Source organism: Amblyomma maculatum, unplaced genomic scaffold, assembly GCF_055883805.1.
Source record: "Amblyomma maculatum isolate TAMU_Amacu unplaced genomic scaffold, ASM5588380v1 scaffold_13, whole genome shotgun sequence".
Classification (NCBI taxonomy): Eukaryota; Metazoa; Arthropoda; class Arachnida; order Ixodida; family Ixodidae; genus Amblyomma; species Amblyomma maculatum.
In genome coordinates this window covers 928,059-1,072,237 of record NW_028146738.1, presented here as the reverse complement: position 1 = coordinate 1,072,237, position 144,179 = coordinate 928,059, and the positions used below count along the sequence as shown (strand labels likewise).

The 144,179-nt window shown below is 46.8% G+C and overlaps 3 protein-coding genes across 3 annotated transcripts in view; all 3 read right to left on the bottom strand.

Annotated features, from left to right (window-relative positions):
* Positions 1–61,517: 61,517 nt before the first annotated feature.
* Positions 61,518–105,773, bottom strand: LOC146172090 (protein ABHD1-like). Its single transcript, XM_084585867.1, has 5 exons — positions 105,531–105,773; positions 104,642–104,920; positions 96,703–96,972; positions 83,220–83,342; positions 61,518–61,793 (listed from the first exon to the last, which is right to left on the bottom strand). The coding sequence occupies exons 1-5, from the start codon at positions 105,771–105,773 to the stop codon at positions 61,518–61,520; spliced, it is 1,191 nt and encodes a 396-aa protein (XP_084441993.1).
* A 9,553-nt stretch (positions 105,774–115,326) lies between these two features.
* Positions 115,327–137,434, bottom strand: LOC146172089 (protein ABHD1-like). Its single transcript, XM_084585868.1, has 5 exons — positions 137,192–137,434; positions 136,316–136,594; positions 130,845–131,114; positions 117,515–117,637; positions 115,327–115,602 (listed from the first exon to the last, which is right to left on the bottom strand). Exons 1-5 carry the CDS (start codon positions 137,432–137,434, stop codon positions 115,327–115,329), a joined length of 1,191 nt encoding a protein of 396 aa, XP_084441994.1.
* Positions 137,435–143,668: 6,234 nt separating this feature from the next.
* LOC146172088 (uncharacterized) overlaps positions 143,669–144,179 on the bottom strand; it is an 8,382-nt gene continuing 7,871 nt past the window's right edge. Inside the window, exon 4 of the mRNA XM_084585952.1 lies at positions 143,669–143,983. Coding sequence (XP_084442078.1) covers positions 143,904–143,983 — 80 coding nt within the window. The 3' untranslated portion in view covers positions 143,669–143,903. The remainder of the gene's footprint in view (positions 143,984–144,179) is intronic.

Below are 144,179 nucleotides of genomic sequence, written 5' to 3'. Positions count from 1 at the left end.
GTCACACTTTTTAAATGCATCTTTTATAGGTGCCTGTTTCAGACATTATCGATGTAGCTGGCCACCTGCCACTCGTGGTGGGTAGTAGCAGAATGAAGTACCACTACATTAGCTAGCAGGTGGTAAAGTGGAGATTTCGCTATCTCCCCATAATAGAAGAGAGGGTGAGAGACGGCAGGTTGTTTAGTGGATGTAGGTATAGTGATAGCCTAGGAATTTGAAACCGGAAGGTAGCTACCGTGAAAGGGGAAAATTATGAGTGCAGAATAGCGTGGAACCTGAGAGTGGTGCAGTGAAAAGAAGCTGCAGGTTGACTACCGCAGGTATGGAAGTGCTGCTCCATTTGCTCCAAACTGCTTTCCGTGCTCCATCTGCTCCAAAATGCAACTATGCTCCAGAACATCTCCAAACAGGCTACCGGAGTGTTGTGTTTTGAAGCTGATTTCAGTGACTATTAATAAAGTTGCTCACAAAAAATTCAATCTGATGCAGTTTGATTAAGCAGCTTTGAGAAGTGCAGCGGGGTGTTGACATGTGAATTGCATGTACATTGTATAGGGACAGCGTGGTCAAAACTATTGGCAGCACACCAGTTGCAAAGGTGTAATACGTCTTGTGCTGAGCGTAATACATATAAAATATTCATAAACTACAAAAATATTGAGCATAAATTTTTTTTGCAAGTAAATTTAAAACGAGCCACAAGTGTTTGGAGGGACTCCATTGCAAAATAAACGTGTCTACATGACATGGCACTTTCTCCCAGCTTTTTGAATCGCCAGTGGGGAAGGAAGCGAGAACAGTGAGAATGCGCACTGCAAACTACTATGAGCCATTGATTGCTTGTCCGGTTTCAAAGAACTGCACGATTTGTAATGGTTCTGCTTTGTAACCCGGCAGATACCATCGAGGTTGTCATGCGAGATCAAAGCATACTCAGGGTGTCTAGCAGCCGGGAAAACCGGGAATTGTAAGAAAAACTTTATGAACCGGGAAAAATCAGGGAAATGTCAGGGAAACCATCAAAAATTTCAGCAAGACAGGGAAAATGGCACAATATATCCTGCAGTGCACTTTCATTTCAAGCTGGCGCACAGCAAGTAAGTTAATGTTTTTGTTTTGTGTGTGTGTGTGTGTGTGTGTGTGTGTGTGTGTGTGTGTGTGTGTGTGTGTGTGTGTGTGTGTGTGTGTGTGTGTGTGTGTGTGTGTGTGTGTGTGTGTGTGTGTGTGTGTGTGTGTGTGTGTGTGTGTGTGTGTGTGTGTGTGTGTGTGTGTGTGTGTGTGTGTGTGTGTGTGTGTGTGTGTGTGTGTGTGTGTGTGTGTGTGTGTGTGTGTGTGTGTGTGTGTGTGTGTGTGTGTGTGTGTGTGTGTGTGTGTGTGTGTGTGTGTGTGTGTGTGTGTGTGTGTGTGTGTGTGTGTGTGTGTGTGTGTGTGTGTGTGTGTGTGTGTGTGTGTGTGTGTGTGTGTGTGTGTGTGTGTGTGTGTGTGTGTGTGTGTGTGTGTGTGTGTGTGTGTGTGTGTGTGTGTGTGTGTGTGTGTGTGTGTGTGTGTGTGTGTGTGTGTGTGTGTGTGTGTGTGTGTGTGTGTGTGTGTGTGTGTGTGTGTGTGTGTGTGTGTGTGTGTGTGTGTGTGTGTGTGTGTGTGTGTGTGTGTGTGTGTGTGTGTGTGTGTGTGTGTGTGTGTGTGTGTGTGTGTGTGTGTGTGTGTGTGTGTGTGTGTGTGTGTGTGTGTTGAGCACGCGGCCCCCACCGTGGTCGCGCCGTAAGGCGAGGCACGATATATTACTTTGACAACAGCTCATGGCTGAGCTGCCACAATAGAAGAACCAATGCGCACGTAAATTGGGTACTGAAAAATATGCGAAAGCGCTGCGTGAGAGTAGTACACGACAAAAAGCAGGAATAAGCACTGCGGCAGTTGGCAACGCGAAAGCGTCAGCGAGCTGAGCTACAGCTGAGGTTCGTTGTGACACTCCGGCGGTTGACCGCTCATGTCTTCGCGATCTCTCCGCAGGTTCCGAGCTTCGTGTGCGCGATACAATTGCTTAACACTTTCATTTCCATAATCCCGAACTCGGTATCGGCACCGTATTCCGCGCTAATGCCGAGGTGAAACTCGCGTTGAATCGCAGACTTTCCCGACAGAACAGACTTCTGCAGTAGAGTAGTACGCGGCGACGGTAACTAAGTGTACCGTGATCCAGGATGCAATTTGAGCTGTAATTTGAACCCGCAGAGTCGTGATCGGGCAGCGTGGTTGGTGTTCCTGGCACATCTAACAAGTCTGGCACTGGCTGTAACTCAGGTCCTGGCGGTACGCTTGTGGCTGGCGACTTCTGGTTTTTATTCCACGCCCGCTTCTTACTGCTTCGAAACGCTTATTGCGTGCACAGTTACAATCTGTTTTCAGGCATCTTGATCGCAAGGAAAAACTGCATAAAGCTGGGCATCGAGAAACACGAGCACAAACGGAGGCACGCATGAAGAGGCGGCCACAGCGGCTAACGCAAAACAGCAAGAAAAAAATGACGCGCCAGTCCCACCAGCCAATGAGAGACGCGGAAGCCTGCTGTAAACTGGTGCGCGCAGCCAGTCAACACCACCTAGTCGTCTAGGTGGTGTTGAGCCAGTCCGCTTGAGTAAAGCCATTTTGAGATAGCGCAAATTGAGCACAAAGAAAACAGTTTTAAACCAAGCCCAATGTGGCGGCGATCGGCCGGGTGCAACGCACGTGGTGTGCGCAGGAATTTCGAACAAAATTCTTGAGGGGGCATTTCATGGCTGCCGTGACGTTTTAAAAGCCGATTTTATCACATTTCCTGATCACATTTCCTGACTGCATTCAGCGTTAATAATTCGAGTGTAGGTGCTCGAAAGGATAAACATTCCGAAACCGCTTTTTCTCTATCAGTTTTTGGCCATTTTCAACTCTCGTCTTCCCTTAATTAACTCTACGGCTGTTATTTTAAGAATTTTCGCTACTGCAAGTCTTCAACTAATTTTATTTTCTAGCTGATTGCGCATTTATCAACAATGTGAACGTGTGCAGTTTCCTTTAATGGCTGCGGGCGACGCCACTATTGTTCACATAGGTACGGCCGGGGCGGTAATACAGCACTTCCACCCAAAACATTGGAACTCAATGCTTTTACGTCACAGCACCTTCTGAGAGGCTTTGAGGGGAAGTTCTTCCAACCAATCGCAGAGCGTTCTGAACTGAACGCAGTTCTGTAATACTGCCCCAGGTCTCCCTCGAGACCGGCCGAGACTATAGGGTGCTCGCATCGAGGCACCCTATATACACCCGAATTTTGACCAATCAAAACCGTCGTTAACAATAACAGCCTGATCACTATTGTAAACTGCATAATATGGGTAATGAATAGCTTTTTGCTGGGAATTATTCGTCTATGCTCATTATCATCAGCAGCTACATCTTTGAGCCTCTTCACTTGTTAGGAAATTTAACCTGAATTAATCAGGGAAAATCTGGAAAAGTCGGTTATTTTGAAAATAGTGGTTGCTAGACACCCTGATACTTGAACTGTTATGGGGGTGATGTCACTTAGATGTCAATCACTAAAATTGTTCTCAATATTGTTGAAAACTCACACAGGGTATTTTGCTCATAGTAAACCGAAGAATGGGCAAAGCAGTGCTAGGGTACAACCCCAAAAACGACCGAATGATTTCACTTCGGATCCAAGGTCATTCTTTCAACATAACAGTTATCCAAGTCTATGCACCGACCACTACTGCTGAAGAAGCTGACGTTGAGAGATTTTATGCGGACCTACAATGCCTTTTAGACCGCACCCCATCATCAGACGTCGTTTTTCTCATAGGAGACTGGAATGCTAAGGTCGGGACTGAATAAATATCCGGAATTATAGGAAAGTTCGGTCTTGGCGAGCCAAATGAAGCTGGGCAGAGGCTAGTAGAGTTTTGTCAAGAAAACAACCTGACCATAGCGAATACTCATTTTCAACAGCACAAGAGGCGCCTGTACACATGGAATTCACCGGACGGTCTGTACAGGAATCAGATCGATTATATCGATTATATTCTTTGCCGGCAGAGATGGAGAAGTTTGAAGTTTCAAGTTTATTTTTTCATTTCAAGAATAAATGAGGGACCCAAGACAAAAAGTGAACGTTAATTCACTTGACTGCGCTCGGGCCCCAATACATGGCAACAGCGAGGGGTTAGTAATTACAATATCGGTGCATCCAAAATTCAGATTGTGGTTTCAAACCAGAGTTACAAACATCTTCCTTTTCCACATAATTCAGTCTGCGGAAAAGCCTAATGCTGCACAACATGAAATATCAACAGGGCCAGTGAATACCATCAAAATGAATGCAGCATGAAATCCAGAAAATACAAAAGAATGAAAGAAAACAGCAAAGCATATTTACATCTGTGACATAAAAAATAAATGTATTGTTCTCTTATTAACCTTTTGAATATCAACTTTATTTTGGAGAAGATAATTTAAGAGAGAGGGCAGAAGATATGCGAGCATTTGCTGGCCAAATGTTGTTCTCGCAAAAGGCACAATCCAAGTATCTGTAGAACGTGAAGGGTATGTTCGTGTAAGTTCTCTTAAATTGGCGATGGAAAGTACTGTAGATTCAGAGGTAGCAATGTGCTGTTTGTAGCAAACGGCTAAGTTGTATGAATATAGATGGGCCACTGGCATTATTCTAAAATTCTTGAAAAGTGGCATGGTATGAGTGTAGTAGTCTGCTCCAGCTATATGGCGGACCGCCTTTTTCTGAAGTACATATAATCGATTTAAATTTGTTTGTGTAGTTTTACCCCATACAGGGAAACAGTAGTTTAGTTGAGACAAGAACAATGAATCGTATATATGAAGCTTAATTTTGGCCGGTAGAAAGAAATGGAATTTTGCTAATATACCCACTACTTTTGACAGGCGTGAAATTGTTTCATTTACGTGCCTATCCCAGGACATATTTTTGTGAAAATAAACACCGAGTGTTTTTACTTCATCAACGATTTCAATAGGAGCATGGCCAAAAATTATGCTATTATTTAGAGACATTATTGGCAACGATGACTGTCTTACGAAAAATACCATTGCTTTCGTTTTGGTTACATTTATTTCTAATGAATTAAGTTTGCTCCATGTGCTCAAATGATTCAACGATTCATTTATGTCGTTTACAAGCTCGTTGTAGTCATTGCTTCGAAATAATAGTGTTGTGTCATCCGCATATATTATATACTCTGGCCTTGCACTAATGTTTACAATATCATTGACATAAAAATTAAGCAAGAGGGGCCCCAGGATGCTCCCTTGAGGCACGCCCATAGTAACACGCTTTGAGGAAGAAAGATTTTCGCCTATTCTAACACTTTGTGTACGATGCTCCAGATTTGAACGTATTAAATCTAGGGGCACACCTCGGATTCCGTATGCCTCTAACTTTTTGAGCAATGTCCTATGATTTAAACGATCAATTGCTTTGGAGTAATCAATGTAAATACCAGCGACTAACTTTTTGTTTTCAAAGCTTCGTAGAATGAATTCTTTTTGTGTTAATAGAGCTAGTTCGGTAGATCTGCCTTTACGAAAACCATATTGTGCGGGAGTAATAAGACAACATTTATCAGCAAATGCAGTAATTCTAGTTTGTATTAATTTTTCTAAAGGCTTAGAAAAAACTGGTAGAATAGATATTGGACGGTAGTTTGACAAGTTATTTTTATCGCCGCCTTTAAACAGCACTATTACCTTTGATGCCTGCATTTTCCGAGGAAAGGTTCCTGTTGAAAGGACCAAGTTATATATAAACAAAAGCTGCGGTAAGATCAAATCTAAAACGTATATAACCGGCTTGATTTGTATGTCATCAATATCGCAAACCGTACTATTATTCGTAGAAATGAATTCTGCATGAATCTCACTCTCATCTGTCGGCCCTAAGTACAAACTATCGCTGTTTCTGGTAATTCCATTTATTGCCTCAGAATGATGTGAACTCGAAACTATGTTGAAAAAATGATGACTGAAAGCTTCCGCCAACTCAACACCAGATACCAGAGAGGCATTTAATGTTAATTCGGAAACGCTGTGATCTGTAAGAGAACGGTTTAAAATCTTGTTTATGTTTTTCCACAAAGCATCCGGTTTAGAGTTGTACTCTGGCTGAAAAAGATTAAAAAGGTATTCTCGCTTCTTATTCCGTATCACAGCACTGGTTTTTTTTCTATGGCGTTTAAAAATCTTCCAATTATTTGTGTCTCGTGTGGTTATGAACTTTTTGAACAATTTATCCTTCCTTTTTATCGTCTTAAGGCATTCTTTCGTTATCTAAGGTTTCTTTGATTTGCTAGTCTTTTGCTTAGGCACTAAAATGAATGATGATAGGTAAGACTTTCAAAATAGAGACAAAAAAGTATTATATGCTTCATCAGACGTTTGCGAGCAATACACTGCATCCCAGTCTGTTTCTGAGATAATAGTGCGAAATTTTTCCAATGTGTTGTCGTTTATATTCTGCATTTTCTAGCAAACGTCCGGTTTCTTTACCCTCTTTCTAGGGGTCGATCGACTAAATAAAAAAATTGGCATATGATCACTGATATGTGAGGCGAGAACGCCGGCGGTAGTATCTTGTATGGCTTGGTTGGTTATAAACAAGTTTATCAAAGTACTACTGTTTGGTGTTACACGTGTAGCAGATTTAATTAGGTTGTTGAAGCCATGCGAGTCCAGGAGTGTTTCAAAATTGTGTTTTGGTGTAGATGGATTTAATAGGTCAATATTCAGATCACCTCCGAGTATAAGCACGAGCTTATTTTCGTTTACATAATTTAGTATCTTATCGATGAGAAAGAGAAAATTTGACACATTGCCCTCAGGAGGACGATACATCACTATAAACAGATATTTTTGACATATCACAGCAAGGCACTCTGTACTTGGCGTTATAAAAGAAAATTCTTCAAGCAATTCACATTGAAGTGACTGTTTTACATGCATAAGGACACCACCACCACGTTTGGTCGCTCAGTTTAAAAAGAATGTGCTATATTCTGCATCCTTCATGACGTCACAAACAGATGTAAACCATGTTTCGGTTAGCATTATGACGTCAAACTGAAATCTGAAAGTGTTTAGTAGAGCACTTAATTGATCTTCTTTATTTCGTGCCGACTGTATATTCAAGTGAAAACACGTAAGACTGTTCAGATCATAGTGGAGAGAGATAGAGTTTAAGTCTACAGGTTTTATTGCCATTTCAGGACGCAGACACACAGCAGGAGGTCAGGCATACCTTCTTTAGGCAATATTATCTATATCACGCTCACACTGCACATGAAGCACGCTTGATTTCTCTTCTTTACGAGCGAAGATTCTGCCATCCCTCACCCACACATACTTCCAGTTGCAAGCCTTTTTCTTTTCAACAGTTTTACCCAGTAGCAGCTTTAGTGCTGGGCAGAGTTGCTCGTTTATGAAAATGGGGTCCTCACTCGATGAATGTCCAAGGTCAGCCATTGAGAGTCGGGTTTTTTTCGCTTTCTGAAGCAACAGGTTGCGTTGTGAACGGCTTTTTAGTTTTAGAACAATATTTGGACAAGATGAGCTGTTACGAGCCTTTACTCTATGGCAAACATCAATGTCTTCAGGTGTTATTGTGATGTCTAGTAATGCTGCGATGGAGAAGCGCTATACAAGCAGTAAAAACAAGGCCTGGGGCCGATTGTGGCACCGATCATCAGCTTCTTGTTGCCAAAATTAGGCTCCGATTGAGGGAAACGCAGAAAACTAGAAGGCCTTTCAGGTATGATCTGAATCAAATTCCATTAGAATATGCTTTGGAAGTGAGGAATCGATTTCAAGAATTAGATCTAGAAGACAGAGAGCCCGAAGAGATGTGGCGTAATATAATACAAGAAGTTGCTACTAAGGTGGTTCCAAAACAAAAGAAATGCAAGAAAGCAAACTGGTTATCTGAAGAGGCTTTGCAAATAGCTGAGGAAAGGAGGATGGCCAAAGTTATGGGGGAAAGAGAAAGATACGAGGTTCTCAATGCGGATTTTCAGAAAATAGCAAGGAGCGATAAGAATGCCTTCCTGAACATACAGTGCCAAGCAGTTGAGGACAACAGCCAATTAAGGAACACAAGAGTTCTGTATAAGACAATCAAAGATATCAAAGGAAGCTTCTGTGCTAAGCTGGGCGTGATAAAGGACAAACGAGGCAGGGACTTCACTGAAGCCTCAGAGATAAAGAAGAGGTGGCAGGAATACACAGAAGAACTGTACAAGAAGGACCCGAATGTGCAAACCCAACATAAGCTGGTTGTAATTACTGATCTCGAGCCGGGCATCCTGAAGACTGAAGTTGAATGGGCCTTAGCCAGCCTTGCTAAGAACAAAGCTAGCGGAATTGATGGCATTCCAGCTGAGTTGCTTCAAAACCTCAACCATGACGCTGTTAAAATTCTGCATACATTATGTCAGAAGATTTGGACAACCCTGCAGTGGCCACAGGATTGAAGGAGGTCAGTTTACATCCCCATTCCAAAGAAAGGCAGCGCCACAGATTGTTGCAACTACCGCACGACCGCGCTTATTTCGCATGCTAGACAGGTGATGTTGACAATCCTCCAAGGTAGGCTGCAGCAGTATGTAGATCGGGAGCTTCCGCACGTGGAAGCTAGGTTTCGCAAGGGCAGAGGAACTAGAGACCAAATTGCCAACCTTCGCTGGATCATGGAAAAAGCAAGAGTTCCAGAAACCCATCTACTTCTGCTTTATTGATTATGCGAAAGCGTTTGAATGCGTAGATCACAGCAGATTGTGGCAAGCTCTCCAAGAGATGGGAGTTCCAATTCACCTCATCTGTCTCCTCAGGAACCTGTATGAAGGACAAGAGGCCACAGTCAGAACTGGGCATGGTCTTACTGATTGGTTTCCAATTGAGAAAGGAGTGAGGCAAGGTTGCATACTGTCGCCCTGCCTATTTAACCTATATGCAGAGTGCATCATGAGGAAGCAGGTCTGGACGAGCCTTCAGCTGGAGTGAAGATTGCTGGAAAACGTATCAACAACCTTAGATATGCGGATAATACCACTTTAATGGCAGAAAGTGAAGTGGAACTCAAGAGACTTCTGATGCGCGTACAAGAAGAGAGTGAGAAGTTTGGGCTTAAACTGAACATTAAAAAGACAAAGATCATGGCGTCTTGCCCTATCAAGTCCTGGAGCATCAATGGATAAGAAGTGGAAGCTGTGACAGTTTTTCTCTTCTTGGGCTCCAAGATTACCTCGGAAGGAGACTGCAGCCATGAAATTAGGAGACGCCTGCTTCTGGGAAAGAGAGCAATGGTTAGCCTTGACCGCCTAGTAAAGAGCAGAGAAATTAGTCTGCCAACCAAGATCCGTATAACTCGTGCTACGGTCTTTCCAGTTGTGATGTATGGATGCGAGAGTTGGACTGTGAAAAAGGCTGACCGCCGAAGAATTGACGCGTTTGAATTGTGGAGCTGGCGAAGACTCTTGAGAGTTCCTTGGACTGCCAGAAGGTCAAATCAGTCAATATTGTCGACCATAAACCCTGACTGCTCATTGGAGGGTCAAATTCTAAAGTTAAAGCTCAACTACTTTGGTCATTTGATGAGAAGAGAGGAATTGCTGGAGAAAGATTTGATGTTGGGAAAGGTTGAGGGTCGCCGAGTAGGGGTAGGCAGCGAACGCGATGATGGTTAGATGGCATCCTCGAGGCAATGCAGGTGAAGTTAGGTGGTGTTAGGAAGAGAGTGAGAGATCGGAAAGGTTGGTTTGGTTTGTTGGTTGGTTTGTGGGGTTTAACGTCCCAAAGCAACTCAGGCTATGAGAGACGCCGTAGTGGAGGACTCCGGAAATTTAGACCACCTGGGGTTCTTTAACGTGCACTGACATCGCACAGCACAGGGGCGCCTTGCTTTTCGCCTCCATCGAAAAGTGGCCGCCGAGGCCGGCATTCGATCCCGCGTCCTTGGGAACAGTAGTCGAGCGCCGTAACCACTGCGCCACCCCGGCGGGGTCGATCGGAAAGCGTGGCGTGACATGGTCCATAGGGTCACGAAGAGTCGGACACGACTGAACTGAACTGAACTGAAATTAAGGAAGCCCAAGCATAACTCAAGTGAAGATGTGAGCAGTTACTAACAGGAGGCCGTGATGTACAGAATCAGGAGGAGAACAAGGCTACCGTTCAGTGCCGTCTGTCCTCCTTGCAGCCACTACTGACCAGTACCCAGAATATTGTCAGCACAGGCATAGGATCAAAAAGGATATGCACAAAGCAGAGAGCAGAAATGTGCTGCTCATCAGTGTGAGCTAAAAACAAGTTTTGATGCTTTAGCGCATCAGAATGGTAGACTCCACTTTTGAATATTTCAAGTCAAAATAGTGAAAGGCTTTCCAAAGTTGATATTAAGCTATGAAGTGTAGGAGCAGGCATTCCATTTGCTGCTAGTCTCCTCCAAATTTTTGCTCAGATCAGATATTTAACTTTAAGGACCTGTACATTTTGACTGCGTGCATAATCGGCAAAGCATTGAATTTTAAGTCAAAAGCATTCAAATAGGATGTATTTATGTCGAGAAGTGAAAATTGTCGTCAATAGAAGAGTTTCATCCAAAAACATGCTCGAAACATAATTTGAGTCCTTCAAATACTCGTTTTATTTCTCCAAAGCTGCTCTAAAATGGCTTTATTACTGCTCCCTGAGCTACTCTAAAATGCTTGAGCCTGCTTCCACCCTTTACCATAAAAGCAGTTCATGATGAGAACGGGGGAAGGGTAGCAGCTAGACTGAGAAGAGGGAAAGGCAGAAGCATGAGTGGAGAAGGGGGAAGGGTAAGAGAGGCATGCTTCATTTGTACAGTTTGTTGTGTAATGGGCCTTACTGAAATGTGAATGGACAAAATAGAAACATGCTTATGCACTGCCCAAGACAACTGCACGACTCCATTGCTGTGATGACCTCATGTAACCTATGCAAAAGGTCTTATTTTTTCTTTCTAATCTTATCAGAACTGCCATTGATCCAGCATCTGAAAAACACTGCCTCTTCTTGGACCACAAGGCCTCCATTATATGGGTGGCTGTTCCTGGTCCTACGGGGCTGGGACTGGTAGGTCAACGCCACTTGCGGCGGGGGCTGGCCTGCCACTGTATTCCTATCTGTTGTAGGCCGTTATTGCCACCGCTTAGGGGGTGGACGACGGCTGTTGTTGCGGCGCGCGTCTTTCTCCCTCTTTTTCTTCTCTACTTTCTCTCTTCTCTCTGCATGAGGCAGCGGAGGTGGCTCAACTACAAACCAGTAGCAGGCCCATGCATTTTGTTTTCCTTCTTCCTACAGCCACAACATCAAGGCATCCATTATAACAGTGAAGACCTGGGAATGGAGTGAATTGAAGCATGAATGATATGTGGGAAATGAAGACTATATCTGGCATGTCACAAAACCTAATTATCTGAAGAGCTGTGCTAAAATTTCTTATTGAAGAATATTGTAATAATCTGCCATATTGCTGATTATAAAACGTTCATATGTTGTTTCTGTAATTTTATTTATTGCCACATTTCTGGAGCTGTATCGTTTTATGCCATAATTCGAAGTTTAACTTGCCCCTCCAAAGAGTGGTGTCTTCCTGTTATGAATTGGAGGTCGCATGTCTTTTATTAACCGGCCACCTGTGATGCCCGTTTAGCAAGTGCAAGGTGGTTTGACCATAATGAGAGGGCAGCACTCTTATTTAAAGAGGCTTCTTCAGCAATTTGTGTTTAGTTGTGTTGAAATTATAATAATGGAGGTTAAATGCAAAGAATGCAGTGTTGGCTCATCATCAGTATACAGTCGACGACCGATTTTTCGGACGCCCAATTTTTCGGAGATGCTTGATTATTCGGACTTTTTCCCGGCCCCAGGACATACCTTATAAAGTCAATGTATTACGCTGCTCAAAATTTCGGACACTCTAAGGAGGGCTATTCGATTTTTGGGACATTCCAAGCGTCAGCCGGGCCAACTGCCACACATTTTGAGCGGTGTCGCCGCCATCTTGTTTCTGTACTTTTTCCTTCGATAGCCTCGAAACCGGTGCCGGCCTTGAGTGCCGCTCATGGTGCCGTTCCTTAGCTAAACACGCTGGATCGAGGCTATAATATTTGCCTAGCAACTTCCGTTTCCGGGACAACGTCGCTGCCGGAGTGCTTTTTTTTTTTTTAGCGTGATCGCTTCTACTGCCTGTTCCTCTGTGTGTTTGCCGTATAGGCCTAGCCGTGGTCATGCTGATGTGAGAACTACGTTCTGTCGCTACTGTGGCTCGCATTTTATTGAATCGGCTTCAGTTCTGTTTCCGGATTTTATAAAAAAAAAATTTTCTTGCAACGCGACAGCTAGAGGCACTCAACAGAGTGGGTCTTGTGATTTAGTGTTTGGTGGTTGTGGTGTGCCTCGACAGTGGGAAAACCTACTCTGTCGATTTGCTTGGAGCACTTAGTACCCTCGCCGATGCGTGGAAGTATGTAGCACCCACAACGCTGCGCAATTGCTACTGCGACGCGGGATTTGTCCTGAATGACGAGTCGGCTGCCTTGGAAGAGGAGAGCGTCGTCGAGCAGTTGCCAGGCAGTGAGCAGTTCATTCACGACCTTCGCACTGCTGGTGTCGAAATTCCATCGGCTGTCACGTTGTCAAAGTTCACAGACATGGACCACCATGGAACTGTGCTCTGGGCTCATAGATATAGGAATTATTCGCCAAGTGCTTGTAGAGTCTGAGAGCGAGGACGATGATGACTCACCTGCAGCAGCGCAGCCGACGCAAGCTGAGCTGATGCAAGCAAAATTCAGGTGGACCTGTTAGCACGGAAGTGGAGCGTGGTGCAGAAAAGCATTCATGACTTTTTCCGTCCTCAAAGTGAATAATAGGCAATAAATTGTGCTTTTTTGGTGCACATATGTTTTTCGCACATTTTCATGGTCCGTTTCGAGTCCGAAAAATCGGTCGTCGACTGTACATTAAAAGGCTCCAGGTGATCTAAATTAGTATATATACGGCACCCTCATAGCCGATGTCACTTCTGAATGGCCAAACCCGTTTATTTGCCCATTATACTTTTCATTAAATAATGTGCATTATTTTTATGTTTGTGGAGTGTTTTAAAAATTGTTCATTACTCCACCTATTTTCTGCAGATGCAATTTCTGAGAAGCTGGGGGTGGATGCCAGCGAAACGCAGGGCTTTATTCGCAGGTGGCTGCCAGGTTCCTGTGATAGGGGGGGGGGGTGATAGGAAAAGGAGATTTACAGATGCCTTCACCCCTCCTACCACAGTGGCACCACATGCAGATGCCAGTGCAGGGGCATCCCCTGCACTGTGGGCCCGTGCATGCCCTCCACCCCTATCACACAGCCCTCCCCTGTGGCCACTTCCATCCTTGTCCAAGCACCCTCCCCTGTGGTGGCCCCTCCCATCCTTGCCCAAGCACCCTCCCCCGTGGTGGCCCCTCCCATCCTTGCCCAAGCACCCTCCCTCGTGGTGGCCCCTTCTATCCTCGCCCAAGCACCCTCCCCCGTGGTGGCCCCTTCCATCCTCGCCCAAGCACCCTCCCCCGTGCCCCCTTCCACTCACTCTCAAGCACCCTCCCTCCCCTAGACCTCATCTAAATGTTGCGCCAGCAGGCAAGCAAATGCACTTGTATTGAAAGAAAATAAACATTTTTCTGCATTTTGAATAACTGTGTTTGCTCTTTAGCATTAAATAGCAAAATCCAAAGGTACAACCGATAGGATGAGCGGCTGCATGCATTACTACTGCTGGAAATTCCTTGCATACCTGTTGTATATGGGACATAAATGGGAAAACCAGTGATATGCCAATGTAAAATAAGCTAGTGGTTTATGATGGGGCATGAATGGAATATACAATGATGTGCCCATGTAGGATAAGCCATTGGTTTATGATGGGGCATGAATGGAAAACCAATGATGTGCCCATGAAGGTTAAGCCACTAGTTTTCCAACCATAGGATTTCCAATGAATTATAAAAGTTGTCCAACTTGGACAATGAATGGAAATCCAACAATAAGCCCTTGTTGGTTGGGCCAAAGTGGATGTACGTTGGTAGAATATTGGTACGAATGATGGTCCAATGTCGGAAAAAGTAGTAATTTTCCGAAAAGCCTGTGTTGGTCCAATATTGATGCCGGTGTTTTCCGGTATTGGAACATCGTCGGTCCAATGTTGGTGTGCTGCTTGGGATTGTATATATCGTGGTTTCTAGTAGTCAATGTTGTCTAACGAGCTTCGATAGCTGGTCACCATTGCACATTTCAGGCTGTGGCGGCGCTAAAAAAAACAGTAGAAGCAGCTCTGACCGACACAGACATTTTTCAATGTGCATGTATCCCAATATGACAGTGTTTTTGGGCTAATTTCGTCCCAACTAAATTTTTCGCTGGCCTGGACATCAATTTACATTCAACTGTGGAAGATATTTATACGCCATACGTAATTTTGGCTACCATATATATAATATTTTTTTGGGATTAATGTACAGATTGTCTTAAAATTATTTGACTGAGCTGACCACACAAAATGCACAGAAGCACCCATCACGGAAAATGTAGGATATATTTTTCTGAATATATTTTCCGTGATTTACTAATTGTTGCGGATGACCTGCGATTATATTCGACGATTTTGGTAGAGTACTCTTTTATTTACGATTTTAGGCACGGTTAATTGTTATGTAAAATTCTGCATATAATATCTTCGACACATATCCTGCAGACTAGAGGTCCGGATGTCGATCACGCGTGGACAAAGCTAACACAGATAGTGTTACAAACTTTAGCCAAGTGTTGAAAAAATTCTGACAGCACGTGGAATCTACACTGCAGAAATTTGCGAAGGCAAGATTAATGATGCTGCACACGATGCATCCCGTATCATTGTCGTTATCAACTAAACGCAGCGTCATTACCATTGATACTGTCATCATTGTCATTACCACTAATTGCGGCGTCATTCTCGTCGTTACCATCACGGTAGACAAGGAGAATTATTTATGCTGCTTGTTTCTCGATCCAGGGTTTAGCGCAGTTGGTTAAAGCGCTAGCTAGGCTATTGAACCGAATCCCGGTGGAGACGATATGTTTTTCTGATCTCGTCAAATCAGGATGATTAAAAGTGATAAACACATCAGTGCGCAGATCCTGAACACATCTCGGCAACAACTCTCGCGCATGTAATTTCGTTCCATGGGCCTATATATACGCATACGAGTGCACAAGCATACGCACACGCTCGAGCACAAATTTGACAAGCAAACGTTTAATAGATGCGTGTCCGCGAAAAAACTCCTGCGCAGTCAAGGAACGCAAGGTACTCAAATGCAAAGAACACAACAGAACGTGTGGGTCGCTTGAACAAACACCAGTGGCTACGTTTGGATAGTAAACGCAGAAACGATCGAATATATCCGGTGAATCCACATCCTGTAAACGTTTGTCTATGATTGGAAACACGCACGCGTAGCATCATTATTTCCGCCTTTTTTTTACGCGTTACAAACAAACCCTAAATATGTTCAAGGGATAGCAGAGGTGGGAGAGATCGATCGTGCTAGTCAATCAAACACTCACTGCATGATTCGCCATTACGCTAGCTGTTACCGGCATTAAGCATCAGCACCGACTATACCAGGCCTCAGTACTAGCTGTTTTTATAGACATATATGTTGGGCTGCTTTCAAGGCGTTCGAGATCTAATATCTACTAAACACAAATTTGCATCTTATTCCTGTACTCTTTAGCGCTCTGCTGTGGGCTTCAGCAACAGACAGGTAAAGACTGAACGACTTCGGCCATCGTTGAAGCAGCGCATAAAATATTTCAGCTCAAAAAAAAAATACAATCTGTTCCAGCGTCCAACAACGAACAAGCAGCGTGGAAGCAAGAAGAAGAAGAGCGTTTATTCAAAATTCCATGCTGGTATTTATAGCCTACAAGCGGCTGCATGATAACGGCCAGAGTGCATGCGCGACTGATACATTACACCTTCCTCGGTGTAATATTTAAAAGTCTGAGAGCACAATACGCGACACTTGTTGGAAATTCTGGTCGTAGTGAAGACGATTGGGCTGTCTCTTTTGTCGGGTGGATCGCCTTGGCACAAATTGAGTGGGCTGTATTGTAGACTGCAACGCTTCCACGTTTTCCTGGGAAATGTCTTGGCTGCCAGAGTCATCTTCCGTTAAGTCGCTTCGGAAAGGCTCACGTGTGGCTAGAAGATGTTGTCGGTTGCGTCGAAGCACTTTGTTGTCCTCTGTAAGGACGCTATAGGACCTTGGTGCTACCAGGCCCATGACTCGAGCCGTGCAGTCCCATTCATTCCCTCGTACTCTTAAAACTGCATCTTATTTTAGTTCAGGCAGATTTTTCCCTTTTGAGGGCCTTTGCTGGCGTGGTTGGCGCCGGGACTTCTGTTGACTGGAGCATGACACGAAGTCTGGTAGCCGAGTGCGTAATTTTCTGCCTTGAAGAAGCTCTTCAGGGGACCGGCCTTCGGCTAGTGGAGTCGAGCGATAACCGAGAAGGCCCAACCAGAAGTCCTCGTTGAGTTCGCCAGTCTTCTTCATTATTCTTTTGACAATTTGGACTCCCTTCTCGGTGAGGCCATTGGACCGTGGGAATCGCGGACTGGATGTGACATGCTTGAAATTCATGTGATGAAAACTGAGGACCGTTGTCGGTGCAGACTTCCAACGGAATCCCATACCGTGCAAAAACTGAGCTAAGCTTAGCAATGACAGTGCATGTCGTTGTGTGACAGTGCATGTCGTTGTGTCAGTAAGCTTTTCGACATCAGGGAACTTTGAAAACGCATCTAACACGCACAGGTAGGAGTTTCCGCCGTACATAAAGATGTCAACAGCCACCCTGTACCAGACATGGCCTGGGATCGGCCTAAGCAGCACTGGCTCGGTTTCTTGTTTGTAAGCGTATTTTTGGCAAACAGAACAAGTCTTCACCATGGTTTCAATGTCCGTATTCAGTCTCGGCCAGAATACCAAGCGACGAGCTCTCGCTTTGCACTTATTTATGCCTAAGTGACCTTCATGAATACGACCCAGTATTTCAGCTCTCATAGTCTTTATAATGCCGACCTTTCTCCCCTTCATAATAATACCCTTAAATTCTGATAACTCAGGACCAAAAGGTTTCATCGAGCCTTCAATTTCTTCTCCATTCCTTAGTTGCCGCAACACTGTTTGCAAGTCTGGGTCAGAGGCTGTCGCTTCTGCCAGTCGATCAAACATTTTCTTGCTCATCAGCTCTAAAGTCACGCTCACTGCATGAACGTCAACGTCTTCAGTGAAGTAATCACTTCCGCTTGGAACGGCTGGCGACGATCTTGAAAGCATATCGGCCAGGAACAGCTGTTTGCCTGGAACAAAGTGAAGAACGTAATCGTATCTTAGCAAGCGCAGGAAACATCGTTGCAGTCTTGGTGGCATGGCACCAATGGCTTTCGAAGCAAGTGCTATCAATGGTCTGTGGTCTGTTTCGATGGCGAACTTGCGGCCGTAAACAACATGAAAAAATTTTTCACAGCTGAAAGTAATGGCCATTGCTTCTTTCTCGATTTCCGCGTATCTTTGTTCTGCCTCCGTCATCGTGCGTGATGCATAGGCGACCGGCCGCCAACTACCACCGTAGTTCTGAAGAAGGGCAGCACCAATCCCATTTTTCGAAGCATCAGCAACGACCTTGGTCTTTTTAGGAGGATCGAAAATGGCTAGCAAAGGAGGACCACTCAGTGCGTCACAGACAGCTTGCCATTCCTTACAGTGGTTTGCAGACCATTAAAAAAGGGCGTCTTTTTTAATGAGGCTTCGTAGAAGCGTCGTCCTTTCCGCTAGATGCGGTAGATACTTTCCGAAGTAGTTCACTACTCCTATATTGGACCAATGGCGGTCCATTGATGCCATGCTGCTTGGGCCTCCTCCGCGTCTCGAAGATTCGACAGCTGTTATTTGAGCACGCGCTGGGCGGCGACCGCCGGTTCTGGCTCGGCGAAGCCAAGGTCTATGTACAACTGGTCGCGCAAACGACATGAAAAAACTTTTCACAGCCGAAAGTAATGGCCATTGCTTCTTTCTCGATTTCCGCGTATCTTTGTTCTGCCTCCGTCATTATGCGTGATGCATAGGCGACAGGCCGCCAACTACCACCGTAGTTCTGAAGAAGGGCAGCACCAATCCCATTTTTCGAAGCATCAGCAACGACCTTGGTCTTTTTAGCAGGATCGAAAATGGCTAGCAAAGCGGCATCAACTCGATGATGAGGGCTCCTGCGAACTGTGAGGCAAATTACTAGCGCACAAAAAATAAGATCTGCCAGAACTCCAAAGAACTAGAAAGTAAACATAATATTCGCGCTCAGGAATGAATGCAGTTTTTGTTTCTTGCGTAAGAAAAAAAGTGTCACATTTATAATAATATTTTAACTTGTTTCTAACGGCCTCTCTCGGCCATTTATTATCCGCTGCATAGCTGCTCAAAGCTATGGAATGGCTTAGACCAAAGCGTTTTTCATCCGCCCCGATTCAGCGTTCATTGTTGCGTGCTGCGTACAGAGTGGGTTATCTGTAACAAACAGTCAGTATTTCATTCTGCTGGTTGTGGTAGAGCTTTACAGCAAGGCGAAGACTGTCTGTGCTCGATAAGAAACTGATTGCCGCTGCATATGAGCATTTCCGGACGATGGGACAATGCTGCGTCACAGCTCGGCGGCTCTGCTCGGCCTCCCAGGCACGTCCCAAAGTGGTGGCTTGTTTTACGAATACACGTCTGCATGAGCGGCGTATCGCTGCATGTTTTAATTGAACGGTGAAGATGAGATTTTATTGCCCCCAAGACGCGTGTCGCATTGCTCAAAGCCTTCCGTTCCGCTCCCTTTGCTGCGTGTTCTGCTTACTGCGTCGTATTACCGCACCAACGTTCGCTGAACGTGCTTTAGCTGTTATTACAGTGATGTTCCTATTGTCAATGGAATCTTTCTCATGAACAGGTTAAATGCTTAAGTTGTAAATTTGTAACCTCACATTGACTCCTCTCAGTGGCAAATGAAGCGCGAGTAAAATAATGGAATCATGAACAGGGCGAGATTTATTGGAGCGAAGCTATATCGTAGATATTTTCCCTTCACAGACGCATTAACTTCGAAATACTAGCAATCCGAATTTGAATTGATTACCTAAGGTCTTATAGGTTGGCGTTCTAGCGCTAGCGTTAGTTATTCCGTTCGTTTGTTTTTGCTTTGACACTGATGTGTACTTTGTTAGCAAGATCTTTTACCCTTTTATAATCTCACCGCGTCTCGTTAGGAGACCTACGCTCAGGTCATTTTGTTATCACGATGATTTCATGAAGACCGTGACAAATGAGCGGTGGTCGCTTTCCTACACTTAAAGATTTCATTGTCGTGAAGCGTCTATGTAAGTAATCGTGAATTAATAAAGCCTGGCTTTCTATGCAGCACAGCTTCACTTATTTATGCCCTTAGTGAAATGCCTCAAGCCATGCGATTCTATCCATGTGCTTGCCGAATTCACTTGAAGGCCCTTGTTCACAAACGTGCCCGAAGAAATAAGCCCCAGAATGCGTTTACATGACGCGCAACGAAAGACTAGGCTAACGACGACGGAGGCAGAACGATGCTATGATAAGGTGGTTAAAGATGCCGTAACATTTCAGTTAACGTAAAACTTGACAGTAGAAATCGATGTCAAGTGAAGTTGGCTGAACAGTTACGGTGTCCATTTTTCTGCCTTAACCAAGCATCGTTCTGCCTCCGTCGTTGTTGGCCTTGTTTTTCGTTCATAAGTAAAAAGACAATCAAGTTCCCCGCCAAAAGTACGTCACTGTGACGTCACAAGCAACGTCGCGTGTTTGTTGTGCTTCACAGTTCGCAGGGGGCGCCGGGAAACTAAAGCCTCACTCAGAGTCGACACGCAGGCTTCTATGGGAGCTACGCTACCATTTGTTCTTCTACCATGGCGAAGCTACGATAGCGGCAGCAGCAGACCTCGGCAGAAGTCGTATAGAGAGCTATGAGCTCATGTTCTAGTTAGCGTGTCAGCTGGTGGAGCTGCGCTTCGTTTTCGCTCAGTCTTTTTTGTCTATTTGCCTTTGTCTTTTGTAAAATAAGTTTTCTGTACCTCGCATTTTGTTCTACAAAGTTAAGTTTCGTCTTGTTCAAGTTTGTCGTCCTTCGTCTCAATGTGTGTGGGAACTACACGTCGCCTGCCGAATCGACGAGCACATTGAACATGGAAGAAGTAAAAAACTAGGAGGGAGCGGAAAAGTGAAGCCTAGTCATAAAAAGTATAATGGAAAGAATCATGGGAAATTAGCCGTCACGTGATACGGCAAGCGGTAGCCGGTAGCTGGTTTCCGTTGCGGTTTCGCACGCTTCGCTCCGAAGGAATGCCTTCGCGTGGCCTTCGCTACACGATGCCTGCACGAGAAACCTGAGGCGCGCGCTGCGAGCAGGCGATGGATGGAGCTTTGGACTTTTAGACGGGCTGATCCTGTGGGGGCTGCCGTCGCCGCGCAGTGCACCCGTGTATTTCGCGAAGTATGGCTTGGTCCCCTTAGCAGCTGGGCCATATGAAATGCTTGCGTGGCTTGACGCACAAGACGAAGCACGCAATAACAAGACGAGGGGACGGAGCGCTAATAATCGCTTCGTCCTGTCGTCCGTTGTGTTCTTGTGCTCTGTCTTTGTGCGCTAAGTCCGGCAAGCATATATTCAAACCAACTAGCTCAACAAAGAGTACTGCCATATGAGATGCTGCGTGCCGGGATGCAAGAACTACACGGATATACCTCTCGGGGCTGTCGCTCCAACGGTGAGTATCCTGTTATGCGCACTCCTCGAGAAACGAAATGTTTGTTTGTCAGAGCATGTGCATGTATTGTTCGAGATGAAAATCGTTTGATTCATTTAAGAAATGCAGACCTCAAATACACATTGTTACGCTGAAGCCAGTTTGCCAGGCATGTAATGTTATGTCGAATTCGTAGTCTCCCTATGGTCTCCCTGACGAAACTAAAGAAGAAAAGGCCACCTGCAGTTCTCACTAGTGTGCCTATAAACACGAAGTACAATGCAACAATTGTAAACAAAGTAACTTATGTGTTACGACGAGACGCACATCTTTCGGCAGACAACTCCGGTAGGCTTTCCGCGGGGACAATCTAAAGTCACTAAAAAATATCATGTACCCTGCTACTTTTGAGTCTGGCAACTATGTTGGCTCAATTCCCAAGAATCATTGCGTGCAAGAGAGAAAAGGGAGCGGCGTCAGAGGAGGTTGGCTTGCCGAGGCTGCGCGCGCTCCCTCCTAGCTTTTTTTCTTCCTCCATGACATTGAAGAGGTGAAGAATCTGAAGAGGAATCGAACGAAGCTTACCTTTACTGGGCTGAAGCTGAGACTTCATTATCATCGGAGATACGGTGCGGGGTTGCTGATGCCGAAGACGCAGAGTGAGCCTACAATCTACGGAACGGCGCCAAAAACTCGTCTTTTCTTTTCTGCCTAGCGTTCTCTAGAAGTCTGCTCCAAGACGTAGACGCGCCAAACCAAAGTGTTCTCACTGCGCCGCCATCAGCGACGTCGTCTCTCGGAGCGATTATAATATGTTAGCAATTGTTATATAATCTCGATGCAAGATTTCGCCTAGACCGCGGCCGTCTCCTATCGGAGGTCTCGCGGATCGGAGGTCATATCTGACACCCTCCGTTAGCCTTCGGGCAGTTTGGGCATGTGTGCTTCCGGCGTGTCGGCGCCGCACAGGTAACTCAGGTGCTATTTTTTGTTACGTTTCAATTTGGTTTGGTTTGGTTTGTGGGGTCTAAACATCCCAAAGCAACTCAGGCTATGAGAGACGCTGTACTAGAGGACTCCGGAATTTCGCCCACCTGGGATTCTTTAACGTTTTCTTGCTAACTTGAAGTTTTAACGAAGTTTCTTCAACGTGCACTGCCATCTCAAAGAACACGGGCGCCTTGCTTTTTGCCTGCAGCGAAAAGCAGCCGCCTATCGCTGGGATTCGATCCGGCACCCTTCGGCGGAGTACTCGAGCGCCTTAACCACTGCGCCACCTTGGCGGGGCTTATGCTACGTTTTGAGAGTTCGCTTGCAACATCTGTATCTGTTTGCATCAGCGAAGGTATGTACCGCCTGTCGGCGAAGTGAGCAAACGTGTTTTGATCTGTCTGATCCTTTAGAGTGCAGTGCGATAACAAATAAGCTTAGAATGCTAATATAGCAATTGCGCTTTTCATATTTTTATTTGAGCACCAAGTGTCCTGGTGTTTTCTAACAAGTAGAGATCAATATATATTATTTTTCAGGTTCAGTTGTGTTTAAACCGTTCTGCTGTCTTCGTTATTTTTCTGCCTGTTTCAGGCCTTTAGAATCATTATACATTCTTTCGTGAAGGGGAGCGACGGAGAAAAACAAAAACAGAATGAAAAGAAGACAAAGTATTGTCAATGGTGTGCTAAAATTTTGGAACGAGGCTCAAAACAATAGCCACCATATGGCTCTTAGGTCTCACTAAAAGGTCTAGGTATCCCGGGCACGAGCACCCCGTGCGAGCATGTTCTTATCGATCTCGAAGAAGTAATTTGCTTCTATAGAGTTTCTAAATAAAACTCGATCCAATCTACACCCACTCAATGTATGTTGCTGATATATTGTTGTTACAATAAATTTCAGAGTGCGCCTTAACAAATTCGGTAAAATTTGTGACAAATAGCAGCATTCGAACAAAGCCTGCATTTTTTATTCCGAATTTCATTCATTTAACATGATGATCACGAGTGACCAAAACGGGACAATTTTTGTTATACAGTATCATTTTTATTTATTTACAAATTACGGCAGCCCGAGGGTAAGCAGAGTGGACAAAATTACAACAGCCAAAATAAATTCCATCTGAACTAAATTCGAGCGAGAGAAAAATAAAATAAAGCATCTAAAAACACAACCATGACAATGCACGATGAACATGAAGGCAGACCGTGGTAACAGGGATTGCTGTATGAACAACACTGTCCGATAAAAGCACTTTCGAGAGATACAGAGTATGAAACATAAGATTGTCAACCTCAATACATTCCGAAAGACAAGGAAAAAGAACGAAGACAAACAAGACAAACCTCAGATAAAAGGAAACAAGTGCTCTTCAAAATCGCTAAGATCACGCGCGCAAAAGACGTGATCTGGCAAGCTGTTCCACTGGGTAATAGTGCGAACAAAGAAAGAATGTTTGAAGAGGTTTCTGCGGGCAAAGTATGGCGTAAGGCTGTGGGCATGAACATTCCTAGTATGCCGGGTTAAGCGCGGGCACAGGTAGTCCTTGGCGGTGGAATTAAACTGTTGGTGGTAAAGAGAAAAAAGAGATTTTAACCTGGCAAGTGCTCTTCGTTTTTCTAATGATGGAATATTATTTACGGCCATGATGTCGGACGGTGAAGCACGCCTTTCATAGCTGGAGAAAATGAGATGGATTGCTTTTCTTTGTATCATCTCCATTGAATGTATAGCTTTTTTGAGAAATGAATCCCATAATACACTCGCATATTCAAGTTTAGATCTTATGAAGGTGTTGTAGGCTAATAGATTTATGGACTGCGGAGCTGACTATTTTGTGGCTGAGGAAACTAAGTTTTTGTAGAAGCAGCAGCGCAAATATTGTCGACGTCAGGGGTCCAACTAAGATGCTGATTTAAAGTTACGCCAAGGTACTTGTAGTTATCGACTTGCATTAGGTTTTTATGGTTCAGTGTGTAGGCAAACTGGAGCGGATTTTTCTTTTTCGTTACCTATAAAAGAAAAGTTTTATCTGTATTGATTTCCATGAACCATTTCATGCACCAGTCTGCAACTGCATTAGGGTTTTTCTGTAGGCATGTTTGATGGTGGTGACTATTTATAGGCCTAAATAGAATGCAATTATCAGCATATAACCTTATATTTATAGCTGTGGTGTCATTGACCGCGACAATGTCATTGATAAAGACCAGGAGAAGGGCAGAGCCAAGGACGCTACCCTGGGGCACTCCATGGGATACTGGCAGAACGTCAGCGGAGCAGTCCTTCACCTGAACAAATTACTGTCGGTTTGAAAGGTGTGAACATATCCAATTAACGAGGTTATCAGGAAAGCCGATATTCTGAAGCTTCGATAATAGTTCGCTGTGACAAATGCGGTCAAAGGCTTTATTTAAATCCAAGAAAACTGCATCTATCTGTTCGCCTTTATCTCGTGAAGAGGCAATTTCGCGAAAAGTGGTCACGAGCTGCCTAGCGGTTGATAAGCCTATTCTGAAACCGTGCGGAAAGGGTGAAATATTCTTGTTTTCAAGGTACGAGACCACATAGCCAGATAAAGTATGTTCGATGAGTTTGCATGTAGTGGAAGTAAGCGAGATAGGTCTAGTTTTCCACGTTCAAATGGTCGCCTTTTTTTTAAGACCGGAACCACTCGAGCCATACGCCAGTCATTTGGAAGAATGCATTCTCTGAAGGACAAACGAAAAAGGTGGATCAGAATATGAGCGAGTGGTTCGGCATAGCGACGCCAAAACGCATTAGGTATATTATCCTGGCCGACTGAGGATTTAGTTCTGAGATTGAGTATCATACTAAGAACACCTTCATAGGTTATGAAATTGGGTTCATTGTCAGACGAGGGGTAATATTAACTACGTCAGGAACCGAGGGAGAGGATACAGATTGAAAATAGCAGTGGAAGTGCTCGGCCACGTCGGACGCGTCGTTAACAACGGACCCATTTATTAATATCTTCCCTACTTCATCACCTGAGTCACTTCGTTGGTAGCGCCAAACTTTATTGGGGTCACTGGGTTACTTTTTAGAAACTGTGGAAGGGAACAACTAAAATACTTTGCCCTAGCATCAGACAATTTAGATGCAAGCTAACTTCTGAGTTGGGTATCATTGGAGGCTGTTTACCGCTTTTCATTTTAGAGCGTTTAAGTCTTCGATGAATATGTATGAGAATCCTGGTCACCCATGGGTTGTTCTTGTTCACTCTAACGCGCCTTTTAGGAATACGTGCATCGATGCAATCATTAATATTGATATCAGCGTATTCCAAACTGAGTCGATGGTTTTCGAAAGACTCTCGCAAATGAACCAAAGACGATCAAGAATGGAGCTGTCGTCAGCTTTTGAATAATCCTTCACTGTTTTGTTCAGTTGTTCCTTGTGCATTTTGGGGTTTCCAAGCAATAAAGAGAGGTGAACGCTCTTGTGATCGAAAATACCGTCATGAATGGAGACAGAATAACACGAAAAACTGGAACTGAGGAAAAAAAGATCAAGAATTGAGCGTGTAGTGCCCGTAATTCTGGTGTATTCGGTAACAGTCTGAGTAACTCACACATTAACATTATATAGTCAAGAGGATTAGAAATGTCATAGGCAGAAAGCGAGTCACTCCAGTCAACACCAGTAAGATCAAAATTACCGGCCAGAATGATGTCATCCTTAAAAGAACATTAGTAATCGTGTGCTACAAAAAAATCTACAAAAAAGTACAAGTCTACAAAAAAATCTGGAGTAGAAGCTGGAGGTCTGTAGGCCGCACATAAGGTGAACAAATGGCCCTAGCAGTTCACCTTAATAACCAAACTTTCGTGCTCGTCTAGCTGATTCAAAAGGTAACCACTCTGAGGTTTCTTTAAAATGATAGCAACGCCACAACCGCAGGGTGAACGGTCTCGCATAAATATGTGATAATTTGGAGGAATAAGAACTGAGTTGTTAATGCCATCATGAAGCCAGGTTTCTGTGATTATAGTAATATATGAATTATAGGCTAAAAGTAGGTATTCTAGTTTATCGGTATTATTTCAGAGGCTCTGTGTGTTCACGTTAAGCAGTCTGAGCTCCTTTGGTGCTGTACGTGACCGAACAGAATGTCAATCAGCACGTGCCGCCCTGGAAGGAAGTTCCACACGTTCGTTCCTTGCGTCATCTCACACAAACATTACGTCGCTAACCTTTAGTATGTCATGAAGTAAAGACACACGCTTCTTGCTGTCCCTATCGGCCCTTGAACTTTCCCAGAGCAATTTTCGCTTACTTAAAGTCGGGTGACTGCAATCGTTTTGAACAAAAACGTTTGTACCCTTCAATTTTTATGAGTTCTTCAACACAGCCTGTTTTTCATTGCAATCCTAAAAATAAGCAATGACAGGCCGCCGGCTTCCCGCGCGGCCTAGGCGGTGAATGCGTGCAATTGACTTGTATTTGACGCCAATATGTATTTCAAACACATTGCAAATGTCACTTTCTTTCAGGACGTCCTCAGTTTCATCTGACTGCTCATTAATACCGTAAACTATGATGTTTGAGCGGCGACTGCGGTCTTCAAGATCAACCACTTTACTACTATGTGACGCCATCATACCCTGAAGGGACTCTGTTTCCTTTATAATGGATGCTATTTGAGGCGAGGAGGCGATAGGCTGTTTAAAGAAGACTTCAAAGGAACGCAGCCTGGAATCTATCTCAATTAGGATTTTGCGATAATTATCCCAACATGCTTTGAGTTCAGCCATTTCTTTCTTAATATCAGCTTGGCAATGGAGGAGAGTATCGAGTATTTCGTTGATTGGGGGATCAGGATTTAGTTCAACTACACACGAAGTAGCACTATTAAAAAATGCAGGAAACAGTGTGTCGGCGCGGCACAACAATCAGGAATATTTCTTTCCCAAATGTTACTTTGCGACGTTAAACCCCACAAACTAAATGTTAATTTGCAAACTGAAACGGAAAAACTAACCTGCACAGCGAAAACATATATTGAAGTAAGCGGAATGGTTCCCATTGTCTCACCGAGCCCACTGACGGGGAAGCAGTCCAGCAGCTCTTTAATACGGCCATAGTCAGAAGACGTCGCAGATGACGGCATTCCTTGATCATGCGCATGCAGATAGTAGTCGGGGGGCGATAGTTGGTGGCCGGGGTGCGGTAAACGGCGACAGGTGTCCAGTTCGAAGGCGATAGCTGGATGGATGAGGCATATGTTACTTGAGTTTGCAGAACCGGCCATGACTGCGAGCAAGACCTGCACAGCGAAAACATATTTTGCAGTAAGCCGAATGGTTCCCATCGTCCTATATCTAGTAAAAAAAGGTTCATCTGCTGTGGAAAAAAAATGCTTATAACAGTACGTTGTGCGGTTTTAATTTCTGAAAGCAAAATACTGAAAGTTATAATTACGTAAGGAAAAGGTGAGGGATATTAAGAACAAGTGATTCCATTTTTTGTCCAGCCCGGAACGTCTGGTTCATTTCATCGTCACTGATCGAAAGTTCAAGGAATGAGTTTGCAAAAGTTCTAAGTTTTGCGAGCGTTTTGCATTTCTCTTCCACTTTCAATGCCTATGTGTTCTAGTCCTCTCAGCCGAGTAGCCGAGGACTTTAGCCAAGTGACATTTACAAACAAGAATGGAGAGAAACAGCTTTTCTTAAAATTTTCTGGTTTTGGTTTCCACGCCGCCGCCGGTGGTCAAACCCGGCAGGGCGCACACCTCTACATTTCGCTGCAGATACAAGGAAGGTTGTCCGCGGGCATAGGTCACGTGAGCGATAACAATATAGCAAGCTACACTACGTTCTATTTCACTACCGATAACATACACTGATATAGTACCCGCTTCTTCCCTTGTCATTCCTGCTCTTGACGCAGCCCGACTACAGCGTTGCGATGAAATAAACTGCGGAAGAGTGACTACATACATCACTTCTTTTGATTCCCTTAAGTTGACGACTTACACTCTCTAAGGGCTTAAATCTACTCCACTCTAACGTCACAGACATCGCTCAGCTGTTGAAATTGAAACTGATGAGAAAACAAATTCGGTTATAGATAATTTATTTGTTATATGGACGCAGTTTCTGCATGATGATATGTGCACTGTAATAACGTATGCATCATTGCAAAGAATAAAATACGCAACCAAAGAGAGAAGTATCCTGGTAAAAAAAGGCGAGCCGCGTGTTTGCGTGTGCGTGATGCCTCTCATTGTCCTTTCTTTTTGCCCGCCATTGATTTCTTAACATGAGTTATCAGTTCGCACAAACGTTTGCCCTTCTTAAAACAGTCGCCGCCTCATGCGCGATTTATCAGTCAAAGTTACATGGCTTGGTCCAAGATTTAGACGACGTGGAATGTCTCAGAGTCCCAGCTCTGGAAAGCCTAAATGTTTTGGGTTGCGCGACTTTACTGCAATACGCCTCAAAAACATCGACGAGTTTTCGACCTTCTCACATTCGCTTACCAGCCAAACGACTCTTAAATAGGGAGACTGAGAGAATGTATTGATAAAAACAACAACAAGGAGCTGCCAGTTCATGCAGGCTAACATTTCAGGGTCAGCAAGCCTTCGTTTTTTGTTTTTTAAAAAGTGCCGATTTAAAGCGCAACTGGACTAGTTGGTGATCTTTAGACTCAAGGCACGTGGTAACCAGTGCTAAAGAGAAGGACAGAAGTGAGAACACCACGAACACTAGACATCAACTTGGTTTTATTCCAGACAAATACATTCAATATATAGGGAATCTATGTACAAAGGATCACACCCTAGAGCGCATGTGCAGCGGCACCTGCGCGTTCAATAATTGTAATTCTCTGGATGATAAAGATAAGCATGGCTCGCTTACGCACGACTGTCGTTCCATGTAAATGAGATAGGCTTCCAGTTTCACGCTCCTTCTAGTCTGAATTTGAAAAGACACTGGTCAAGCAGACAGAAGTAATTTTTTCATGTTCAGACCAGAAGGAGCGTGAAACTGGAAGCCTATCTCATATACATGGAACGACAGTCGTGCGTAAGCGAGCCATGCTGATCTTTATCATCCAAAGAATTACAATTATTGAACCGAAGGGGGCCGTTCCACATGCGGTTTAGGGTGTGATCCTTATTACATGGTTTGCCTATATATTGAATGTAGCTGCCTGGAAAAAAACCAAGTTGATGTCTGGCGGTCGTGGTGTCCGTCTCTCTTCTGTCCAATGTTTTTAGCGCTGGTTACCATGTGCTTTGAATCTAAAGTGGTGAACGTTTTGACAAACAATACTACAAAATTATACCTATTAAGGCACCTGGGGAATTAAACCACCTCTTCAGGAAATGAAGAAGCGCTCGCGGCATACCAGAGTTCGATAAATATTTGCTTTAGAACCCTGCAGTCCTTGCTACCGTCATCTTCATCCTGACGCTGAAGGAAACGGACGGCGAGTGCATGGTGGCGCCAGCCGCTCAGAAGTAGGTTCTGAGCGTTTCAGCTTCAGCGCAGGTACACGCTGTTGTTATTGTCAAATGTCGTTATGCATAGTTTACAGATGTCTTATTTTTCGAAGCTTTGCGTTGGTCTGCTGCTTTTATTCATGCCATAAAATGGCTTCAGATAACTTTGCAGAATCCAGCACTGCAGGGCACAGCACGTTTGCTGATGACTAAATTGGCACGTCTTCTGTGAAGCTATGCATCGGTCTTGCGTAGCAGCGTTAAAACAATTATTGTGTTTAACATTTATTTGTGAATTTTACAATGCCAAGCGACTTTCGACATCTATACATGAGAAGTATTTTTCAAGTTGCAACCTGTGACCGACTTTGCTATCATGGCCTCTCCACTAAAGTTGATGTAATGAAATAAATCCCCTCAGCTGATAGTGAGAATAGTTTATACCAGGGTTGTGGTTCGGAACACAGTGAGAAAATAGCTGTGATGTTTATTTGGTTTAACGTCTTAAAGCGACTAAGGCTATGAGACGCCGTAGTAGAGGACTCCGAAAATTTCGACCACATGAGGTTCTTTAATGGGCACTGGCATCGTACAGCACAAGGAAGCCTTGTCGCCTCCATGCAAAAGCGGCCGCCGAGGCCTGGATTCGATCCCACATCCTTGGGATCAGTAGTCGAGTGCCGGTGGACGAGTTTTAAGCTGCAGCCAATTACCTTTCTATAGGTAACGTCAATCAATAACATTTTATCTTTTATTGAATAAGTGGTTTTTTTGTTGCTTAAGTTTCAACTAAACGCAGTAAATCAACTTTCTACTCCGATATATCAATCAAGAACATTTGATGTTTATAGACTAAGCTCAATAGACTGAGTATTTACAGGCGGTTTATAGACTCGATAAATGCTCAATTAAAAGGTAATTGCACCTCAATGTGAATTTTTGCAAATCCCAGCCACGTGTCACTGCCAGCCTTTGCCGTAAGAGGCAGCACAATGCAGGGCCGTGATGCTCGCTCACAGGCAGCAATTTTCCGGGAGTGTGGTTTCTACCTGAGGCAAAATTGATAGGGTATATGGCTTCCCCACTGTTTTTAAAACGTCCGTTCTGTACTGGCGGATGCTCGCTCTAATACCATCCCAGATAGTCTGTCGACAAGAAACCTCCACAATCCTTTCGGAAAGCACGCTTTAAGCAGTGCAGTGGCTCTGGAAATAGTGCGTTAACGTTAGCATATTTTTTGCCTCTTACCTGACGCCCTAGCGTAACGTGTCCACACCAAAGCGGTCTATCGGCAAGTGCCGCAACGTGGCACATGATAAAGACATGAGAAGGTGCAATTTAAAATTACTTCCTGACGTGAAAGATTGCTAAAGCAGAATTACGCAGTTTCCAGGGGACCTCAAGAGAAATTATCCCGATAAACAAATCAACTAATCGATACATTTCATTACCTTTTTGACTGATGGCTATTACTTCACTTTCTACGGCCGCAAAGGTCGTAGAAAGTGAAACACCAATAGCATACAGCAACAGTAACAAAAATAATATCAGGTTAAATGTTATGCATTAATCACAATATAGAAATAGCTAATAAAATCAAATAGAGCAGTCGCAAGACCCGAAATTTCGCCTCACTTCCGGCATAATGCTCAGAGCACTGTTAGCAGAGCCCAACCCATGTTATCAACCACTCAGCTGCAAAATAGGAAAATTCCGGCTAGGTGCATACTGCAGGTATTGATCAGCTGCACTCACCACATTCACCAAGATTAAGACCACAAACGTTTCCCCTTACAACACCGCAACCACAGTTGCTCTAAATTAAACCCCGGTACTACCACACACAGAATGCAAACTTTTTTTTCCTGTTTGGTGCCTTTGGGGTTTAGAAACACACACTTATGGCAGTTTTCAGACACAGAATGAAAAAGAAAGATGGAAGCCACCCAGTCCTTTATCTTGGTTTGTCTGAATCGGCAGTACGGGAAGAGATAGTACAGTGCTCGTCGACGGCAGTTTCCAGAGAAAGAAGAAATTAAAAAAAAAAAGGTGGAAACCACCCAGTCCTCTAATAGATGGGCTGGGCACTCGTGTACAGTCCTCTTCGAATCAGCGGCTTGTGAGGAGGGGCCCTCTGGTTCTGCCTTCAGAGGACCCTTAGTAGTCGTAGTCCGACTGCACGCTGAGGTCTGGGTCAGAAACATATTCATCTTCAACCTCTTCATAGGAGCCTATGTCACTTTCCGTCTCGGAGTAGTCTTCATTTTCGAACACTATCTCGATTTCGTTGTTAGACAGCTCGATGTTCGGCAAGCTCGGCTCCTCCTCGTCGTCCCAGTAGTCAAAGTCCTCCACGACCACGTCCTCCAATTCTGGGGTCAAACGGTGTCGCCCAAACTCTGCGAAGCAATAACACTCCTCCTATATCGGGAGCTTTGGTAGTAACGTAAAACCCCGCACTCCTTTCTTTTAGATCACTTCTGTTTTGCAGGAAGCAGATTGAACTCGAACCATCCCTTTCAGTGCAGTGCGAATGCGGCTCTACATTGAACATCGTGTTTGGCGCGTGGTAGCCTTAACTGCTTGTGTGGCATAAATCCTAAGACATGTACAAATATATGCACTATCATCTGCCACAATTATTAATGGCGAGAGGTTTACACATGTAAGAGCGTGTAATAAAATACAGGTCTACCTCAGAACGAAACACTGCGCACTAAGGTCAAATGTCAGCAGTAGCTACAACCGCATTCACGTCGACAATATCATCACACTGTCCATTGATGACTACAAGGTCCCCAAAGGGGAATACGCTTTCACGATCTGCTATCACTTGCCCCACTGAGACGGCGGAAGAGGTCGGAGTAGGAATTCTGGACGACTGACATCACCTGCCCTGCGACATAAGTTATGTGCACGTACGCGCGCGCGAGAGAGAGAGTATGCGTGTGCGCGAGCGTGCGTGCGTGGGTGCGCTCGCGCGCGCGTGTTTCGACCACATTGGGATTTTCAATGTGAATTCACATCACACAGCACAGGGCACCTTGAGTTTCACCTGCATCGCCGCCGCGGCCGATATCAAACCCGGGTCCCCTCTAACTGGTCGAACGCCATAAACAATGAACCACAGCAGTCGAGCTTATTCATGCATGCATGATGTAAGCATTTATGCATGTATGTATGCGTTTATCCATGTATGTATGCACGGATGGATGTAAGCATTTATGCATGTATGTATGCACGGATGTATGTATGTATGTATGTATGTATGTATGTATGTATGTATGTATGCATGTATGTATGTATGTATGTATGTATGTATGTATGTATGTATGTATGTATGTATGTATGTATGTATGTATGTATGCATGCATGCATGCATGTATGTATGTATGTATGTATGTATGTATGTATGTATGTATGTATGTATGTATGTATGTATGTATGTATGTATGTATGTATGTATGTATGTGTGTATGTATGTATGTATGTATGTATGTATGTATGTATGTATGTATGTATGTATGTATGTATGTACGTATGTATGTATGTATGTATGGAAGCATACAATCGCCAACAGCATATATAGCTTAAGTTGCCTCTACTACTATGAGTCAGTACATTTGAATCTTTGGCTAAGTTAGCTGGGACACACACAAGATCAGGACAACGAAGGCTATACCAGATCCTAGCTAAATAAAACCAAGCGTTTAAACACGGAGGTACACAGGACTCTGAAACAAACTGGGAGATGTTGAAAGTATTACAGCCAGGGCTTCTTTTTCTTCGTCCTCCACGCTTTATTATTTGATTAGTACTGATTAGCTAACTTTTTTAAAAGGTTAGCTTCAGGCACAAACATCACCTTTACAAAAAGCTAAGAACATTATGCTTGCGCGAAGTTATCACTAACGTAAAGTGTTTTTCTTAACGGCATGAAACCATCCCGTCGCTCCTCCGAGATCACTGTCATAAAAAATGTTATAGGACACCGCAATAAAAACGTTTCTACTACAACGTCCAGAGACGCGTCTCAGAGAACAAAATCCGCTTTTTAAAGTGCTCTCACTAATTAGGATTTATATGGCCATTAGGACAGAGCTATGAACTTTAGCTCACCACGTGATGGCTTTCTTTGAAGCCCGATAGTTGACGCTACGTAAATTGTACCTTGATGAAAACATCTCAGCTAACCTTCTCGAAGTAATCCCCAGTTTCTCTACTGCTGCTTTGCTCCTGATACATTTGTACTGATAAATTTTGTAAAACAAAATTTACTGGAGCATAGGCCCGGCAACAAACACCTCTCAAATTGTTTCACAGTGCCGGGTACCGCTTGTTTCTTAAAGACTTGTATATGTTTAGCTGGAATAATCGGTTATGTTTCATATCTTCCAAGTGTTTTCGTGCCTTGAATACCTCTGGAACAGGTTTGTTTTTGCTAAAATGGCAGATTTTTGCTGCCGGTGAACATGAGCGTCAGGCATCTGCAGTAGTTTGTAACGTACTCTACCGCTTTTTTGTTTGCACCTCTTTTGTATTTGCTTCGAAAGCTTCTGACGTTCACTTTTCTTTACTACATTCAGGAAAAGTAGGCTACGCAGACATTATTGTAATAAAGATGAAGACAGGGGCTCTCACCGGCTATTGCAGCACCATCCCCGGCTGCAAAGAGTCCATTGTCCACACCTTGGAAGGGGCGTGGCAGCAAAGCGTACCGGTTTGAGTTGCGAGCTACTGCGTCTAGGTAATAGGCCGCCGCTGCGTCGCGCAGCTCTTGCTCGTTCGCGAACACTGCGCACGCAAACAAGCGAACAGTTGGCACTGTTTTCCCTGGGAAATGATTCGGTGCCGCACTTATATTTGGTTACGGGTTGCAAAGCGCGACTCCACAGTGCGATTGACCGCCGCACTAGAGTGACGACGATAGATCATAACCCTTAACATGCTGGGCAGACGAAACTGGCTCTTGCGCATGATAGCTTTTTAGTGTGAAAGCACATATACGGACGCCAGAGCCGAGCAACGATGTGCCTGAATCCTGGTTGGGGCTCCAGGTCGTCACATCGCAGAGCATATACCCTGGTTCTGTCAATTCAATTAACGCTTTCACTCTGATTTAACCAATTGCTTAAATAGGTTGAATCGCGTATAATAAATCTAGCGCATCTGATTAACTGCAATAAAGCGGTGAATAGCAATAGACGTCAAAGCCTGTAATGAAAAAAAAATCCCTTCTGTTTGAACTCTTCAAGATTCTCTGCCGCGAACGTCTCCGGCTGTCCTCTCTCGTATTGTCACCCCTAAGAACCTAATAAGACCGGTGCATCTCCCTCTCACCCTGCAGCGAAAGTCGCTACCGAAGATAGGCGATAAAGAAGTAGCGATGAATGTAAGCGCACAGGGATGGCTGAAATGGCGAAGGGACACCATGTGGCTCGACTCCAATCTGCGTTGACAGCTTCATTTGCTGGCGCATTGTCGCCTATCCGCAGTCGTCACATAGGCTGCATGGGTGCGCTGGCATTGTCAAGACCTTGTTTGGGACGGTCGTATTGTGCACGAAGCGAGTACTCATTCTCCCTTTCTTATCCATTTGGGCATCCAGCGTTGGTCACTGTTGTTCGGCGACAAAGCTGCGGTTTCAAGCGTCCTGGTTAAGCGGCCAGTCAATTGGCTCATTCATCACCAAAAAGACCTCGTTATTGGTTGAATATCGTAGCCAACGGTTGGTCAGTGTGAGCACCGAGTGAAGGCTATCGTCAAAAAGGGGACACGCTAGCTTATGATTTTGAGATTGGCCGCTGGCTACTTTCATATGATGACGCACTCATGCTGATGTCTCCTCAAATGATAAGAAAAAATAGATGTACATTTAAAATGGCAGCCTTAGAGAGAATATAATGCGTAGTTGGTCACTCTTTACTTCGCTGTAGTTATTTCGCTGCCCAATCGCGCTGTGCTTTTGAGCATGACCAGCTCTTCAGCAAAAGGCCAGCGCGCATGATCTATGGCACTCCTCTTCCTTAACTGCGTTATTGTGTCCAGACTCGGATATCAGATCGTTAACTTCGACCACTCTTTTTTGATTGAATTCCGCCTCTAATCCTGTAGCAAGCATCCCTATCCGTACGTTTGCGTTTTCATATGTCTTATGAATCGTTCCACATTAAATTATTCTAGAAGCGAAAGCGGCAATTTTTCGAAGCAAAACGAAGTAAAACGGGGCAAAATTTCCAAAACTTTCGAGCCTAAGCTTTACCCTATTCTTCTGTTGTTTGCCCTGTTCTGTATCACGGAGCTATGGTTTTGGCCACTTTCATAAATGTCACCTTTGGGAGTGCATTCCCTCTGTGGAAACGCCGCCGCCTCGGCAGGGCGAGAACAGACATAAAGGCTAAGATTTGCTTACCGCGATTTGCTGCAAGATAAGAGAACACATAACTGAGATTAGGTGATAACTCGCTAAATTTTTTTTATCGCTCAGTCAGCACATCAACATGTTACACTGGACTCATTGATTGCATAAATTAAACGTGGTGACCTTAATGCAAGGGAGAAAGCACCATCTCAAGCGATCTTAAAAGGAAAACGAGTCGCATAAGCAGTTCTGTTATTTTCTGCCATAACAACAGCGCAAGAGCAGGCCAATCCTCAGATGTTACACGGCTTGCGCTGCGCGCGATTGCTGAGAACCCACGCCAGTAGCAGCCTAGGGGGCCCTATTTAACGTGTCGTACACCCAACATACTACCGTCACTATCACAACAGCTGGTATCGATAATGAAATCTTTATAGCAGTGTTCTGGTCTGGCCTCGGTTACGGGACTGGTCAAAATCTTCACCGTAACGTCAACCTTGCAGGCACTACAGCCTAAACAAAGTCAAATAGCAGCCTCGACCCCCAAATAATGCAGTGTCCCGAGTATGGGATGCAACAGATTCTTTTCTCTCCCAGCTGCCAATGCTTGTTAGATGAATCACAAAGCATAAAAAAAGACTGAATGAAACAAGTGCCATACTACACGCAACAAAAAGTAGACGGAACTACGCAGCGCGGTGTGCACAGCGGTAAACAGCGAGCGCTTTGACTGCTCTCGCGTCCTCTCCCTCATAAGCGACTGGGACAAGGTTTCACCGGACAACCCAAATCAACGCTGACAGTTACTACTTTTTCACGAACGTCTTTTAATAGCCAGTAGGAAACAGCCCCACGCGGGCAGGCTTACTCTCATTGAGGAGGATGCGGGTAGCCATTGCCACGCCGTCTTCGTAGTCTGCTTGTGCTAGGAGTCGAATACGCTCGCTGATCTCGTGCCGTTCGCGAGCAGGCTGCAGCGCCTGCAGAATGTACAGCGAAAAAGACGCCATTCATGCACCTCAGAGCGCAAATGCAAACTTCGCGCCACAGATAAAATTAAGGACATGACTAGGGTTGTACTATCAGCAGGCTGGCTGAATCCCGTAGTTATACCAATTGTCTCGGCGTTGTCGATACCAAGCAGAAGGACGGGCTGCATCTCAATGTGTTTAAACTAGAGTACGAGATCATTCAGCGGCAACACGTCCGTCTTGCTCACAACAATGATGCCAATTACCTCGCGCATGCATGAATGACGCTGCGTCACGCTCCTGGAGCACATGTCATAATCACCAAATGTCTGCTTTATGATTACCCCGCACCATCGCGCCAGGTGTGGCTTTCCTGTAAGCTATAAGCTCTTAACTATTAGCTCACAAAAGCCTGAAACTATATATTCGATAGAATAACGGCAGGATAAAAATGCGGAGATGAAATTCTGCCATTATATCGTGGCGATGGTAGCAGCTTGTAAGATAAAAAATCGAAAGGAGAAAAAGGACCTTGACGGCCTCGGCAATATCTATCTAATAGTTAGGGCACCGCGGCTGCGGCCGGCGGAAATAAAAGGAACAAAGAGAGGATATCGCGCAGAAGTACAAGGTTGATTGATAACAATAAAAACCGGAATGCAGTTGGCGGGGTCTGTGTTGGGGAGGGGGTTTTGCCAAAGTGCAAAATGGCTATGAAAGGAAAGAAAACATGAGTTTTTCTCACAACACGTAAAAACACGCCAATAATCAGGTAGGTAAGCAGACAGGGCCAACTGTCCAGTGTAGTTGGGATAAATACATGACCTTCGTTCAAAGGGGGCACAGCCTATGCGCAGTGACTCCGAAGAGCACAAAGATATTTTTCAAACGCAGACGGCGCAGATGCGTAAAGGAACTTTACTAACGTTTTGCCATGGCATGCCGCGCAGTGGTCCTTAAAATAAGTCGTGCTATAATGGGGAAGAAGATCGCGAACATAAAAAATTCCGGACCACGCCTGGCAGTGCTGCTAGGCCTAGCGACCTTCAGTGCTTCGGTGAGAAGCGACAGATATTTTCCAATAACAGAGCAGAATTTGACGCGGCTACCGCCAGTCATTTGCTCGCCTACGCGTAACGAGGAGGCACATCGACAGAGGCCAGGGGCTCTTGCTCTCTGTTACCTCGGATTATCACCGAATCGCTGATCAATCAGCGCCGGAGCTAGAGTCTGACTGAAGGTGATAGGAAATGAGGTGCAAGATTGCAGCTCTACATATTTCGAGGCGCCAGCCCACCCGGTCTCCTTGTCCTACAAGATCGTCCAGACCACTAGCTCTCCTCCGGACGTCCAAAGACAACGAGAGCACCGGCACTGCAACTTACCCCATCTCCTGCGTTCAGGTCGGCATCCTCGCCAACACGGGCGTTGTCACTGCCACCGCAACCGCCGGGCAGGCCTCCTCCGCACACGGCCATCGCGGTGGTTTCAGCGCAGCGATCTGGGGGTGGCCGCTCGTTGCCCTGGTACCTCGCGCTGTGCGGTTGCACGGGTGCACGCTGCGCCCCCTGTCTACAGTAAGCTTGCTTACTGCCTTCGTCGTTTTTCTGCTGCTGAACAACAGAATAAATGCTATTAGCTTACACGGTGGCAACGGTCGTCAGCGGCCGGGGCAATCTTGTGACAGCTGCCACTATGCGCGGGCGGAGCAAAGGCATAGCCGATGAAACTGCGATCGCGTTAGCTTGCGTCGGGACGGAAGCGAAGTTTGTCATCAGTGACAGTAAAACTGCCATACAAACTTTTAGCAAGGGCAGGATCTCGTCCTTAGCAGCCAGAATCCTAGGCCAGAAAAAGTTAGATAGGAAAATTGAAATGGACTCATGTGCTCGGAGCCGTCCCTGGCAATGAGGCAGCCCACAAGCTGGCTCGAGATCTATACCGCAGAGCAGCTACGGGGCCCCTTGATGGCCGAGGGAGCGGAGAGCGCTTGTTAAAATATGGGTAGATCCCGCAGCACTACAGATTGGATCGTAGATTTGTACCCCCGCCAGACCCGAAACTGAACAACAGACAAGCAGTCGCGTGGAGGGGACTGCAAACTTATACATATCCGCACCCTGTTATGGCGAACCACATGTTCCCTGAGGCCACGAGTGATAAATGTAATCTTTGTGGGGCGAGAGGGACCCTCGACCACATAATGTGGGAATGCCCGTATTCTTCCAGGGGGCGCACAATATAGGCAGTACGGACACCTGGGAGACCCTGCGGCGTAGATCGGACCCTGAGCACCAGCTCCTGCTCGTCCAACTGGCTGAAGAGGCTGCTGGGACCCAAGACCTCCAAGCCTGCATCTGAGGCGGCGGCACCCGCCACCTGACCTGCGTGTCGGGAAGTGGGTTCATCGCCTTATCCGTTTGATATTAAAGTTTAGTCTATCTATCTATTAGCTTTGCATAGCGTGTGGAAACGCGCTGAAAAGCTGTTCGCCATGCTGATCTTCATCTTATAGCTCTCGTAGAGTGTTTTTCATATTGTGTCCGACATATAATGCACGTTGTGAAAATTCAGCCATGTGTGCCTTATTTAATCACTGTATTAAACAAACGGCTAATTTAAAACATTTTGTATTAAGATGTGTTTCGTGTAAACCGAATCACACTTGACAATCGGTCATTATTTTTTTCTGAAATAAGGGAAGTAACGAAAAGCATTCTGGTGGGAACTTAAGCTCCGCCTTTAAGAGTGTCACTCGATAGAGTAGGCTACCAATTGATATATAAAGGCGCGTTTTAACCGAGCCGTATTAACGTGACTGCGTAGCCTAAGGGCAACATCAATGCAAGGGTCCTGGCAAGTTGATTCTGATACCACCCTCCCATGTGAGAGCCATGTGAGAGGAGAGGCCCGAGTTTGCATCTCCTGCTAAGTGCAATGTCAGGCAACCCTGCGTCCAGTTAATGCTCGGTCATGTCAGTTGCCAGCTCTCGCTTGCCAGTGCCGTGGTCTTGACTTTTCGCTCTATACACCAACGCCGGCGGACGGCCGCCGACTTCGGCCGCAGACCACGGAATTTCAGTGAACGGTACATTTAACGCCATGACATTAAGGAAGTTGCAAAACAATTAAGCTCTGCCAGCTATGGCTCTAGTAGCAGGCGCGTGTTTCCCTCACTTAAGACGATAGCGTTAAAGGCCTCGTTTTACGAAGATCCGGCGTCGGCGGCCGTCTGCAGGCGTTGGCGCTGTGAGCGGAAAATGAAGCTTGGTGCTGGCTGGTGGTAGCTGGCATCTGACAAGAGCGAGCACTAACTGAACATAGGGTTAGCTGATGTTACGTTTGGAAGCTGCCAAACTTGAGCCTCTCCTTTCCCATGGGACCGTTATTTCATAATCAGCCTGCCAGGGTCCATGCATTCACGTTAACCTTATAGGCCACGTATAATGTATATATGTTGTTACGACTCACGACTCACGGACACGGCTTCAAGCGGGCAACATGACACAGTTCGGTTTTGGCAGACCGGCGACCCGATGCTGTCAGGCGGTCTATTGCATAAGTTAAATCACTAATGCGTTTGACAACCACATATGGGCCGTCATAATGGGCCAAGAGTTTTTGATCTAGGCCACGGCGCCGAATTGGACTCCACAGCCAGACTAAATCACCTACAGAGTACGTGACCCGCCGGTGACTGGCATCGTATCGCACTTTACAACGTTCTTGTGAAGCACCAGACCGTAATCGGGCGAGCCTCCGAGCTTCTTCGGCGAGACAGAGGGTCTCAGCCAGGCAGGGGTCTTCACAGCTTGTTAAGGGCAGGATAGTATCCAGGGAGTAGCGTGGCGGTCTGGCAGAGAGCAGGAAAAATGGACTGTACCCAGTCGTCTCATGCGTGGAGGTATTAAACGCATACGTGATGAAGGGTAGTACGGTGTCCCAGTTCTTATGCCCGGCGTCCACATACATGGCTAGCATGTTGATAAGCGTTCTGTTGACGCGCTCAGTCAAGCCATTTGTCTGGGGATGGTATGGCGTCGAGTGTCGGAACGTTACGGCGCATAAACGCATGAGCTCTTCAACAACATCAGCAGTGAATTGTCCCCCGGTCAGTGATGACAATTCGTGGCGGCCCGTGTCGTAAGATGACTGAGTGCAGCAAGAATAGCGACACCTGATGCACCGTAGCAGATGGAAGAGCGGCGGTTTGACAATAACGTGTGAGATAGTCCACGCAGATTACAATCCAGCGATTTCCATCCACGGACTTCGGAAACGGAGCTACGAGGTCAATGCCTACTTGATCAAACGGAGCTGTCGGGGTCTTCACAGGGTGCAGCAAGCCAGACGGAGTTGCAGTTGGACGTTTGTGGCGTTGACATTGCTTGCAACTGGAAACGTATTGTTCAATCGTCGAGCGCATTCTGGGCCAGTAAAATCTTTCTTGAGCACGGTGGAGTGTTCGAACCGATCCCAAATGCCCAGACGTTGGATCATCATGCATAACACGCAATACGTCTGTGCTTAACGTCTTGGGAACTACGAGGAGGTATCGCTGGCCGACAGGCGAATGACTCTTTTTCCATAGGCGGCCATCATGCACACAAAAACGGTACGCTGGCTTGGGCAAAGAGAGCCTGCAGACTGCTGTCATTTTGCTGTTCCGTTTTGAAAGCATTCGTGTCGGGGAACGCTGGCTCGAGGGTCAATATATAATTGTCGATATCGTGGCTTTCAGCTCCAGTCGTGGCCATCGGCATCCCAGAAAGACAATCTGCGTCTGCATGACGCCTCCCGCTTTTGTACACCACGGCAAAGTCATATTCCTGTAACCGGAGAGCCCAGCGTGCGAGGCGATCACATGGGTCTCAAAGGTTCCGCAGCCAACAGAGTGAATGATGGTCAGTTACGATAGTAAACGAACGTCCGTACAAATATGAGCGGAAACGCTGCACAGCGAAAACTACAGCCAGGCATTCTGCTCGGTGACTGTGTAGTTTCGCTCCGGCTTGCTCAGGGTACGACTTGCGTATGCGATAACATGCTCTCGTTCATCGTGCCGTTGGACAAGGATTGCACCGAGACCGATTCCACTAGCGTCCGTGTGTACTTCTGTCATTGCAGTAGGATCGAAGTGACGTAGGTTGGGTTTCGATATTAAAAGAAACTTCAGTTGACGGAATGACGCGTCGCAGTCTGGTGTCCAGTCAAAAGCAGAGTTTTTGTGGAGAAGGCACGTCAATGGGTAAGCAACGTCAGCAAAGCAATGTATAAAGCGTCTGAAATACGAACACAACCCTAGAAAACTGCGCAACTCCTTCACTGTCTGCGGGGGTTTAAAAGACTCAAGAGCGGCAGTTTTCTGGGGATCCGGCATTACACCATCACCATAGACAAGGTGTTCTAGCACCAGCGCTTGGCGCTCTCCAAACGGCACTTTTTCGAGTTCAGAATTAGGGCGGCGTTGTGCAGACAATTCAAGACACGTACTAGACGGTCACTGTGTTCTTGGAAGGATTTCCCAAATATGACGACATCGTCCAGATAGCAAAGACAAATTTCCCATTTTAAGCCGCGCAAAACTGTGTCCATAGAGCGTTCAAATGTGGCTGGCGCATTACACAGCCCGAATGGCATAACATTAAACTCATAAAGGCCAACTGGCGTTTCGAAGGCTGTTTTTTTCTTATCCGCAGGGTTCATTGGAATTTGCCAGTAGCCAGATCTGTGATCGAGACAAGAAAAATAGGACGCACCAGAGAGGCAATCGAGGGCATCGCCTATGCGAGGAAGAGGATAGACGTCCTTTTTCGTAACAGAATTTAGACGCCGATAATCGACGCAGAATCGCCACGAACCGTCTTTCTTGCGTACAAGAGTAACAGGGGCAGCCCAGGGGTTAGATGACTCCTGTATCACATTCTTGCGTAGCATGTCCTCCACTTGCTAATGAATGACTGCGCTCGGATGGGGACACGCGATATGGCTTTTGACGAATGGGACGAGCCGAACCAGTGTCGATGCTATGATGGGTACGATGTGCAGGGCGAGGGGTCGGTCCATCTGTTTGCAGGCGTCTCCTAATTTCATGGCTGCAGTCTCCTTCCGAGGTAATCTTGGAGCACAAGAAGAGAAAATCTGTCACAGCTTCCACTTCTTGTCCATTGATGCTCCAGACTTGATAAGGCAAGACGCCATGATCTTTGTCTTTTTAATGTTCAGTTTAAGCCCAAACTTCTCACTCTCTTCTTGTAAGCGCATCAGAAGTTTCTTGAGTTCCACTTCACTTTCAGCTATTAAAGTGGTCTCAGCCGCATATCTAAGGTTGTTGATACGTTTTCTAGCAATCTTCACTGCAGCTTAAGGCTCGCCCAGACCGGCCTTCCTCGTGATGCACTAAGCATATAGGTCAAATAGGCAGGGCGACAGTCTGCAGCCTTGTCTCACTCCTTTCTCAATCGGAAACCAATCAGTAAGGCCATGCCCAGTTCGGACTGTGGCCTCTTGCCCTTCTTACAGATTCCTGAGGAGAGAGATGAGTGAATTGGAACTCCCAACTCTTGGAGAGCTTGCCACAATCTGCTGTGATCTACGCAGTCAAACGCTTTCGCATAATCAATAAAGCAGAAGTAAATGGGTTTCTCGAACTCTCTTGCCTTGTACATGATCCAGCCAAGGTTGGCAATCTGGTCTCTAGATCCTCTGCCCTTGCGAAACCCAGCTTGGACGTCCTGAAGCTCCCAATCCACATACTCCTGCAGCCTACCTTGGAGGATTTTCAACATCACCTTGCTAGCATGCGAAATAAGCGCGATCGTGCGGTAGTTGGAACAATCTTTGGCACTACCTTTCTTTGGAATGCGGATTTAAACTGACCTCCTCTAATCCTGTGGCCACTGCAGGGTTGTCCAAATTTCCTAACACAATGTATACAGAAGGGTGACAGCGTCGTTATGGTTGAGATTTTGAAGCAACTCAGCTGGAATGCCAACAATTCCGCTAGCTTTGTTCTTAGCAAGGCTGGCTAAGGCCCATTCTACTTCACTCTTCAGGATGCCGGGCTCCAGATAAGCAATCACAACCATCTTATGTTAGGTTTGCACATCCGGGTCCTTCTTGTACAGTTCTGTGTATTCCTGCCACCTCTTCTTTATCTCTGAGGCTACAGTGAGGTCCCTGCCTCGTTTGTCCTTTATCACGCCCAGCTTAGCACAGCAACTTCCGTTGATATCTTTAATTGTCTTATACAGAGCTCTTGTGTGTCTAAATTGGCTGTTCTCAACTGCTTGGCACTGTATGTTCAGGAAGTCATTCTTATCTTGTCTTGCTATTTTCTGAAAATCCACATTGAGAACCTTGTGTCTCTCTTCCCCCCATAACTTTTGCCATCCTCCTTTCCTCAGCTATTTGCAAAGCCTCTTCAGATAATCAGTTTGCTTTGCAACTACCTTAGTAGCAACTTGCATTATATCACGAACATCAGTCCACATCTCTTCAGGCTCTCTGTCTTTTAGATATAATTCCTGAAATCGATTCCTCACTTCCTGCAGCATATTCTGATGGAATTTGATCCAGATCCTACCTGAAAGGCTGTCTAGTTTTCTGCGTTTTTCTCAATCGAAGCTTGAATTTGGTAACAAGAAGCTGATGATCGGTGCCACAATCGGCCCCAGGCCTTGTTTTTACTGCTTGCATAGCGCTTCTTCATCTCTGCCGGCAAAGAATATAGTCAATCTGATTCCTGTACAGACCGTCCGGTAAAGTCCATGTGCACAGGCGCCTCTTATGCTGTTGAAAAAGAGTATTCGCTATGGTCAGGTTGTTTTCTTGACAAAACTCTACTAGCCTCTGCCCAGCATAATTTGGCTCACCACGACCGAACTTGCCTGTAGTTCCGGATATTTCTTCACTCCCCAACTAAGCATTCCTGTCTCCAATGAAAAAAAGGACGTCTGATGATGGAGTGCGGTCTAAAAGTTATAGCAGGTGAGCATAAAATCTCTCGTCAGCTTCTTCAGCAGTAGTGGTTGGTGCATAGACTTGGATAACTGGTATGATGAAAGGGTGACCTTGGATCCGAAGTGAAATCATTCGGTCGTTTTTAGGGTTGTACCCTAGCACTGCTTTGCCCATTCTTCTGTTTACTATGGGAGCGCCCCATTCCTTCTCCTGGATTCGTGCCCACAATAAAAGACATAATGGTCACCGGAATTAAATTCTCCCATTCCGGTCCACTTGAGCTCGCTGATACCTAAGATACAATGTTTAATCTGTCCATTTCTCGCTTGACGACGTCCAGTTTACCTTGCGTCATAGATCTTACATTCTATGTTGTTATGTGATATATCTGCTTGCAACATCGGACTTTCCTGTCGCTTCCCGACACATCCACAACTGAGCGTTCTTTTGGCTTTAGCCCAGCCGCTTCATTCGTCCTGGAGCTACTAGGAATCGCCCTTTGTTCATCCCCAGTAACATGTCGGACGCCTTCCAACCTGGGGGGCTCATCTTCCGGCGCCATACCATTAATCCTATTGTGACGCCATAGGGTTTTCTTGGCAGGAAATACTGGAGTGGGTTGCCATTACCTTCTCCAGTGAATCACATTTTGTCAGAACTCTGCCGTGACCTGTCTTTATTGGGTGGCCCTACACAGCAGAGCGCGAGCCCCTCCGCCACGACAAGGCAGTGATAGATGAAGGGGATATATATATATTGTAGTGTGGTAATCTTTGTCTTCATAGCCACTGTCATGCATCGCGTGCTGGCACGCTCGAGGGCTCCGCTGCGGGTTCCTCCTGAGTGGCTATATAGATCTGAATAAACACACCCCTACAATTGGTGCAGATGCTGCTGGGTACGTTCCCATCCACCCTGGAATTCAGATAGATAGATTGATTCATTGAAAGGAAAAGGCAGAGAGGTTGGCCCGAATAATTCAAATCTGGCCTGCTACTCTGCACTGGGAAGGGGAAGGAGAGAAGAAAGAAGGTCATGATGGGTGACGATGTGGGAGAAGGCGTATGAAATATATATACAGACACAGCAGCTTGCTTTACAAGCGTGAATCAAGTCCGCTGGCGCTCAAATAACGGCAAAGAGCGCGCACTGCCTGGACGCCCTTCCCCTTGTCCTGCCAAGCGCCCAGCAGCAGTTCCTCCGACAGAGGAACATTGCCCTCTGCTACCAACATGGCGGACGAGACCACCTCGACATCGCCGCCCATACCAACCACGGTACTGTGTTCTGGCGTTCTACGGCAGCGTGATCCATGCCTCTTCAGTGGCACGGCTGACCAAGACATCGACGTCTGGTTGTCGGCGTTTGAACGTGTCAGCAGTTACAACAGATGGGACGACACTATCAAGCTAAGTAACGTAATTTTTTACCAGACCGACGTGGCGAACCTCTGTTTTCGCAACCATGAGGCAGACCTGCCTTCTTGGTCTGCATTTAAGGAGAATTTTGCGGAAGTGTTCGGCCGTCCTGCAGTTCGCAAGCTCCGAGCAGAACAACGCTTAAGTGAGCGCACTCAGCATGCTGAAGAGTCATTCACAAGTTATATAGAGGAAATCGTTGAACTGTTCAAATGTGTCGACCCACTAGTGTCCGAAGCGACTAAGATCGGACACATCTTGCAAGGTATCTCCGAGGACGCGTGTCAGATGCTCTGGGTGAAAAATCCTGCCTCCGTCAGTGACGTGATTAAAGTTTGCCAGAGCTACAACGAGCTTCGAAAGCAGTGCGCTTCTACCCGGCGGTCCGGTGTTAGAGACGACATCATCTCGACACTAGCACTGGGCGGTTCTACTTCATCAGAGGACAGCCCTTTGATTCAACAAATCAAAGCCTTCATTCGCGAAGAGGTCGCCCGCCAGCTATCCCTGGTCCCTCAATTACAAGACGCTGGTCGCCTTGTTTCTGGCATGGCTCCATCCTTGGCCCCTACCATACGGCGTGTCGTGCAAGACCACATCGCTGATGTCCTTCCGCCTAGCCCCGTGCTCCCGCCCAGCCCCGTGCTGCCGCCCAGCCCTGTGCAGGCGCAAGTAACGGCGCTATTGACGTACGCGCAAGTTACAGCCAGGCCGCTAATGCCAACCGCACCTGTTTCCTACCAGGCCGCCCCTTCCAACCATCCTCGGTCGGCGTTCCATGTCCATATTCCAAGGGTATGCCAACGCCCTAGGAACCCTTGGCGAACCGCGGACAACGGCCAATCTGCTACTCTTGCGGGCTGCCGGGCTATGTAGCCCGTCTTTGCCGCCAACGCCTTCCACCTTCTCGCCCTGACCCCTGGAACTACTCGTACGACGCCGACCAGCCCTCGCCGAGAACTCAACCCGGTTCCGACTTTGTTTCTCGGGACAATCAAACGTATACCTCTCGCCGATCATATTCCCCTCGTCGCCGTTCACCATCCCCGCTTCCCCGACGTTCTACCGGCGCTGTTGAGGGAAACTAACAGTCGCAGTTCCTGGGGCAAGAACTGAGCTTGGTTCAAGCTCTTCAAGCCTTGCGTCTTCTCCCGCTAACGTAATACAAGTGTTCGTCGACGGTGTCGCAATACTCGCTCTTGTTGACACGGGCGCTGCCGTATCCGTCATCAGTGAATCTCATTGCCGTCGTCTTCGCAAGGTGACCACCGCACTACCCGACGTTTTGCTTCGCACCGCTTCATCCCAGCGCATTCATCCCTCAGCATCGTGCACGGCCCGTGTTCTCATCGAAGACGTCATATACACCATCGAGTTTATTGTACTGGCTCACTGCTCACACCACATCATCCTGGGCTACGATTTCCTTTCCACTCATCGTGCCGTTATTGACTGCGCCCGCGCGGAAGTTGCCTCTTTCCTGTGTGAGATACTGTCTTGTGTGACGTCCCTACCCGGTCTGAAAAACTCCTTGTCGCCAATGACACATACATTCCCCCATTTTCTGCTGCCCTCGTTCCGCTCTCCTGTGAACGTTTTGCTACTTCGACTGTCTTCTTCACACCGTCCGATGCCGCTTCACGCCATCCGTGCCTCCTGCTTCACTTTGCTGTTCTCAAGTTCGAAGAAGGTCTTAGTGCAATGTATGTATTGAATCCATTTTCGTGCCCATCCGTCCTGCTACGCGGCGAGTGTCTCGGTCGTATTTGGAGAATTCGATCCCGCGCATGTAAATACTCTTCCTGCCCCGCCTACTTCATTAGAGGTTAATGTTCTCAGCTCTTGCGATATAGCGACCGCTTCGACACTACCCGATGTTCTCCAACAAGCTATTGACGCAGATCTTCCACAGGCGCAACGCGATCAACTCTCCGCCCTTCTACGAAGCTTCACTCCTGCCTTGGACCTTCCTCACACTGCTCTGGGTCACACGTCTGTCGTTACGCACACAATCGACACAGGTACAAACGCACCTTTACGACAGCGTCCTTATCGCGTGCCAGCCTCTGAGCGCCAAGTCATTGCTGATAACGTGGACGATAGGCTTCGCCGGGGCGTCATACAGCCATCAAACAGTCCATGGGCATCTCCAGTTGTTTTGGTCACCAAGACGGATGGTTCCATCCGGTTTTGCGTCGATTACCGTAGGCTAAACAAGATCACGCGCAAAGACGTCTATCCTCTGCCACGAATCGACGATGCCTTGGACTGTTTACAGGGAGCCGAGTATTTCTCCTCTTTGGATTTGCGCTCTGGCTACTGGCAGGTGCCGATGGCTGACGATGACCGATCTAAAACTGCCTTTATAACATCTGATGGCTTATACGAGTTCAACGTTATGCCCTTTGGCCTTTGCAATGCCCCGGCTACTTTCGAGCGCCTGATGGACACTGTTCTTCGTGGACTCAAGTGGCAGACCTGTCTTTGTTATCTGGATGACATCGTAGTTTTTTCTGCCGACTTTTCTTCTCACCTTCTCCGCCTAAAGCACGTCCTCACGTGTTTCGCCAACGCTGGGCTTCAGTTGAATTTGAAGAAGTGCCACTTTGCCGCTGAAAATTCACAATTTTAGGCCACGTAGTTTCTAAGCATGGCATTCTTCCCGACCCCACCAAACTTTGCGCAGTTGCAGAGTTTCCGAAGCCGACCTCCCTGAAGCAGCTCCGGAGCTTTATCGGCCTCTGCTCCTACTTTCGACGTTTCACCTTGAACTTCGCCTCTATCATCGCTCCTCTGACCCAGCTCCTTGCCGATAGCTCCGACCTTTCAGCCTGGACACCGGCCTGCGATAAAGCCTTCGACACTTTACGCCGCCTTTTGGTTTCACCTCCCATTCTACGCACTTTGATCCGACTGCGCCTACAGAGATTCACACTGACGCCACTGGTATTGGGCTTGGTGCCGTCCTTACCCAACGTAAGCCTGGTTACAGCGAGTATGTTGTGGCATACGCCAGACAAACATTGACGAAAGCAGAGTCCAATTGTTCAATCACAGAAAGGGAATGTTTGGCCATTATTTGGGCCATCGGAAAATTTCATCCCTATGTGTATGGCCGACCGTTTTATGTTGTGACCGATCACCACGGTTTGTGCTGGCTGGCCTCTCTGAAAGACCCAGCCGGTCGCCTTGCTCGCTGGGCTCTCCGTCTCCAGGAATATGACATCCATGTCATTTATCGATCAGGTCTCAAGCATACGGACGCGTATGCTCTTTCCCGCTCGCCATTGCCTAGTGATACCTCGTCTGAGCACGTCTGTGCTTACGATTTGTCGACTCTTTCCACTGTCGACATGGTTACCGAGCAGCGAAATGACCCGTGGATCAGTGCACTTTTGCATTTTCTTTCAAGTCCTACTCCCGGTTATTCATCCAAAGCGCTCGTCCGGCAAGCCCACCACTTCTCCGTTCGTGACGGTCTTCTCTATCGCCGCAATTATTTGCTTGATGTACGGAAGTGTCTTCTATTCATCCCGCGTCATCTCCGCGCCGACATTTGTGCTGCGTACTGTGGTGACCCACAGTGTGCCCATGGTGATGTATTGAAACCCTGCACGCGCCTACGTCTGCGATTTTATTGGCGTGGAATGTACCACTTTGTACGACATTTTGTGCGCGCTTGCGAATCTTGTCAACGCCCAAAAACTCAACAGAAGTCCCCTATTTCGTTGCAGCCGTTACCCTGCCCTGCTCGTCCGTTTGACCGCGTTGGAATAGATCTCTATGGCCCTCTTCCTACTGCTTCCGCTGGAAACCGGTGGATTATCGTGGCAGTAGACCATCTTACTCGCTACACTGAAGCATCACCGTAACCCTCTGCCTCCGCAAGAGACGTTGCTTTGTTCCTTCTCAACAACTTGATTCTTCGCCACGGGACTCCGAAGGAACTGCTCAGTGACCGCGGACGCGTTTTCTTGTCCGAAGTTCTTGAGGCCCTACTGAAAGAATTCCGCATCATTCACCGCACCGCAACTTCTTACCACCCTCAGACGAATGGCCTGACCGAGCGCTTCAACCGTACTCTGAGTGACATGCTGGCCATGTACGTCAACGACGCTCTTTCCAACTGGGACCAAGTCCTTCCTTTCGTAAACTACGCGTACAATACTGCGATACAGACCACCACTGGATTCTCTCCTTTCTTTCTTCTTTACGGGCGTGAGCCAACCTGTACAATGGACGCGCTCTTTCCCTACCGCCCTGATGTCTCTGAATCGACGCCACTCTCGGACGCCGCCCAGTACGCAGAAGAATGCCGTCAGCTCGCCCGTTCGCTTACAACGGAAAACCAGTGGCAACAAAAACACCAGCGTGACACCGGCGAGCCTTCTACATATGCACCTAACTGCCTGGTATGGCTCTGGGTCCCTGCCACAACCACCAGCCTTTCAAAGAAGCTTCTGCCTCGATATCATGGTCCCTACCGAGTCCTCCAACAAGCATCTCCTGTCAACTACGTAGTTGAGCCTGTTACGCCCTCTGCGGACTTGCGTCGCCGTGGACGCGAAACAGTTCATGTGAACCGAATCAAGCCATACTACGATCCGTCTGTTCTGTCGGCTCCATAAGTCGCCAGGATGGCTCCTTCTGTTGTTGGTGTTGTCCAAATAACTTATGGCACACACCCACAGAGGGGGATCGGCCAAGAATTGGGTAGCAAAGAATTTTTTTTTAAATCTTTTTAAGTATACTTGCATAAAAAAATGTAGTGTGGTAATCTTCGTCTTCATAGCCATTGCCATGCATCGCGTGCTGGCGCGCTCGAGGACGAAGAAGTTGGTCGCTGCCTTGCTGATTCGCCACGTCTGACGCTCCGCTGCGAGTTCCTCCTGAGCGGCTATATCAATCTGAATAAACACATCCCTACAATATATATATATATATATTGTAAAAGAAGGCTAGGTCGAGACGGCGAGGTCGTGACGACAAGGACAGCGAAGCCTTGTCTAGCGTTTTAATCCGATCACGAAACCAAGCGCGCGCCGGGGGGCCGGCGCCGCGGGACGATGATGATGGTATGTACAAATGAAAGAAGAAGATCATGGCATGTACAAATGAAAGAAGGTCCACAGAAGGCTCACACAATCTGCCCGGGGGGTCGGAAGCGGCCTGCCTGGCCGCTCCTAATCAACCGATGTACCGCGGCGCACAAACGGTTTCAAGCGAGAAACATGAACAATTTCAGTTCCACGGTGGCGTCGATCGGCTGGGGGATCAACAGGCGTGACTTTGTAGTTAACTGGAGAAGTTTGGCTGATGATCTCGTAGGGACCAAGGTAGCGGTGGTGGAATTTGTCACTAAGGCCAGGGGTGCGCAGTGGTGTATAAAGCAGTACTTCGTCACCGGGACGATAAGAGACCACGCGATGCGTAGAATCGTAGCGACACTTGCAGTCTTCCTGGCACGCTGCTGTGTTTAGGCGGGCAAGATGACGGCATCTGACCACACGAGATAAGAACTGGGTAGGTACTGATGTGGAGTAGTCGGGCGTAGAGAAGAAAGAAGCGTCGAGAATTGCAGTGGGAGGACGGCCATAAACGAGGAAAAAGGGAGAATAACCGGTAGTCCGCTGTACTGCTGTGTTATAGGCGAAAGTGACGAATGGTAGAATAGTGTCCCAATTTCGATGGTCCGGTGTGATGTACATGGAGATCATATCCGATAAGGTGCGGTGAAATCGCTCAGTCAGCCCGTTAGTCTGGGGATGGTAGCTTGAGGTAGTCTTATGAAGGGTGGATGACGCGTGAAGAACTTCGGCAACTACTGCCGATAAGAAGGCCGTCCCGCGGTCACTTAGGAGTACCCGAGGAGCGCCATGACGTAATACAATTGATCGCAAAAAGAAATTTGCTACTTCTTGAGCGGAACCAGTTGGTACAGGTGCTGTCTCAGCATAGCGTGTAAGGTGGTCGACAGCTGTTATGATCCAATGGTTACCCCCATCGGAGAGAGGTAGGGGACCATATAAGTCGATGCCGACTACGTCGAATGGCGTGGCGGGACAGGGAACAGGTTGTAGAAGGCCAGCGGGTGAAGAAGTCGGCCGTTTGCGACGTTGGCATAGAGGGCAGGATGCGACGTATTTGGCAACGCTGGACGATAGGCCAGGCCAAAAGAATCGTTTTTTCACGCGGTCGTAGGTTTTGTCAACCCCAAGGTGACCTGCAGTAGCGTCATCGTGGAGAGCCGCCAGTATACGTTGACGAAGCACACGCGGCACGACTGGTATCCAGCGAGTTCCATCAGGGCAATACACGAAGCGGAGTAGGATGCCATCTTCGAGCTTGAAATTGCGAAGTTGTCGGCGAAGCCGAGCATTGGGTGGGTCCGAAGCGCCAATAAGGCGGTCGATGATGGGACGGCAGTAGGCATCGGCTAATTGCTGTGAGCGGAGAGCGTGTTTGTTCTCTGAGTCGTCAAATGAAACTGTTGTGATATACGTCGGGGAAAGAGATGGTCGGCTGTGGTCATAGGTGGAAATGCATTGGGAAGACAAACAGCAAGCCGATTCTGAAAGTGGACAGCGAGAAAGAGCGTCGGCGTCTTGGTGTTGGCGACCCGATTTATAAATGACGTCAAAATTGTATTCCTGCAGGCGTAGAATCCAACGGCCAAGTCGGCCTGTCAAATTTTTGAGCGAAGACAACCAGCAAAGAGCATGGTGATCGGTCACAACTGTGAAGTGCCGACCGTATAGGTAAGGGCGAAACTTTTGGACAGCCCAGACGACGGCAAGGCACTCCTGTTCGGTAATAGTGTAGTTTTTCTCAGCTGGAGTCATAGTCCGACTGGCGAAGGCAATCACTTTCTCACGAGAAGTTGCATCGCGCTGCAGAAGTACAGCGCCAAGACCGATACCACTGGCATCAGTGTGCAGGATGGTTGGAGCGCTGTCACTGAAGTGGCCAAGGACAGGGTCTGATGTGAGGGCGTGCTTCAGGTTATTAAAAGCAGCTTCGCACTGTTCAGTCCACACGAAAGGGCTGCGTGCTTTAAGTAGTTGATGAAGTGGAGCAGCAATACTTGCAAAATTCTTTATAAAACGCTGGAAATAAGACGCCAGGCCGAGAAAACTGCGCAATTCTGTAGTTCGTTGTGGACGAGCAAATTTCAAGACCGCGACGATTTTTTCAGGGTCTGGACGAATGCCGTCATGGCTGACTAGATGTCCCAATATTTTAATTTGCTTCTGTGCAAAGTGGCACTTCTTGGTGTTGAGCTGAAGGCCCGCTGAAGCGAGACACGTGAGGACCTCATCCAGGCGCGTGAGATGGTCGTTAAAAGTTGACGAAAAGATGACAATGTCATCCAAGTAACATAAACAGGTTCTCCATTTTAGGCCACGAAGCACAGTATCGATCATCCTTTCAAATGTCGCTGGTGCGTTACAAAGTCCGAAAGGCATAACATTAAATTCGTAAAGGCCATCGGGAGTTGCGAAAGCGGTTTTTTCTTTATCGTCCTCGTGCATAGGTATTTGCCAATAACCTGAGCGGAGGTCCAAAGTCGAGAAATATTCGGCGCCTTGGAGAGAGTCAAGGGCGTCATCAATTCTTGGCATTGGGTATACATCTTTGCGGGTAATTTTGTTGAGTGCGCGGTAATCAACACAAAAGCGTACCGAGCCGTCCTTTTTTTTAACTAACACTACTGGGGAGGACCATGGACTTGTCGAGGGACGAATAATATTGCGATGGAGCATGTCATTTACATTTTCTTCAATTACCTTTCGTTCAGAGAGGGAAACCCGATAAGGCCGTCGGCGAACGATAGAGTTACCTTCAGTAATGATGCGATGGTGCGCAACACTTGTCCGTCCCAGTGGTGGGGAAGTGGCATCAAAAATGGCTTGGTGTTGTCGAAGCAATGTCAGCAGTTCTTGGCGTTGGTTCGGCGTGAGGTTAGGATTAATAGTCTTTGTGAGAACAGAAAGAGAGACGTCTGTCGAAACGCGGTGCTGAGGCTGAGGGGCGGTGAGCACCAACAAGGACAAAGGCTGAACATCCACCTTGCAGGGGAGAGAAGTTCCTTTTCGGAGCACGAGGGATTCACGTGAAGTGTTAGTGGCCGCTACTGTCGCTGAGCCGTTGCAGAACCTCACAAGACTAGACGGGAAGGCGATACCGCGTTCAAGATGACGATAAGATGGTGCGATGAGTACGTCCCCGTCAGCGATGTGGTCAGAAACAACGGTAAGCAGTTTTTCGCACTGAGGAGGCAGAACAGTATCAGCGGCGGCAACGAGGGGATGATGTCGTTCAGAAACTTCACATGAAAAATCGCTGTCTGTCATATGGATAACACGGTCGCCACAAGAAATTAAGGCCGAAGCGGTTGACAAAAAATCCCATCCAAAAATCATCAGATGCGCACATGGAGAGAGCACAGCAAACTGCACATGATGGCGGACGCCGTCAATAACAACTCGGACGGTGCACTTTGCTAAAGGGCGCAAAGGGACGTCGTTGGCTCCACGGAGTTCAGGCCCATCATATGGTGTGGTAACTTTTCGCAAACGGTAGCACAAATCAGCGTGAATGACAGAAATTGCAGCCCCTGTATCAATCAATGCTTCAACCGGTAATCCTTCAGCGAAAACAGAAATCACATTATACGGGCGATCTGGAGGACTTTTGGTAAGTTCGCAGACTGCAGTTTGACCTCCGGAAACTGCAACGCTTAGTTTTCCGGATGGCGGGCAGAGAGAGTAGTTGCGGGTCGGAGAGGGGAAACTGAGCGGCGGTATGGGGATATGGACCGACGTCGGGATGCATGGGTTCCACGAGGCTCAGACGAGGATTCTGGAGGTGGGGATGATCTTCGAGGTGGGCTTGGAGTAAACCGGCGTTGATAATATGACGTTGGAGGGATGTCACTTTCAAAGGTATCGTAACCACGGCGCTCATTCTGGAGGCGGCGACGACAGACGCGGGATATATGTCCTCGAATGCCACAGTAATAGCAAATTGGTCGGGAGGGGCGCCAAGGTGCGTAATAGGGTGGCGCAGGTTGAGCCGTCGCTATTGCATTGACGTGATTGTAGGTTGGTGCCGGTCGAGGCGGGGGAACTAAAGGAGGGGGGGATGCTGCGACGTGCGCGTAAGTCGGTACTGAGCGGGGTGCCGGAGGGCCAGATGTCATAGGTTCGGTGATTGTTGCCAGCTCTTCTTTGATGATGCTGCGGAGACCTGCGTCATTAGATGTTGCGGAAGAGTGATCGCACCCGTGTCGACAGACAGGCTTGAGGGCCTGGAGCTCCTCGCGGATGATGGCTCGAATAAGTGCCCGCAGGTCGAGATCAGCAGAGGTCGGGCCAGTAGCGTTGGCGGGCTGCAATCGGGAAGACTGCAGCTGCTCGATGCGTTGGCAGGTCGTAATAATGGAATCAATAGTTGAAGGATTCTGAGCAACTAGGATGTTATATGCCGTAGAATTGATTCCTTTCAAGACGTGGTGTACTCGTTCATGTTCCGCCATGGTGGGACTAATACGCCGGCAGAGTGCAAGTATGGCCTCTATGTAAGACGCATATGACTCATCAGGATCTTGACGGCGTGAAGCGAGCTTGGTCTTCGCGATCTCAGTCCGAACTGCCGGGTCGGCGAAGTACTGTCGGAACTGCTGTTTGAAGGTGGTCCAGTTAGTTGTGTGGGGCTCGCGGTTGATGAACCAAGTCCTGGCGACTTCAATAAGGTAGAAAGAGATGTTGAGAAATTTCAGAGCATCGTCCCACCGGTTGTAGGCACTGCAGCGTTCGTAGGTGTCAAGCCAGTCATCGACGTCTTCGTCGCGACGACCAGCGAACAGCGGCGGGTCGCGCTGTCGTGTGGGCACAGTCGGAGGGGGTGGTGCAGCCGAGGTAGAGGGTCCGGCTTGTTCGTGGGTACTGTCGGTAGACATAGCGATGGCGGCAGTTGCCAAACGGCGACCGGAACGTAGCTCCAGCGAGAGGCAGGGCCCAAGGCAGCAAGGGGATCAAATTTCGCCTCCACCACTTGTAAAAGAAGGCTAGGTCGAGACGGCGAGGTCGTGACGACAAGGACAGCGAAGCCTTGTCTAGCGTTTTAATCCGATCACGAAACCAAGCGCGCGCCGGGGGGCCGGCGCCGCGGGACGATGATGATGGTATGTACAAATGAAAGAAGAAGATCATGGCATGTACAAATGAAAGAAGGTCCACAGAAGGCTCACAATATATATATATATATATATATATATATATATATATATATATATATATATATATATATATATATATATATATATATATATATATATATATTATAGGCACGCTCTTACGGTTTGGTAAGAGCGGGGCTCTGGTAGCCTAAGCTATCGCAGCATATCCTAAAAGGGGGAGGTTAAGTGTCCCGCATAATCTTTCCCAGTACCCGGGATGGAAGAGCCATGGTGAACGCACCACGACCGGCCTTATAACTTCGCGACCTGCTGACTACTCCTCGTCCTACAGCGGCGCATATCTGCGGAGTATCCTCTGAAGGGACTGCGCTCCTCAACAGAAGCCAGCACAACTTCTGGCGTGTAGTTTATTTTCATATCTTTCTTTCCTCCGCCAGCTGCGTAACGTCAGTACGATTTCTTCTGGGCTGTACCTAAAACCATCGCAGTGCAAAGTCGCGATGGTTGCCGCTAATTGAAGATAAATGCGCGCTTCGTACGCTACTTTATTCGGGTACGCACACCCGATTGCTAATCAGTTCAAGTGATATTATACAAAAAATATCAATAAACTATCTCCACAGTCGAGAATATTATTTTGTCCGACATGATTTATATCATTCAGGAATCATATCATTCAGCATTTATATAATTCAGGGTTCATATCGTTCAGCAGGATTCTATTATATCGAACCTTACTGCATTTTCGGGACTCTTTTGCGATTTTGGTTTTAAAGAAAAATAAAACTCGTTTAAAGAAAGGGGAATGCGCAATATCTGCCACATCATTTTTCCCCAAGCAAGGGGAGAGAGCAAGGTGGGAGTGAAAGTGCAAAGGGAGAAAGAGAAGAAGTTGTGGAGGACAACAGAGTAAATTTGACCACATGGGTATCTTTAACGTGCACTGACATCGCACAGACACGAACGCCTCTTCATTTCGCCTCCACCAAAACGCAGCCGACGGCGGTCGGGTTCGAAGCCGGGTAATCGGGAATGGTAGTCGGGCATGCATTGATGATGTTTCATTTAGCGCGCTATTCTGACTTTTCAGAGGCGAAATTTAACAAACTTGGCCTCATGAAGCTTTGCAATCAGCCTTATCAGGGTCATTTTGTGAGGCTCTGTCGTGCTCTTCGAGTATACGAACCACGGACTTTTTCCAGATTATCGCAGCCCAACATGGGCGAACTTTTTGAGCGTCTTTGATTCCCTTACAAATACAGGAGCCACGCTTGAAGCAGCACCTTCCAAGTGGCTGACGAACCATAAGCAAACCAAAGAAAGGTTGGACAGCCATCGCCGGTCCATGCCTGCGTTCATGGCAGCATTGCTGAACCATGTGCTGGATAGAGGCTGGTGCCAGCAAATTGATGGGGCAGCCTTCGCATCCCATGCAGGCTTGTAGGGCTCTATTTAAGAAGCCAAAAATCATTACTAGCCCGCTGGCTCGAAGGCTTTGTTGAGGGACACCAGTAAGAACAAAGTATAATTGGAACTTAATGAAGGTATTCTGGAAAATGCTATTAGCGTAATTTCACTCGCAAATCGGAGCAAGCAGTGTGCAAAAATCTGCATTAAGCTTGCAATTATTGAAAACTTATCATTTGGCAATAGATTTGAGGCTAAGCTTTTCAGGCAGCAAAGTCCCTTCAGGCACTGCTAAGTTCCTGAATGAACTCTGTACCCTCTTTTTAGTCAGCGTCTCAGTCGTTATAACCCCCGCTCACAGACCTAGAAGGCCATGTGAGTACGCTACCTGAACTCGCTGTTTTATGTCAATGTCTATACTTTTCTTAGGTTCACTCCAAGCGCTCGAAATGATATTTCAGTAGCCTAACTATGCTAGCAGAAAAGCAGGATCCTTAAATCCTGGTATTCGGAAACAGCGCCAAGCCTCCTCGCTTTGCGCGCTCCATTTATAAACTGCGCGTGCACATTTAGCATACCAGCGCATGATGGGAACATTAAAAATTAAACGCGTAACAGAAATATAGCGTACGGCAACGAACATGTTTCGAACCTACGGTGCCAGAGCTCCCGTCAATTTCCTTAGTCGCTGCATTAGGCAACTGAACCCTTTCCGCAGTCTGGCATCAAACCTGTTAAAGAGCCACTTTCTCGTGCGTTGACATCTTCATCAATATCCATTTGCGCGCATTTGCACTTATGACTCAAGATTTGACCGCATGGCCGCATCCATTCGGGCAACCGTGCAGTCCGCACGCAATAACAGCTTTTCGCGCTGCTGTACGTCGTTACGGTAGGGACAATCAGGGATAGAGAGCAAAAAATGTATGGTATATGCGCTCTCGGCATAGACTCGCTGCCTTCGGCCACTCCACAGCTGAGTGGCATTTCGGCAGCAAATGCCACTCAGCTCGCGCTGTTGCGCTAAGCCACGGAGGTTAGCTTTACCAAATTTTCTTTAGAGGATTAATAGAAGCCACAGAATCAAGCTGAGGTTTTTAATAATGAATTTTATACTTCAATATCAAACTTGCCTTGCTGCCTTGGCATCTCTCTTTGCGGGATAATCTGGTTTTGAAACTTTACGCTTTAGAGGACACCTCAGCGTTTTCGTCTCCTGCTCTAGATTTGTCGGATACTGGGGGATAACTGATGGCACTACGACTGGCTTTGGCTTCATTATCTTCAGGCTTTCTCTGAAGTCATTTTCTTTGAAGTGCAGGCTGCACACCTTATGCGGTTGCTATAGAAATTCATAATTTTTGCCAGGTCTTGCAAATCTTCCTCCATTGCGAAGAGGGCATGAAAAGAAGGCATGGATTGAAGCCTTCACGACGTATAGCACAACAGTATGCAGTTTTCTAGGTCAGAATATCAACGCAGAAATAGTGAGAGAGCGGAAGTAAAGCATCTCATGGAGTAAACATGCAACGCACAAAAAAACTTCATTGTCTGGGACGCATTCCATCTGGAGCGTTGACGTTTCAGAGGTATATTTCTAGCCTTCACTGCCACGTAAACGTATATATGATTGTAATAGCTTACCTACTGCCGGCCGAGAAATATTTTTCCGCCACTCGTTCCGTCACGGGAAATTCGTTTAATGAGGTTCCGAAGTTTGCTGTGCGCCTACTCGATCAATTTGCAGAGTGGAATGCTGGAATACACCATCGCGGGCGATGGTTTCCACGCCTTACGGCGGCTAGACTATCAGTCGTAAGTAAATAATCAGCCGGTGTGCTGACAGCAAGCACAACATGGTATGGAGGCGCGTTCACAAGCACTAGTAACAAGCCTCCAACCAGGCAACCTGGTGCCGGCGCGGAGCGATGGGGGTAGGGTGCCTCGATGCGCTCGTCCCCGTTTCATGCAAAACATTCTTTGAAAAGGCCCAGTGCTGCCTCCACGAAGCCGAGCGCCATGTTTACGCCCAATGTTTCGCCTGCGTCAGTTGAACGTGGTTGAACGCATGGCGTCGTGTCTCTCTTCGATTACATTTTTTCTTGGCCGCAAGGCGGCGAAAACATGCCTGAGTGTTCCGTGTCTGCCTGCACTAATCACTCCTGAAATAGGTAAACGACGTTTGCGTTTGCTAGAGATAAAAAAGGAAGCTCTTGTGAACTATAAGGGTGAAACGTAAGAAATGGCAGCCGGCCAACGGCTCACTATTATGCAGTGTAAGTATACTATATTTCAAGCTTCGTTTGCTTGCTGTTTGCCAATAATTATGTTTACAACTTTAATTTAATACCCAACGTGTGTCCTAAAAGCGGCGGTAGCCATTTTTCAGGCGTCGATTTTCATTTCATGCTTGATACTGGGTACAATCGCTTTAGCAGCATATACCGCGAAATCGGGTATCGTTTGCAAATGCTCCACCAACGTACACTACAGGACGCCCAACTGGGGGATATGAACTGCACATTAAGCGATGGCTCTACAGCTCGTGCGGTCAAAGAGCTGTCAGCGTAGTAGTAGTAGTCAGCACCGCGTGTCGGAAATAATCAGAGGCTGCATAAAAAGAAAATATATCGTTGCAATTTGTAGTTTTATGGATCGACGAATTATTGCTCTTTGGTTTGGTTTGGTTTATGGGGTTTAACGTCCCAAAGCAAGTAAGACTATGAGAGACGCCATAGCGGAGGGCTCCGGAGTAATTTAGACCAACTGGGTGTTCTTTAACGCGCACTGACGTCACACAGCACACGAGCGCCTTGCTTTTAGCCGCCACGGAAAACGGTCGCTGCGGTCTGGATTCCGTCTCGCATCTTTGGGCACAGCATTCGAGCGCCGTAACCTCTGCACTATACCACGGCGCGGAATTTATTGGTGTGTGGGAGGCGAGGACGAGTTAATGAAATTATTCTAATAACTTGATGAACTAAAGACATGAAAAAATGAAAAAGGAGGTTCAAAGGTGTAAAAATGCTCAGAAAGAAAGGTGGATGCTTCATGATGCTAATTAAGAAAATGTATAATGTGTAATTGATCAATTATTTGAAATAATTTAAAAATAAAACTGCGTTAAAATAAATACTCAGAATGTAAACCAGTGTTTCTAGATGATCAGTACCGGTATATAAAAATTTTACAACGAAAATAAAAATATAGAAAGTGAAACAACACGGTCCATGTTTGTGAAACCCTTTCGCGTCATACCCTCAGCGGCAGAGATTAAGTGTACCAATATTTTTTTAGGTTGAAGAAACTAATTTGCAATTATTAAGATACCTTGCTTTTAAAGAACACATGAAATACTAGCCTGCGTTGCAGTGCTTCCGGAACTTTCTGCTCTTGCTGTTTGCCACTCGTAATCTGCACCCAAAGCTGCAAATGTCTCTGTTACCGATTAAAATGAATATGAAGGCGAAGTCTCAGGGATCGTTACTCTGCAACTTGTAGCCGAAGTTCCAGCCGAGGTCAAGGAGAGAAGCGGCACTAAAGCGAACTAGAAATCGGCGGCTATGGAGGCGGCGCGGATGGCGGCGCGGAGTAATAAAGACGGTCGTAGAATCTGCCTGCTATCATACAAAACGATTAAGTGACTAATGCGGCTCTTTTCACTTAATGGCAGTGTCCAAGTTAGGTGACTGGGCTAGTGTCAACAGGGGTCCAGGTCACGGCAGCCGAAATGACAGCCGCTAAGCAAGAAAAAAAAGCTTTTATTTCTCTGTTTACAACGCCAGAGCCCTGAAGAGGGCGTCACTCCCCCAGCTTCCGCAGCACCCGGATACTCCGCGTCTGGCACACATGGTGCACGCTCAGGGCGAAGGCGGCCACAAACCGCTCGGCGTAGAAGGGCTGGCGCGGCAGCAGCCAGCCATCCACAAAACTCATGTGTCCTCCGCGCGGAGTCACCACAGCGGCCAGCCAGGATGACTTCAGTATCTCGTGTACAGGCAAGGTCCACTCGGGGTTCAGCGGGTCATCTGCCGACACCAGGAACACCAATGGTCGTTTCACCATGTACAGCCGGCCCTGTGCACCATTCGGATGTCTGGTTAATAGAGTAGCAACAGCGTGTCTGCCTGGGATCCTTCACCAATCGATCATCTTTCGGGGAGCAAGTGACACATCAATGCTTAAGGTTCAGTGCGGTCTTTACGCCCCATAGCACTAGATATCGCCAGCCACAGATTCAGTGTCATGTTTTCTGATGCTGCTGTTTTGCCCAACACCCTACCAGCGAGCGTAATGCCCAACACCTGCCATAGGCGGCCGCCGGTCACTGACCGCTCTTTTCGCTCCATCACCGAGAGGCAAGCTTCCAGCCGCCTCACCCCCCGTACTTGAAACGAGGGGGCTCGAAATCACACATCACGGTGACTGCCACCTTTTCTCCACTTTCTCTTAATCCCAATTGGCTCTTATTTGTAAATTTTCCATAGTGGAGAGTTCCGGCTCCTGGGCCTTGTACATTTCATTGGATTAAGCTCACGAAGACTCCGATAGATGTGAGCCCCCTTAACTCTTATGTTTCTCTTCTCTTTAGTAATGTTTTGTGGTTAGGGTGCTCGACTGCTGTGTCTGAGGATGCGGGATCGAACCCCGGCCTCAGCGGCCGCTTTTTAGTGGCGGCGAACAACAAGGCGCCCATGTGCTTTGCGATGTCAGCGCACGTTGAAGAACCCCAGGTGGTCGAACTTTTCGAAGCCCTCCACTACGGCGTCTCTCATAGCCTGAGTCGCTTTGGGATGCTAAGCCCCATTAACCAAACCAAACCAAACCATTTATCTTCTTTTTAGATGGCCCCAGACAGGAAATAAGGACACTGCTCGCTGTAGTCCTTCCAGGAATGGGATTCCTATCTACATCTGAAATTAACTAGATAACCAACCTGTAAGGCATAATTTCACAATTAAAACGAAGAGAGATCATCACTTTTCCTAAAATCCCAAGAAAACTTTGTAGGCATACACACTGTCCTAGTGTCTTGAGGCGAACTGCACCCTTACTGGAATGGCTCTTCAAGGCCAACTTTGGACTTAATTTATTGCAGGAGTATTTAGATTAGCGGGATTCCTGGAGTTGTTCGTTTTTTCTCCTGAATCATCGCGCGTTATATATTTCTAAAAAAAACGTTCTTGCGGCAGCGGAGAATCCAACTGGGCAATCATTGAACCCTCGAAAACGCACAGTGGAAAATTATAACAGTGACAATAGTTATGTAACAAGCCCTTGTTTCCCAAGCCCTGCTTTCGAAAGCACCGAAGTTCTCTAAAATAAAATGATGAAAAATAAGGGGGCACTGCAGAACCTGCACGGGAGTAATGAAAAAGCCTATCATATGGCAGCCATACATTGTGAGGTGCGGTCGGGGGGGGGGGGGGGGGGGGTAAAAGGAAACGCATGCTACTCGCTTAATTTCGACGCCTGAAATATATATGTTCATAATTACTCATGTACGTCTCAGCAGAGATCTCGAGGATACGTTTTTTAAAAACGCGTGCATTCACTAGACGCTCCGTTAATCACACTCAAAAGTTGAGCTTCCACCGCATTTTTGCAACTTTCGTGTGGGAAGGCATTTTAGAGCGAACGTCCCGAACAAGCCTCTTTTGAAGGGTAAGAGATGGGGGCTTGGCCTGTGTAATTTGTATTAAAGGCAGATTGTGCTGCTCTTCATGTTTCTGCGCAAACATATACACCCCTTTCTTCATTATTCTGTCCAGTACATGCTGTCCAACGCCTTACCAGATTTAATGGTCTCACCAACTGAAGGGGGTCGTTTTGGTGTGTTGCTCTATCTCCGAGAGGTGGTAGCCGCTTATTGTTTTCTTTCCACGCGTTTCACTCTGGACTATTGCAGAGGGTAAAGAAAAAGCGTCACGCAGGACCTCGTAGACGTGGTCTTGCCAGCCCCCCTGGACCAACAGATTTTCAAAAATACAGCTGGTCAAGATGTGTCAAAGAGGGTGAGGAAGATGTGGGTCATGCCTGCGATCAAGATTTTCTTCCATTTACACACTGGTACCCTATCTGTTAAAACTTGTATCAAAAAGGAATTTATGTACCGTCGAGGACAAACCGTTTCTTGTGCAACAAATCGGGAACAATTGAACCCAATTTCATAGATTGTAATGTCATTATCTTTTTTTGGAGGACGTATCACAGCGTACCATTAAGAAGCTTCCTTTTGCACTGAAATGTATAAGTTTCTTACGCCTTAACGACCACGCCCTACAACACAATGCTATATTCTTGTCGGGACTGTACTCTGTATGGCTCAGTGCTATGGATTCTCGACATCTTGACACTGGACCGAGATCTCCGTATGAATACCTTGTTGAGGGTATTGTAAAAATCCACGATGTTTTGAAAGATGCAGACTGTGGTGATGAAACAGAGTTGGTGTTTAAGAAGCTATCACAAATGAAACAACTTTATTTTATACGGCCGGCAAACGGCCTGGCAAACTTGTAAATTTATATATGTGCTGCATATTTTGTAATTATGTATATTTAGCAATAAACAGAAAAGTTGCCGTGTTGCCGTGGCGTGGTGAACGCGTCCCCGTTTCGAGCGCTAGGAAGCCCGGTTTCGATTCGCACTAGAGATGGGTCGCTCATTAGCGAAATTGATCTTTTGAGCGGCTTTTTTCAAAAGAGCGGGTGAGCTGCAGCTCAAAACTTAGCGGCGGCTCTTTTGGTGAGCCGGCTCTCTCGTTGAGTGATCCTTGGGGGTCGGATTTCCTCGGTGCGACTTCGGCGCCATCTGTTAGCTATGCGAGAAAGTAGCTGCCCTCCCGCAGAACCTCCCCCCCCCCTCTCCCCCTCCCGTGCGCGCGAGGGTGACCTCGGAAGCCATACCTCCCACCCTTCCTCCCAAGAGTCGAAAACATCCCCTTGCATCCAAGCTGTCTTTTGAGCCACTCTTGCAAAACAGCAAGAATAAGCGGCGGTTCACTGAGCCGCGGCCCTTTTGGAGAACCGTCGTTTAGCGATCCGCCAGAAACTGTGAACGGCGGTTCTTTTGGAGAGTCGCCCGTTCAGTGAGCCACCAGGAACCAGTCCGCCAGAGTCGGGTCTTCTGATTGCTGCGACTTCAGCGCCATCTATTAGCAGTGCGAGAAAGCAACTGCAGTGGGCAAGCAGGGGTGGATCGAGACGGCATACAAAGAGAAAGACTGCCGTCTGCACGATCCTCCGCACGTCGTTGGCTGCCGTCGGTCCGAGCGCGGTCAGCTGATTCGCCGCCGTGTCGAGGCTCCGCGCCGGCAGCCGCAATGCAGCGAGTATTGTTCGGGTGGTCGCCGCCGGTTTTGTGCGTATTTTGTTTCGCTTTATATTCTTGATTCGGTTGGTGAACTGTTCCATAGGAGCGGTCTACGCTATTTCTTGACGCGCGGTAAGGTGTATGACGGCCAAACCAGCTGATGCATCAATGAGCGTTTTGGGGACCATTCGAGAAATGGTAAGAATTTTAAGGATAAGTACGCGCATTTGGCTTCGCACATTAGCAGTTGCAGTGGTTGCGTGGCCCGTTTAAGTGAGGCTAAGGTTCTCGGCAAGAGCGCTGGTAAGGCGACACGTCTCAGCCTGGAAACTTTTCATATCAGGAAATATGTCAACAGATGCGTTAGTAAGCCTTCTTTATCGCTCTTCAATGCTGAAGTCTTCTTTTTAGATGCGCCATAAATTTTTCTCCCTTTGAATGTCTTGTTTTTGTTTTGTTTTTATTTTTCTAACACCACTTGCTTGCGCGTGTTTATCTGGTTATCTTCCCGATCGACGGCTCCTTTCATGTCTCCACAACTATTCTGTATACAAGGTGATGTTTTTCTTCAATAAAAATCAGTTGACAGTCAGCGCTTGTCTCGCCATTCGTCTATCATTTGTGGTTGTGTGTGTTAGCGCTGTTTGAAATTTTCATGTAGTTTCCATGCTTGCTAATCGTAGTTTTCTTAAGCTTCATTACAACAAGGCGAATGTCGAATGCATAACCCTTTCCGCAGCCAGCCCAGCAGAAAAAAATCTGATTCGGTCACGCACAAACAGCACCGACTGCAGCACGTCCTGTGCTCTAAACGAGAAACAGATAGATGCCTTAACTGAAAAATTAAAACCACTCCTCACAGCATGAATGGCGCAGACACAAAATGAAATGAATCAATGAACGAAATACGATCGGCGTGTGTATGTGGCGGTTAAAAATGGGAAAGTTGAATATAAGTTAGGTGAGCAAGGAAGAAACCTGTCGCCAGATAGAAAGGAAATAACGGGAAAAGCCGGGGTCCGAGAGCCGTGGGCATTGAGAAGAACTGCTGCAACGTTGAACAAACGGGTTATAAGAATATACGAAAAACGAATCAGAGAAAGCAAAAAAAAAAAAAACGGGGAGGGCAGGGCCAAAACAAGCGCAATTTAGAAAATAGAAAAAGGACTAACGCGGACTCGAGCTAAAAAGCGCACACGCGAAATATGGTAGGGATCTCGAATCACTTAATGCGCTTTCTATATACTTATATTTCACTATATCTCTTACATGATCACTACCTAATTTATTAATTGTCACCCCACATGACATTTTGGGCTATTTTTGAAGCTGAAGGCACCGAGTATTTATTCGGGATAATTCCCAGTGTGGTTCATGGTGGCTAATGTTATTCAGATAGTTTTGAAACGATAGGATAAGAAATGAACGAAATCCTTGCTTGGGAAACGCGCGCACCTCCAGAGTGAACATAAAGAGAAAGAATCGCATCTGAAAAAAGCGCATATTGCTGTTTACAGGATATATAGAACGGCGACACAATTAGGTCCACACTTTCGTTGAGGACAGGGTTTCTTTTAGACTTGAATCAGGAGTCACGTACATGGCAGAGCATGCGGCATGCACGTGGCACGCTCGAACACGCGAAATGATCCGTTGCTCCGCGAAATGGAGTAGTTGCTTTGTTGCACCGCTTACAGAAGCGCAGACGTCGCACCCAGCAACCTGGCTGCAACGGAACGGCTCGGGAGAGGTCGAATAGGCGCGAATTCGTGAACGAGAGAAAGAGAGGCAGAGCCGGCTTTCTCTCTCTCAAATAGAACCACTGCTCGCTGCTGTGCGACCCAGACTTCAAGGTCCACAGAAAGGGGTCACGAAGAAGGGTAAACAACGCCATAACACTCATAGACATTGAACCACCCATCATTCTCCCGCAAAAATTTTCCATCTAGCTTTTGCAACACCTGAGATATCGGCGATTACAAATGGCCCCTCCACTCTTCCCTTTAAACTCGTACGCCGAAGGGAGTCATAAAAAAATAAACAATACAAGCAAGTTCAAAGCTCCGCCCAGAAATACGTCACTTCGACGAACTTCCGGTTGCCGCGTGCTCGCTCGCTGGCGTACTCGTGTCAACCCGTCCTCGCTCGCACACGCTTACGGAGTTTGCCAGTTCGCGCAGCGTACCCGCGGTTACGCGAAGCCGTGGTTAGCTCAGGTTACACGGCGGACCAAACCATGGTTACACCACTAACTGCGGTTATCGCAAACAGAGCTTGGCGACCTCGGTTTTCGTCGTTAGCTGAGGTTATGGCGGCGTCTGTTGACGGAGGCTACTCGTCGGCGCCCGAGTACGCGAAACGTACGAGCGGGTCTGCTTCACAAAGTTATTCATTTGCCCACTGTATCACGTTTAAAGACCGATGGATAGAATATGCGGTGTCTACTGTGCCTCCCGACCTCTTAGATTACGGCCGACAGCGCAGCGACTGCGTACTGAAGCCTTGTCCTGCCTGCAGTAACGTTTGAACGGCTTGTTGCTGAGCAGAACGTCCAAAAACGCGCCACCTTAGCTGTAAAGAAAGTACACGAGTTTGGAACACTTGCATCACGGGATGCCGCGAGCAGGCTGAGGTACGTTACACTTTACCGCGGGGATCGCTAACGATCCGCCGTGTCGTTCGCGTGCGGTATGCGGGAGTAGGGGCCACAGAGGCGGTGTTTACGGCGGTCGAGGAGGTGCTGCTATTGTGCGGTGCTTGACCGCCTGAGGAGGCGCCTGAGGAGCCCACCGTGCTGAGGAGCTCACGCAGCGCACAAGCAGACGACTTTCGCAGCTACCGGAAGTGTGTCCGTGACGTCATGGCTGCAGTGGCCGCAGCGTATGGCGGCTAGATACTTCTAGCATGGCCGGGTTAAAGGGGAGAGAGGTGCATAGCACTTACGGCCTGTGCGCCGAGGGAACAATAGGGTGCTTTCTCGACGGCTGATTGCCACGCTCGCCGAGTGGGGGCGCTTAGACCCTACTCAACCTAAAAGTTCCTTGATTCCTTGATAATACGAAAGTAGCGACTTTCTGTGAACTTTTCCGCCGCTCCGCGCCGCCTCGCAGATCCTCCTCTCTCAACATTCCCATCGGCGCTCTTCTCAAGGATGATTGGCTCCGCGGGCCATCGCCGGGAAAAGCGCGCGAAAAAGTTCGCTCTTTTTGTGTTTTCATTTTTAGCCGGCGCCATTTTTTAGGCAGCCGCCGTTGTAGGAGCGAGCTCCCAAGCATTCCGCGCTTGCACTTCGCGCTATTTGCGATGTTTAATGCAGCGCTATGCCGAGCTGCTGCATATTTAATTGCAGAAGCTGTCGTGAAAAAGGTTTCATTCTTTTCGTAATTCCGAGCAGGAAGAAAGACAACATTCGAATAAAAAAGTGGTTCAACAACGTCGGCCGTAAGAACTCCACCCCGAAGAAGACTAGTCACCTCTGCTGCCTCTGCAACGTACTGTGCATTTGTTCCAAGCGACATGAAACTGCTTGCAAGCGCATCACAAAGTTGATAATCTCACTTAATTCACTAACCATTTTGCGCCGTTATGCGCGTTATTCTTTTGACTTCATGGTAGCGCTCAATATGCTATATAATAGCGACTGCTGATGCATACAATGCGCATACAATAGGCGCTTTGTTTCCGAACTAAATGTCTCGCTTTTCAACGCTAACGCGTGCAATGAGGAAGATTGTTAATTCATTAATAGGCTTATGTCGCAGGAGCGTGTAGAGGATTCTTCCGCCGAACTTGTCCACAGAGTATATATACCTATATCCGCACGTAAAAATTTCGTCTCTTTAGACCCTCGAAATTAGACCTTGTCTTAATCTGGCGAACATTGGTGTCCAACCTAATTTGAATATGGCGAATTTACTGGTTACGTCCAAATTTGGGTGGGCCTCCCTCAGAATGTAGCCCCAGGAACCCCTTAAATTTGACCTCATCTAAAGGTGACAAAACTGGTGATCAACCTCATTTGCGTATGGCGAATTCTGGGGTTACCTCCAAACCTAGGTGGGCCATTGCCAAAATTTAGCTTTCTGGACCCCAGAAGTTTGACCTCGTCCGAATTTGACCAAAATAGGTGTCCAACCTAATTTCCGTATGGCGAATTGAGTGGTGGCCTCCAAACCTAGGCGTCTATTCCCAAAATTTAGCTCTCTGGACCCCGGAAAGTTGCCCTCGTCCGAATGTGACCAAAATTGGTGTCAGACCTATTTGAGCATGGGGAATTCAGTGGTAATCTCCAAATTTAGGAGCGCCACCCCCGAAGTGTGGCCCTCTGAATCCCCAAAACTTTACCTGGTCCTAGTCTAACCAGAAATTGGTATCTATAACTTAATTTGGATATGGCCAACTCAGTCTTGACTTAAAAATTTAAGTGGGCCTCCTTAATTGTTTGCCTAGCTAACGGGCGTCATGTCCATTTGCGTAGCGTAGAGCAGCCGTCGGCGGTGGACCCGAGAGGTCTAGAGCGTACAAAGAAAACTATGCTGTTTGGTCTTGAGTTGATATAGGAGTATTTTGTACGTGTGCACCCTGTCGCAGTTATCGACATAAGGCCTGTACTTCTTCCACATTTTGCACTAAAAGAGTTGAAAGCGTTCTGGGTCATGTTTCTTTAGTCTAGTCAAAGCAAAAGACAAAATTTTTGGTCATACTAAAATTATAGTTGACATCAATGTGGATGGACTTCCGACAAGGTTAAGTATCGGTGGTTGACAGGGCCAAATTTTGGGGTACGGACGACGGGAAATCGGTGCCCTGATCTTGGCTCTCGGTTTCGGCTCGACGTCATTTCAAGGCCGCCGAAAGCAAAAGCTAGACCGTTTTATGCTTAACAGAAAAAAGTTGATATTCGATCGTTTTCAAGCAGCCGCGAAAATTCTAAACTACGAAAACAACTAAGCATCTGCATGTGCACTGCGCGGTGCCAAACTCAGTCTAAACCCTATTGAAAAATTTTAGCATGACCATCAAAGCATTTGTTCCAGCCTGTTGCTAGCAACCATCGTATTAATGAAACTCCGCTCGTTAACAACTGCCTAAACTTTTCTTCCGCTAAAATTAGTTTGAGGTGAATCTACATTTAACTGAGCATCGGTATGCTGAGAATATTCAGGAATGTTCAAATATATAGTAAATATTATGCTTAATATATTGATACGTGGTAAGGTTAGTCCACGAAGGTTAGTCCAGGATGGCACAGCACACAAAACACAGAAACACAGCAGCCTCGACCTTCTAGCATCAACCTTTGCTACCACTTTGTCTTCTTCTGTCTCCCTGTTGCTGATCGTTGTCATCCTCAACTTCCAGCGATGCAGGGCATATATGTCACATTACCCCCCCCCCCCCGCCAAAAGCACAGTCCCGGTGCGCACTAGGACGAACCACTAACACGGATAGTACGGCTTCATTCGGGCGACATGAACAATCTTGGTGCGTGGCATAGAGGACTGTTGCGGCGGATGTACAGGGGCGATCTCTTATGTCACGGAAGTGAATGGCCGTAAAACACGGTAGGGTTCTACTTAGCATGGCAAGAGCTTCTCGCACAGCCCTACTTTACGAGCAGGAGTCCAGAGCAAGACGAGAGAGCCCGGAGAGTATTGGGCATCCCGGTGGCGAGAATCATGGCGCCGTTTTGGTGAACTTTGGGAGGAAGCCAGTCGGCGGCGAGCGATAACACGGGCAGCGTCAGCTCGGGAGGGTGCGTCACGAACGTAGGAACTGGCGTTAGCGGTGGGAGTCAGTACGCTGTCAAATGGAAGGGGAGCGTCACGGCCGTATAGAAGATAAAAGGGTGAGTAGCCCATTGTGTCTTGGCGACAGGAATTGTACGCAAATGTTACAAACGGCAAAGTAATATCCCAGTCACGGTGATCATCCGAGACATACATTGACAGCATGTCCGTGAGCGTGCGGTTGAGGCGTTCGGTGAGGCCGTTCGTTTATGGATGATAAGCGGTAGTAAAATAGTGCTTAATGCAGCAGTACCGAAGAATTTCGTCGACTTCTTGCGTGGCGTGGAGCACCATGGAGCACCAGCTGGCGTGGAGCACCATGGAGCAGGATGACGTCGTGGAGAAGAAACGCAGCCACGTCAGTTGCACAGCTGGTGGGTATCTCTCGGGTGACAGCGTAGCGCGTAGTATAATCCGTGGCCACCACAATCCATTTATTCCCCGACGAAGAAAGTTAGAAAGGCCCGAAGAGATCAAGGCCAACTCGGGAAAACGGGTCTACTGGGATGTCGATCGGCTGCAGGGATCCAGCAGGAATAACCGAGGGCTTCTTCCGTCGCTGGCACCGGTCACAAGAAGCCACGTAGCGACGAACCGATCGATAGAGGCCTGGCCAAAAGAAGCGCAGCGGACGCTGTCGTACGTACAATATACGCCAAGATGCCCCGCTGTGGGTTCGTCGTGCAGCTGTTGAAGAACGGTGGTACGCAGGTGTTCGAGGACTACGAGCAGAAGCTCGGTGCCATCTGGTCGCATATTCCGTCGGTATAAGGCGCCGTTGTGGAGTACAAACAGAGAAAGGGTAGCGTCAAAGTGATCAGTGCTGAGGCGATTGATAACGCTGCAAAGCTTGGGATCTAAGCGCTGCTCATGGAGAATGTTTGAAAAGTCATAGATGGCCAACACATATGTGTCATCGTCACACTCGCTCGCAGGTGGCGGATCTACGGTGCTGCGGTACAGGCAATCGGCGTCAGCGTGCAGCCAGACAGACTTGTGGACGACAGAAAAAGTGTATTCCTGAAGGCGGAGGGCCCAACGGCCCAGGCGACAAGTAGGGTCCTTCTGCGTTGAAAGCCAGCATAAAAGGCATGGTGGTCGGTGATGACGCAGAACGGGCGGCCAAACAAGTAAGGGCGAAAATTGTAATGGCCGACACGAGGACTAAGCACTCCCGTTCTGTGATCGAGTAATTCCGTTCAGCTGCAGAAAACAGGCGACTGGCATAAGCAATGACGCGAGTGCGACCCGTCTGCTGTTGGACGAGTATGGCACCAATACCGTGACCACTGGCGTCGGTGCGTACCTCCGTTGGTGCCGAGGGATTGAAGTGCGCCAGGACGGGCGGGTTGGTGAGAGCTGCAATGAACGAAGAAAAGGCTTGGGATTGTTCTTGGTCAAAGCGAAATGAAGTGCCGGTCTTCAAAAGATTGGTGAGTGGACGAGCCGTGTCCGCGAAGTTGGGTAAAAACCGCCAAAAATAGGAGCAAAGCCCAAGGAAACTACGCACATCATTGATAAAATGGGGTGTAGGAAATTCACTTACAGCACGTATTTTGTCTGGATCGGGTTGAACGCCACGGGCGTCGACCACGTGACCGAGCACCTTGAGTTCACGTCGGCCGAAGCTACATTTCTTCGAGTTCAGCTGAAGGCCAGCTCTTCGGAAGACGCCAAGAATGGCATCAAGGCGATGGAGATGGCTCTCGAATGTAGAGGAAAATACAATGACGTCATCGAGATAGCACAAGCACGTCGTCCATTTTAAGCCGCGCAGGAAAGAGTCCATCATGCGTTCGAATGTTGCGGGCGCATTACACAAGCCGAAAGGCCTCACCTTGAACTGATACAGGCTATCGGGAGTGACGAAGCCGGTTTTCTCTCGGTCCCGTTCGTCGACTGCGATCTGCCAATAACCGGAACGAAGATCAATGGAAAGGGATAGCTGGCACCGTGCAAGCAGTCGAGTTCATCATCTATCCTGGGGAGCGGGTAAACGTCTTTCTTTGTAATTTTGTTGAGGTGTCGGTAGTCAACGCAAAATCTCCAAGTATTGTCCTTCTTTTTAACAAGCACGACAGGCGACGCCCAGGGACTGCTCGAAGGCTCTATAATGTTTTTTTCTAACATCTTGTCCACTTCACCTTGTATGACGCGTCGCTCAGAAATGGCGACTCGATAAGGTCTTCTGTGAATTGGCCTGACGTCACCGGTATCGATGCGATGTGTAACGAGGGACGTTTATCCTAAGGGGCGGTCACCAAAATCGAAAATATCGCTGTACGAAGTCAGAAGGCTCGTAAGTGCGGTAGCACGGTCAGTGCGCAAGTTAGGTGCGACCATTCCTGATATGCGGTCCTCCGGAGGTGGGGATGGTGCAGGTCGTGTCGACACTTTAGCAGCAGGGTAAGTTAAAAGAGCGGCCACTGTGATGTCAGACAGTGGGGTCAGTTCGGCGAGAGTAATGCCCTCGGGAAGAACTTGCACAAAAAGGCCGAAGTTGAAGACTGGAATATAAGTGTTGTTATTTTTTACGTGCACGATGTTATGAAGGAGAGCGATTCTATGCTGCAGGATTACGTCGGTTATGGGGCAAACAACGTAGTCGCTATCAGGAACGGAGGGGAAAGGCGACTTGAGCACATACACTGCAGCTTCTGGTGGCAGGCGAGTAAATGTAGAGCGGAGACGGAGCATTGAAGTATCAGAGGCCTGCTTGTCATGGCAGAGTGGGAGGTCCAGATGAAGCAGTGCAGAAGAACAGTCAATGAGCGCGGAATGTGCTGTTGAAAAGTCGAGTTATAATATAACGTTGTGAGGGCAACTGGTGAGGACTGTAAATAGCTCAGGGATATGGCGGTCGGCAATGATAATTCTCGCAGTAGACAAACCAAGCACAGTAGCTGTGTTGCTATCAGCAACACGAACGGTAGATGAGGAAGCGGGTGTGAGGACTTTGTTGAGGCGTTGACGGAGCGAGGAACTGAGGACGGAAATGTGGACGCCAGTCTCAATAAGGCCAGAAAATGAGACTCCGTCCACAAGAATGTCCATGAGGTTACGTCTGGGTGCGATGGTCAGTTCCGAGTTGACAGTCTGGGTCGGTAATGCAGCGTCACTTCCGGGCGCTGCATTCGCTAGTTTCCCGAGTAGTTGCCGGCGTATGATGGGAAGGAGTCGCGAGGAGGTACCGGTGAACGGGATCGACGAGCCCGGGGAGATGGAGATGGGCTGTAGCGACGAGTAGTTGGGGACGGTTTCGGTGCGAGGTTCATCTGGTTGAGGAGGAATGTGTGCAGGTCGATCATAGCCGGGGCGAGGCTCCTCTGGTGGGGCAACAAAGCGTCGAGGTTCATAGTAATACCGACGGTCAGCGTTGTGATAGAAGCGAGGGGTGGGGAAAGAAATGGTTACGGCAATACCGCGAAGTGTGGTTGATTCGACAGCAAATGAAACAGATTGGCCTGTCGTCTGAGGTGTGCCACTCTCCAAGGTTGTGACCAAGGTAGCGACGTGGGGAGGCTGTGCTGGTGGTTTTAGCAGCCACTAAAGGAACAGGGTGCGATGGTGGCGGGGGCGGCACGGAGCTAGAGGAGAGGCCGACGTTTGCAAGTTCCTGGCGGACAACGGCCTGTATCATGGCAACGGTGTCGGGAAGCGGAGACGGGAGTGGTGCAGGAGTTACGGCCTCAAATGCTCTGCGGACGATCCGAGTCGCGGTCGTGGGATGGGAGGGTTGGTGCAAAGGGGTGATGTCATCGCAGGATGAGGTAGCCGCCGTGTTCGGAAGACGCTCAAAGCGGTGTACGAGACGTCTGTGTTTAGCCTGCTCGAATTTTCGGCAGACTTGGAGCACCGAGTCGACGGTAGAGCAATCCATGCAGAATAGGATGTGGAACGCATCATCCACGATACCCTTGAGGATATGCCCTACCTTGTCACTTTCCGGCATGGAGGTCTTAATCTTGCGACACAACGCAAGCACATCCTGAATGTAGGCGAGGTAGGACACCGTGGGGGATTGGACACGAGAAGAAAGTTTCGTTTTTGCAGCCAGAGGGCGTTCAATTGGTTTCCCGAAGAAGTCCTTAAGCTTTCTCTTGCAGGCATCCCAGGTAACGAGCTCTTGTTCGTAGTTTTGAAACCATGTTCGAGCTGTTCCCGCCAAATAAAAGATGATGTTAGCGAGCATCATGGTGGCGTCCCAGTGGTTGTTCCGGCTGCAGCGCTCATACTCATCTAGCCAATCGTCAACGTCTGGGTTGTCGTCGCTATTAAAGATGGGAGGGTGGCGAATGTATGTGAGAACAACTGGCTGAGGCAATGTTCCCGCGGTGGTAGGGGCTGCTTCGGAGGTCATCGTGGCTGTTTGAGACGTGGTTGCAATCTCAGGTAGGTGGCGGCCGCTTCGCAAATCCAGCTTTTGGCAGTGCAAATGGGCTAATCGGCACATACGGGGATCTTGATTCATCTCCACCTAGATGATACGTGGCAAGGTTAGTCCACGAAGGTTAGTCCAGGATGGCACAGCACACAAAACACAGAAACACCGCAGCGTCGACCTTCTTCTAGCATCAACCATTGCTACTACTTTGTCTTCTGTGTTACTGTTGCTTGCAGTTGTCATCTTCAACTTCCAGCGATGCAGGGCATATATGTCACAATATTATGCTGTGTTGAGACACGCGGTATTGAAGTCAAAAGGAATGTGAGGTGTATGCAGCAAGCGGTTTTGTTCATGCGGCAAGCGTTCGTAATTTGCACTTTTATTGCGCGTACGAGACGCTAAATTATGTGGCTCGCGGTACAGTCAAGCGAGTCGCATGTCTTACTCGTGTCTTTATTCGATAACAGAGCGTGGAAAAGCGCTAACTTAAGAGCGCGCGCGCGTGCCAGCCAATTTCCCGTACGGCGAAGGAGCGCTGCCCCAAAAAACGTGCCCTGTGCCGCGCGCGCAGCCGGCGGGCGAGGATATTCGAGGAAGAAAGTGCCGGAGTGGAGGAGAGTGTCGCTACTTTCAAATTATCGAGGGGCATTAACTCAACCTAAGGCTCAGAGGGGCCATAACTCAACCTCAGTTCAGTTGAGTCGTTCAGTCGTGTCCGACTCTTCGTGACCCTATAGACCATATCACGCCACGATTTCCGGTCTCTCACTATCTTTCTAACATCACATAACTTCATCTGCAGCGCCTCGAGGATGCCATCTAACCATCGCGTTCGCTGACCACCCCTTCTGCGGTGACCCTCAACCTTTCCCAACATCAAATCTTCCTCCAGCTACTCATCGCTTCTCATCAGATGACCAAAGTAGCTGAACTTTAACTTTAGAATTTGACCTTCCAATGAGCAGTCAGGGTTTATGGTCGACAATATCGACTGATTTAATCTTCTGGCCGTTCAAGGAACTCTCGAGATTCTCCGCCAGCACCACAATTCAAAAGTTTCAGTTCTTCGGGGGTCAGCCTAAAGCCCCTCGATAATTTGAAAGTAGCGACACTCTCCTCCCTTTCCTCCTCGAATATCCTCGCCCGCCGGCTGCGCGCGGTGCACACGGCACGCTTTTTATTGCTGCGCTCCTTCGCTGTCCGAGAAATCGGTTGCCAGGCGTGCGCGGTATTAAGTTTGCGCTTTTTCCACGCTCTCTTATCGAATAAAGACACGAGTAAGACATGCGACTCACTTGACTATACCGCGAGCCACATAAATTAGCGTCTCGTACGCACAATAAAAGTGCAAATTACGAGCGCTTGTGGCATGAACAAAAACCGCTTGCTGCAAACACCTCACATTGCTTTTGACTTTTCATTACTGTGTGTCTCAACACGGCATAATATATTAAGCATAATATTTACTATACATTTGAACATTCCTGAATATTCTCAGCATACCGATCCTCAGTTAAATGTAGATTCACCTCAAACTAATTTTAGCGGAAGTAAAGTTAATGCAGTTGTTAACGAGCGGAGTTTCAGGAATGCGATGGTTGCTAGCAACAGGCTGGAACAAATGCTTTGATGGTCATCCTAAAATATTTCAATAAGGTTTAGACTGAGTTTGGTACCGCGCAGTGCACATGCAGCTGCTTAAGTTTGTTCGTATTAAAGAATTTTCACGGCTGCTTGAAAACGATCGAATATCAACTTTTTTCTGTTAAGCATGAAACGGATCTAGCTCCTGCTGTCGGCGGCCTTGAAGTGACGTCGAGCCAAAACCAAGAGCCAAGACCAGGCACCGATTTCCCGTCGTCCAAGGGAAGTGTCGTCCGTACTCCAAAATTTAGCGCTGTAGACTACCGATACTTGACCTTGTCGGAAGTTCGTCCACATTGGTGTCAAACCTAATTTTAGTATGACCAATATCTTTTTCTTTTGCTTTGACTAGATTAAAGAAACGTGACCCAGAACACTTTCACTTCTTCTAGTGGCAAAATGTGGAAGAAGTACAGGCCGTATGTCGATAACTGCGACAGGGTGCGCACGTGTAAAATACTCCTATATCAACTCAAGACCAAACAGCATTGTTTCCTTTGTACACACTAGAACTCTCTGGTCCACGGCGGACGGCTGCTCTACGCTACGAAAATGGTCATGACGCCCGTTAACTAGGCACATAATTAAGGAGGGCCACCTAAATTTGGACGTCAAGACTGAGTTGGCACTACCCAAACTTGGTTATAGACAGCAATTTCCGGTGAGACTCGGACCAGGTCAAATTCTGGGGATTCAGAGCTCAATTTTGGGAATAGGCCACCTAGATTTTGAGGTCACCACTCAATTCGCCATACGCAAATTAGGTTGGACACCAATTTGCTCGAATTCGGACGAGGTCAAACTTCGGGTGCAGAGAGCTATATTTAGGCAATGGCCCACCTAGGTTTGGAGGTAACCACTGAATTCGTCATACGCAAATGAGGTTGGTCAATAATTTTGCCATCTTCGGGTGAGGTGAAATTTAGGGGGTTCCTGGGGCTAGATTCTGAGGGAGGGACACCAAAATTTGGACGTAACCAGTAAATTCGCCCTATTGAAATTAGGTTGGACACCAATGTTTGCCAGATTAGGACAAGGTCTAATTTCGAGGGTCTAAAGAGACAACATTTTGATGTGCGGTTATAGGTATATACACTCTGTGGACAAGTTTTTGCGGAAGAGTCCTTTACACACTCCTGTGACATAAGCCTATTAATGAATTACCAATCTCCTTCATTGCACGCGTTAGAGTTGAAAAGCGAGACCTTTAGTTCAGAGATTAAAGCGGCTATTTTATGCGCATTGCATGCATCAGCAGTCGCTATTATATAGCACGTTGAGTGGAACCACGAAGTCAAAACAATAACGCGCATAACGGCGCAGAATGATCAGTGAATTAAGTGAGATTATCAGCTTTGTGATGCGCTTGCAAGCAGTTTCATGTCGCTTGGAACAAAAGCACATTACGTCGCAGAGGCAGCACAGGTGACTAGTCTTCTCCGGGGTGAAGTTCTTGCTGCCGATGTTGTTGAACCACTTTTTTATTCGAATGGTGTCCTTCATTCCGCTCGGAATTGCGAAATGAATGAACCCTTTTTCGTGACAGCTTGGGCAATGAAATACGCAGCAACTCGGCATAGCGCTGCACTAAAACAGCGCGAAGTGCAAGCGCGGAATGCTAGGGATCTCGCTCCTAGCAACGGCGGCTGCCTAAACCATGGCGCCAGCTAAAAATGAAAACACAAAAAGAGCGAACCTTTCGCGCGCTTTTTCCGGCGAAGGTCCGCGGAGCCAATCACCGTTGAGAAGAGCGGAGATGGGAGAGTTGAATGAGGAGGATGTGCGAGGGAGCGCGGGGCGGCGGCAAAATTCACAGAAAGACGCTACTTTCAAGGAACTTTAACTCAACCTCACTCCAGCAGACGCCTCGCCTTGCCTGGCACGGACAGAGTCCTCCGCATGTATTGTCCAGGCACCGCGAACATTCACCGGACATCAGTGGCGCACATTAGCTGCTGCCGCGTTCTGCCAAGCAGGTATGGTGGTTTTTACGTTTGATTTTTAAGATTTTTTCAATTGATTGCTGATTGCGCTGTTAAAATTTTTCAGGCTGGTTCGTGTTAAATCTGCACGTGGACTGATCGGCATCCATATGGTGTACTGCTGCGTACCTTTTTGCCGCTCGTACTCTGGGAAATGCCCGGGCGTTTCTTTTCACCAGTTACCGAGTCAAGGAGCGTTGTGCGCCAAATGGCTAAAAAACATCGCAAGAAAGGACTTATTTATCGACGATAAGTCGCCCTCTACGGCCGTGTGTAGCCAGCACTTTTTTTCGACGGACTACGCTCCAGAGAGCCGCATCAGGAAACTTTTGCCTGGCGCTGTCCCCACCGTTTTCGAAAGCTATCTAACCTACCTAGTACCTCCCGCGAAAAAGCCTCGCAAAGAACCTGCTGCTCGTTCTATTCCAGCTCCAAAACAAACCAAGCGAAAAGCTGAGCCACTTGAATCGCTGCATGTGGAGTGCAATCTGTTGGACTGCCTCGATGAACACACTAAAAGCGTCACTATAAGCAAACTGCGAATAACGATGGCCAGCAAGCAAGCCGGTACCTCTCTCTGATCTCAAAGCTTCGCTCTCAAGTTGCATGTCACCGCTCCAAGAGCCAGAAGTTAGTAAAAAAACTCGCGACGGAAGAACAACGCACTGCATTCTACCGCAAAAACAAACATCATGCTTCGGTCGGAAGAATCACGGTGGACGCACAGAATGGAGACAAAAAGGCTGTATTTCTGCTTCACCAAATAGAGCGATATGGAAAGCAACATCAGACATATCCTGAAGTGGTTAGTTGAGAATGCATCATATGGCAATTTCTGTCACCGAAGGGTTATGACCGTGCTCGAAGGTGCACGCTGCTGAATTTTCCAGCAAAATGCACCCTCCAGAAATACATGGACCCAAGTCCGACCACGTCCGGAATGAGTGCTGCGATGCGAGCAAGACTGGTTCACGCGGCTTCACTTCTGAGCAACAGGCATCATATGTCATCATTATTATTGATGAAGCCAGCATAAAGCTGAAATGCATTTATGACCGCAAAGGAGATGTTGTGTTCGGTCTTAAGGACAGGCCGAAAGCAGCACGTCGAACACGCAGAGGAATTTAGCGAACAGGGTTATGTGCTTTGTTCTGTGCGGCACTAACAGCCAATATAAGATACCTTTCTCTTATTATTTCACAAAGCAGCTAAGTGGAAAATACCTTTTTCAGTGGTCGAAGGAAGTGATGGCCGCTGTCGAGTCGTGTGGATTTATCATAGTTCGAATTGTGACCGATAACTACTTGGCAAACACCACAATGTTCAAGCACATGGTAAATGGCTGCCAGTGTACAGTTGCAACGCATCCGCATGACCCCGAGCGGGTTATCTTCCTTCGCTTTGACCCGTGTCATGTTATAAAAAATGTCCGAAGTCAGTTCCTCGAAAGGCAACTCATGGATGGCAGCGACGTTATAACTGGCACATACGTTCAGAAGCTCTACGAGCATCAAAAGCAGATGACCGTGAAACTGGCTCGAAGCCTTACAAGGAAACATGTGTATCCACCGAATCTGGAAAAGCAAAATGTGCTGCGTGAGGTTCAAGTGTTTTTACCGCAGGTTTGTGGGGCACTACATCACCTACAGGAGAACTACCGTGGATATAGGGTCTTGTATTATTTTAAAGAAGCGGGTGCAACCATTCGTTTCCCGAAAACATTGAATAAATGGTTCGATATATACAACACTTCGTACACAGGAAGTGGCTACAAGACGCCGATGTCCAATACGGACTATATTCGTTTGCTCTGGCTAAAAAACCGAGTTCAGTGTATACATAAGGCATGTACAGTCATGTTCAGTTGCCTCACGCAACGGCGCACTCATTTCAAGCCTTGCTCTTCACAACTCCGTCCACTGTGGAGACAACATGCTTCTTGCTGCAAAAAGGCGTCAGTTCTGTGCTGACGAAATTTAACAACGACTCAATTAAGGCACGTTTTAGTAGAATTCGACAGATGTGCGGCGGCAACGATCAACTGGATGCGAGGGCCGTTACGGCTGCCCTTGATCGGATTGTGAAGGTCAAGTCGTTAAGCCCGAAGGAAGCTGAGACGCCCGATATTGATGTTAACAAGTGGCTGCAACACTGTCTGAAAAGTTTCACGGCGAGCTAGAAGACCACAGGGAATGTCAAGTGGCTACACCAAGGTCAGTAACTTACTCGGGCTTGTCATATGTTGGTGGCTACATTTCCAAGTTAATAACAGATTTTGGTTGCGGGTCCTGTGAAATGCTTGTCACAACATGACAAAGATGATCCTCTGTACGCACTGTTACAAGGCCAAGACAGGAGCGGGCTATGCTATCCAAGGTCAGAGTTCCTTGCTTTTTTGAACGAAGTAGTGACTTTTTTTGAGCGCGTGGCAAAGACTTGCCACGAACGAATACGCTTGAAGTTCTTCACTTGCTCATGGAGCGTCGGCTTGAAAACGCACCGGTACTAAGCTGTCCAAAGTGTGTTGACGACAGCTACGCAAAGCGATGAGCGGCTTTATATGCCGAAAAATTCACGAGAATACTTCTCATCAACCATGCAAACAAAATAACAAACGCACAGTATAAGCCTTCCAAATATGTGCACAAGCCCTCCAGGAAGTTAATCAGATTATGACCTTGACATATATGAGCTCAGGACCTTTGACGAAGAAGAACTACGAAGTCCACCTACAAGCTGCTTGTTTACACAGTCTTCAATGACTCTTCTGAGTGACTATTTTTAATCGAAGCTTGTACCCAACTTTGCTGGAATCACGACGTTCGAAATGCAGCAGGTAGGATTCAATAAACAGTATATTTAAGAGTAATTTGCATCATTTGTATCATAGCTTTTGCGTTGAACATTTCTTTCAAATGTTCATGATTAGAAGCTTCTCAGTAATAATTTAATGCTGTTCCGACCGTAAGCCGAGAATTCCAGAAGTGGGGAGGGAATCACCATTTCCAGGACGCCCAGGGCAAAGGGAATGTAAATTGATGTAAACAGAACCCCTATTGCCTGTTCTCCACGAAAGGGGGAGGCGCCGAGTTCAGTCAACTGAACTGACCAGGGTTAAAAGCCAGGGTTGGGTTACAGCGCCACAAACTAGCGGCGGTGAAAGGTGGGAACTTGCCCCGAAGCGCAGGCCGTAAGAAAGAGCGCGCGCTCCCCCTCGAGACCAGCCGTGCTTCTAGCAAGCCTTGCCAGTCAACTCACCCGTGACGTCAAGGTTTAAGGAAGTAGTTCCATGCGACACCGGCAAGCGACAACCTCTCTGCCCGCAAATTTCAAAAAACGCTGTTTCTAAAAATTAATAATAAATCTCTGGCTTTGTTTCAAGGCGTCATACTTTGGGTTAATGCTCAAAAGGATTCGTTCTACACACTGAACACGTTTATCAGTGGCTTCTTGGTGACCGTTTCAGTGCACCTTTAAGTGAGCCGGCAAGCTGTTCAAAAGAGCCGGCTCATTTCAGTGAGTTGAGCCGTTCTGAGCCGCTCACTAAATTAAGCCGCTTTGCCCATCTCTAATTCGCACCCTAGGCCCAAGTGTTCTTGTTTTAGAGCGCAGCTCCTTTGCGCCCGTTCCTGCGTTTGGCGTCGTCGTCGCCTTTGTGGGCGTTGTCCTTCGTAACCATCTGCGCAGCAAGGGCAGCGCGCGCTCCTTCCCCCCCGCCCCCCCCCCCTCTCTTTCTCTTCCTCCGGGGCGGCGACCGTGATTGCTGCGCGTGCTCCTGCTGCCACCGTTCGTCACTGCGTGTACCCCCCCCCCCCCTCCTTTTTCTGCGTGGCGGCGACGGTGCTCTTCGGTTGCCGCAGCGCCAGCTCGGTATCAGCGGATCATGGGGAGTGCATCCCAAGCCAAAACGCAGAGCCACGTTGACTTGACTCGCTAGCGACGTCAGCGGCATCAGTCAGTCGCTGCTATTTATTCGCGCAACGTTTCTATGGCCCCACGCGCTGCCTCCCGCGACCTCCCGATAATTTAATAGCTCTTTTAAGTTTCCCGACCACAAAGCTTCCTTCATGACAGTCAAGAACTGTTAGTGGAGCGTTTCTTAAAGGAATATATGTGAAAAATGAAAACGTTATTTGTAATTGTACATGCATGTCTTGCTCGAAATATTTGCCTCAGTCTATCGAAAAGGAGAAACATCTGATGAGCTGCGCTCAAATTTTGCATTAGAAGTAACGTAATTGTCGGCAATTTTTTTTTTTAATACATTGGCAGATGGAGCGGACACTTTCTGCGGACGCTACTCATGAGCTGTTAGGTGCTTCCGCGTGAAACTTACGCCAGCTCCGGTTGAAGGGCGTAGTTTTTCTAAGCCTGCTTGTGCACGTACCTTGAGGCTGCAGGAGGAATAAAATTGCTGCACAGATCGGAAACCGAAAGCAGGAGCTGCGTAGTGCTTGTCGAAAGAAGACAGGGTCCAGCAGCGGAACACTTTGTCGGCTCGGACCACCTTCTGCACAGAAATCACGTGGGCTAAGAACTATCGTAAGCTTTTTGTTCCCAACTACAAAAGGAACTAGAAAAGAAAAAAAGATCAGATGAATAATTCAGAAGGAACTTCAAGAATTGTATACAGCGGATGTGCAGTGCAGTATTTGAAGCAGGCACACTTGTTGCTCTTTCACAAATACAAATTCACAATTAGGCAGTGAGCATTCTGAGTGCCCCCGTCATAGTCAGTGATGTACGCTGGCTTGCGGCATCAGATATTGTGACAGCGCTGTGTGCTCACCTTGGACAACAAACGAATCCCGCATACGCTTAGCAGCTACCCAGTCACCACCTATAAAAGGTGCCGCCGAGCTGATATCCGTCTCGGAGTATGTCTCAAACGATCACACCTGTTCCACACGAGCAGATGAAGCGTTTCATCCTTTAAGTTTATGCGTGGAATAATAAGGGAATTCACTGCCGCGTGTAGAGTTGGAATATAAATTGAAGACATTGGAAGCTTTATTGAGAAGAGCGGGTTTACATTCTGCTCCGCTGCAAGCCCCGCATTGGGGCGCTAGCGCAGCATAGCGCGCTTTAAAGAATTTTAGCACAGCGTCTACTAGCTTCGTAGAGAAAAGTAGAGTTATCATATAGTCTTATATGAGTGGAGTTACTATATATAGACGTCCTTCATGTTTGAAAACAAACAAGACGATTAAGGTGGCGCTGCTCTGGTCAGCGATCCCACGGTTGGCAAAAAGCACGAGCGAGGCTGCGGCACTGTGGCCAAGCTTGTCAAGGCCGTGTTATTGTGTTATAGGACCCAGTGCTCAAACAATGGTTGCATCTATTCTAAAAAAAAAAAAAGGGCATCCAATAAGATGTTCAATTTTTTGCGAAGTGAGTTCCGGGCAGATTTTCCGTCAATTTCTTCGGTGACATTTTTTCCTAGGGGCCGCTTCCTTAGGGGACCTTTCTGGACGTTTTGTTCCGGAGTCGTATATTCCAGGGACCTTTTTTTCGGGGCTGTATCTTCTGGGGACCTCTTTTCTGGGGCCGTTTTTACCTTCACCCGTGGTTTCGTAGTTACGGCAGCCCAGTTCGGTCTCGGCCCTTGTGGCCGCGTTAATGTGGGATAAACTCCACAACTGCATTCACAATCAGCCACTGTGAATACAAATAAAAGCGCTCGGCATAAATAAAAAAAGTGCACCTCCAATCCAAATCAGTAGCTATCAACGTGAAGTGGAGATCTCCATCAGGAAGTAGATTAAAATAATTTGACGTGAACGCGGCGAAGTTTACCTATGCAACATCTATATCACGGACCGAGGCGTGCAACACAGATCTCTCGCACAGCAGCTCACTGCGCATACATACGATTACCAAAGCGAAAAAACGGGCTTGAGGAACAGTTTACATGGGTAAAACATCAATGCATGCTCTAACAAAGAAACAGGCCTACGCATTACAACATATATATGACTGCCTCCTCTACAATGTTACTGCGCACCGGCGCCCGCACCGGCACTAAAACAGTACCAAGATCCCATCACGCGTCGTCGTAAAAAGGCTAAACTCGAGTTATTCGCGACCTTTGATCCGGTAGACCGCACTGGCGTAAAGGTGAATAAGTTCCAGCTTAGCCATGGTGAAGTGTTTGCCGCATATTTGATGAGCAGGCATCGGTATCCAGCCTTGGCGCTTCACCGCGGCGGCTCTCCACTGTTTACGGCGACCATTGTCGGGAAGAAACCTGTGCAAGCTTACTAAACTTCCTCCTTTTGGCACATGTCATAGCGACGCGATTAGTCGGCATTGTGCTCAGCATATCCCTGCAGCAGCAAGCCATCGCACAATCATGGTAGGCAAAGCGACTGAAGCGTTGTTTTGCCTACCACGCGAAAGTCACTAACGACGACAGCGCCATCGCATTTTCGTGACGTAGTCGGAGTAAAGGAGATCTATAGGAGTCGCTATATAGGCAAACCCTATAGAATAACTCTAGAGCGGAGCGCGCTGCCCCACTTATCGGTGGACAGCGGGGTTATATGCTGAAACAAATTTAGGTCAAGCTTGCTTTTTGTTACAACGAAAGTGCTAAATAAGGGCATTCTTTGTTTTTCTAGTACAATGCCTCATTAAAAAAGAACTGTTTGACACATTTCACGGGTAAGTCAAACTTATGCACAGCGCCGCAAACTGTTTTCTTTTTTTTTCTTTTAGCGCTCTATGCGAAATGTATCTTCAGTGTGCGCAAGCACATTATTCGGCAGTGACGACTTCAAAATGGACTACGCAAAAGCCGTTTGTTAGCTTCTAGCGATGGCGAAGAGCCTACTCCAAGTCCCGCTACTCTTGTCGCAACTAAAATGGTCAAAAATAGAATACTTGCTGTGCCTCAAAGTTTTTGGAAAGTGGGTAAAGCTGAAACCGAAAAGAAGTTCCCACCAGTGTTCAACCAGCTCGTTTCACTTGAATAAATTTATGTCATTACCACCATGACGCCCCTATGGTGATGAACTGTTATTGTTATAGAAGAAGGAATGCAGATAACGGGCCGCCTCTACGCTGCGTTTCAATCCTTGACTGTCATCACGTTTTTCAATATGCCAACAAGGCGCTCAATCTCTCCCGCGCGCTCTATTCGTCCCAAAACCTCTTCTTCGCTTCCCTCATTCTGCTTGCTGATTCCCGCCCGAGTCTGCAACAATTGTGCACCTCTTTTGCCTACATTTGTTTCCCTATTCCATATTTTATTTATTTGTATCCACTCTTGCATGGACCCGAGAAGGGCCTGCAGTACTTGTAAGTAAATAAATATATAAATAAATTAAACAAATGTGGCGCCATTTTGACCACCATTATCCAAACTCATCGCTGTAGCCAGCATAGGTTTTTCTCGCTAAGTGAAAAATTAGCAAGGTTAAGACTGTCTCTTAACAACTGCTGTATATACAATAGCTTTACAAAACTTTTGCGCATTTTTCTAGCTTCAAAAGATATTTCAGACACCGTTTAGGGTATAACGAGTACATTTCGACCGTGAACCATGTTCGCTCTTGACTCTGACTTTCGGCTTGAAATTTCAATTTTCGAGTGTCGCATCAGCTGGCAGTTGCACGGGCAAAGAATGTAAAATAAGAAGCCGTTAGTAACAAAGAGTCCCTCGCTCTCCTGCATCGTGATGGAACCTTCAGGCGTTGTATGCAAGGCAAAATCTTCAAAAGGCTGCGAAATATCGCCTCACGCACGTGTGACCAAATGTGCCGCATTGCACTTACGTTCGCAAATTTCACGCCAGGTTTCAACTTCCACTGCCAGAGCTCTGTGTGAGTTGCTGGACTGATAGGCGTGTGAACGAGAACATCCCTGAGAATAATGACACAAAGCGAACTGAATATTTGGAACATTTTTATTCGCAGATTTCGTTACAGGAACAGCTGGGCAAGTGGTTAAGCGCCACGCGTTTACCAACGTCTCAGTTAGATCAGCTAGAAGAAGCTGCTCTGCTGGCTGCATTCTCAACCATCAGTTATGAAAAAACAGAGGACAAATATTTCGGATAGTAAACACACACGCCAGCAGCCTTTGACGCTTGCTGTATGCAGCACTGGTCATATAGTACAGGTCCAGGTAGGGCTACTATCGGATAATTGGACAGAATTTTTTTTTTCCGTATCGAGTTCGTCTTCTTGCACCAAAAGCAACAGAGGAGATGCGTGTGCGCTCGACGGATTAAATGTACATGAAGCGGGAATCCACCGCAAGCTTAGCTGGCCTTAAGGTAACAACACAGGATAGACACCTATATGAGGTTACATAAGAGTAGTGTAAAGTCTACAGGCAAACTTTTATATGAGGTTACACATAGCATGGTGAGGCTACTCAAAATAATAAAAAATAACATGCCTCTGCCCGTGCCACTGATATGAGGTTACAGTAGATAAGCGACACCAGATATCATCTCGTATGCTCCACACATGACAATTTCGCTGCTGTCTACAGGAGCTACTCTACTGCAGTCGTCATTTAACTGCCCGTCGCCATCATCCAACGATATAAGTTGTCAGGTTCAAGACTTGTTCATCGGCTAGATTTAGCAAACAGAAACTATCTGACAACCATCAAATAATTTAATGATGGCGGCAATCACGCGTTAGCAACTCCAATGCAGTGACTGAATACGAAACAATGATCTCAACATTGACTCCCCGAGGTTGAGGCTGTGTCAAAAGCCCAGCCAGGGCTTGCCAAACCATAATTGTGGTCTGGAAGGCCTTTTCATGCGACACTGCTCCTGCCTATCGCCTGTGCCCAAGCAATTCTCGGACACACTGAAGAGCAATTTCCTGACTTGCTCAAAACAACCACGCTTGGGTCCACCTGAACTCGTTGGACACGTTCTCACAGGTAAGTCGTAGAGAGAATAACAGTTTTGAGAGTCAATATCTTACACATTTTCTTTCATTTTCGTTCATAGACGGGACGGCACGAGCCATATTCCGAAAAATAGAAACAAAAACGTTTATTTCAGTGACCACAGAAGATTCCAGGCCCTGGAGTACCTGGCCATAATGTGCGCAAATTAGATCATCTGTGAACATTTGTCGTATCCCAGAAGTAAACATGAAACTAGCAGCTTTACGCACCAGCAAGCACACCCGCCTCAACAGAGCGTTGTCGCTCATTGTTTTCTTATCCTACGCCTGGTGCTTGGAGAGACGCAAGGTGGAATTCCGTCGTAATATACAATTTATTTACTCTTTAATTACTCTTTCAGGCAACTTTGGAAACAGCAAAGAATATGCTTTGTTTGAAAAGCTTGTTCAGCGGCGTAACTACCTCATCTACGAGCATTCTGCCTGTCGTTTGTGGCCCCTTCTGCTGAATACCAATGGCGGGGTCTCCTTGATTCCTGAGCATGAAGCCTTCAACAAAGCTATAGACAGTGTGATTTGGGCCGTGAAATTGGGCTTCGGAAAAATTGCGAGACTTTTCGGCGTCATACACTTAAAAAAAAATATCTGGAGCTTGACGTCCAGAACCTGCCACGTAGATACAAAGCAAGTGCACTACTCGCGAACTGCCATTTTTGTATGTACAGCCAAATTTCTCATTTCAAACTCGAGCCATCAACTCTAGGGGTTTACCATGCCAGTCGACAGTGCTTCACAAAACCACGCAGCCACCAAAACGAAGACTTCATTAAAGAACTGTGCAAGAATACCATGGATCAAAATCATCATCATCATCAGCCTGATTACACCCACTGCAGGGCGAAGGCCTCTCCCATATTTCTCCACTTAACCCGGTTCTGTGCCAGCTGCATCCACTTGACCCCTGCGAACTTCTTAATCTCATCCGCCCACCTAACTTTCTGCCGCCCTCTGCTACGCTTTCCTTCCCTTGGAATCCAGTTTGTTACCCTCAGCGACCATCGGTTATCCTCTCTTCGCACTACATGTCCTGCCCATGTCCATTTCTTCTTCTTAATTTCCACTAGAATGTCGGTAACTTGAGTTATTTCTCTGACCCACTCTGCACGCTTTCTATCTCTTAATGTTACCCCTACCATTTTTCGTTCCATAGCCCTCTGGGTTGTCCTCAACTTAAGTAGAACTCTCTTGGTTAGCCTCCATGTTTCAGCCCCATAGGTGAGTACAGGCAAGATGCAACAGTTGTATACTTTCCTTTTGGATCAAAATGCCTCATATATATGTGGTTATCAATATTATTTCTGCTGTGCATTCAGAAGTTCGAAACATTGATTTGTTCGTGAAACAGTTTTTGTAAATGTTAAAGGTGTTTCTGCTGGTCGCATTCTTTCAAATCAAGACTTCTTTCTTCGAGCTCAAACTTTCTCTTTCCTAAAGCAAAGAGACGCTCCTCCACTTTCATCTTTTCAGTTTCCACTTCCTTGTTTCACGCCTCTGTCTCTCATTGCGAACAGCTGATGCCTCACACTTTGCAATCCCCAGATTCCTGCAAAGGTAGACAAAAACAACTATTTCGACCGTCATTTCAAGTCAGTTCATGCACTGCATGATTGCTGTGCGGTATTTTTATGTCATAGGACAAGCACAGATCCCGCGGTAGTAATTACTCTAAAGTCAGCTTGTTGTCGTGCAGTTCGTACTCCACTGATTCAATACTGGTTTGCAAGCATGCATTTATGGGAAACCTAGAACTTAGGTGTACTGATTTTGTGGCTAATGCACCCTGATAAACAAATTCTGTTCCTGTCCTTTTATTTTAGATATATTCCTGAAAGGACATTCCTGAAAAGGATGAGAATGTTCCAATGTCTATAAGGCATCTATCTGATAAAGGGTAAATTCGGGTCATGAACTGATGTGCCTTGGAAAGATGTCTTCTGATTTATTCATTCTGTCTTTCTACACAGGCGAGGTTCTCAGTGTACTTATAAGTGAATTCTGTGCATGTGTTTCAGAAGACTCAAGAATGAGCGCCAGTGTACATTGATAATTTTGTTATAGCCCTAAGCAAAAAGTTGTACTGGAAGGGTAAATGAAGAGGGCCTATGTTCGACTTCTACAAATTGCCAGAACGATTTATCAATTTAACTTTGTACGCTTATAATATCCTGAACATGATTCCGCTGTGTACATGCAGTGAATAAACATGCCTAAAAGACTTGCATTTAGCCATAGTCGGCTGAACCTGTTACCAAGTAGCGGTCTGGCGCTGGTCATGGTTCACTGAAGGAAATGCTGTGAGAGGACGCTTTTGTTGGAATTTCCTTCATATGACATAGTGCTGCTGCTGCTGGCTGCCATCCGCCTGGTCTATATGATACCATTAAACATCACTTGCAGCAGAAGATGGCTCCAAGGCAGTCTCCTGATTGAACACGCACAGGAGCAGCTGCAGAGCCGGAAATCTTGTTTATGATGAACGAAAAACAGGGGGAGGCAATTCTCTGACTAGATGCGGTTAAAAGCTCAGCAGCTGTCAGCTTAGCTATCACTTAAATTAAGCGAGGGCACTAAGCAGCTTCGGATACACCTATGTGGGAATTCATGTTATAACCCCCCATCCCCTCCCAAAATATCAGTGCTCCAAAGACGCAGCATCAGAGGTCAGCCAGCTGGGAGACCAAGAGGATCGACGAGCTGTGGAAATACCAAGGTTCAACTCCAGCTAGATGACTTAGAGGCTCAGGAAAAAAAATCGGCTAGAACACAGACAACTTCGAAACTCGAGCCTTTCATATGAGCAAACACGCGCTACTTAGGAACAACTGAGCACCAAAGATTACGGGCCGTGCATGCGATTTTACAAATATTCGGTCGAAATGAAAAACAAAAGAATGCGAACTTTGATGCATACGTGAAAAACTTCCTATTTTTCTCACCAGTTACGCAACTCTGCGAAGCTGTCGCGGCAGAACAGCAGTAATCGCCAGCAGCTTCTTCCTCCCAAGTTACTCACAACTCGCAGTTCCTGGGCTGCCCTGCTCATCCATTATTTATCATGAGCCATCACTAGCCTGTTTCTACGCACGTTCCAGTCTGTATTTCGTACGTTTATCCTCGGCGCCTAATGTACATCCCAGGCGTAGTTAAAAAGATCCTACAGAATTTGTTCCTCGGCTCATAGGGAAGCCATTAACCCGTACCCTTACTCTGCCGTACCAGTGCCGTTATTTTTAAAAGGGTAGAATTAAGGCCTAGCAGGTATTTTAATATACTGTTGGCAAAGAACCCATGATGTTGCGTTCCAGAACTGCTCAGTTGCCATCTTTACACCCCGAAAGCTGGGGGCTCAAGGAACCGTTGTGAAAAGCGCGTCGTCGCGCAGTTTTCAATTTTAAAAATCTGCATATATGAAGAAGTCTGTTCTGTTTTTAAGCGCACAATGTTTTGGGTTGGAAGGAGAAAAAGTGGACTGAAAAACACACAGAAGGAAAGAAAACGACGGGGCAAGCGCTAACTGTTACAAGAGTTAGCGCTGGTCCTGTTGCTTTCACCTGGCACTCAGTACGCTGGCTGCACAGCAATAGGGCACATCACAACATGAAGCGCGGTTTAGAGCCGGTGCAATCTATTCTGGCCTTGAGATTGCAGACAACCTGATGCCATTCTGTATATGTCGAATTATCGCCATATCATATTATTTGCGAAACCCATTCGAGTTCAATACAACCGGGCTCTGCTGGAATCCTCTCTTTGTGTACACAACCGGCGAAGCAGTTACACGATGCTGCTCGTCACAGTTATGATGTGAAACTACTAAAAGCGTGCAGCATGAACAATGTGCCGTAATTCCGGCTATCTGAAGCGTGCTCCTAATGGTCTGCGAGCACATATTCACGCACAGTACGGTGCTATGACTTCGTAATTAGAAGAAAGTATGAGTGAAAAACATATCTGAATTTTCGGCGAAGATCTGGCGGTCGTCTTCTCAGGCCTTGTGTAGTTGTGCCTCTGCGACGCCGTCTTCCGTTGGTGAAACAGTAATCGCTTCTTCCATCTCGTTTGTTATTTTTCGCGCCCTCAAACAGCCCAGTCTCACCACAAATCTAAGAAACCTCTTCTTACTTACAAGATAGGTTACGTTTATTTTACTCTTCATAATCTCTAAATGGCCATATGACGTTTATCTGCGTCCTGATTACAGGCTGCGCGTTTTAGAATGGTCGCAACAAAATACAAAAATGAATTGCAATAAAAGCGAATTGCAAAACCAGCCGCTCTCGGATGTTAAGCACATGCTGGGACTTTAAACCATTAAGCAAACTCCACTGAATAAAAAGGCTTCTCATCATGTAATACCACGCATGCAATTACAGCGTTTCCCTTTCGTTATCACATCGCGAAGCATGCGCAGTAGAGAAGGCGCGTACCTCGAAGTCGTGGCGTCCCTGATTCACTTAACTATATATATGCTGAGTAACAGGTTGTTCCATTTAAATCGCCAAAGTATCTGTGTTATTGGCGAGCCTCCATCAAAAATATGAATCCCAAGGTCTCAGGTTGTTTGCTTCGTTAGGCATTTTTAGTGTTCTAAATCTCTTGACGCAGCCAGGAATTCTGGACAAGAGCATTTTCCAATAAGGTGTTTCTGAACACAAACTGTTGGCATATCGTAAAATTCCGCTAAAACAATCCATGCAACAGAAGATATCTAATGGGGAAGGGGGGAAGGGTTATAATTTTTTTCTTAGCGTTTTTGCTCACGTCTGAAACGTAGTTTATCGATTTTCTTACAGTTTTACCTACTCGACCGCGACAACGCTAAACCTTAAAAGAAACCAGTGATGTTATGTTCGTTGTTCGGCAGGTACGGAAGCAGACGACGAGAACAGTAGACGATGATCTGATGATGGTCAGGAGGAGAAATAATATTTGTCATCTGTAAATATATATCTCCTCCTGACCATCATCAGATCATCGTCTACTGTTCTCGTCTTCTCCTTCCGTACCTGCCGAACAACGAACATATGCGTCAGCCCACGCTTTCTTTAAGGTTTCGTCTGATACTTGGTCGGATCTGAATACCTGGCGCTGTTTTAGGGCTGCGTCCGCGTCATCCTGGATCGAGATTACATCTTCCTTCTCGCTTTCTTCCAGATCTACTTCACAGGGCTGTTCCGTCGCCACACCCTGCTCACCACTCATTAGTTTGTCTGCCTCAGACCCCGCCGCTTGCTCCTCGTGTGATGTAGAGCTCAGCTTTGCGCTCTGCTCCGCCATGGTGACAGACGCGTTAACTGCTTCAGACAGAGGGCAGGCCTTATTCATAACAAGTGCCTCGTAACGACTGTCTATCTCCGAAAGCAGTTCCCAATCCTCCCTGGAGAGCAAACAATCCACTCCCTCCGCCAGCTTATCAGAAAGCGCGCATACAATGTCTACTGCCTCGGGCCCTGCTATGTGTGCGTTGGGCCGCCTGATGCTTACCGCAGGAGTGACCAGTTTTGCGTTAACTGTCTCCCCAAAACCCGAAACTAGCTTTATCGAGCCTGATGGCTCCCGACATATACTTGGCACGAGGCCTTCAGCTCAAACGCACTTTCCCATATCGCGTGCCGGAGTTATCAAGGAGTGAGGTGAGCCGCCAGGTAAACGAGTTGCTAAACCTCGGGCTGGTGTATCCGGTGGAAAGCGAATGCGCCCATCCCGTTGTATGCGTGGGTAAGAAGGATGGATCGGTGCGCATGTGTGTTGACTATCGCGCTTTAAACGCAGCGACGCGCACGGATGCCTTTCCAATGTCACCCCCTAAAGAGCTCATCATGAGGGTGGGCCGCGCTAGGTATATCACTCTTATCGACTTGCGACGCGGATACTGGCAGGTGCCGGTAGCTCCGGAGAGCCAACATCTGACCGCCTTCGTAACTCACGAGGGACAATATGCTTGGCGCGTCATGCCGTTCGGGCTAAAGAACGCCGCGGCCACCTTTCAGCGGATAATGAACACCCTCCTTTCGAAACATCAGGCTTATGCGGCCGCATACCTCGATGACATCGCCATTTTTTCTTCCTCGAGGACTGAACACTTGCGGCACTTAGAAATAATTTTTGATTTGTTGCGCGACGCCAAGCTTAAAGTGAGCCGAGAAATTGTCAGGTCGCACAGGCCCACATTAAGTACCTAGGACACATAGTGGGAGGCGGAACCCATGGGCTAGACCCAGAAAAGATATTGGCCATTCGTGGGCTCGTGCCCCCCGCAACAAAGAGACAGCTACGGAGTCTGCTAGGCTTATCTGGTTACTACCGCGATTACGTTGAAGGATACGCCGAGGTGGCCGCACAACTCACGTCTTTGACGAGGCGAGGTGTACCTAACACGATTCCGTGGAGCCAGGAAGCACAAAACGCGCTCGACAGGCTCAAGTCAGCTCTGTGCGAAGCTGCATCGCTGAACACCCCCGACATTAAAAAGCCATATTGGCTGTTCACCGACGCATCCGACGTTGCAGCGGGGGCTTGTTTGGCGCAGGTGGGAGACGAGGGCGGGAAAGGCCGATAGCGTTTGCCAGCCACCGATTCACGCCAACGCAGACCCGCTGGTCTACGATCGAGCGGGAAGCATTCGCCATTATCTGGGCACTAAAGAAATTTGATCATTGTGTGTACGGGGCAGAAATTAACGTGGTGTCTGACCACAACCCCCTCTCCTATCTCACTACTAGTACGCCTCATGGGGCAAAACTCGCGCGATGGGCGTTGGCCTTACAGCGCTACAATGTGACGGTGACCCACAGGAAAGGGTCAAGCAATGGTAACGCCGACGCGTTAACCCGTGTCCCCAATGTGACTTGGGGCGTAGAGCAAGCACACGCTTGAGCCATGGCCTTTCGACGACGCGTGAATGTTCCCGCGTACCCGGCGCAATGTGTGATATGAACGGTGGAGTGCGCGTGAACTTGACGTGAGGACATCCAATTGCTCGCGCGCGGGACTTTCACGAACACTGTCCAGTCCACCGATGCGAATGTGTGGTTTGTTCTGTGCTATACCCATCTTGTGTCGCGAGTTTCATTTGGTGTTTCATTCACGTCGAAGTGTCTTACATGTTTTGTTTTCTTCGCGGGTTGTTGCGGCCTTTGTTGTATTAGGCTGAAATGACCGGATTCCAAGCTCATTTACCCTCTTGGGAGGGGCGTGTAAGGCCGCAGTGAAAAGCGACTCGCACGTGGAGTCGCGCTGGCGGTCGATCCCCCCACGCGCCGAGGCAAAGGAGCGAGCGCTGTTGTTTTTTTTTTTTTTTTTTCCTCCTTGTCCCCCCTTTTCTTGGGCGCGGGCTCGCGAGGCGCGCGGGAGGCCTGGTTGGTTTCATCCTTTCGCCCCGAGGCGTCGCCAAGACGCGAACGCAGCCGGGATCAACAGTGGCACGCTTCTGCGAACCAGCTTACGGTCAGCAGAGGGCGACAATAGGCGCGACAGTGCCCCCCACCCCCTTTTCCTCGAACGGGACGGCTGAGTGACCTCGTCTCGTGATCCCCCGCGGCGTTTCTTTCACAAAGGCGCAGATGCAAGGTCGCGTCGCAAACACGCTGAGGAGTGGAGGCAAAGACAGGCGCCGTGTGAGAGGGTTTGGGGACCGGCGAGTGGAAAGAGTGTGTGTTTTGAATGTTGTATTTTTATTTAAAGTAATTAAGGACCTGGGTCCGAGATTATTCCCAACCCAGGGGGGTTGTGGCATGTTTTTGAATAATTTGATTGGCTGCTTTATTTTCGGGGCGGGTCACCTAGGGTGACCGCCCTCAGGCTTTTGTTGATGTTTGTCATCAAAAAGCGGTCCTCGGACCATGTTTGTCAGTCAAGTTTGAGGCTCCGTGCTTAGCACGTATTTACAGTCCCTAGGCTTTAACCGAGATGCTCGGTAGAAGAGTAAGGGCTTGTAGTGACTTCTCTGTGTGAGAGTCCATTTTGTCTTAAGTTGCAGTTGTCTGTGTGACTTGTTACTGTAACTGTTTGCCAATGTAAATAATATTTTTCATCTGTAAATATATATCTCCTCCTGACCATCATCAGATCATCGTCTACTGTTCTCGTCTTCTGCTTCCGTACCTGCCGAACAACGAACATAACATCACTAAACCTTTCCCTGCACATTCGACAATATAAACATTCCCGTCAATATTTCTATAACTGTGTCTTACAGTGATCTGCAGTTGCCTCCCAATTAAATTGGTATCCGAGAGAGTTGGGCTTGAGTTCATGGGTAATGAACATTAGAAACTGGTTAGAATATTAGGACTGTGTAGTCCTCGTATGTCAGAGAGTTAGGACTTGTGCGGTTGCTACAAGGACACCACCACACCAATTTGGAGAAAATAACTTGTGGGCTCCCTGCTTTGTACAAGGAATGTACAATGTCATCCACTCCTTGTTCGAGCATGGTCCAGTCTTCAAAGGACCGTTTTGTCCGACACGACTGCATATCGCAACAAAGGGATGCAAGCACAGAGGGACCTCGAGGTGCTTCTTCGCATAGAATGCCACTAAGCTTCACTGCGCGGCGGAGCCGGACGCAATGACAGTCTGAGGACAATGGCCGTGTTCGAAATATATCATTACAGAAATCCTTCCTACAATGGCTAAAATCACCTTGGCAGTTTCATTTCAAAGCGCCAATCGTCAATGCAATGGCCTGCTCATCAACTTCAAACCAGATGCTTGGTCGCTCCGACGTCCTAAGTACCAATCTGTAATACAACTGAGCCCTCAATGTGATAGCCACCCTTGATTTTCTAATGACGGTTTGTTTGATCACTCTGACATCTTGTTTATCAAACTAGTACACAATTGAGCCGTCAATATGGCAATATAATGCCTCTCTTCATAATTACGTCACAATTGTCACAACATCATTTGGTATACTTTCATCTGTGTTTCACTCACGGCCTGGCGCACCACCTCCTCGTTTTCGCGCAGTCGCCCGACAAGTCCACGCGTGATGCAGGCGTTGAGAAGCAGGTTGCCGCCCCAAGGGCTGGCTAGGGTGCGGGCGGCCACTGCGGTCTGGAAGATCGGCGAAACGGCCAGCGCTGCGTCCAGTTGTGCATGCGAACCCCACTGGCACAGGTAGAGCGACAGTACCAGGCCTCCCAAGGACACGCCCACGCCCAGGAGACAGTCACGAGGGTAGCGCTTTCGCACCTCGCTCACCACCTGCGGCGCCAGCCTTGTCGATTGCTCTTAACTCACTCGAACGTTGGTTTATTTGATTTATATTTCTTTTATTTTTTTTTTGTCTTGGAAGCGGTACGTATGAAGAATTTGAATACAATTCTACAGAAGGGGGTCCCAAGGTAAAAACCGGCATGGGGACCTCCTGTGAGTGAGGGCACTATTAGACTTTGAATAATAAAACAGCAATACAAAGCAAGTGCACATAAATGTTTTAATCGCACCAAATAACGCACGTAATAAATTAACAATGTTCGCTCTTACCACCTATGTAGAAAATTGTATGAAACGAATTTAAACAATAATATCAAAGTCATTAATACCATAGCCAAGGAATAACGGACAAGGAAAAAGCCGTTACCAATATTTCAGGAAAAATGCAATGCAAAATAACATGAAACAAAATTATTCGCAAAAGGGCATAATAGATTAGATAATAGTCAAGAGCGATAAAAAAGAAATTAAAAGCAAAATAATCACTATGCTAATGTAGTAAGCAGGTAGCTCTTCAACAATTGATGAAATGTGTGTTATGTGCGTAGTAACTTTAATTCAGTCGGTATAAAATTTTATATCTTTTCTTTGCGCCCGATACATGTACGGGGTCATTGCATTAGGTTTCAGTTCATAATTACGAACATAAAATACAAGTATAACGAAAATAAGAAAATCGAGAGAAAGAATATTTAGGTGACCGTATTCGCGCAATGCAGTCGGTTCTAATGAAGCAAAAGCGTTTACACGCATGGCTTCATTTCGCAAATGACGAAGGCACGAAAAGTGAGTACTGCACGCATTTCCACGCAATGATAAGAAATAAGTCATGCAGACATTGGTAGCAACGTGTTCTGATTAATAGGTGAATCCCAAAGGCAATGTTAGACGTTATAGACCTGATATGGGCAGCAAACATTGAGTTATAGTCAAAACATGTGGAGTATCCCACATTATATTAACATGGGTATTAAAGTGAAATTGGGGAGTTATGAATATTTGTGTTACTACAATGAAATACCATGAAACTAGTTTTCTGAGGATTAATGTCAAGCAAGTTTATTTCATTCCACATTGCAATACGATGAATATCTTCGCCTAATTTAGAAGCAAGGTTGGAAATATGGAAATCGCTGGAAAATGCTGTTGTATCATCAGCACGAACTATGCAAGAATTAGTGAGCCAGTTTGGAAGGTCATTAAGTACAGCTCCAAGCGCTTTCGCTCTGTAAGAGAATATAGTTATGCGAGGTTCAACGTGCCTGAGCTTAATATGGGCTATGGACACTGAGTGTGGGGCATTGTATTATATGCACAAGCTGTGCTCATCGACATGCCCAGGCATCGTACCTGTTACAAGCGTTCCATTTTTTTTTTCAGGTCACCTTCATCGAAATGCGTCCGCAAGGAATGGGACAGCCTTGGGCTTACGAGCCGAACGTCGAAGTCATTCAGCTAGCATGGCGTGGTTAGTTAACCGAGAATGTTTAGTAAAGCTCTATTGACGAAAAAAACATTTAACTAAATACGCGACAACGTGCAGGCCGTGCAGTGGCCGCTCGCAGCTGCCGAAGAGCCGAATGCTCATGTACAACCTAATACAAAATCAACCTATTCTGTGAAGGAGGAACAATAGCTTCGGCACTTCTGCTCGGTTTGTTATGCCCGTTCTCTTCGATACTCCTCTACTGACGCGAATATTCCCTCTACTGTGACGGTGATGCAGAAATACAGGCGACATCATTTTGAGCGAGATTGTACGATATTTCGCGAAACCGTGTGCTTCTCGTGAGCCTTGCGATAGACTGCGCTTGCTTTTTTTGCGAACTGGGCCCAAGGACTTGAGATGCTGTAATATATTTTTGTTCTTAAAAGGCATGTCAGGGGGGGAATCCACTCGAGCGGCACCATCACTCTAAACCCCTATAAATGGTCATCACGTTGGCTGACAGTTCTTTTTGTTTTTTTGTCTGCATGCTGTACTCGACACTTTTGCCTCTTTTCGCACTGCAATTCAACCTACACCTAGCAAAAAAAAGTTTGGGGGACACTTAAGCTCCGTTTTTAAGGGAATGACGGGATAGCATGGGCTACCATCCCACATATAAAGCTCCGCTATAACCAAGCCAAATGAAAGTGACTGCGTGTACTAGGGGTAACGTCAATGCAAGGGTCGTGACAGCCTGATTCTGATATCACTCTCCCGTGTGAGGGTAGAGGCCCGACGCGGGGGGGGGGGGGGGGGGGGGGGGGACAGCTCCTGTCAAATGTAATGTCAGGAAGCCTTACGTCCAGCTAGTGCTCGGCCGTGTCAGCTGCCAGCTACCGCTTGCGAGCGACATGCTCGTTTCGCTCACAAATTCAACGTATTTTTGGTGAACGGGGACTTTAACGCTATTAGCCGCGAGATCGACCTAGAGGTGGCTCCACCGTCGCTCCGGTAGTGGGGATCGGCAGCCGGCGGCGCTTTGCCAAGAAAACGTGCCTTAACTGTCTATAGTGTTCCAATGTTACCGAAAAAATCCGTGAATTTTGCCAATGCAGCAAAAAAAAAAAAAAAAAAAAACGCTGCGCGGATTTTAAGAAAACAAGGCACGCAACCACCCGTCTTTTAGTTTTAAGGCATCGCTTTGCACGGTTTTTGCGTTGTGCGGCGTCCACAGGTCTAATAGTTTGGCCTGAACATATATATCACTTCTCAACAGGGCGCACGTGTCTTATACGAGTGAGACAGGAAATTTTAGTCTCAAGCCCATGGAGATACAATGTTCATGCTTTGACCTGCAGTACTTTAGAATGAATCGAGGCAGACTGGTTCATTATATCGTACCTGACTCGAGGATTAAGCTGGGTAAACGTAGCACTGACAGCGTACTGCCCGGCAGGTCGCCGTAGACTGAGTGGACATCAACTCTGGCTAGACAACCAGGCACAAGTATTTCCCAGAAATGAGATCCAAACTATACAGGAAACCTCGCCGCACAGGAAAGCTGACTGCTCACGTGTAGAGCGGGGAGTGGATTGAATTTGCTGAGCTCACAACAGGGCGGATGCTTGTTGCGGCAGATAATCTGCTTTTGCACTGTAAAATGACTAAATTATTTGCTGACAACAGTATCTCTTGCTGGGCTAGTTGGTGTGACATTGTGTTTAACCAAGAAGTGTGTGCTGACGCTACCTACCTAGGGCGAAGAAAGATTTCTTGCCATTCGATTCGGCCCAGTCAAAAACTGTTAAGAGGGCTATTGCCGCCCTCTCTACTGAATCTGCACTCCTCAAGTCGTGCTGTCACATGATGAGGGCGAGCTTCCAGGGTGAGGTGAGTAGACTGCGTAAAGCAGGGATCCCAGACCATGTTATGGCTGGTGTCACTGAGGCATTGCTAGAAAAACTCAAGGGCAAGCCAAAGGGGCAACGTAGGAAAGAACCCTTTCATGGAGCCAAGCCTGTGGTGATACCTTATATCCACAAAGTGTCCCAGAAATTAAAATGAGTTGGCAACAAGTACGGAGTCGCCATGGTCTTCTCCGCCCCTGCAAATTGGCCAAGATGTGCCCGAAGGTTCCCAGCAGTGCTAAAGCAACATCGGGGTGTGGAAAGAAACACTCGAAGCCCTACGTAAGGTGTGCGACGGGAGTGGTCTACGAGATCCCCCTTACGTGTGGCAAGGTGTACGTCGGTCAGACCGGGCGCTGCGTTAACGAGCGTGCTGGTGAACATTACAGGTATTTAGGGAACGCACCAGATTCGTTCCAAAACCAACCCGCCCATTGCGGCTCGTGCTTTGATGAAAATAAAAAAAGCTGTGAACCACGATTTGGAGAGATTAAAATTCGGACCAGAAGTAAAGACAGATTATCTCGCGCGCTCGCAGAAGCCTTTTTTATCAAAGAAAGGGGGGCAGGTGTGTCAGCCCCACTTCTACATCTGTGCATGAAAGCGAGCATAGATTGTTGAAAGATGCGAGGTTATGACAAATTTTACCCGAGGGCGTTTTTTTTTTGCGTCCTACCTTTCAGGACATGCGCAGGCGTTCACAGTCTTCGGGCTATATATTTGTGCACATGTATCTTTCAGTAAACTTCGTTCGAGTCCGCGCCTGTCCCGTTCGTCTTTCTGTGTGTTCTGTCTAACATTTAGCGCTGTTTTTCCTTTGGTTAAACACAATGATTTCCTGAAACCGAGGGAAGTATAAGAAGTTTCTAATGTATGTGATGTTTATAAATGTGAAATTAGTAGGTAGTGTAATTATTTTTTTCAATGACAATGGGCAATGAAATTCACAATTTGACAGAGGTTTTACTCACTTGACAAAATATAGGACTATCAGCGATTAATTTTCAGTAACGTTAAAGTGCAAGCTACGATTCAGTAGTTGCTAAGACATTGTAAAAACTGCGCTTGGTCGCTGTCATGTTCACGTAAGGAATGTTTAAGGCTGGAGATCTCTTTATCATTGTAATTAATGCTGAACAGTGACTTGGGGCGGTTCTGTCATTTACTTCCAAAACAGGTGCCGGATATAAAACTATCCTGAAAGAAATGGAGTTTATCTTGTCATGTAACTATAGATATGTATTTATTCCAGAACTAAACTCAGATGATTGAGCCCGTATGAAGCTCCCCTTGTCAGAAGCAACCAGTTTGCTTGAAAGACAGCATCGACGGTTATAATGATTCTTATTGGCTACCAGTGTACATTGATCTATGCGTATTGTGCAATATTTAGTGTAGCAGTTGCTGGGAAGATTTGTTTCTCAAACGTTCTAGCATTTCTCTAAAGCGAAGTGTGCTGAATACCACTGTTACGGATGCTCAGATGCCTTCAAAGCAACAAAAAGAAGAAAGGGAATGCATATATATGTTTAACGCGCCATGCGACATCGGCTATATGATGGATGATGTAAGGGTGGGACTCGGCGTCGTTGCCCACGTGGAATTGTTTAACATGCAGCCAAACCCCACAGCCTAGGAGCGCCTTTCGGAACGTCGGAATTGGACCTCCATTCTTGAAATCAGCAGTCAAACGCCCTACCAATGAGACACTGCGGCAGAGGTTTAACAGAACAAAAAAAGTACTCAGACAACTCTACCGTTGATACAGAAGGCACAGAGTGGCTTGTTCAAACTGGATTTTGCTATGCAGCAGTATGTGGTCGCATGTTTCAGTAGTTGCGGTATTCCAAACAGAAACGGGAATGTGCGATGTTTGAGCGTTTTTATTAAGTTGCATTGACGGCAGCAAACTATTTTGCTTTGACATGGTGCCTAACAATAGCAAGGCTTTGTTTGAGACACCGCTTGTCAAAGAATCTCAAGCGCCGATGACCGCGACTGATGATGTCCTTTCCAGCGTGACATATTGGATATGGACAAGTACTTTTTTTTAATGGAGCGTGAGATAATAGCCTGTTCATATTTATTTTGAAAAAGGCGGGTAGGTAAGCAAAAGCGCACGGGAACCGCGAAACAAACAAAAAGCACTCTTGTACACGCCGCACGCGCGCGTAAATCTCTGCGGGCTGGCACGCGACGCGAACACGCGTCCACACTGGATAGGGTTCGTCGCTATGCCGCTAGGTGGCGACTCTGCTCGATCCTGAGGACAATAGCGTTAAAACGCATAAATCGAAAGTGAAACCGCAGCATAACCTCGGGAGCCGGCTTTGTCGGTGGGAAGGCGCTGCATGCGCACGCGCCCGATCTCAGGATCAGCACTCGTGGCACATTAAAGGGATCAGAGACTCCATCCGCCAGGGACCGAAATCCATCTTGTGCGGTAGAAGTCATTGACCTTTTTTTTTTCTTTCCACAAGATAGGGTCAAGTCCCTATTTCTTAAACAAAAAAAAAAAAAACATAGTTAAGCCCTTAAAAACAAAATTAAGTTAGGAAAGTTTGTACCCTATGTGTCACCAGAAGGTCACAATACGCGGCACTGGGGATCCAGCGCCTGGCCCTCCGTGTGGTGGTTATGTTTCTTTCCTTCGTAATTACACCCGCCATGTTGACAAACCATGTGACATTTCATTACGCCGGGAACTCATTTTAAGCTTTGCCCTTTATATGGCCTAGAGATTTAGAAACTTTCTGCTTGCAACAATACGTGTTAGACGCCACAATCATTCCTGCGACCTAAAATCGCTTCCCGCTCCGGTCACAATTTTAATCTTGTATTAGTTAGTCTACCGTATTTTATGAGATGGCTCCCCCTTTTCAGTCTCAAACTATTAAGAAGCTTCCATTCGGAACCATTCCACGGAAAGAGGCGACTCTGCCAGGAAAGAAGCATAATGTAAAAATTAATTCGAATTCTTCGAATACCTCCAGAAGTTGCCATTTAACTGTAGGGACAAGGAATATCCATCAGGCTGCCGACACTTGCGCTTAGCAACCTTCTCGTTTGGCCGAATCCGCTCTTTCCATGCTGTGCTGTTGCAAAGCATCTCCTTGTGGCTTTCATTATTCCTCCAACTTCTATCACAGTCGCAGGGAAATTTTTGTCCACAGCTGACAAATACGAAAGTGTTACTTCCGGTAAAGAGCTTCATTCAGCCCACTTGTCTTACATATTCAACAGCCACGTGATAAAGCAGAGTGTGAGTCGACAAGTGAGAAAGAATTTCAAAACGCGACGTGGCAGAGAAAAGCATTCTGACAACTGTTACTTATTCATGCCAACCCCTTCGATGCCACTAGTTTATTTCTGTTTACGCTGCGCAATTACGTAATGCTCACACCAAAGGGTTTTTGCAGTATGGTTTTAAATCAAAACACTAAATCTTCATTTAGAACGCGCCTACGAATGCAAGAAACCCGTGCAGAGCGAGCGACGAAGCGCGCCCCACGGAGCTGTTGCAAAATAAAACAATGTAGGATTTGCATAAGCCAACAGTCTAGCGCCCACCTCGCGTGAATAGATAGATAGATGTATTTATTGAAAGGAAAAGGCAGAGAGGTTGGCCGGAATAATTCAAATATGGCCTGCTACTCTGCACTGGGGAAGGGGAAGGAGATCGCGTGAAGATCAGGATTTCGGCCTTTCAACGACGTATTTGCCAAAATAAGTTCTCCTGTCGCGCTTATATTAGGTACTGTGCTTTGCAGAATGCCAAGAATGAAAAGCAACTCAGCCCACAAAGGATGCCGTAGATTGGAGGACGCGGATAATTTCAGCGAGGTTCTTTGACGTGTACTGACACTGCACAGCACGCGGCTGATTTGTGCATCGCGTTCACCGTAGCGCTATCGCCACGGCCGAAATAGAACCCGGGACACCGGCTTTGTAATCAGGCGCCCTAGTCATTGAGCAACCGCGGCGGACGCCGAAAGTCAGTTTCTGGAAATAAAACTACTTCGTACCGTACAAAATGTATTTCTTTATTAACCTTTCATCGCATCGAATGTGAAGTGGTATTTAAGTACGATGATCTAGCGTCATTCATTGTTGTTCACTACATTATAGTAGTGGGAGGGGAAAAAATTAATGCACGAGGCGGTACCATAACTATCGCCTTTGTAGGTCCCCGTAAAGTACCAACGCGAATGGCTTTAATTCCCGGTACAGCGCAGTCCTCCTCAGAGACGCATTGCCCTTAAAACAGATGTAGCAGCTAGGGTGCATATCAAAGAGCCACATTTGGAGAGAGTGGTAATACCTCGGCAAAATCGCTCACGCTCGCCGCGTAGGTGATGTGGTGCGTGGTGAGGGACACGCCCCCGCAGCCCCGCCCGTTGACCACCACGCAGGGGAAGCCGAGCTTGGCGAGCATCGGCAGCATCGAACGCCATGGCCGGCTTTGGCTGTCCGTGGAGCCCCCGGCGATGAGCAGCACCACGGGGCCGGGCTGATCCTCGTTGAGCCAGTCTAGGGCTATCACGCCTTGGTCCCAGAGAACAAACAACTCGCGACGGTAGTTGACCCTCGGGAGCCACCACTGCACGCGGGAACACCGCACAAGATCATTATTAGGAATACGTCTATCTACGTACGGTACTGGCCATCCTTTCTTGCGAAAACTGTCTAATCTCAACCGTTCACCTAACATTCTGCCGTTCCCTGCTGCGATTTCCCTCTCTTCGGTTGCCCTCAAGGACCCTCTATTATCTCACCTAAACAAAGCATGCTCTGCTCATGCCCGGTCACGTAACCGATGCGGTTGTCGCTTAAGATATGCGGGTTAACTGATGCTGAGAGATGTGACGCCACGCACGAACGGAACTTTTCAGCTGCAAGTCAGATGTTGTTGCGCATTTGAAAGCGTTTATGGACCTTCCTTGATCCGAATATGGAGAAACAGCAGCCTCTTCCCGGCGGTCGTGTGCACTAGCTATAACCAAGTTAAATTATTTCCATTTTGACGCCCTGAATTGGTCCAGGTAAACTTTTACCATCAGCGTTTTTTGCAACCCACTGTACACACCTGCCACCAGCAGCTCGAAGAAACCCTGAGCGTTTGACAAGCCTCCCCAAAGGCAGCGTCCAGCCTTACGATAACCCAAGAGACATGCTTGTTTCCGTTACAGGGAAACGTGAGGTGCACGCACATGGTAGAAGCTGGCGACGATACGCTGCATGACGGAGCCGGTGCACCAAAATGGTGGCCAATAGTGGCTCCTCAAAACGCTTTTCATCTGTCCGGTCAGAAGCCGGCGCAGGATGCCATTGCGGCACACTATCCGCGGCTTGCGCACCACCGCAAACACGTAGTATACGACGTATGACAGGCATCCTAGGAGCAGCAGCAACTCGCCTTTTGAAGGCGTCTTCACACGGATCACGACACTCATCGCTCACCGCTAAAGCCTCGAGTAGCCGGTAGACTGAACAGACGGCGGCCCCTGCTGGCAGAAACTTCCGCTTCTTCTTCTTCTTCTTGATTTTTTAAACGGGACACAAACTCACATGGGGGGATCGGCCAAGGTGCAGTAGTATATACATGAAAACTGCCACAGGTGATTACGACAAAATAGCAACTCCAATCTGGAATTTTGAGAAATGTACTGATGTAAAGCGATAGAAGAGCATTTAAAGTTTAATAATAAACGGAATATTTCTTTGAAGAAGAAGATGTCGAAAAAATTTAAGAGTTTGCAATTTAACCTACAAGATGCAATTAAATAACCATGGAGAATCCCGCATACTGAACCCAATGCAAATCCAGTGGCGCTCGCATCGAACGATAATACCACTGGCAGAAGAAAGGGGGGGGGGGGGGCAGGGGGGGGGGGCTAACTGGATTGATTGATTGATTGAAAACTTTATTTGTCTTTTGGTAGTTTGTTAGCGGGTGAGGTCGAGGCTTCTTCTGGAAGTCCGTCACCTCCCTGGCCGTGGTTGGGCCCCTAGTCCAGGGCTCCACTGAGTCGGGCCACCTCGCTTGCGTGTGCTATGAGTGCCCTCTGGGCCTCTAGCTCGCAGCTGGTGAGCCGGCTCTCCCATTGCTCCGCACTTGGTGTTTTCTGTTTGTGAAATGCATGATTTCTCTCGCATTCCCACGTGATGTGATATAGTGTTGGTTTTGATCCGCACCATGGGCAGCTGGCGCTATATTGTCTTGGAAAAATCTTGTTTAGTATGTGTAGGTTTGGGAAGGAGCCCGTTTGTAGTCTCCTCCATCCCGTGGCTTCTTCCTTGGTTAGTTGTTTGTGTGGCGGGGGGTAGTGGAACCTCAGCCCCTTATATAGGTTTAGTAGGTCTGAATAGCTCTCTGCGCATCTGATCTGGGGGTCCTCCGGGGTGTGCGACGCTCCCGCTCGGCTGGTCATCCCTCGAGCTAGGTTGTCTGCCCCCTCGTTGCCCCTGATTCCCGCGTGGCTCGGTATCCAGATTATGTTTTGCTTTGGTGTCTCCTCCGAGGGCGCACCCTCTTTGAGGATCTTGAGTGCCGCACTGCTAATCCTGCCCCTAGTGTAATTCCGGCATGCCTCTTGTGAGTCTGTTAAGAAGTGGAGAGGTCTCCCTGTCCTATATCCTTCTCTTACAGCCAGAGCAATGGCTATCTCTTCTGCTTCTGTTATGTCAGACACCCTGGTCGTGACACTTGCGATGTGGAAAGTCTTCCTCGGAAGTGCGAACTTCAGGCAGGAGAGGAAGAAAGGTTCTATAGATTCAACTTCCCCGCATGAGTCACATAGTTTTGTTGGTGTCCACGCGCTATGCATACATATTAGTTCAAGCAGGAAATCCTGCAACGCAACAGTGTCATTGAAACCCCGCCGTCCTTGTTTTACATAACCGGATGTTCCAATTGCATGCTAAGTGTTGATAATTGTTGGTATTTAGTAAGGGATAACGTAGTCTGGCTGATATGTGCTGAAATTGCTGAAACCTAGAAATCGCCATAGGCTGAAGTTAGGGGCGGGATATGTCACTGACGCATTAAGAGCCAATCTTGCTAAGAAATCGGCCATTTCGTTATAAATAAATGGGTGGCTGGGGATCCAGACAAACGGACCTTTTTCAATGTACCGGGAAAAATATCGAAGGAAACTGCTGAAATAATGTTCTTGTGAAACTTGGAGTCACACTAAAACTGACAAACAAACAGCGAGGATGATAATGTGTGACACTTGACATGACATTTTGTGCACAGCCAATCCAAAAAGTGAGCCGAAAATTCCGAAAATGATATAGGAATGTAATTCGGGATGCGGACAGAATATCTCCAAGCCAAATCCACCGAAAAGATGCCCCGTTTTCTAGGAAAGGTGGAAAATAGGGAAAGGGAGTCGTAATGCCGTGCCCTACGGAGTCAGAAAAAAATCGTCGAGAACGTTTTATTTTGTGCCGGGATGTCTTAGAGTTTTCTTTTTCTTCCTGATGGCAGCGGCGATGGGATTTATATCCCGACGGTCGAATTGGACGACCGAAGCAGGTATTTCGTTGGAACCTTCGGCCTTCGTACTCATGATTTCATTTGATAGTCTAACGGCACGTGACGGGTAATTCCCCAAAGTAGAAGGTTCCTGGCAGCACTTCCTTCGGAGAATTTACGGATTTACGCTTTAGTTGAAGCAAAAAAACACCGAATTGGTTTTCATTTTTGCCTCGATGCCGATCTTACCAGGTCAGATTTAATGCAATGCATTCTTTATGCGGGGTGGTGAAGGTGTATATTTCATGAAATACCCTCTAAATAAGCTTGCCCAGTACCGTAGTTGCTGATAATAGTTTGGCTGAAAGGGTCACTAAAGACACCCAAATGTGCTACCAAAATCTAATAAACGGCATTTCGTGACACTGACGCCGCATATCCGGCAACAAAAAATCGAATTATTGCTGAGATATTGCGATACGAAGTTGAGGTTATTTTTTTTTTGTTCCCGCCTGACGAATACAATCTAAAAGCACTTGCTGCTGGGCTAGTTGGTTTTGGTTCATATTTAAAATAGTTTAAGGCGTAAAAAACAGACAAACACAAAGGTAAGTGACAGGACGAAGCGCCAACTGCCAACTGATTTTATTGCATGCAAGAAAACGTACTAAATAGTTTTGTAGTCACATGCGTAGGTGTCACCTAAAGCTCAGGAACGACCTGATAAGGCGCGCTCCAGGAATATCTTTTCACAGTTATATAAAACAATTGATGTGTCGCTTACGCACATGTCGCCTTTCTTTTTGATATAAAACGCTTCTATCAATTCCCTGGCATTCTTATCTTTGCTTTTGCCCAGAATGCGCACGTCAGTGAAGCATGGCTCACAATTGCGGGACGGGCATTCATTAATGTGCTTAGTTATATGGGTGCCTTCCTTGTTCTGTTGTACGTTTCTCTCATGTTCCCTCGTCCGCTCATTCAGGCACCTGCCTGTCTGACCTATGTAGGAGTGGCCGCAAGACAGGGGGATTTCATACACAACCCCTTCAGCACATTTCATGAACGGTCTCCTGTGGTTCGTTCCGCAGCCTCGTTCCTTGGTATTTTCTTTATCGGCACGGGAGCAAAGACCACCTAGCTTTCTCGGTGCAGAAAAGGTGAGCCGCACACCATGGCGGCTGGCAACTTTTTTCAAATTATGGGCCACACGATGCACGTATGGCACCACCACTGGTCTTACCTCATCTCGAGGGACCTCCGGCCTAGCTCTACCAGTACCCTTCTTTGTCTTGTTTAGGAGACATTCAGCCACCGCGGTCACGAGCGAACGGGGGAACTCGGCTGCAAAAAGCCTAGCCAGTTGGTGATTAAAACTGTCCCGCATTTTGTGAAGGCATGACTTTTTGAGTGCCTATTCCAGGCAAAGCGAAGCAATCCCGCGTTTCACCAGTTTAGAATGGCAGGAGTCAAAGGGTAAGAGCTGCTTCTTTGCACGCGGGAAATATGTCCAACAGACCCGATCACCACAGAACTCCAGCTTCAAATCTAAAAACTTCAATGAATTGTCATGGTCAGGTAGTTCGTATGTGAATTCCGTACCTTTTCCATGCTCTTTAAGGGCAGATAAAACACTGTCCACTGTTTCCTTACGGTTGTAAAGACCTTCTTTAGTTAAAACAATCATAAAATCATCTACATACCTAAAAACGTTAAAAACCTTGTCAATGGGTAAAACTTGCTGCAAAGCTTGGTCAATACGAGATAAAAAGATGTGACATAGCACCGGTGCCACACAGGAGCCAATGCATATGCCAGATTTCTGCAGAAAAAACTGCTGGTCAAAAGAGATAAAAGTAGATTCCAGGTAAAACTGTAATAAGGTTAAAAAGTCATCTATGGAAATACCAGCGGAGTTCTGAAAAGCAATCGGGTCATTTTCTTCAATGCACTCCCTAACGGCTGAGAACAAGGGGCCATGAGGGACTGAATAGAATAGATCTACAACGTCCACTGAAAAAGCACTTCCAACATCAGGGTTGTTTTCAAAAAGTTCACAAATTTCATTTGACCGTTTCGTCAAAAACGGATCATTGACATACAGTTTTGACAAGTGCTTAGCCAAATACATGCTAAGATGTTTCTGCCACGTGCCTTTTCCAGTTACAATAGTTCTAAACGGCATGCTTTGCTTGAACTGGGAGAATAATATTGGGATGGTCCGTATTTGGAAGGTGCTCACACATTATGACTAGCAGCTTACCGGTATGCTCAAGAGGAAAGTGTAAAACAGTTGCATCCTACCAGCACTCACCTATGGGGACGAAACATGGAGGTTAACGAAAAAGGTTCTACTTACGTGGAGGACAACGCAGAGGAATGTAAAATGGCATGCGTAACGTTGAGACATAAGAAGCATGCAGAGTGGGTCAGAGAATAACTCAAGTAGTTGATATTCCAGCCTAAGTTAAGATGAAATAGAGATGGGCTGGAGATGCAATGCGAAGACAGGAGAACAATTAAGTCTAACCAACTGGATTCAAGGGAAGGAAAGCGTAGCAGCGGGGGCAGAAAATTAGGTAGGTGGAGGAGGTTAAGAGGTTCCAAGGGGTTCCAAGGGGTTCCAAGGGGTCAAGTGGATGCAGCTAGCACAAAACCGGGTTAATTAGAGAAATATGGGAGAGGCCTTCGCCCTGCAGTGGGTATAGTCAGGCTGATGATGTTGATGATGATATCGGGGAAGCCTAATAGCTTTTAGTCATAATGAACGTTGATTTCGTCAGGTTTAACAGACAATCAGTCGCTTGTAATAATTGTTACCCTGTCTTTTGTTCTTAATTTGTAGTAAACAAAAAATAACCTTAAGATAAAATTTATGCTTGAGTAACACAACCTCTAATTCAAAAGCAGAAAGGCGTTATCGGGTCGTACTGTCAATTTACCTCTATAGTAAACCCCATTTCCTATTTATATGAGAAGTTCAAAGAATAGTAATCGCATAAAATAAAGGCACAAAAATGCTTACTAATCGCAGTTAAACTTTCTTACTAGTGGTATACCCGCGGGATTTGTTCGGAGACCTTCATCGGCTACATTATGAATACTAATAAAAATAAAGCAGCCGTTGTCGGTTTCCAGACTAGCCAGCACACTGCTGGTACATTCGATTGCTATAGACAGTTCATTTGATTGTTGTCGTATTGACCCCACTGAACATAAAACGAGCCTACAACCACGACATCAAATTACTGCTACGATGAAAACAAAATGCATGCTGCCTTTTTCATGTTCAGTCGTGTTATTGTAGTTGCAACACCATCGGAGAGAGCTCACTCCGCAACACTACTCGCTGCACGCAACTGTCGAGTGGGACCCAATATGCCCCTACGAGAGTGAAACGGTGGCGCGGGGTAGTACAAAAGGTGTCCTGACTGTGAAAGCGGAGGCGAAGGTATACTGAAGCACCCTAGGCGGGGACAACTTGTGGCGCCATGGAAAGCTGCGGCAGTCGAGCGAACTAAAAATCGGCGGCTACGGAGTCAGCGCCGATGAACAGGAATCCACAAACTATCGTGCCTAATGGCTAAGTGCTCAAATACTTGCTTTTTTTAAGATCAATGACTCCTAACTCTAAAGTAAAAAAGCGTCGCGCCCTGGTGCCTATTGCAAGTGCTTATCTCTGTCTACTGATTACGAAAATAAACAGGTGTGAATTTCCTCACTGCGACACCCATTCACTCTGACTGAACCAGTTTCGCACAGTTAAAATCTATAGCATGGAGCTAAGAGCAGTTAAGGACAAATCGCAAACATAACCACAACGTGCATACTGGGTGACTGGTTCCCTTTTGTAATGAGATTATCAGGTTTCTACTTAACCTGTAAAATTCACTTCATTGTACTTTCAACTATAACTGTATAACCAAACATTTAAATTCACAAAGAACTAAGCTCGATGACAGGGCATACAGAATCTTTTATGGGTTACCCACTTTTCAATATCTGCAAGGAAACTTAAATGACACTGCTGGTTTTTCCTTGGCTACTGGCAAAAGTCTCATTCAGATTGTTCCCGCAAAGTATTGAATAGGCTTCAATTTGGAAACAGGGTTTGTTCCGCACTTTCAAGAAAAGAGGAGAGTGAAATTAGTATTTTAAACCACTGTAGTCTTCATCGCTCAGCAAATCTGTCTGTGAAGTGCCACCTCCAGTGAGGCTGTTCATACATGGGCCAGCGCTGCACTGAGGTAACTGACTGCCTCAGGTGTGGAGCGCTCTCTGGAGATCTAGATTGGCTAGCTACTTGTATCACAAACCACGTGATGCGGTGGCCGAGAGCGTAAAGACGGTTGATTGTTCGCGTTGAAGATGCCAACATCTCAGTACAAGCCTTACCCGCAGACGCAGTGGCGACGAACACAAAATTACTTATGGTGAATTTCTTTGCAGCTTAAAAAGCTCGCATCTTTCTGCTCTGTTTCGTGGAGAATAAGTGATATACTGCTGCGCTTCACCCACCTTCTTTGCCTGATTCACGAGGAAACATGGACGACGCCTACAAACCCAAGTCACACAGAGCACCCACCTAATTAAAATCAGGAGGTTCGGTTTCGGCGTAATAAGGCGCTGATTAGTCTCGAGTCCTTTCCTCATCAACGGCCGAGTATTCTGCCATCACAAGCACTTCAGAAATTTGGTCTTGGACGGCTGCACCCGTAGTGACAGTGACAAGTTCTTCAACCGCTAGGGTGTTGTTTCCCTTCGTAATGCTCCTGCCGAAGCTCCCTGCCCTCAGAGTCATACTGCTAAGCCTGGAGATTAATTGCTACATCCAGGGAGGCTATTCATGCATGAGCCAGCGCTGCACGGAGGTGAATTACATCCTTAGGTGAGGAGCGCTGTCTGGATCGAGAGATAAAAAAGGCGAGAAATTTTCTGAAAGAAAATAGCAGCCAAGCATATTAAATTTACGTAGTTTCAACTCAATCTGCACCGTTGCCACTTTACTACACCCCACTCACATTCCTCATGCTCGAAAGTCAAGCTGAATGTGTCCTACAGGACTGACATTGTCTCATTTTACTTCGATATACAGTACAAAGTCGACCATATCCTTCTGCAGATCATAGGTGCGGCGTCTTGCGAAGCAAACTGAGTCAAATATTAACGTACTTGTTTTTGCTTGCGCTCGTGCGCTTGGTATAATATTGCTGCTGTTAAGAAACGAGAGCGAGAGTATGTTCGGTAAAATCGGCATATGACTTAGAATCTCCTCTACTCTCTCCGCTGAACTCCGCAAGACTATTCTAGACAAGTGCAATCGATTCCGTACTGTGCAGTCAAACCCATGGTGACAAAGATGCGAGGTATTCTAAAGAGTAGAAAAGTGCCACATAGCACTTACACAGGTGCGACAGAAGGAGGCCTCACAGATTTACGACAATGCAGTATATCGAAATCGTGACTGTCTCCACAGAGTGCTTCTTGCTCACGAGGGAATTATCGCGCGGCTTGTGTGAGCGGCGAGAGTCAGCTCTACGGCAGAATACTTTACGATGAATTGTGAATGCCTCTACTTTTCACATATTTTGTCGCTGCTATGGAGCTGTTGCAAGCGTACGTACCAAAAGTTTAATCTAGCCAAAAGCCAGCAACAATTTATACCTCGAGCTGCTAAGCTGGTTTGTGTACCACAGGTAACTCTGGAAGCAGACAACAAATGGTCGGTTAACGGAACAAGTTTGGTACAAAAAAAGAAGAGTAGAACAGTAGAACCGCATGCGATAGGTGAGAGAAGTAAAAGTGGCGATTTGGCGAGATGGGATAGTAGTAATTTACTGAGATACGGTCACCAAGAGTGGCGGAGGAAAAGGCTGGTTTGAAATCACAGTTCGAGCAATTAGTCCTTCGGTGGGCTTAACCTTGGTTCTGGTAATCACGATGACATGTGCGCACCTTACAGTGTGCCCTCCTGTGAATAGGGAGGATAGGACGGATTGAACGCAACTGTTACTGCCAATTTATCTCAGGAAGACATTGCGAAGGATTAATTGAGAATAATTATCTAGTAGGACCGCTCTCGCACGAAATTATTATTGTTACAATGTCTTGCTGGAGAGAGGGGGAAGGGGTGGCTGTAGTGCTGCAGGGGTCACTTTATCATGCCAAAATGGAGGAAACATCAAGTTTCAGAACCAATACCTGCGTTTTGTGACTTTATCCTAGCCGCCGTCGTAAGCCGTTGTATAAGGAAAATATCACTTAAACCCCATACCTTGGTATAATGGTTAATGGTCTCAGTTCAGTGTCCTGTACACGTCATTTGGTCTGTGCGTCCCGCACGAGCGTCCCGTACTGGCTACGTAATTTTATATTCATTATCGCTTTTCACCAAGGGCTAATTTTCAGGCTTACCAGGTATGTAGTAGCAATTTGTTTTTCTTTCGGCGACTTCAGTAGCATTTTAACACAATGTACGACACAGCAAATCGTTCTGTGCTGCCATCGGCATGCGTCGCTCAGAAGTTGAAAATAAGAAGGTAAGATGATCCCAGCAGGGAACGAGGCCTTGGTAGCTTTTTTCAGTATATCAGCAAACATTGTTGCTCTGGGTTGTCTTCATTACTGCAATGGTGATGAAGTAGGGAGGAAAGTTTGACAGTTGCGGTGCATTAAAATATTTCCAGATGTTTTATTCGTCAGCAGCAGAGAAGAAACGGAATATATGGGTTAGTCTACATGGGTGCAGGCCCGTAATGAGATCATTTCCTCACTAGCTCGGTAAGCTCTTTCAAAACAAAAATAAATACTCCGTGCTCGAGCACATATTTAGGGATGTATACTATGGCGCTACACAGCACAGAGAGAAACAATATTGCAAAATATTCTGCCTGGGAACATGAAGAAGTCTTTATTGTTAGTATTGCTGCCGGCATGTACGTAAAACAGAGCTGCCATACTTACCAGTATCCAAGGAAAAGTGCGAGTGAAAATTTAAGAGGAAAACACTTGTAAGCCAACCGTGGAATGTGGTTTAAATGGCGACCGTGCTTGATACCCAAATGGTGATTCTGATGCGAAATCCGGTTAACAAGTTTAACTGACAACGCAGTTAACGAGGAAACCAGTCAGTGTTGCGATATTTTTCGGTTTAAGCGATATCTTGTAAAAATACCAGCCTTATTAAAAAACGTTTGTGTCCATCTGCGCTGTTCACGCGTACCATTTTCCTGGTAGGGCTAGAGGACAATAGAATTCGAAAGGGGAACCAATAAGTATAAGCACTGAGCGGTATAGATTAGCATGTTATTCCGAAAAATGAAGTGGGCAGAAAAAAGAACTGAGAAGAGCCATTGTGCCTCTAACTAAAGTGGCTCTTCTCATTCTCACTGTATGGTCAAGTTAGGTGACTGGGCCAGTCTCGACTAGGGAACATGTGACGGCAGCCCAAATGACAGTCGTTAAGCAAGAACAAGAAAAAAAAAGCCTTTATTTCTCTTTACACCGCCGGAGCCCTGAAGCGGCCGTCAGTCTGCCAGCCTCTGCAGCACCCGGACTCCCCTCGTCTTGCACACATGGCGCAGGTTCAGGGAGAAGGCGGCCACAAACCGCTCGACGTAGAAGGGCTGGCGCGGCAGCAGCCAGCCATCCACGAAACCCATGTGCCCTCCGCGCGGAGTCACCACGGCGGCCAGCCAGGGTGACTTGATGATCTCGTCTACAGGCAGGGTTCGCTCATCGTTCAAGGAGTCATCCGCCGAAACCAGGAACACCAACGGTCGCTGCACCATGAGCAGCCGGCCCTGCGCACCATCACGACGTCTGGTTACTAGAGTAGCAACATAGTGTGCGTGTAGTACATCACCACTCATCTTTCGGGCAGCAAGTGACACATGAATGGCTAAGGCTCGGCGCGGTCTTTATCCCCGACGTCACTAGATATTGGCTGCCACAGATTCAGTCTCACGTTTACTGGTGCTTCTGCTCTGCCCAACCCCTACCAGCGAATGTAACGCCCAACAACAACTAAGGGCTGGCGCCGGTAACAGATCCCTCGCTCTGCTCTGTCATTGAGAGGCATGCTTCCAGCCGCCTCACCCCCGGCCCTTGTAACGCGGGGTCGCACAGCTTTTCGCTGTCACCTTTTCCGCCCCCCCCCCCCCTCTCCTTTTTTTCTTTATTCCAATTGGCCTTTATTTGTAAATGTTCCATAGCGGAGAGTTTCGGGTCCTGAGTCCTATACCTTTGATTCGCTTAAGCCCCCGAAGACTCCGATAGATGTGAGCTCTCTCCACTTTTATATTTCTCTCCTTTTAAACATGCGCAGCGCAACAAACATAGGACAAGCGAGCAGACGGAAACAGTGCTGCTTTCAACATCCGTGCTTTCAAAGCACGGATGGCTTCCTGGTGTGCAAGACGGGCGATCTGCCCGCTGGAAGCTCAGGTGTTGTGTGGCGGGCTGCAACCATCCAAAGGTCACAGTCGTAGGATGTACCGCATCATCTCTTCAGTGTGGTGGCAAAACCTTTACAAGGACATCCCCTGGGTGGCATGCGGCAAGGCGAGGCATCGAGTGCAGCGCTTCCGAGAGGGGTGCCAAGTAGTGGAAAAAAAAAACCGCGCTTTTTCCGTCTACTGGCTTGTCCTATGTTTGCTGCGCTGTGTATTTTTAAAAAATGACGCACCAACTAGCTCAACTCTCAGTTCTATTGCAATTTTATATTTCTTGCTTTTTAGAGAGCCCCAGACAAAGGAAACAAGGAGACCGCTCGTTGTTGGCCTTCCAGGAATCCGATTCCTATTTGGATCTCAACTTAGATAACTCGCAAGGCATACTTTCGCAATTAAAAGAAAGAGAGATCATCAGTGTTCCTAAAATCCCAGGAAAGCTTTGTAGGCATATACACTGTCTTACTGACGCGAGGCGAACCTCACCCTTACTTGAGTGGCTCTTCAAGGCTGGTACTGGATATAATGTGCATATTGCTGGAGTTGTTAGATTTGCAAGATTCCTGGTGTTGTTCATCATTCTTTTTCTAAAACCATCACGGGTCATATATCTACAAATAAAACTCGTCAACCACTTAACCATTGAAAACGCACAGTAGAAAAGTAAGACTACGACAATGGGGTGTGACAAGCCCTCGTTTCCCAAGAACTGCATTCGAAACCCATAACGGTTTGAAAATAAAATGGTAAAGAAATAAATAGGGCACTGCAGAACCTGCGCTGGTGAAATGCTGAGCGCCGCCCAGCGCCATCATGCGGGCATCATGGGGGGGGTTACTGGGTAGGTACCACGTGATGGCGTTACGACTGCACGGAAACAGCGGAGGAAATTCACAAGAAATGTATTCTACTCGCTTAAGTTCGACATGTGTAATTTACATATTCATAATTACTCACGTACGCCTCAGTACAGATCTCGACGACTCGTTTCCACGAAACCCTTGATTTCACTAGACGTGTCTTTATTCGCGCTCAAACATGGAGTCGTCGTGGAGTGATGGAGGCATTCCCGTTTCTAACGCCGGGTGCCCAGATTCGATTCGTATTCTGGACCCAAGTTTTTTGTTTTTTGTTTTAATTCATAGACAGATGGAGCGGACACCTTCTGCGGACGCTACTCATGAGCTGTTAAATGCTTTCGCGTGAAAATTACGCCTACTCCTATTAATAGGTGTAGTTTTTCTAAGCCTGCTTGTGCACGTACCTTGAGGCTGCAGTTCTCGTAAAAATCCTGCACAGATCGAAAACCGAAAGCAGGAGCGGCGTAGTGCTTGTCGAACGATGCCAGGGTCCAGCAACGGAACACATCGTCGGCCCGGATCACATTCTGCACAGAAATCACGTGGGCTAAAAAATATCGTAAGCTTTTTGTATACAACTACTGAAGCAAAAAACAAAAGCAAATTAATCCTTCAGAAGGAACTGCAGGAACGGTATAAAGCGAACGTGAACTGTATTATTTAAAGCAAGGCTCAATGGTGGGCTTTTGGTAATCCATATTTAAATAGTAAATCAGCCAAAAAAAAAGAAAGATTCAAACACATAGACGCAAACACATGTCCTGTGAATTTCTCTCTCGTGTTTGCGTCTGTTTGGCTGGTTTACCCTTTGAGTATTATTTGAAGCACTGATACTCGTTGCTCAATCACAAATACAAATTCGCATGTATGCAGTGAATATTCTGAGTACTTCCATCACAGTCAGGTCAATTAAGTATGCTGGCTCGTGGCATCAGATATTGTGGCAGAGCTGCGTGCTCACCCTCGTCAACAAACGAATCGCGCATACTCTTAGCAGCTACCCAGCCACCACCTGCAAAACGCGCCGCCGAGCAGATATCCGTCTCGGAGCATGTCTCAAACGATCACACGTGTTCCACACTGGCAGATGAAGCGCGTCATCCCATGATTTTGTATGTGGCATTATATGGAGAATAAATGCCACATTGTGTAATGGAATATAACTTCACGGCATCAGACTTTTTTTTTGGCGGAGATGGTTTTGCTCCGCTCCACAGCGGGGCGCTAGTGTAGAGCAGCGCGAGTAACGAATTCTAGGAGAGCGTCTACCACAGCCGATTGAGCTTACTAGGGCGGAGTAGAGTCATTATATGTAGGAATTACTACATAGGCAAAGCTTATAGTAACTCTGGAGCGAAGCTCTGTGCTGCCTGACATCTGTCGACAGCAGAGTTACGCTCGAACGAATATAAAACATTTTTGCTTTTGTTATAACGAAACTGTTAAATATAGACAGTTTTTTTTTTTTTTTTTGTAGCATCTTGTCGTGGCGGAGGGGCTTGCGAAACTCGATGAAGTCGTGAGCTCTGCTGTGTAGGGCCACCCAAGATAGACAGGTCACGGCAGAGAGTTCTGACAAAATGTGATTCACTGGAGAAGGTAATGGCAACCCACTCCAGTATTTCCTGCCAAGAAAACCCTATGGCCAGTCACAATACCATTATCGATATGGCGCCGGAAGATGAGCCCCCCAGGTTGGAAGGCGTCCCACATGTTACTGGGGATGAACAAAGGGCGATTCCTAGTAGCTCCAGGACGAATGAAGCGGCTGGGCTAAAGCCAAAAGGACGCTCAGTTGTGGATGTGTCGGGAAGCGACCGGAAAGTCCGATGTTGCAAGGAGATATATCACATAGCAACAGGGAATGTAAGATCTATGACGCAAGGTAAACTGGATATCGTCAAGCGAGAAATGGACAGATTGAACATTGATATCTTGGGTATCAGCGAGCTCAAGTGGACCGGAATGGGAGAATTTAACTCCGGCGACCATTATGTCTTTTATTGTGGGCACGAATCCAAGAGAAGGAATGGGGTCGCTCTCATAGTAAACAGAAGAATGGGCAAAGCAGTGCTAGGGTACAACCCCAAAAACGACCGAATGATTTCACTTCGGATCCAAGGTCACCCTTTCAACATAACAGTTATCCAAGTCTATGCACCGACCACTGCTGCTGAAGAAGCTGACGTTGAGAGATTTTATGCGGACCTACAATGCCTTTTAGACCGCACCCCATCATCAGACGTCGCTTTTCTCATAGGAGACTGGAATGCTGAGGTCGGGAGTGAAGAAATATCCGGAATTACAGGCAAGTTCGGTCTTGGTGAGCCAAATGAAGCTGGGCAGAGGCTAGTAGAGTTCTGTCAAGAAAACAACCTGACCATAGCGAATACTCATTTTCAACAGCACAAGAGGCGCCTGTACACATGGATTTCACCTGACGGTCTGTACAGAAATCAGATCGATTATATTATTTGCCGGCAGAGATGGAGAAGCGCTATACAAGCAGTAAAAACAAGGCCTGGGGCCGATTGTGGCACCGATCATCAGCTTCTTGTTGCCAAAATTAAGCTTCGATTGAGGAAAACGCAGAAAACTAGAAGGCCTTTCAGGTATGATCTGGATCAGATTCCATTAGAATATGCTGTGGAAGTGAGGAATCGATTTCAAGAATTAGATCTAGAAGACAAAGAGCCCGAAGAGATGTGGACTGATGTTCGTGATATAATACAAGAAGTTGCTACTAAGGTAGTTCCAAAGCAAAAGAAATGGAAAAAAGCAAACTGATTATCTGAAGAGGCTTTGCAAATAGCTGAGGAAAGGAGGATGGCAAAAGGTATGGGGGAAAGAGAAAGATACAAGGTTATCAATGCGGATTTTCAGAAAATAGCAAGGAGAGATAAGAATGCCTTCCTGAACATACAGTGTCAAGCAGTTGAGGACAACAGCCAATTAAGGAACACAAGAGCTCTGTATAAGACAATCAAAGATATCAAAGGAAGCTTCTGTGCTAAGCTGGGCGTGATAAAGGACAAACGAGGCAAGGACCTCACTGAAGCCTCAGAGATAAAGAAGAGGTGGCAGGAATACACAGAAGAACTGTGCAAGAAGGACCCGGATGTGCAAACCCAACATAGGACGCTTGTGATTACTGATCTCGAGCCGGGCATCCTGAAGAGTGAAGTTGAATGGGCCTTAGCCAGCCTTGCTAAGAACAAAGCTAGCGGAATTGATGGTATTCCAGCCGAGTTACTTCAAAACCTCAACCACGACGCTGTTAACACACTGCATACATTATGTCAGAAGATTTGGACAACCCTGCAGTGGCCACAGGATTGGAGGAGGTCAGTTTACATCCCCATTCCAAAGAAAGGCAGTGCCAAAGATTGTTCCAACTACCGCTCGATCGCGCTTATTTCGCATGCTAGCAAGGTGATGTTAAAAATCCTGCAAGGTAGGCTGCAGCAGTATGTGGATCGGGAGCTTCCGGACGTGCAAGCTGGGTTTCGCAAGGGCAGAGGTACTAGAGACCAAATTGCCAACCTTCGCTGGATCATGGAAAAAGCAAGAGAGTTCCAGAAACCCATTTACTTCTGCTTTATTGATTATGCGAAAGCGTTTGACTGCGTAGATCACAGCAGATTGTGGCAAGCTCTCCAAGAGATGGGAGTTCCAATTCACCTCATCTGTCTCCTCAGGAACCTTTATGAAGGGCAAGAGGCCACAGTCAGAACTGGGCATGGTCTTACTGATTGGTTTCCGATTGAGAAAGGGGTGAGGCAAGGCTGCATACTGTCGCCCTGCCTATTTAACCTATATGCAGAGTGCATCTTGAGGAAGGCCGGTCTGGACGAGTCTTCAGCTGGAGTGAAGATTGCTGGAAAACGTATCAACAACCTTAGATATGCGGATGATACCACTTTAATGGCAGAAAGTGAAGTGGAACTCAAGAGACTTCTGATGCGCGTACAAGAAGAGAGTGAGAAGTTTGGGCTTAAACTGAACATTAAAAAGACGAAGATCATGGCGTCTTGCCCTATGAAGTCCTGGAGCATCAATGGACAAGAAGTGGAAGCTGTGACAGATTTTCTGTTCTTGGGCGCCAAGATTACCTCGGAAGGAGACTGCAGCCATGAAATTAGGAGACGCCTGCTTCTGGGAAAGAGAGCAATGGTTAGCCTTGACCGCCTAGTAAAGGGCAGAGACATTAGTCTGCCAACCAAGATCCGTATAACCCGTGCTATGGTCTTTCCAGTTGTGATGTATGGATGCGAGAGTTGGACTGTGAAAAAGGCTGACCGCCGAAGGATTGACGCGTTTGAATTGTGGTGCTGGCGAAGACTCTTAAGAGTTCCTTGGACTGCCAGAAGATCAAATCAGTCGATATTGTCGACCATAAACCCTGACTGCTCATTGGAGGGTCAAATTCTAAAGTTAAAGCTCAGCTACTTTGGTCATCTGATGAGAAGAGAGGAGTCTCTGGAGAAAGATTTGATGTTGGGAAAGGTTGAGGGTCGCCGGAGAAGGGGTAGGCAGCGAACGCGATGGTTAGATGGCATTCTCGAGGCATTGCAGATGAAGCTATGTGATGTTAAGAAGATAGTGAGAGACCGGAAAGAGTGGCGTGACATGGTTCATAGGGTCACGAAGAGTCGGACACGACTGAACGCCTGAACTAACTAACTAATATTCAATTATCTAATATTAAGTATGCTGCGTCAAAAAAATTATTATGCGATGCTTTTGACAGTCAGGCCATAATAAGCCTCGCGCCGCAAACTCTTTTCCGTGCGCTTTTTGCAAACTGTCAGTGCATGCATGCATATTTTTCCCGAGTGACTACCGCAAACTGCCTCCCCGAAAGCCATGCTGTAGGATCTAGCGATGCCGAAAAGTATATTTGAAGTTCCATTACTCTTGTCGCAACTACAATGGTCAAAAAGAAAATATTTGCTGTGCGTTGAAGTTTTTGGCAAATAGGTAAAGGTGAAATCGAAAAGAAGTTCCCATAAGTCTGCAGCCATCTTCACCGCCGTCATCAAACTCATCACCGTGGCCCGCATAAATTTTTCTCTATAAGTCAATAGTGAGCAAATTCCTAAATGCAGATTTAAAAAGTGTGGTAGATATAATAAGTTTATAAACGTTTTGCGAATTTTTTTTGTCTAGACTGAAAACATATTTGGGACACAGCTTGGGTCATGAGGAGTGGGTTTAGGATAATTTTGAACCATGTTTGCTAGCAGATGCCCTTTGACTTTCGGCTTGAAATTTCAATTTTCGAGTGTCGCTTCAGCTTGCTGTTGCACGGTCAAAACATTTGAAATAAGCTGTTAGTAACGAAGGGTCGCTTTCTCTCCTGCGTCATGATGGAACCTGCACGCGTTGTATGCAAGGCGAAATCTCCAAGCATATCCGGCATATCGCCTCACGCGCGTGTGAGCAAACGCGCTGCATTGCACTTACATTTGCAGATTTTATGACAGGTTTTACGTTCCACAACGAGGGCTATGTGTGAACTAGGGACTGCAAGACGTGTGAACGAAAACAACCCTAATACCAATGACACCAAGCGAACTCGGCATTTTATTCGCAGATTTCATTACAGGAACAGCTGTTTCCAACGACTCAGTTAGATCAACTAGAAGAAGCGGCTCTGCTGGCAGCATTCTCAACCGTCAGTTATGAAAGAACACAGAGCAAATAACTCGGATAGTAAACACAAACGCGAGTATCCTTAGACGCTTGCTGTATGCAGTCCTAGCCATCTAGAATAAGTCAAGCAGGCAACTGCCCTGGAATTTGTCAGAATTATTTTTCTATATTGAGTTCTTCTCGTGTCAAAGCAACAGAGGAGATGCGTGTGCGCTCGACGGATGGAATGCACACGAAGCTGGTATCGACCGTGGTCCTATAGCTGGCCTTAAGATAGCAACGCAGAAGAGGCACCTATATGAGGTTACATTGGAGTAGTGTGGACTCCATAGACAGACTCCTATATGAGGTTTCAGTACATACGCGACGCGATACATCATCAGAAATGCTTCACATGTGACGATTTTGCCATTGTCTACAGGAACTACTCTACAGCAGCCGCCAATTAACTGTACGCCGCCATTTTCCAAAGGTATATGTGGTCAGATTCAAACCTTGTTTATCGGCTAGATGCAGCAGGTATAAATCATTTGGCAACCATCAAACAGTGTGATGATGGCAGTAATACTGTGTTAACTACCACGATGCATTGGCTGAACAGCAAGCTTTTTTTTTCTAACGTATGTTTTTGGCGAAACGCGACGTGACCCGCTTTCTGTGCGCAGGCTTCTCAAGATTGACTGTATCGAGAGCGGTGCCTTCAGACGTACTTCCGATCTCAGAAGGAAAATGTCTACAGGCTGCATAGACTACAGAGGACCTAACTGATAACTGAAACGATGGTAACTCCGCAGTGTGTAGGAGTTCCCGAGGACAATGCCCTGTGTATAACCCAGCGGGGGCTTGTCAAACCGGATGTGTGTTCTCGAAGACCTTTTCATGCGACACAGCTGGACCCTATTGTCTGTGACCATGCAATTCCCGGACAAACTGAGGAACAGTTTTTGTCTTGCTGGAAACAGCCACGCATGGGCCCACCTCAACTCATTAAAAACTTCCTCACAGGTAAGCCGTAAATAGAATAACAATTTTGAGAGCCGAAATCTCTCATATTTTTGTTCATTTTTTTCAGATCATTCACAAGAAAGGAGGCCCGTTTTAAAAACATTTGCCAAACCAGCCGCAAAATTGCAAAACCAGCTGTTCTCGGATGTTAAGCACACGCTAGGACTTTAAACCCTCCAGCTACCTGCACTGAAGAAGAGGACTTCTCATCTTGCAATACTACGTATTACTATACTGCGTTTCCCTCTCGTTATCACGGCGCGGAGCATGCGCCGTAGAGAAGGCGCGTTGTGTCCCCGATTCACTTAACTATATGCTGAGTAACGGGCGGTCCCATTTAAATCGCTTCGTTATGCATTCGCAGTGTTCCAAATCTCTTGACGCACACAGAAATGTTGGACAATAGCATCTTCCAAAACGGTGTGTCTGAACACAAACTGTTGGCATATCGTAAAATTCCACTACAACAAATCATATATCCTCAGATATACCCTCAAGATGAAAAGTGTGTGTGTGTGTGTGAGAGAGAGAGAGAGGGGGGTCCTAAATATTTTTTATTGATTGTGCTACTGGTCGCCACTTTATTGTGCTACTTTATCCGTTTTCAATGACCGTCCTTTGCGCTCAAAGCGAGACAACGACAAAGCTTAAAGGAAACCTTCCCTTGCGCTTTGGAAGATAGGACCACTCCCGTCAATATTTCTAATGCAGTGTCGTACAGTGATCTGTAGTTGCCTCCCAGTTACATTAGCATCATAGAAAGATGGGCTTGAGTTCACGGGGAATGACTAGGATACTAGAATCTGACGCCAATATTAGGCCTGTGTAGTCCTCTTACACCCGAGAGTTAGGACTTGTGCGGTTGCTACAAGGACCCCACCACACCAATTGGGAGAAAATAGGTTTGGGCTCCCTGCTTTGTACAAAGGATGTACAATGTCATCCAATCCTTGTTCGAGCATGCTCCAGTCTTCAAAGGGCCGTTTAGTCCGACACGACCGCATATCGCAACAAAGCGATGCAAACACAGAGGGACATCGAGGTGCTTCTTCGCATGGCCTGCCACTAAGCTTCATTCAACTAGCGCGACCACACTTTGAACAGTGGCAGCGTTCGAAATACACTGTAAAGAACGGCAATAAAGGCAGGAATTTTCTTGGCAGCTATATTTCCTAGCGTCAACCGTGAATGCAACGGTCTGCTCATCGACTTCAAACCAGGGGTTTGATCGCTTCTGCGTCTTACTTGTCAATCTTAAATAAACTGAGCCGTCAATGTGATGGCCAGCTTTGATTTTCTAATAATGGTGTGTTTGATCACTCTGATATCTTGTTTATCAAATTAGAATATAACTGAACCGCCAATATGACAATCTATAGCCACAATCTATACGTCACAATTGTTACAATATCCTCCGATTTCCGTTTATTTGGACTCCGGCTGTAGCGTCGCGGTTGGTAGCTACTGCCTCGCAGGGCGTATCGCTGCGTTCACTTTCTGAGACGGACGCCACTTTGTTTCGCTCCGCAAACGTTCAATCTGCGAATGCGGTATTTGACTTCTCACCTCCTATCCTGTGTTACCAACGGATACCTGAATCTTGAAGCACCTTGGACACCGGACTTTCGACGGTAGGCCCAATTTTCTGGATTTTATGAGTCTAAAAATTTCTGACCGAGGCCTAGGCCTAGCTCGACTCCGAAGCCTGGCTGGGCGCTGGGTGTTACCCGAAGAGGCTGGGAGCCACCCCAGAGCGTCGCGAATTGAGAAGAGCAAGATGATGGAAACCGTGGAGGGAACAGACGCTTCCGCCAGCGATATTTTGAACGGACAATGGTTTATCAGAAAGAGAAGCCGAAACGTGGCCGTCAACAACGCCCAAGCCGACCACGTTGGAACGCTGAGCCTACCCAAGCCCAAGCCCAAGCCCCTACAAGGGAGGAAGCTCGCCGAAACATCGATTGAGCGACAGCCGGAGCGAATTCCCAGCACTGCTAACAAGATCATCATTCACCACAGAGGCGGAATTACAGTATTATCAACATCGTAAGAAGATTGAACTTGTCTCGAGGTATCATCCAAGCCGCCGGCTAGGACCTGACGACCACGAAGGGTGACATCATCTCCCCAAACTCTACTCAGTAATCAATACTGGTCGCTACGACGGATACCGAGAGAACTTACAAGTACGCAGCAATTCAAGCTCTGAAGATTGGACCCAACATAATTGAAGCCAAGTCATACAGCGCAGCGCCATGCCGGAAAACGGAGGCAAAGGCGTCGTTCACGACGTACCACTCGAATATTCAGCGGAGGAACTTAACAAAATGATAGAATGGAGTGGGACTAATCCGCAAATCTCCGGTATTAGAAGACTGGGAGCGGGATCCAAAACCATTCTGATACTTTTCGAAGACTGGTTTGTGCCGAAATGGCTCAATTTCCAGGGAATCAACATGAGGTGCTTCTTGTATAAGAAGGAGTACGAAGTCTGCACAACATGTGGCAGGCTGGGACACAGAGCCGATGTATGCCCAGACCCGACCAACGTGAAATGTCGCGGCTGTGGCTTGAAACATCCAGGCGCTGGACACACATGTGAACCTATGTGTCAACTCTGCGGTAAAGACCATGTTCTAGGAGACAACAAATGCCGCGAAATATACAGGATGCCCTACCTTTCAAAGAAGAAAATGTGGGACAAAAAGCTAGAAAAACAACTGCAATCAACTTCAGGAAGCAAGGGACCCAACCTCTACTCGGAACAAGAGCGCCAGAGACGAGAACCCCGAGGAAGGAACCGGGCAAACACGGACCCACGGTCGGGGACCCGATCGAGCTCGACAACCAGAGCGACCTCGAAATCCCGGGACAAAGCCAGGGACGAGGACCTGGCCTGCCTCCCAGAGATCCCAAGAATCTATGGGGCCAACCAAATTAGCAGACAACAAGACGGTAAGCTTCGTTAGCAAAACCTCCCAGGCTGAAAATAGAGAGATGAAAAAACTCAGAGGGGAAAACGCAGAACTTAGAGAGATCATCAAACAAATAAGTCGCGATAGTCAGGAAATTAAATTTAAATTCACCCAAAAGCCCACGGCTAAGAGCCCGCCGGAAAATCAATCAAATGAGGTACCAAAAACCATAAATTCAATTACTACTAATTCCACTTCAGAAGAATCAAACTGTATGAACTTGGAATTCACCCGGCCGCCACCCCAGAAGCGTAAAGAGGGAGAGACCGATCCGTTTATAACCCTTAATAGAAAATTTGAGCTAATCCAGGAACTTTTAGGGGCTCAGGGACAGATGCAAGTGCAGATTCAAAATCTCACTATACAAATGCAGGAAGCATCACTGCCTTCTCTGAATTCAGTAACAGAATCGCAAAACTAGAAGAAACAATGGGTAACAATAACGGACAAAAGCCATAATCAGAAAGACAACTCCACGATCTGGCAGTGGAACTGCCGAGGGTACCAGAAAAAGCGAGCGCTATTTCAACAATACATAGAACAAACTGCCGACAAACCCATAGCTATCATGATACAGGAGACTAGTAAAAACCCAACCAAATTGTTTGGATATCAAAGTCACAGCAGCGATAGGGGCGAAAAATCCAAAGTCAAGACTTTTATCCAGAGAAACATAGCCGCTACTAATCACGAGATCACATCTCGGGATATAGAAGCAGTTTTAACTGAAATCATCGCTGGAAGAAAAGACCGAAAGAGTATCTTTCTCTTGAATATATACAGCACACCGAAGATAAGGAAAGTTAGGTTTCAAGTCCTATTCCGAAAAGCCCTAAAGATCGCAGGAAATAACCCGTTAATCATAGCGGGTGACTTTAATGCAGCCCATCAGGAAGGGGGGTACGATCGGCAGGGTCCTAAGGGCAGACAATTATGGGAAGACATGCAAACACTAGGACTCACCCTACACACTGATCCAAACACCCGCACGCACGGGTAATAGCGTCAGCAGGGACACCACCCCCGACCTGACCTTAAGCAAGAAAGTAAGTACAGCGAACTGGAAAAACACCGAGCAAAACCTAGGTAGTGACCAATTCATTATTGCACTCACATTAGGAAAAGGAATCAAAATTAGAAAACCCGAACAACCCAAAATCACGGAATGGGAAAGATTTAGGCAAATACGAGAGACCGAGGGAATTGAGAAAATCGACGATATCGACAAGTGGTCAGAAACGCTAAAGAAACACGTGGAGGAAGCAACAGTCACTCTAGAAGACGAAGATGCACCGCCGAGTATTGATAGCAAATTTCTAAACATGTGGAAGAAGAAACAGGACCTAGAGAAAAGCCTAAAAACACAAAGATGGAACCGTAATATTAGGAGAGCACTAGCTCGACATAATAAAGAGATGGAGACATATGCCATCAAACTAAATGAACAAAACTGGTGTAGCAGATGTGATGAAATGGAACAAGGCATGAGCCTCTCCAAAACATGGAACATTCTACGACACATGCTCTATCCGGAAAAATCTAAAGCACAAGCCAACGTAAATCAAACTAAAGTTAAGCATGCCTTCGATGGCTCGGACGAACAATTGATGAGTAAATTGATCGAAATCTACGTCGGACAAACGGAAACCGAAACATTACCAGCATATCAGGGGAAACCTAACCTAGACTTAGACGCCCCCATCACTAGGGCTGAAGTCCGAGCTGAGATTATTGGATTAAAGACAAGATCAGCCCCAGGACCTGACGGTATCACGAACTCTATTTTAAGAAATCTAGACGACGAGTCAATCACAGCCCTGACAGAATACATGAATAAGGTATGGGAGACTGGACAACTACCGCAGGCATGGAAAAATGCCAGTATAGTCCTCATACCCAAACCGGGGAAGCCGCCAAAACTAACAAAACCTATGACCCATATCACTGACCTTGTGCGTGGGAAAGCTAATGGAACGCGTTATTCAGGCGAGACTTACGAAATACATGAAGCAAGAGAACCTCTGGCCACGCAAAATGGTGGGCTTCAGGCCAGGGCTAAGCACACAGGATGTGATGCTCAGACTTAGATACGATATCATAACACATGAATTATCAGATACAAAGATATTCTCGGACTTGACCTAACCAAAGCCTTCGACAATGTCAAGCATAAGGCAGTGCTCGAAGGTCTCCAAGAAGTTGGGGTTGGAATCAGAACCTATAACTATATCAAAGAATTTCTCACTAACAGAGAAGTCACCATGAGCTTTCAAAGCGCCAAATCACCCACAGTCACCTTAGGTAGCAAGGGAACGCCACAAGGCTCTGTCTTTTCTCCCTTTCTATTTAACATAGCTATGAGGGGGCTACCAGCACAACTAAAGCAAATACCGGACGTAAAATTTAGCATGTACGCAGATGACCTAAATCTCTGGATAAATAAAGGTACCGACACAGAGATACAGAACAAACTCCAGGCTGCCGCAAATAAGGAGGTTGAGTACACTGCGGAACGCGGTCTATCCTGCTCACCGCAAACGTCAGAACTCATCTACATCCCCCAAATATAAGAAAAATAAAGCGGACATAAATATAAATTTTGAAAACTACCCGGTTCCACAAGTAGAGGAAATTAGAATCTTAGGAATGATCCTCCAAGCAAGAGGGCAGAACACAACCACCATCAAAAAATTGGAGAACTACGCAGCCCAAGTTATGGGCATATTCAGAAGAGTAGCACTTAGAGGACACGGTCTCAAGGGACGCAGTCTACTCAAAATGACACAGGCCTACATCATCAGTCGCATATGTTATGCCACACCTTTTCTCAATCTCAAAAAGACAGAACGTGAAAAAATCGACGTCACAATTCGAAAATGCGTCAAACGCGCACTAGGCCTTCCTGTCTCCACATCAGCAGAGAAGCTGGAGAAAATGGGGATTCATAATACATTGCAAGAGCTTACTGAAGCTGTCAGAATCTCTCAACTGGAAAGTCTAAGTCCGATGGAGACAGGCAGAGCCATCCTAGAGTGGGTCGGACTCCAATCAGACAGAGGCCCACAGACGAAAAGATCTATCTCACCCAACATAAGAGAACACATACTGGTACCACCCTTACCTCGAAACATGCACCCAGACTACAACAAAAAACGCAGAGAACACAGAGCCAAAGTCATCGCTAAAAGAATGAAACGCAAAGCAGCCGATGAAGTTGCTTATGTAGACACATCATGCGGACGACACGGAGCAGCTGACTTGGTAGTAGTAAATGGAGAAGGTGCACCTAAAATTGCGGCCTCAACACGCACCCGTGACATTAGTACAGCTGAAGAGGTCGCAATAGCGCTCGCAGGCACTGGTACACAGGCCAAAACTATAATCAGCGACAGCAAAACGGCTGTCTGGAATTTTGCAAGAGGACGGATCTCAGAGGAGGCCAAAAAGATTCTTCTCACAAATCCCATTACTAGAACCATATCCATCATATGGATACCAGCACACGAGTCTGTCCTTGGCAACGAAGCTGCGCACCTGCTGGCCCGAGATCTCTACCACCGGACGGCGGTAGAACAGCCCGAATGCAAAAGAATTAAAGATTGCGCTATCACATACAATGAGATCACAGAATCTTACAAACCAGATCGAAAAGTATACCCTCCTCCAGATCGGTCTCTCACTAACAATGAAGCACGCATCTGGAGGCGATTACAAGCCGATAACTACATTTGCCCTGTCTGGGTTTTCTTAACACAGACCGGGGAGGAAGAAGATTCTAAATGTAAAAATTGCGGCGAAAAAGGCACGCTAGATCATATAATAAGGCAATAATGCGCCGATTCCCCAGGCGCCGGCATTAACATTGATAGCAGAGAAGCCTCGGAGGTTTGGCTGCGGAGCGGAGATCCCACCGTTCAGCGGCACGCGACCCACCAGGCGGCTGAGGCCGTGAAGAGTGCTTGTAACCTCACCTGACCTCAGCCTGCGGGGCCCTCCTGACCCGCTCCCCGGCCTGCGTGCCGGGGGCGGGAGATGAAGGGCTCCTTTTCGGTGGAAATAGTTTTCATTTATTCCTTCCGTTTATCTGTGTTTCACTCACGGCCAGGCGCACCACCTCCTCGTTTTCGCGCAGTCGCCCGACAAGTCCACGTGTGATGCAGGCGTTGAGAAGCAGGTTGCCGCCCCAAGGGCTGGCTAGGGTGCGTGCAGCCACCGCGGGCTGGAAGATCGGCGAAACGGCCAGCGCTGCGTCCAGTTGTGCATGCGAACCCCACTGGCAAAGGTAGAGCGACAGCACCAGGCCTCCCAGGGACACGCCCACGCCCAGGAGACATTCACGAGGGTAGCGCTTGCGCACCTCGCTCACGACCTGCGGCGCCAGCCTTGTCGATAAAAGACTGGTTCACTCTTAACTCGCTCGAATGTTGGTTTATTTGATTTGGATATTTTTTTGCCTCGAGGCGGTACGTATGAAGCATTTGAATAAAATTCTGCAGAAGGTCCCAAACTAAGAACCGTCATGGGGACCTCCTATGAGTGAGTGAGGGAGTCAGTGAGTTAGTGCACCAGTTATAATGTGAAGAATAAAACATCAAAACAAAGTAAGTGCACAGAAATACCTTAATCGTGCCAAATAAAAATGCAGAGAGTGTTTGAACAAAATTCAGTGTTACCATTTACGTAGAAAATTATACAAAAGCACTAATAACAGTCACTGATATCATTAGGAAGTAATAACAGAAGAGTAAAAGGGTGTTACCAATATTTCAACAAATGATAGAATGCAAACTAACATGAAACAAATTTATTGCAAAGGGGCATGATAAATTAGATAATAGTAAGAAGCACGCTGAAAAAAACAGAAAATAATCATTATGATTATGTAGTTGGCAAGTAGCTGTTCAATTATTCAAAAATAACTGTTATGAACATGTATATAGTGTTATTAGGTTAGGGATAAAGAATTCTAGATGAATATGCCGGAAAAGAACAGTAATAGTTTACTATAATTGGTAAGGATTTTCAGAAGTAGGGTGTTTTGTTTTGAAAATCTTGTTATCTTTGTACTTGATGTGTGTAGGATGATAGGTGTAGGATATTTACTAATGCGAAATATAAGAAGGGCTAAATTAAGATTCAGTTGAAGGTCGAGAGGAAGACAATTTAGGCTACCGTATCTATGCAATGTAGTCGGTCTCAATGCAGCAATTATTGTGATTATGCGGTACGGAAAGTGAATGTAGTATGTATTTGACCCTAGATGCTAAGTAGTGAGTAAGATGGCTATGTATGAAGGAATAATAAAGTGAGCGAAGGACATGCAGCAAGAAATAATGGCGTGTTCTAGTTTATACGGCAATTTTAAAGACCTAATATGGACGACCAACATTAATTTACAGTGGAGACGTGCGGCATTATCTCACGCATAAATAAAAATGTGTTAAAATAAGTTTGCTCAGTTATGAATATTTTTATGCTTCAATTAAACACCGTGAAACGAGTTTTCTGAGGATCAATCTGAAGTTTCTCTCGCAGCACATTGGAATACGATGAAGACCTTCGCCCAATTTAAGATGCATGGCAAGGAATATCGATATCGCTCCAGAATACTGTCGTATCATCAGCATAGACTATGCATGAATTAGGGAGCCAGTTTGGAAGGTCATTTAGAACATATGCATGCACGTTCGCTCTGTAAGAGAATGGTTACGTGAGGTTCAACATGCCCGAGCTCAGCATCGGCTATGGACGGCTGAGTACAATGCTCTGGATAATTTACCCCACCTGTGCACATCGACACGCACTGGCATCGTACTGCATACGAGTGGTTCTTTTTTTTCAATTTCGCCTTCATCGAACGACCGCCACTGACGGGACAGCCTTTGACTCACGAGCCGAACACCGAAACTATTCAGCCAGGGTGGCTTCGTAAGTTATTCGAGAATATTTCAGTAGCTGTGTATAAAAAAACATTCAACTAAATGCCCAACAAGCCGTAGGCCATGCCATGGCCACTCACAGCTGCCGAAGAGCCGAATGCTCATGCACTACCTAATACAAAATGGACCTATTGTGCGAAGGAGGAACAATAGCTTCGGCACTTCTGCTCGGTTTGTTATGCTCGTTCTCTTCAATACTCCAAACTGGCAGATATTCGCCCCTCTGATACGGTGATGCAGGAATGCAGTGCGGCATCATTTTGATCGATAAGGTACGACATTTTGCGAAACCGTGTGCTTCTAGCGAACGTCACGAAATATCGCGCTTCCTTTATGTGCTGGGCCTAAGGACTTGAGATGGGCTAAGATATTAAGCTTTTCAAGGGCACGTCAGGGGCTGAATCCACACGCGCGGCACCATCACTCTAAATTCCAATAAATGGTCTATTTTACTAGACACGTTTTCTTCTTTTGGCGCGGCAGTTCTACCTCCATCTCGCAAAAAAAATTATAAGGGGCAATTAAGCTCAGCCTTTAAGGGTATGATGTCATAGCGTAGGCTATCAACTCACATATAAAGCCCTGCTCTAACCAAGTCGTATGAAAGTAACTGCGTAGTCTAGGGGTAACTTCAATGCAAGGGTCCTGACAGGCCGATTCTGATATCACCCCCCCCCCCCCCCTGCTATGTGAACGGAGATGCCCGAGTTGGCAACTCCTGTCAAATATAGCGTCAAGCAACCCTACGGCCAGTCAGTGCTCGGCCATGTCAGCTGCCAGCTACCGCTTGCCAGCGTCATGGTCATGATTTTTCGATCACAACGCCAACGTGGGCACCCGTCCGTCAAAGAAGGATTTTCGCTGAACGGCTCCTTTGACGCTACCGCGTTAGTATAAATGGAAGGTGAAACGCGTAGCATAACCTCGTGAGGTGGCTTTGTCGGTGCGAAGGCATCGTATAAGCGTGCTCACGATCTCATGCTCAGTGCTTGTGGCACTTTGAAGGGTAAGAATAATCTACCCGCGAGGGACCGAAATCCGCCTTGCGCAGTAAAGACATCTGGAATTGCATTCTTTCCACAATGTAGGCTCAAGGACATATTTACCAAAGACTAAAGCCCCAGTTAAGCCTAATATCAGGCGAGGTGAAAGCTTCCCACTGTGTCACCGGCAGGTCTGCGTTGACGACACTCGGGATCCAACCCCGCGCCCTCCATATGTTGGTGATGTTTCTCTCTACCGTACTTACATCCGCCATGTTTGCAATCTATGCGACATTTCATTCCTGCGAAAACACATCTTAAGGTTTATCTTTATATGGCTTCGATTTAGAAGATTTCTGCGCGCCACACTGAATTTTAGGCGTTACGAACATTCCCCGCTAGCTAATACCGCTCCCCGCTCCGGTCATAATTTTAAGCTTGTATTAGCTAGTCTGCAGATTTTATGAAAAGAGTCCCCTTTTTCAGTCTCTACTTCCAATATTCAGCTCGTGCGAATGTTTCTTTTTTAGTCATTTTTGCGACGTCATCGGCCTGTCACACGAAGCTTGCTACGGAGTGATATTCGGTGTTCTGTTTTCGCGATTTTAAGATGCCTCCATTCGGAACCATTCAGCGTAAAGAGGCAACTGTGCCATGGAAGGCAAGAAGCATACTGAAACAATTAATTCGAATTCTTCGAATAACTTCCGCAGCTACCATTTATCCATAGCGACAAGGAATATCTATCAGCAGACCTACTGACACTTGCACGTTAGGGATCTTCTTATTTCGCCGCTTCCCTTCTTTCCATGCTGTGCTGTTGCAAAGCATCTTCTCGTGGCTCTCATCATTCCTCCAACTTATATTACAGTCGCACGGTGATTTTTGTCCATAGCTGACAAATGTGAAAGGGTTACTTCTGGTAAAGCGCCCTCATTCGGCCCACATGTGTCTTTCATAGTCAACAGCCACCATAGAGTTCCTTACACTAACTATAGGGAAAACTGAGGGTGCTGCACTTCAGCCACCATGGACGCGCTAAGAATCATGGGCCGGTGTGCTACTTGGTGCGGGACAGTCGGCTTTTCTCGAGTGCATGGAGTGGCGTTACTATGATGTTTCTTTGTCATCATCATCATCATCTCTAGGTGCGTACGTAGACCGCAAAAGCCATAGTAGTGAAGGCGCAAAAGCAGACGTCGCCAATAAAAGGCTTCTGTTCCCGAAATGGCAATAAAAACTTTCTTAAGTGATTGCACAACCATAAATATTTCCAAAACGTTTTTTCTTTTCAAATTGTGTCTATTAGGTGCAAAATATTGGTATTTGTTCCGCTAAAAACTAAGCCAATAGAAGAAAGCGCCATCGCTTATATTCGATAAATCTCACACTGACATGCTGTTTCTCTCTCTCTCTTTGCAATTTATAGTCACAATATTGAATGTTAGCACGTTATTTATACGGTAGAAAAATGTTTATCTTTACATTAGTTTTGCCTAAAAATTGTAGGTGTGCACTGGGTAGCTCTCTGGCCCATGATGCTTTGAGCGCCCATGGTGGCTGAACTGGTCGTCTGGAACCTCCAAATAAACTCCCATAGATTGCAGCACAGCTTTCCCTCTAGGTAAGAGTAAGAAACTCAATGACAGCCACGTGATAAAGCAGAGTGTAAGTCGACAAGTGAGAAACAATTTCGAAACGCAAAGGGGTAGGAAAAAGAATTCTGGCAACTGTTACTTAGTGATGCCAACCGCTTCGATGCCACTAGTTTAGTTCTCGTGACGCCCAGCAGTTGACATAGTTTATTAATTTCAACTTCCTGCGAAGCATCTGAATATGTTTATACCAAAGGCTATTAGCACAGGAGTTTGGTTTTAAATCCATAAACTAATATTTTATGAATGCCCTTACAAATGCAAGAATCATATAAGATTTGCATACGCCAACAGTCTAGCTCCCACCTCTCGTCAAAATCAGGATTTCGGCCTTTCAATGCCGGAGATAATAAACACATTTTCCTGTCGCGCTTATATCAGGCACTGCGCTTTCGAGAATACCAAAAATAAAAAGCAACTCACCCCCCGAGGGGTGCCCTATAGTGGAGTTCGGACAATTTCAACGAGGTTCTTTTACCTGTAATAACATTGCACAGCACACGGGTGGTTCGATTGCGTTCATCGCACCGCTACCGCCACGGCCGGGATCGAACCTGGGTCCACCGGCTCTGTAATCAGGCGCCCAAAGCGCTGAGCAACCGCGGTGGGCGCCGAAGATGCATTTCGGGAATGAAAGCTACTGCGTACCTTAGAAAACGCCATTCTTTGCCAACCTTGCCTCTTTGCGAATGTGAAGGGGTGCGTAGGTTTAATTATCTGCTGACATCATTAATCGTTGATTATGACATTAAAGTGCACAAAATGTGTGTATATACAGATATATATGCCCGAGGAGGTTGTTCCAGGGTCATTGCCCTTATAGCTCCCCAGAATTGGCTAGCGCGTGGGCACCGGCCGCCCAAGAATCGTACCGACGCGAATGGCCTTAATGCGCGGTGCAGCTCTGTCCCCCACAGAAACGAATTGTATTTCAAACAGATGTAGCAGCTAGGGTACAAGTCAAAAAGCCACAGTTGGAAAGAGTCGTAGTACCTCAGCCAAATCGCTCACGCTTGCCGCGTAGGTGATGCGGTGCGTGGTGAGGGGCACGCCCCCGCAGCCCCTTCCGTTGATCACCACGCAGGGGAAACCAAGCTTGGCGAGCCCCGGCAGCAGCGAGCGCCATGGCCGGCTTTGGCTGTCCGTGTAACCCCCGGAGACGAGCAGCACCACGGGGCCGCGTCGGTCTTCGTTTAGCCAGTCGAGCGCGACAAGACCTCGGTCCGAGAGAACAAGCAGCTCGCGACGGTAGTTCAGCCGTGGGAGCCACCACTGTACGCGGAGGCACCCCACAAGATCATTATTAGCACAATGTCTATCTTCGTACGCTACTCGTCATCCTTTCCTGCTCAAACTTTCTAATCTCAACTGTTCACCTGACCTCCTGCCGTTCCCAAACTATTCAGCTACTTTGAGGAACCATCTATTATGTCACCTACACAATGCATACCCTGCCCATGTCCGGCCATCCAACCGATGCGGCTGTCGTTTAACATATGTGAGTTAACTGGTGCTGAGAGATAGGTGACTCGCCACGCATGAGTGCAGCTTTTCAGCTGAAGTCAGAGGTAGTTACGCATTGGAAAGTGTATATGGACTTTCCTGTGTCCGAATATGAAAAAACAGCAAACTCTTTCCGTCGGTCATGTGCACTGGCTACAACCAAGTTACATTGTTTCCCCTTTGACGCCCTGAACTGGTCCAGGAAAGCTTTCCATCCGCGTTATTTGCAACCCACGAAACACACCTACCACCTGCAGCTCGAGGAAACCCTGAGCGTTTGGCAAGTCTCCAAAGGCACCATCTCGCTTCACGATAACCTAAGCACGATGCTTGTTTCCGCTACCCAGAAACGTGTGGGGCACTCACGTGGTAGAAGCCGCCCACGATCCGCTGCAGGTTAGCGCCGATGCACCAAATTGGTGGGCGATAGTAGCTTTTTACAAAGCCTCTCATCGGCCCGGTCATGAAACGGCGCAGGTGGCCACTGCGGCACACCAGCCGTGGCTTGCGCACCACCAGCAGCACGTAGTATATGATGTACGAGGCGCATACCAGGCACAACAGCAGCTCGCCTTTTGAAGGCGCCTTCACTTGGACCACGACGCCCATCGTTCACCGCTAAAGCCTCGAGTAGCCGGTAGACTGGAAAGATGGCGACCCCTGCTGGCAGAAATTTCTGCGAAAATGTGCGACTTCTTCTTTTTCTTGATTTTTTAAACGTGACACAAACCCATTTGGGGGGATCGGAAAAGGTGCAGTAGTATATAAATGAAAACTGCCACAGGCGATTACGACAAACTAACAACTCCAATCTGGAATTTTGACAAATGTACTGATATAAAGCGATAGAAGAGCATTTAAAGTTTAATATTAAATAGAATATGTCTTTGAAAAAGAAGACGTTGAAAAAACTTAAGAGTTAGTAATTCAACCTACCAGATGCAATTAAATAACCATAGAGAATCCCGCATACTGAACAAATTGCAAATCCTGTGTTCGCTCGCACCGAACGATAATACCACTGGTAGAAGAAAGGGGGGGGGGGGGGGGCTAACTGGAAAGTCTTTCTCTGAAGTGCGAACTTCGGGCAGGATGTGAGAAAATGTTCGATAGATTCAACTTCCCCGCATGAGACAAATAGGTTTGTTGGCGTCATGGGCCATATGCATATATATAACTTCAAACTGGGAATAATGAACCGAAGGAGCCTCATTGAAACCCCGCACATCCTTGTTTTCCATAACCGATGTTCCAATTGTATGCTAAGTGTTGATAATCGTTGGCATTTAGTAAGGGATTAGTAGCCTGGCTGATATGTGCTGAAATCACTGAAACCTGGAAATAGCCAGCAGGCTGGAGTTAGGGACGGGATATGTCACCGACGCATTAAGAGTCAATCTTGCTAAGAAATCAGCCAACTCGTTTGAATGAATACATGCATGTCAGGGGACCCCCCAAAAAAGCGGGCCTTTTTCAAAGGTACATGGACAAAAATCGAAGGAAACAGCTGAAATAATGTTTTGTGGAGTGTTCAGCCAGACTAAATCTGACAAACAATTAGCGAGGATGATAACGTTTGACACGTGACATGGAATTTTGTGCATAGCCGATCCATGAGCCAAAAATTCCGAAAAGAATATGAGAATTTAATCCGGGATTTTCACAGAAGAGCTGCTAGCCATCATCATCATCATAATCAGCCTGCCTATATCCAATGAAGAGCGAAGGCCTCTCCCATATTTCTCCTATTAAACCCTTCTCTGCTAGCTGCATTCACTAGACTCCTGCGAACTTCTTAACTTCATCCGCCCACCTAACTTTCTCTCGCCCCCTGCTACGCTTTCCTTCCCTTGGAATCCAGTTTGTTACCCTAAGCGACCATCGGTTATCCTCTCTTCGCACTACATGTCCTGCCCATGCCCATTTCTTTTCCTTAATTTCCACTAGAATGTGGGTAACTTGAATTATTTCTCGGACCCACTTTGCATGCTTCCTATCTCTTTATGTTACCCCTACCATTTTTCGTTCCATAGCCCTCTGGGTTGTCATCAACTTAAGTAGAGCCCTCTTGGTCAGCCTCCACGTTTCAGCCCCATAGGTGAGTACAGGTAAGATGCAACTGTTGTACACTTTCCTCTTGAGCGATTCCGGAAAGCTGCTAGTCATTATCTGCGCGTGCTTGCCAAATGCGCGCCATCCCAATCTTATTCTTCTTGTTATTTCCTTTTCATAGTCCGGATCTGCGGTTACTACCTGTCCCAAGTAGACATATTCGCCTACTACTTCCAGTACATCGCTGTCTAACGTAAACTGCTGTTCCTTCCCGAGGCTATTGAACATTACCTTAGTCTTTTGCAAACTGATTTTCAAGCCTACCTTTCTACTTTTCCTGTCTAGGTCATCAATCATTATTTGCAGTTTATCCCCCGAGGTGCGTAGCGAGGCAATGTCATCAGCAAATCGCAGTTTACTGAGGTATTCTCCACCTACCCTGATCCCTAACTGCTCCCATTCCAAGTCTCTGAATACTTCCTCTAAGCAAGCTGTGAATGGTACTGGGGAGATTGCATGTCCTCGCCTCACACCTTTCTTTATGGGAATTTTGCTACTTTCCATATGCATAACTATATATATATATATAGCCACTGTATATATCTTCCAGCACTTTTACGTACGGCTCGTCTACCCCCTGATTTTGCAATGGCTGCATCACCGCCAAGTTTTCAACTCAGTCAAAAGCTTCTTCGTAATCAATGAATGCTATGTATAAGGGCTGGTTATAGTCCGAGCATTTTCTATCACCTGATTGATGGTATGGATATAATCGATAGTAGAGTACCGTTTCCGAAAACCTCATTGATCCTTTGCTTGGTTGACGTCTAAGGTTGTCCTGATTCTATTCCTGACCTTAGTGAATACCTTATACGTAACAGACAGTAAGCTGATTGGTCTGTAATTTTAAGGTCCTTAGAGTCCCCTTTCTTATGAATGAGGATAATGTTTGCATTCTTCCATGGTTCCGGCACCGTCGATGACACCAAGCACTGCGTGTACAGGGTGGCCAGTTTTTCTAGCACGATATCCCCCCCGTTCTTCAGCAAAGCTGCTAGCCAAATCCTCGTAAAAGATGTCAACCGCCGCTCTTTTGCAGCTCAAGGAAGCATCTATTGAAATGACAGCATGACGAGGGCATTTCTCTATATATTGGCAAAGAAGACCATTTAAAAAGTTTGCAGGCATTTGCTTCGCATGAGAGGCGAAGATATTGTCGTAATGAAATTCCACTGTTGTCGCCGTGTCATCAACCCTCTTCAATGAACTGAGCTCATACCTAAGCGGAGGTTAAACATTCTGCGGTAGCATAACCTGTGTCACTTGATACCGTGGCCAATGACTAGAAAAGAACAAGGCCGGTTGAAACACAAACATGGGAGTGCTGAACTTGAGGGACCCCTTTTGTTATCGTTGGCTATACTTGTTTTTCTTTTCAGTGATTGCACTGAACAATAATTTAGAAAGGATTGTAGGTGTGTACAGGGAGCAAATATAGAAGCAATTTTGGCACGTATTAAAGTCGCGGTATTTAGCCACGCCTTGTAAGCGATCACAGAAAAAGATCGTGCTTCGCGCTACTAAGTCAGATGGCGCAGAATGACCTCTCTTTCTCCGTCAGCGAGTACACAACAGTTTGCATGGGGTAGAAACTTTCCCTTGCACAGTAATTCGGCTCCTCCGCGGCGAAATGCTTGACAGTTGGGTCTTTGACCTGACATTAAAAATGTCTTGTTGCGTTATAAAAAATAGATCATCATCATCTCTATCAATTTCTCTGCTACGTTAATTTGAGACTTTGCGCCGGTTGCGACATACTGCTGCATTACTCTGTACTAACAAAAATTACATGCCGTCACACTTTCGCGTCATGTGATCCATGTGGACACGGGCCATATGTGGGCGGTTACAGTACGGCCACCTCGCACAATCTTGAGGGACACCTTTATAATCGCAAGCACGAACTACCTAAACCAAATGTCAGCAGAAGCACACTGTTATTAGAAATTAGGCGAAAAAGGCCTGCTTTGTCTCACCTACCTCACAACATGAATATAGCGCCATTATATTTCAATTTATTTCGTAAGGTCAAAAAACACCGGGTGCGAAAGCGCTTTGTGTTCGATGAGGAGAGGTCGCCAGTATCGTGAGCCTTGGGAAGATACTCCGAACTTTAAACAGACACTCCTGAAAAGGAACATCGTGTCTATACTCGGGAACAACTTTCTAAGCCCCTGCAGCTAAGGCAATGTACGGGGGTGGAGGTTTCCGTCCAGGGCTGCTGCACCAAGTACTTCAGACATATTTGGCCTCACTATCGTTTTCAGTTCTGACCTTACCTTGTGTTAACAGTGTTAGAGATGCCTCCTAGGTATAAATGTGTTCATTTAGGTCGGAAAAAGCGCCTGTGAACGTACATTAGAGACTTGTTTCTACCCCATACTACATTCTTTTGTCAAAAGAAGCGCATTGCGAAAGCCGACATGAACTTATGGGGAGACACGCAGGCGCCCGTAGACACGGCCCCCCTACGCTTCGCGCTATTTATGACAGGCGGTGCAGCCATTGGCATGTACACAGCACGTTAAACTCATGCTGTCCTGGTTAGTATTGGAGTATAATCTTAATGTGATAACAACAGTAATGACTCCATAATGGTAAAATATCCGAAATGCAAATGCAGATCCCTGAAAATCCTGGAAGAACGTTCTGCTGCATAGTAAGCTGAGTCTCGGTCTGTGTATTTTTTCCGGCATAGCCACGGTTGTCCCCAAGTATAGCCGAACTAATAGGTTAGAGCTCTGTGGCCTAGAGTTTTCATTTTTACTATTAACAGAGCTTCGACAAGTAAGAAAATCGCTTAAGAGAGAAAGGCTGTAGCGACGTCTGTCGAGAGCCTCAGCTACTGCAGCTGGTCACTTGAATAGTTTGAAGGGAGAAATTGGGTCTTCACTGTAATAAACAACGCTATGTCGTCGTTAACAATAGGCATCACCGTGAAATAGTGGCGCGGCACAGGTTGCCAAAATACAAGGAGGCGAAACCGCGCACTTTTGATACCGCACAGTGGACTTTCTAGAAACCATCTTACGCAGAAACCTCTGTAGCGCAAGATAACATGCCTCTCAGCTATTTATCCGAATAGGAGAACAGTCGAGTCAAGTGAAGTAAAATACATGTTTAGTGGGGAAAGAAAAGGTGGGGGTTTTGAAGGTGGTCAGCAGCTGCGTCCAGACCTTGTAGATACCGGGCAAACAGGCCCACACCACGGTTCGCGTTTAGATGTCTGGCTCGTCGCTAGCCTTTACTTTATTTCATGTATTGAGTGAAGGATCAGGCACGAATTCTATCATTGATAGGTGGGCCCCACATTCGCAAGTTATATGATCTAATGTTGCTGCATCACAGCAGACGCGACCGGTCAGTCTAATTTCTGAGTTAAGGAGACTCAACAATTAGGCATAAGCTAGAGACGATATCGGTGTCAAGTTTTCTGCACACCACCTGCTGCTGTTTGGATAGTGAGTAACGAAGTTGTCTGCGCGTTCTTCTCCCCAGTATGTAGTGTGTGGTGTAATCGTTGTGTGAGGAGAGAACGGCGGTAAACTGGAATTCATGCCAGTGATGATTATCGTGTGTATTTCGCTGCAGCAGAGACAGAGAGGGTAATTTTGACAAAAAGTATGAAAGTGTGACCCTTGATTGCTAATCCACATTGGAGAAAAGGAAACAGAGGTAAAAGGAGATTTAGAGCGCATATTAAGGATAATTATGTCATGATTTTTGCAACGTACAGGCGCATGATAGAACAATGGTTGGTGTATGGGGCTTAAATGTCCTAAAGATACGCCGGCTGAGAGAAGCCGTAGTGAAGGGCTTCGGAAATGTCGACCATCTGGGGTTCTTTAACATCCACTGATATCTCACAGCACAGGGGGCTCTTGCTCTCCGCGTCCGTGATAGGATAACGTCAGGCTCAAGGAAGCTTTATAAATGCATATGAGGATGAGGGTGATGATAATGATTGTTTGTTACTTGATAATGTTACTAAAGAATTTCTGTGCGGTTTCTGGCAACAAACCTGTTAATGCAACAGACGTTTTTGTAGTAACATCATAATTAGCCTGAGTTGCTTTGGGACGTTAAACCCTACAAACCAAACCATAATTTACTGTAGTTACAACACAAAAGTACTACAAAAGATCAGACGACAGAAGAATGCTGAAAATCTACAGACCTATAGAAAAATACAGAAATATTTAACGTTCATGACGAAACTACAGAAACTTGTCGTATTTCTGACACGGTTGTTTTTTCTTTTCGACTGGGTAGCGCCGTGTGTGAGAGTTATTGGAAGACCAAGAAACAACAAAATTTCGAATTTTCTTTGTTAGCAATGTATTTACCTGTTCGCGCCAGCGCAGCCTCGAAATTTCATTGCTCTAGCGCTGTCAAGGGCGCATTTCCGAAATAATTTTTCGACATCGACGTTAAATGCAGTCACACTGCGTCGTAATACTGTCTAAACTTTCCGCTTGCCTTTCGCTTCTTTTGTATTTATACAAAATATATATCCTCTCAAAAAAGCTTCGAGAGTCTTCTCAATTGAGATTGAGAGCGACGGCTCACGTGTATTTACGACATACGTTCCGGAAACCTACGATCTTCCTTGCTGACTACAGTCAAGCGTAGAAGACACTGATTACTGACAGATGTTTTCTGAAAAGGACAATGCACGTAAGCACTGAAACGAAGCAAGAAAGAAGAAGATAAACATTTCAAAGAGTGAAGCATGTTTTAATTTTGCTGTTCTTCACACACATCTGGCTCATCCAGAATTGAAGCCAGGGGTGGCCTTTCATGGCTGAGAAGGAACAGGTGCTGTTCATGGGGTTTTGGGGTGCACAGTGTCGTCGCACAGCACCGTTAAACGCACCCTCTTGGAAGCGGAGCTCTGGTGGCATACAGGGCCCGGCCACTGGATCCATGGCTGACGTCATATTTGCCGGGCCGCTGCTCGCACTAGCTACTTGTCTTCCTCGTCCTCGTCCTTCTTAAAGGGCTGATCGCCGGGCATTTGGGCTGCCTGCGCGAGGTTGTCGCACTCTGCGTGGAAAAAAATGAGTACTGTGGTTGCATGGCCTGGGGAATTCTACGCCTCTATTTGCTAATGGGTTAGGCGATTTTGCTTAGTACAACATGGAATCTTAAGAATGGTATTGAGGTAGAATGACGTGTGTGTGTGCGCGTGTGTGCGTGTGTGTGCGTGTGCGTGTGCGTGTGCGTGTGCGTGTGCGTGTGC

Bases quoted from the DNA above. Each gene is read 5' to 3' on its own strand.
- LOC146172090 (XM_084585867.1), bottom strand. From the start codon at position 105,773: ATGAGTGTCGTGATCCGTGTGAAGACGCCTTCAAAAGGCGAGTTGCTG. The intron at 96,973-104,641 runs GTATTACCACTC...CTGGCGCCGCAG, and splicing joins GCGTGAGCGATTTTGCCGAG to GTGGTGAGCGAGGTGCGAAA. The intron at 83,343-96,702 runs GTGAGTGAAACA...ATTTCTGTGCAG, and splicing joins AGGAGGTGGTGCGCCAGGCC to AAGGTGGTCCGAGCCGACAA.
- LOC146172089 (XM_084585868.1), bottom strand. From the start codon at position 137,434: ATGGGCGTCGTGGTCCAAGTGAAGGCGCCTTCAAAAGGCGAGCTGCTG. The intron at 131,115-136,315 runs GTACTACGACTC...CTGGCGCCGCAG, and splicing joins GCGTGAGCGATTTGGCTGAG to GTCGTGAGCGAGGTGCGCAA. The intron at 115,603-117,514 runs GTACGTGCACAA...GATGGTGCGCAG, and splicing joins ACGAGAACTGCAGCCTCAAG to GGCCGGCTGCTCATGGTGCA.